At 44.1% G+C, this 144,179-nt stretch overlaps 1 protein-coding gene across 1 annotated transcript; it reads right to left on the bottom strand.

Moving 5' to 3' along the window:
- Positions 1–62,828: 62,828 nt before the first annotated feature.
- Positions 62,829–142,920, bottom strand: GRB14 (growth factor receptor bound protein 14). Its single transcript, XM_083153929.1, has 13 exons — positions 142,757–142,920; positions 101,306–101,462; positions 99,334–99,455; positions 97,854–97,928; positions 97,194–97,331; positions 80,309–80,419; positions 80,032–80,127; positions 79,232–79,309; positions 74,043–74,159; positions 72,359–72,428; positions 70,105–70,192; positions 66,337–66,430; positions 62,829–63,104 (listed from the first exon to the last, which is right to left on the bottom strand). Exons 1-13 carry the CDS (start codon positions 142,817–142,819, stop codon positions 62,958–62,960), a joined length of 1,356 nt encoding a protein of 451 aa, XP_083010055.1. The 5' UTR covers positions 142,820–142,920; the 3' UTR covers positions 62,829–62,957.
- Positions 142,921–144,179: the final 1,259 nt, after the last annotated feature.

The following is a 144,179-nucleotide window of genomic DNA, read 5'->3' as shown; positions in this document are numbered from 1 at the left end:
ATCCCAGGCAAAGAACCACCCAGAGGTAGAACCTATCCTCTCTCTCTTCCAGAGACTCAAGCCATGACCAATTACATCAAGGAAAATCTGGCAAAGGGATTCATCCGTCCTTCGACTTCTCCTGCTGGCGCAGGATTCTTCTTCGTCAAGAAGAAGGATGGAGGCCTACGTCCCTGCATTGATTATCGCGGCCTCAATGACATTACAGTAAAGAACCGATATCCGTTGCCCCTCATCACCGAGCTGTTTGACCGTGTCAGCGGTGCAACCATCTTTACGAAACTCGATCTGAGGGGTGCATACAATCTCATCCGCATACGAGAGGGCGACGAGTGGAAGATGGCGTTTAATACCAGAGACAGCCACTATGAGTACCTCGTCATGCCCTTTGGGCTCAGCAATGCCCCAGCCGTGTTCCAGCACTATGTCAATGAGATTTTTCGGGACATTCTGTATCGTCATGTAGTTGTATATCTCGATGACATTTTAATCTACGCCAATAACTTTACAGAACATCGTTATTGGGTCAAAGAGGTTCTGTCCCGGCTGCGAGCTAATCATCTCTACTGTAAACTGGAGAAGTGTGTCTTCGAGGTGAAGTCTATACCCTTCCTAGGGTACATTGTCTCCGGTTCTGGTCTTCAAATGGATCCAGGAAAACTGCAGGCCATCCAAGTGTAACGTGCGTGGGTGTATACAGCAACTGGTGGTGGGCTGAGCCCTCAGCCGGGACCGCTGTTTAGAACGGCCACGGCAAAGCCCTACACTAACTCTGTTGGCCGTCCCGGGCAAGTGACGGCCGGCTGCAAGGTGCTAGGCTTCTCCTTTAGTCGCCGCGTTCGAGGGAGCAGGTTAAGCCTGCTCCAACCCCGATGCAACCAGGTTTTATGTTGGGACAAGCCCACGGCGACTGTCAGGGACCGGACCAAAAGGAGAATCTGACTATAAGGCCCTAACTAAATAGAACACCCTGTCTAACGGCACCAGGCCAAGGACGGGGAGGGTGACAGAGTCACAGGCACAATACAAATAATAACGGGGTGCCACCACACAAACACGCCAATACCAGATGGTACCCTGATAATAACAACGGTACCCCAAAGCAGGTGAGCACCCACAGCCGTGGGTCTCTCCGATACACGGCGAGCTGGACTCGGACTAAAATAATGAAATAAACAGAGGATAAGGGCAGCTTGCCCGTAATAAATAAAGAACTACGGAACCAGGCTCCACTGGAGCACTTACGTGACCGGACTCGACCCGACCCACTGGCAGCACTGGATGGTAACGTGCACACCGGAGACGACTCGTCAGAGCAGGATGGAAATGGCGCTGAACAATGAGGAGCCAGACGTGGACTGGACCCTGACAGGACCAGAACCGGACGGAGACAGAACCAGGACGTGACACCGACAGTGACCAGGAGACTGGATACTCTCTGGAGGCACTAGAGGACCGGGACAGCAGAGTGTAGCAAGCACTCTGTGTGAAACAATATCACCGGCGGGGCTGAGCTGAGCCAGATCCCTTAAAAGGGATCCTCTGGCCAACCAGCCACCGCCGCCTGATCCGGCCCCCATAATTATATTTTATTTTCAGGTGGCCGAGCGCGCGCCGCCCGGCGTCCCCTGGTTGCTAAGCAACCGCCGGGCGCCGCGGCCTGTACTAGACTATCGTCCCCCGGCCGGGCGGAAGTGATGCGCCGCGGCCGGGCGGACGTGACCTCACCTGCCTGGCAGCCGCCGGGCGGAAGTGAGAGCGCTGCCCGGGTGTCGGGACGCTGCTGTGGCGGTGCCGCAGCAGCGAGATTGTCAGCGCTGCTGACACCAAGATTGGCCAATTCCCTCTTCGCTGAAAGGTATTCAACGTTTCCTGGGTTTTGCCAATTATTACAGAAAATTCATTCGTAACTTCTCTTCTATTGTGGCTCCCATCACTGCCTTGACTAAAAAGGGGTCTAATCCAGCAAAGTGGCCGGCAGAAGCCATCGAAGCCTTCCATCTGTTGAAACAGAGGTTCACTTCCGCTCCTGTTTTAAGACAACCTGATACCACCTTGCCCTTTATTCTCGAGGTCGATGCCTCCTCCGTGGGTGTTGGGGCAGTCCTCTCGCAGAAAGCGCCCGATGGTCGTCTTCATCCCTGTGGGTTCTACTCCCGTAAGTTCCTGCCTGCAGAGCGTAATTATGCCATCGGTGACCAAGAGCTCCTCGCCATCAAGTTGGCATTAGAAGAATGGAGATATCTTCTAGAGGGCGCTGTTCATGAGATCACAATTATCACAGACCACAAGAATCTTCTGTATCTCAAGTCTGCTCAATGTTTAAATCCCCGTCAAGCCAGATGGACACTTTTCTTTTCCAGGTTCCGTTTCAAGCTGTCGTTCTGTCCAGGGACACAAAACCGAAAAGCTGATGCCCTTTCCCGCTCATGGGAGCAAGAAAGTGAGTCTAAGTCCACACATCAACATTTTATTATTGATCCAGTGGCCTTCTCCGCAACGGGAGTTTCAAATCTCACGCCCCCTACAGGGAAAAGATATGTAAAGCCAGCTCTAAGAAAGAAGTTGCTTTGTTGGGCGCATTCTTCAAAATTCGCTGGCCATGCAGGCATTCAGAAAACTTACAAGTTTATCACCAGGTCCTACTGGTGGCCGTCCCTCAAACAGGATGTACAGGACTTTGTTTCCTCTTGTGCTAAATGTGCTCAGCACAAGATCAGTCGTCAGTCTCCTCCTGGGCAATTGATGCCACTGTCAGTGCCACATCGTCCTTGGACGCATATTTCTATGGACTTTGTAACTGATCTTCCAGAGTCTGACAAATTCACCACCATCTGGGTGATTGTTGACCGGTTCACCAAGATGGCTCACTTCGTTCCCCTCACCGGTCTTCCGTCAGCTTCCAAGCTGTCCCAGCTCATCATCAAAGAGATATTCAAGCTTCATGGGCTGCCTCTTGAAATCATCTCCGATAGAGGCGTCCAATTCGTAGCCAAGTTCTGGCGAAGCCTGTGCTCCCTGCTTCAAATCAAGTTAAAGTTTTCCACAGCCTACCACCCTTAAACCAATGGCCAAACGGAGAGGGTGAATCAGGACCTTGAAGCATTTCTCCGCACATATGTCTCTTCTTCCCAAGATGACTGGGCTCAACTCCTTCCATGGGCAGAGTTCTGCCATAATAACCAATATCATTCTTCATCAAATGTCACTCCATTCCTTGCCAATTATGGGTTTCATCCTCGAGTTCCTGACTTCACTCTGCAACCTGTGTCCTCTGTTCCAGCGGTCGACACGATCATCCGGTAATTCGTCAAATCCTGGAAGCTCATTCGTTCTTCACTTCTGAAGGCTTCAAGCAGGTACAAAAAATTTGCCGACAGGAAACGCAGAGCTGTGCCAGCCCTCCGTCCAGGAGATCGTGTCTGGTTGTCAACCAAGAATCTTCGATTGAGAGTGCCATCGATGAAGTTCGCTCCCCGATATATTGGTCCTTTCCCAGTTGAGTGAGTCGTCAATCCAGTAGCTTACAAGCTCAAGTTGCCGCCCTATTTGAAAGTGCCAGCTACATTCCACATTTCGCTGCTCAAGCCGCTGGTTCTGAATCGCTTTCATTCCAAGCTCCCCAAGGCTCCTAAGGTTTGCACCCAGCGTGGAACAGAATATGAGGTCAGTAAAATCTTGGACTCTCGCATCCGATATGGTCGTCTGCAATATCTGATCGATTGGAAGGGCTACGGCCCCGAAGAGCGATCATGGACCAATGCCATCAATGTCCATGCTCCCAGACTCATCCGGGCGTTCCACTCCAAGTTTCCCCGCAAGCCTAAAAGGTGTCCTGGGGCCACCCTTAAAGGGGGGGGGTGCTGTCACGATCCGAGCTGTCAGACAGACTTTCTTACCGGCTAAGTGCCTCCGCAGGTTCAGCTTGCGGTCCAGACGTCATCTCTGCCGGCCTCCTGTCTCCCAGTGACAGTCCCCAGTGCACGGCAATCCACCTGTCCGCCGCCATTGCTCCCAGTATCCAGCATGGTGTGCACAAACACACTTTCCCGCCATAGCAGACATGGGGGCTGCCATGTTCTTCCCAGTCACATGTCTGTGCTGTCCAATCCTGTTGGTTCTGATCTCCCTGTCATACTTCCTCGCCAATCCTGGCCACCCAGTGGGGATAAGTATGCTGGGAGCTCTCAGAACCATTGCTAGTGCTTCAGTTGTCTCCAGTGTATGGTCAGCTGTCCTTGTCTCTGTACAAGTGTATTCTCTGCTGGTGTTGTCTTCCATGCTGCAGTGTGTTCCAGGTTGTTCCATCTCCTGTGAAGTCCAGGTTATTCCATCACCTGTGAGCCTGCCTCTTCAGCCCAGCGACCAAGCCTAGCTCCGGGACTCTGGTCCTCCGATGCTCCAGCATCATCCGCCTCCGATGTTCCTCCATCGATAGTCCGATATTCCGGACCCACAGTCAAGCTTCCGTCCGTCATTCCGGACCCACAGTCAAGCTCAAGTCTTCCGTCCGTCATTCCGGACCCACAGTTTCCACATCCGATGTTCCACCATCGATTCCACATTCCATCACATCTGTAAAGTAATGCAATCTGCATGAACTGTCATTTCTCCTGCATACTTTACTGTCTGTCATTATTACAACCATCTGCAAATAAACTCCGGTTGTATTTTACCTCTGACTGCTTATTGGCTCTGGGTGCACTGTCGCGCAGTCCATGCGCAAGGGTCCTCTCCAACCTCCCCGGTTCAGGTACCGGTCCAGGTCCCCACCAGAGGTCTCAGTCTTGTCGACTAAGCCCCCTGGTGTGACAGTAAGCACTAGCCAAATGGATCCAGCCGCAAACCAAGCATCTCCACCCAGCCCTGTACAGCAACTGGCTGTTCGCTTGGATCAGCAAGAGGCTGCGCAGAGCCAAGTGATTCATTGTCTGCAAGATCTGTCTTCCCGGCTGGATAAGCTACAGACCACTCTCAGTGGCCCTGAGCCTGTCAGAGAACTTCCAAGTCCAGTTCATCCTCCTGTAATGGCTGCTGCACCGCGCCTTCATCTGTCTGTCCCCACCAAGTATGATGGGAACCCCAAGACCTGTCGAGGTTTTCTCAATCAGTGTGAGATTCACTTTGAGCTGCAACCCATCAACTTTCCTACTGAAAGGGTCAAGATCGCCTACATCATCTCCCTCCTGTGTGGAGCAGCGTTAGAATGGGCGTCTCCCTTATGGGAAAGATCTGATGCCATCCTGTCCAACTACAAGGACTTCGTGTCAACATTCCGGCGTATCTTCGATGAGCCTGGGCGCTCAGCATCTGCCTCCACTGAACTCCTCCGTCTCAGACAGGGATCCCGCTCCGTCGGGCAATATCTGGTCCAGTTCCAGATTCTGGCGTCTGAACTCTCCTGGTGTGATGGGGCCTTATACGCAGCTTTCTGGCATGGCCTATCCGATCATATTAAGGATGAACTCGCTACCAGAGACTTACCCTCAGGTCTAAGTGACCTTATTTCATTGTGTATCAAAGTAGACCTACGCTTCCGAGAAAGGGCTGTAGAACGTCACAAGAGCACTCCAGTTAAAGTGCCAACTCCTCCGCCTTCTTTACCCACTGCTCCTGCGGTCCATTCCAAAGAAGAACCGATGGAGATAAACCGTTTCCGTTTGTCTCCAGGAGAACGTCGACGTCGACAGTTGGCACAGCTCTGCCTGTATTGTGCCGATCCTGCACATCAAATTTCTGCATGCCCGAAGCGTCCTCTCCATCAGCAACTGATTGTGTCCTTCCAGTTTCCCTACAAGTTGGTCAGCATTTCAAGACTGTCTCCGCACTTCTTGATTCCGGTGCCGCTGGCAACTTCGTTACTGCAGAACTGGTCCGCAAGTGGGGGTTACCCACTGAAAGTCTTTCCAAGACTGTCTTCCTTACTGCTGTGGATGGCAGTAGGATTCCTGATGCGACAGTCTCCCGCAGAACTTTGCCACTAACAGTAAAAGAGGGAGTCCTGCACACTGAACTTTTGTCCTTCCTGGTTTTACCCCGAGCCACTCATGCTCTGGTTCTGGGTTTACCCTGGCTCCATCTTCACAATCCTCGTCTTGATTGGAAGACATCGGAAATCCTTTCCTGGGATCCTTCCTGCTCCGGTACCTGTCTCCAAAAGGTACTCCCAGCTCGTCATTCTTCAGCCGATGCAGCAGACCTTCCGCCTCTTCCCTACCAAGAGTACTCAGATGTATTCAGCAAGTCTGGCGCTGATGTCCTACCTCCTCACAGACCGTGGGATTGCCCTATAGAACTTATCCCAGGCAAAGAACCACCCAGAGGTAGAACCTATCCTCTCTCTCTTCCAGAGACTCAAGCCATGACCAATTACATCAAGGAAAATCTGGCAAAGGGATTCATCCGTCCTTCGACTTCTCCTGCTGGCGCAGGATTCTTCTTCGTCAAGAAGAAGGATGGAGGCCTACGTCCCTGCATTGATTATCGCGGCCTCAATGACATTACAGTAAAGAACCGATATCCGTTACCCCTCATCACCGAGCTGTTTGACCGTGTCAGCGGTGCAACCATCTTTACGAAACTCGATCTGAGGGGTGCATACAATATCATCCGCATACGAGAGGGCGACGAGTGGAAGACGGCGTTTAATACCAGAGACAGCCACTATGAGTACCTCGTCATGCCCTTTGGGCTCAGCAATGCCCCAGCCGTGTTCCAGCACTATGTCAATGAGATTTTTCGGGACATTCTGTATCGTCATGTAGTTGTATATCTCGATGACATTTTAATCTACGCCAATAACTTTACAGAACATCGTTATTGGGTCAAAGAGGTTCTGTCCCGGCTGCGAGCTAATCATCTCTACTGTAAACTGGAGAAGTGTGTCTTCGAGGTGAAGTCTATACCCTTCCTAGGGTACATTGTCTCCGGTTCTGGTCTTCAAATGGATCCAGGAAAACTGCAGGCCATCCAAGATTGGCCAATTCCCTCTTCGCTGAAAGGTATTCAACGTTTCCTGGGTTTTGCCAATTATTACAGAAAATTCATTCGTAACTTCTCTTCTATTGTGGCTCCCATCACTGCCTTGACTAAAAAGGGGTCTAATCCAGCAAAGTGGCCGGCAGAAGCCATCGAAGCCTTCCATCTGTTGAAACAGAGGTTCACTTCCGCTCCTGTTTTAAGACAACCTGATACCACCTTGCCCTTTATTCTCGAGGTCGATGCCTCCTCCGTGGGTGTTGGGGCAGTCCTCTCGCAGAAAGCGCCCGATGGTCGTCTTCATCCCTGTGGGTTCTACTCCCGTAAGTTCCTGCCTGCAGAGCGTAATTATGCCATCGGTGACCAAGAGCTCCTCGCCATCAAGTTGGCATTAGAAGAATGGAGATATCTTCTAGAGGGCGCTGTTCATGAGATCACAATTATCACAGACCACAAGAATCTTCTGTATCTCAAGTCTGCTCAATGTTTAAATCCCCGTCAAGCCAGATGGACACTTTTCTTTTCCAGGTTCCGTTTCAAGCTGTCGTTCTGTCCAGGGACACAAAACCGAAAAGCTGATGCCCTTTCCCGCTCATGGGAGCAAGAAAGTGAGTCTAAGTCCACACATCAACATTTTATTATTGATCCAGTGGCCTTCTCCGCAACGGGAGTTTCAAATCTCACGCCCCCTACAGGGAAAAGATATGTAAAGCCAGCTCTAAGAAAGAAGTTGCTTTGTTGGGCGCATTCTTCAAAATTCGCTGGCCATGCAGGCATTCAGAAAACTTACAAGTTTATCACCAGGTCCTACTGGTGGCCGTCCCTCAAACAGGATGTACAGGACTTTGTTTCCTCTTGTGCTAAATGTGCTCAGCACAAGATCAGTCGTCAGTCTCCTCCTGGGCAATTGATGCCACTGTCAGTGCCACATCGTCCTTGGACGCATATTTCTATGAACTTTGTAACTGATCTTCCAGAGTCTGACAAATTCACCACCATCTGGGTGATTGTTGACCGGTTCACCAAGATGGCTCACTTCGTTCCCCTCACCGGTCTTCCGTCAGCTTCCAAGCTGTCCTAGCTCATCATCAAAGAGATATTCAAGCTTCATGGGCTGCCTCTTGAAATCATCTCCGATAGAGGCGTCCAATTCGTAGCCAAGTTCTGGCGAAGCCTGTGCTCCCTGCTTCAAATCAAGTTAAAGTTTTCCACAGCCTACCACCCTTAAACCAATGGCCAAACGGAGAGGGTGAATCAGGACCTTGAAGCATTTCTCCGCACATATGTCTCTTCTTCCCAAGATGACTGGGCTCAACTCCTTCCATGGGCAGAGTTCTGCCATAATAACCAATATCATTCTTCATCAAATGTCACTCCATTCCTTGCCAATTATGGGTTTCATCCTCGAGTTCCTGACTTCACTCTGCAACCTGTGTCCTCTGTTCCAGCGGTCGACACGATCATCCGGTAATTCGTCAAATCCTGGAAGCTCATTCGTTCTTCACTTCTGAAGGCTTCAAGCAGGTACAAAAAATTTGCCGACAGGAAACGCAGAGCTGTGCCAGCCCTCCGTCCAGGAGATCGTGTCTGGTTGTCAACCAAGAATCTTCGATTGAGAGTGCCATCGATGAAGTTCGCTCCCCGATATATTGGTCCTTTCCCAGTTGAGCGAGTCGTCAATCCAGTAGCTTACAAGCTCAAGTTGCCGCCCTATTTGAAAGTGCCAGCTACATTCCACATTTCGCTGCTCAAGCCGCTGGTTCTGAATCGCTTTCATTCCAAGCTCCCCAAGGCTCCTAAGGTTTGCACCCAGCGTGGAACAGAATATGAGGTCAGTAAAATCTTGGACTCTCGCATCCGATATGGTCGTCTGCAATATCTGATCGATTGGAAGGGCTACGGCCCCGAAGAGCGATCATGGACCAATGCCATCAATGTCCATGCTCCCAGACTCATCCGGGCGTTCCACTCCAAGTTTCCCCGCAAGCCTAAAAGGTGTCCTGGGGCCACCCTTAAAGGGGGGGGTGCTGTCACGATCCGAGCTGTCAGACAGACTTTCTTACCGGCTAAGTGCCTCCGCAGGTTCAGCTTGCGGTCCAGACGTCATCTCTGCCGGCCTCCTGTCTCCCAGTGACAGTCCCCAGTGCACGGCAATCCACCTGTCCGCCGCCATTGCTCCCAGTATCCAGCATGGTGTGCACAAACACACTTTCCCGCCATAGCAGACATGGGGGCTGCCATGTTCTTCCCAGTCACATGTCTGTGCTGTCCAATCCTGTTGGTTCTGATCTCCCTGTCATACTTCCTCGGCCAATCCTGGCCACCCAGTGGGGATAAGTATGCTGGGAGCTCTCAGAACCATTGCTAGTGCTTCAGTTGTCTCCAGTGTATGGTCAGCTGTCCTTGTCTCTGTACAAGTGTATTCTCTGCTGGTGTTGTCTTCCATGCTGCAGTGTGTTCCAGGTTGTTCCATCTCCTGTGAAGTCCAGGTTATTCCATCACCTGTGAGCCTGCCTCTTCAGCCCAGCAACCAAGCCTAGCTCCGGGACTCTGGTCCTCCGATGCTCCAGCATCATCCGCCTCCGATGTTCCACCATCGATAGTCCGATATTCCGGACCCACAGTCAAGCTTCCGTCCGTCATTCCGGACCCACAGTCAAGCTCAAGTCTTCCGTCCGTCATTCCGGACCCACAGTTTCCACATCCAATGTTCCACCATCGATTCCACATTCCATCACATCTGTAAAGTATTGCAATCTGCATGAACTGTCATTTCTCCTGCATACTTTACTGTCTGTCATTATTACAACCATCTGCAAATAAACTCCGGTTGTATTTTACCTCTGACTGCTTATTGGCTCGCGCAGTCCATGCGCAAGGGTCCTCTCCAACCTCCCCGGTTCAGGTACCGGTCCAGGTCCCCACCAGAGGTCTCAGTCTTGTCAACTAAGCCCCCTGGTGTGACACTTTTCTTCTTATCATTATGGATTAACTACTGTCAAATTTTGCCTTTTTTTATGCTACACCAACTACCACAGTCCACAACCTTAGTTTACGTGGCTTACTCTCTCAGAATGGCCGGGAGGCTCCCGGAAATTAGGTGGCCTCCCGAAAGAGTGTGCAAGTCTCCCAGAGCCATCCAAACGCAAGAGAAATCATTCGATGGTCGACAACAATCAAATGATATCTCCTGCTAGCGGCCCCATGCGAGGGGATGTGTTGGCAAATTCGGGTGTCGTGGGGGCGGCCATTCAGAGGGGTGTCATTAAGGTGCTTGCTAAGCAGCGAATGATGCTTAACGAACCACCCTTAATTAGGCCGCAAGTGTGTAGAATCCCGTAGCAGGGGGCTACAGTACATTGTTGACATTTTAGGCTTGATTTTTGCATTTTCTTATTATTAAATTGTAATTGATGCAGTTTGAATTGAACTTAGCATTTTTTTGTGTTTACAGTTACAATATTTAATATAGTCAATATATTGGCAATATACAAATGAGATGCAGTAGTGAGGTATAGGCTATACCCAGGGCCGGCGCCACCACTAGGCAAATCTAGGCATTTGCCTAGGGCGCCAGCCACTGGAGGGCGGCACTTCGCCCCTCACCTCTCGCATGGAGGCTGCAGGGGTGTCCGTGCCGGGTACCTGCGGCACTGTGTGATCTGGCGGCGGGGTCCCTGCAGTGATGCGTGCTATCCAGCAGCCAGGCGGCGGCGCGGGAAGCGCTGCTGGGTTTGAAAACATTCCTCATTCCTCAGCGTGCGGCGAGTTTTCAAACCCATCAGCGCTTCCCGCGCTGCCGCCTGGCTGCCGGATTGCGCGCATCACTGCAGGGACCCCGCCGCCAGATCACACAGTGCTGCAGGTACCCCCCCCCCCCGTAGGCACCGGGGCGCCCCTACCCCCCTCGCCTGGGGCACTCCGGTGCCTTGCACCGGCCCTGGCTATACCACTGAGAGATATGTGAAAACTGTCATTTACTTTTGAAATCGGAGTGATCATACTGTGTGTGTGTGTTCTCAATGCTTAAAGCAGGAAGCATGAAATATTCCCAAACGGAGTGGAAACTATCTGTTTTCATCTGATGGGTGACAAATGAACAGGGCATTTGTCCAAGCATTCATTTCTCATCTATTACATATGTAATGTTCTCATTGGTAATTTTATAAATCACTTTGCAATACAAATCTAATAAAATATGATACATAGGTTTCATGACAGGCAACATTAGAGAAGGATTACCATCCTTAAAGCAATGACGAATGAAAGAGAAAAAGGTTAAGACTGCATAAGGTAGCTTTCTTTCAATGTGGATGGCAGTCAAAATTGATGTAGCCTTGTGTGATACAATCCATTCTGACACTCGCATCTTTATTGAGCTCCATAATCTGTAGGGAGAAAAAATATTGTGACTGCTTATTGTCAGGAACTGTTTACAGGATATTTCATAAGAACGAAACAAGAGAAATAATAGAAAACATCCCAATTTGTCTGTGTACTTTAATTGTTAACTTTTCCTCTGTTAGACTAGATGATCTATGAGTCCCCAGTGTCCATTTTTGTTGCATGCGGAAATTTGCCAAGGTACTCTGATCTATTATACTGTATGATATATGAGGTCTGTTAAAGAGAAGAAGCTTTTGAAATACATAGTGCAGACTTTGAATCACAAAGACATTATGAAAGCACGGAGAGTCCCTGTTTTTTTATGTGTCCCTGACTCTGTTTTTTTATTATTATTTTTCCCTGGGATCAGCCCTTGAATACTGACAATCTGCACAAAATCATTTTGTTAGTTTTGTATGCTGAATGGATTCTCATTATACTGTATGGTATGTTCCTTTGTCTATACAGCTGAGTTTAAGAACTTTTTAAGTCACATTATTTCAGAGGAATATATTTAAATACAGAGGAGGATTATTATATACAGTACACATGTTAGCAGTAGAGATGGGTGCCGGGGCCGAAGATTTTGATTTTGATTTGTCAAAAATGGCCAAAAATCACCCAAATCGCATAATTTTTGCATTTTTAGGTCCATAGAGCAATATTAACCTCAATAACATTAATTTCCAGCCATTTCCAGATAATTTTGACCACTTTACAGCTCACAATGTTGTTTTCATTCAATTTAGGCCAAGGTCTGCAGCAAGCTGGTTGGTTATTAATATTTTATACTAGGAAACAGAGCCTCGGCACAAACAGATGGTAGTATATCTACTTCCCAGCAGTGGAATTAATGAATGGTGACGCAAGATGGATATGTCTCAGGGCCCGCCCACCCACTTACCCTTAGCTTGTAAAAAAAGGACATGCACAATGCGCACGAACAAACCAATCATTTCAGTCAGAGGGACTACCAAACCTGTGACTGAAACGACTGGTTCATTTTGGACTGAAATTACTGGTTAATTTTTGGCCCCCACAATAAAAGAAGCAATGCTCAAAATAGCGCATAATAATTACAATTACAATCACAATTAGGAGCTGATTGGCCGGTGATAAAAACCAGACAATTTATCACTTCACCGAGCTTAATAAATCTACCAAACACCGGCTAATCAACTCCTTACTGTCCCTTTTTAAACCCAGCCTGTAACTTAACAGTCAGGAGCTGATTGGCCGGTGATAAAGTACCAGGCACTTTATCACTTTTCCTCTCTTATCACTGCTTCATACAGCTACCCCATAGAACCTGACTTTTTGAGGGGAAGAAAATGATTCAGCATAACAGGTAAATGTCTGCTTCTACACAGCTCTGTGATTAATGTGTCCTTGCATAATTTAAGGTGTTAACAATGTACATGGCTAAACTTATTGATCAGTGTGGAATTTCCTACATGAGTAATTATGGGAAAATATGCACAGCAATACAATATATGCCAATGAAAATCTGACAAGTAACAATAGTTCTTGCATTAAGTAAACCAGCCAGAGCTTGGGCATGCTGCTTCAGCAGATATAGTATTGATTTTAAACAGGGATATCTGCATTTCAATTGGGAAATGATGATTAACATGCACAGTACTAGTTAAATGAAAGATCAGTAATATCTACAGTTACATCTAAATCGTATGTGTGTGTGTGGAGGGGGGGGGGGTTCATTCTCAAGCATTTTACCAAGGTGCCGATTCTGCTTTATTCGCAGTGAACTGAAATTGGCCCTTGTCCGGATGGTGGAGTTTGTGCCTGCGCATTTCTGTGCATGTGCAAACCCGGACTATGTCGCCCGGCTGTCCACATGGACCAGTGTGGGCCCGTGGTGTGTGCGGCGGGCTCAGGTGTCACCCAAGGGTACATCAAGCATTTCATGGGTTTTTTTGCAGGACAAGGTGTGCCGTGCAGCAGGACAAAGAAATGGCACTCCACCCTGTCTATGCACTGCTGCCTGCAAATATAAGTCAGGGGGCATTCGCCGGGGCGACGTTACATGGACTCGGTAAGCTGCAGGCTTCACAGCTTACAGAGTCAACCAGAATTACTTCCCAAATTGCGTATCTAATAAAACATACAAATTCTAAGTTTCATCTGCCTATTTTCTGATGGCTGCTAGTAATCACATATACAGATGGAGCGGGTCTCTTCTTTGTAGGGGATGGCGATGACGACGCCAGCCGCCATCCCCCGCCATCTGTATCTGGGCAGGTCCCCTTCCGACGGCTTCCCCCGGGTCCCCGCCAGCTTGTCGGCGGTCACCCGGGGTCCCTACCGCCTCCCCGCACCCCCCCCCCCAACCCTATCCATCTCCCTGAAGCGGAGATGGACAGGGTTCCCGTCGCCCCGCCGCCCGGAAACTGAGACGCGTCTCAGTCAGAAGAGAACGGGGCTGCTGGCGGATTCGCCAGCAAGAGGGAGCCCGGCTCCATCTGTATATTGAATGCTTATTTTCTCTAGTAGATAGGCATAAATAAGAGATGATGATTTTTCCTCATCTCCTATTCCAACTTTCAGGAATTCCATGGGGACGGGGCAGAGGTCTGTTGATTACTTATATGAAATAAAACCATTGGCATGTTAATAAAATTTGCTTTGGTCAATATATAATCATCTTGTATAAAACTGCACAATATATAATGTCAGGACATATTGGGGAAGGAGGGGGGCAGATAGCAACTTAGCCAATAGAAACTAGTTGGGACCGGAGACTAGGGGCTAATCCATCCTCGCTGCTGTCCTGTGCTGCTAAGACACCTCCCTAACTCAATAAAAAGAAACCTATTAGATGTATAAAGTCTGTATGCATCCACCTACAGACCTTCATGTGGCTCAGAATCAGGCACAAGATCTCTATACCTGAATGGAGAAGCTATTCGGTCGCTTGTATTTGGGGCACTTTAACAAGGTATATATGGGGATAGTAGTGGCAAAAGACACCGAACCTCTGGTTATGTATTAATTTTGTATTTAGTGGAAAAGAGAGCTGCATATGACACCAAGCAGCCAGCTTGTAAAACACAATTATGTAGAATAGAGAATAGGTCACAGCGCTAACATCTACATTTTAGTTTTCACAGTCTCATTGAAGTCCACTGTAACAATAATGATGCAAGACTCTCATTAGACATACATTGATGATACAAGGTGACTCCAGCAAAAATCCTGATCAGTCATAATCATCATCTGATATTAATCTTCAAGCTTTGAATACTTCTTCAGTATCACTCCCAACAGCCCTCTGCTTCCCACATCTAGTCCCGGCCTGTCCCCTGCTTCCCATTACTACTCCCTGCCTGCCTTTTACTCCCCACCACTACTAACTGCCTGCCTCCTTATCTACACTACCTCTACCAGCCTGTTACCTGCTCATCACTACTACTCCCAGCCTGCTTCCCATCACTACTACTTCCATCCTGTCTCCTTATCCACACTACCTCTACCAGCCTGCTTCCTGCTCACCACTACTACTCTCAGCCTGCGTCCCACTAGTTCTACTATCAGCCCATCCCCTTATCCGCACTACTTCTACCAGCGTGCTTCCTGCTCACCACTACTATTCCCAGCCTGATTCCCACCACTACTACTCTTAGCCTTTCCCAATATCCACACTACCACTACTCCAGCCTACCCCCTGCTTCCCACTACTACTAGACCTCCCCCCTGCTTCCCACTAATGTTCTCACAGTACCCACACTAACCAACACCCCAACTCTGGCCAGGGCCGGATTAAGGGGGTTTAGGGGGGTCAGTATCCCTGGACCCCCCTCTTTCTAAGGCCCCCCTGTGGCTGGCATGTATTTTTAAATAAAGGTTTGGTGGATGGGAGTGGGGTCTGCCAATGTGACAATAATTAATGTGCTCAGCATTGGGAGTCACACTGAGTGCACAAGTGAGCAGTGCATTCCTGGGAATTGATCAAGCCCTATGAAACTTTGTGCAAGAGGTCAGAGACTAAGAGGCTTGTGCTGAACTCTAATTGGTGGAGCTCATCATAAGCTTTTCAGGCCCAAAGAGGACAGCAGCAGCCTCATTATGGGAGGGTTTTTAATCAGAGCAAGTGTTTAGCCTGTGAGTTCTCCTACAGAGCATGGTACAGAGAGACAAAAATAGTCTTACCATGTGGTCCCCATATATATCCCCTCTGCAGTTACCCATTGACTATTGATCTTTAACCTGAGCCCCTTATGGGCACTTCCCCATCAGAGCTTTCAGATTATCAGCCTGTTGTACATTCTAGAGACCATAAGACATCTAATACCAGCAAGTTTGTGCATACTCTCCCACGTCATTTTACCCCATTCTTTCTGACTACCTCCAGTTATAGACCATGTATATTATGGGTACAGTTCTCTTATAATCCAAATGCCCTGAGTAGCACGCATACCCTCTGGGTTTACATGTACTCTCCAAACAGCTTGAAGTTTACATGTACTCACTTATTGCGATGTTCCTACCTTTGTTTTATAACATGTTCTTACATTTGAACTTGCCTCCTAGTTTATTTGAACTAGCCAGTGACATTATACATATGTATGATCTATTCTACATGCAAGGCTTTGCTTCTAATATTGTCACTTGCTTTTACTGTATCTGCTATTTTAGCAACTCTATGGACAATGTCACATCCACCATGGCGTTTTCCCTAAACCCCTGTGTAGTGCTCAGCCCTGGACCCTCTGGGTACACTAAAACCATGGCGCTCACCTCTGCTCATGTCTCTGGCTTCATAGGGGTACATGTGGCCGCGCTGTCACCGCGTGGTGACACCAACGTGTTGTGCTCCAGTGTTCTGCAGGATATGGGTAGCATACCGCCATGTGTGTTTGTGCCTGGTCGGCGTCTGTGTAAAGGCCGGTGCTCATCAGGGCCGGCTGGAATCTGTCGCCCTCTCTGGCGGGTGCCATCTTCTTGGTTTCCCCAGCCTCTGCTGCACGGCTCCGCCTCACTCCCTGATTGCCTGACCAATCCCGGCACAGCTCACCTGGTAAGTACTGACTGCTCAGACTAGTCTGGCAGTCAGTACAATGATGTCCACCCCGCAGCATCATTGCTCTCATCTGGCTCTGTAGTACTCGCTACGCTCCTGAGCTTACTCGCTCCCTCCTGGCTCTGTAGTCTCCACTATGATCCGAGCTTCTCCCTGAAGAGATCCTGCTGGCCGTTCACTGCTTCACGTACCATCGGACTCTGCTTACCGCCAATGTGGACCATGCAAGGTTAGGCTCTCCAAGGGGTCTCACCTTGCTACATTCCCGACGGTTACTTCCACGGTTACCTCTGGCAGCAGCCACGGTCTCATACAGCAAAGGACAAACTCTTCTTCACTCATTATTCTTCATTTATTATTATTCTTCAAACAACCATTCAATCCTCCAATCATCCAATTCTCCAAATCTTCAACTAACCATTCAATCTTCCAATCTTCAGCCAACCATCCAATCCTCCAATTATCCAATCCTCCAATCTTCACCCAACCATCCGATCCTTCAATCATTCAATCCTCCAATCTTCAAACAACCATCCAATCCACCAATCATCCAATTCTCCAATCTTCAAGTAACCATCCAATTCTTCAATCATCCAATCATCCAATCTTCAATCATTCATCCAATCTTCAATCAATCATCCAATCTTCAATCATTCATCCAATCTTCAATCAATCATCCAATCTTCAATCATTCATCCAACCTTCTAATCTGCAACCCAATCTTCATTCATTCTTCAATCCATCCAATCTTCAATTCCTTCTACAACCTTCAAGTATTTAATTACAGTTTATATTCAAACACCACTCTTCAATTATATTACAATATTCTTCAAGTACCAAGCTTCATCATCTATTGCAATAACGTTCTTGGACAATTGACTTTATATTTGCATACCTGCCATATACCGTTTATATCATCATTATCACTGTTTGCAATATCCTCAGTTAAACCCATTATATTTTACTCTTATTGTTTACTCTATTCTGTCGTGGATGCAACCGCCATACGTCAAGGCACCCAGCTTACGATATTCTCCAGCTGGTGCAACTCCAGACATGACAGACAATAAGTTTATACTGCCTTTACCCTGTGTTTTGACACCCCCCCCCCCCACCTGAAGGCTTAATCCGGCCCTGCCTCTGGCACAAAGCCGCATTCCATTACAACCCTGGCCTCCATAATATACCACTTCCTAGATACACATCCCCTCCCCCCCACTGGCCCCAGTGACATACACTATTGGCCATACTGCCCTCCCCTCCCACCAGGTAAATATACTGTCCACACTAGCTCAAAGCCTCCTAGACACAATATCCCCAATGTAAGGATATATACAGTACTTTCCCCAATTTTGTATCTATTGTGGAGCACAAAATGTTTTTATTTTATTCCTGTGGGAGCTAATGTTTTTTTGGGGGGGTCAGTGTCATTTTTACCCCTGTTGGGGGCCAATGTGTTTATTTCTGTGGGGGAAAATGTTTTTTTTTTTTTCTATCGAGGGTCAGTTTTATTATTTTCTTTAAGGTCAATGCTCACTATCATATGATTCTCAACTATTCGGTAAGAAAAGTCAGTTTGGACTGACTTTTCCATCAACAGCTATCCACTGAATTCGGGGAGGGCGCTGACATCATGTGATGTCAGCTGCCCACCTCAAGCAGGCATCGACATGCCTGCATCTGCAGGGGTACGCCCAGCATTTTTATAGGCATGCCCATAACATTCTGGGTGTTCCCCTGCTTCCGCCCCATGGCAGCCCCATTTCTACCCCTCCTGGAGTGTAATGGCCCCCGCGAATGTGAAACTCACCGAGGCCATTTATTCCCTGGGGTTGCACATTTGCATATTTGTGCATGCGTGAACCCCCAAAATTGGTCAGGGGAGAAAATTTGGCCCGCTACCTACCTATGGGTGTCTGAATCACCCCCATAGTACAGACAGAGGGTGTCACGCACGTAAAAGCACCAGCTGTAGAATATCGTAAGCTGAGTGCTTTAACGTTTGAGGATGTGTCCACGACAGAGTAGAGGAAACAATGAAGATAAAATATAATGAATTTAATAAAGATATTGCAAACAGTGATAATGATGGTATAACTGGGATATGGCAGGCATGCAAATATAAAGTCAATTGTCCAGTAAGTTATTGTAATACATGATGAAGCTTGGTCCTTGAAGAATATTGCAATATACTTGAAGAGTGGAACTTGAATAAAAGTATTTAGATTGTAGAAGGAATTGAAGATTGGATGGGTTGGAGAACGAATGAAGATTGTATTGCAAATTGGAAGATTGGATAAATGATTGAAGATTGAGATATTGGATGATTGGTTGAAGATTGAGAGATTGGATGATTGGTTGAAGATTGAGAGATTGGATGATTGGTTGAAGATTGAGAGATTGGATGATTGGTTGAAGATTAAGAGATTGGATGATTGGAGGATTGAATGATTGGAGAATTGGATGGTTGCTTGAAGAATGGAGGATTGGATGATTGGAGAATTGGATGGTTGTTTGAAGAATATTGATAAATGAAGAATGATAAAGAAGAGTTGTCCTCTGTTTGAAGAATCTTGATAAATGAAGAATGATGAAGAAGAGTTGTCCTCTGCTGTGTGAGACTGTGGCTACTGCCAGAGGTAACCGTGGAAGTAACCGTCGGGAGTGTAGCAAGGTGAGACCCCTTAGAGAGCCTGACCTTGCATGGTCCACATTGGCGGTAAGCAGAGTCCGATGGTACGTGAAGCAGGATCTCTTCCGGGAGAAGCTGGGGTTGTAGTGAGGACTACAGAGCCAGGTTGGAGCGAGTAAGCTCAGGAGCGTAGCGAGTACTACAGAGCCAGATAGGAGCAATGATGCTGCAGGGTGGACATCATTGTACTGACTGCCAGACTAGCCTGAGCAGTCAGTACTTACCAGGTGAGCTGTGCCGGGATTGGTCAGGCAATCAGGGAGTGAGGCGGAGCTGTGCAGGAGTGGCTGGGGAAGCCAGGAAGATGGCGCCCGCCAGAGAGGGCGACAGATTCTAGCCGGCCCTGATGATACGCAGCTGCACAAGCACCAGCCTTTACACAGACGCTGACCAGGCACAAACACACATGGCGGCATGCTACACATATCCTGCATGACACTGGAGCACAACACGCCGGTGTCACCACGCGGTGACAACGCGACCATATGTAACCCTGTGAAGCCAGAGACATGAGCAGAGGTGAGCGCCATGGTTTTAATGTACCCAGAGGGTCCGGGGCTAAGCATGACACAGGGGTCTTTGGGTAAACGCCATGGTGGATGTGACAGAGGGCACGCAATGAAGGTAGGAGATGACCTCCGAATCAGACAGCCTTAGAGCTCTGCATAGAACCCCGAGAGTTAGTCTTATAAATGGGGATGGTGAATGACAATTAATTGCATATACAGGTTTATTCTTAAAAAAAATATTAACATTGCAATTAGGAATTCTATCTGTATTTATCTAGAGCAACTGAATGTCGTCTATTCGATAATAAATGTAGAAAGTGATTGTTCTGTAGTATTGGTATTCAGGTCTTATTATAATTGAAACTGTTGCTTCATGTCAATTTACATTTTCAATGAAATGTTAAAGGGCGTGGAGTATCTATTGGTGGAAACTAGCTTCAGAAATTTCTTTTATGTTATGTTAGCAGATCAGTTATCCAATTGCTCATTAAGGGATTCATTTAAGCATACAATCAATGAATCACCAACAGCAATTTGTTGAAGATTCAATAATTAGGACTGTGTGTGTTGTACCGGGTTAGTTAGGTTTGACCCCAGTACGCAATATTCATGGTCAAAATGCTTCAATTGCTAGAAGGTAACCTGAACGTGATTCAAAAATTCAATATTGAAATGACCTCGTATTGAGCTCATGATATGCTTTGCACTGTGCGTTGTAGCATTTAAAGCTGAGCCATTACAGACACTTGCAAAAGAACAATTATTTAATTCAATTTGATAAAACATTCCTATAATATAATCTAGCTTACAATAAGAAGAGATGTACCATATGCACGGAACAGATGCTATGTGCAGATTATAGCATAGAAACACAGGTGTAAATATTTGAAAACATTCTGCATTAAAGAGGATGTCAATCTTTTTTTTTAATACTTAAATTATCTGTCTTGTGACAAGTAAAGTGGTGTATGTCAGAGCTAGATGAAAACCAAATGGGGCCCTAGACAGAATAGCAGTTTTCAGTGATCCGCCACAATCTCCAGCCTCAGTGCTACCATATCAATCAACATAATATCATTTTAATACTACATTCGGATTATACAGTATGCCCATTTTTTCTTATCAGGGCAGAGAATTGCCCTGATAAGAAACAGACTGGAACAGATTTTCCAGGGCAAATGTTACTTGCTGCTTATTTCCTACAACTTGCTCTTTTTTAAGTGCGCATGCAAAACTTTTTGTGACTTTTTGCCCTGGCAAGTCATCCAGTTTTTGCACATATAGCTTCCTGTGCAAAATGATTGGATTGGGGTTTAATGTACACTATGCAGGGCTGCCATAGGAAATTGTGGGCCTGGGACTGACAAAATAGACAGGACTAAACAGCCACCATGCAATGCTCCATAGCCATACACACAGCTCCATAGACATACAGATAGAGCCAGGCTCATCTGGACTAAGTTTCTGCACCTAGGTGTAGAAAATGCTTCCTTTCATCTATTGTTCTCAGCTGCACAATAGAGAGAACAATACAGCAAAGAGATTAACAGGGGATTAGTGTGACCGGTCTTTCTCAGTTCATTCTATTAAAGGCCAAGAAGAAAGAAGCTCCATCTGTACACACACAGCCCCATAGATTCACAATGCACTACAGACAAATTGGGCAGCTCCTAATTGGCTGCCGGTCCATGAGTTCTGACTGGCTAATGACCAGTAGTAAATTTATAATACTGTTGCATCTCTATCCCTTAATGGCTACCTGCCCTGATCTACACTACCACCACCTGGACCACAACTTGGTCAGGGCCCATACTGAAGTCTTCCCCTGATGGCGGCCCTGAGTGCATGTGTACAGTAGATGTTGTCCAAGTACATGAAGAGCATATCAGTGCAAAATGTATCCCAAGATGTGATCTAAGATAAGCCTGATGACACAGGCATAGCCAGTATTTTGTCATTCCCCATAGCAACATTTTCAGGGGCCCTTCCCCCTTATAGAAAGATAGATTGAACTAACCATCATTTCCTATTTAAGACTCACAAGCTATGGATATGCACTGACCTCAGCTAGTTACCTGGAAATGTACAACAGGGTCTCAGTGAAGAGATGAAACAGCGCTGATTTGTTCAAACACTTAAAAAACATATAAAGGGTACCTGAAAATCACAGTATATTTAATAAATCATGCATATTATACTGTAGAATATAATATTGTTAAATAAAAACAATATATAAAAAACAGAAATTCCTGAATCTGAATAATGGTGATAGTAAGTCACAGGAGAGAAGTCACAGTTCTAGTTTATGAGGCACAGAAAGTCCCTTTGTGAATGAGGGTGGTTAGGCATGCATTGAGGGATGCTCCATATTGGCATAAATTGTTAAGTGTCACTGTACAAGTTGATGATGTCTCACCACTGCAGCTACTATTAAGGGTCACTGTTGTTAAGACCCAGTTGTCCTCACTGTGATGCGGGTTCACTGTGGTGAAATTGTTGATGGTAACATTTCCACTGGAGGAAGATTGATGGACTACTTGGATCCGTGTTTGCTTGTCCTCACCATATCATGTTGGTATAATGGAAAGTTTGCCCCAGAATGTTGTAAATTATGAAGGTGGAGGTGCCAGGTAAATGATTTATTAAAGATCTATGCTGGTCGTTGTGACAAATTCTCTCACCGATGCGTTTTGCTGACTTATTCGGTCTTTTGACCTTGAAAAAGCTGCCACAACCTCAGCAATGTGACTGGAGATGCACTGTGAAAACAAAAGCAGATGTTAAACTTACAGGTTCTGCGCTATATGGTCGCTACAGAAGTGGGTATAGAAGGAAAATCCCAAATCCTTCAGGTAACACAATAGTAGACAAAGAGGGGTATACCAATTTCAAACAGCGCCCAATAAACCCAGGGTGAGTGGGTCTAGTATAAAGTGCAATAAGGGGGAATCAAAACTTATACTTCCATATAGCAATGTTCCGCCCGCATCCAATGTATTCCTCTGAAGGGTAAAGTGCTCCAGTACATGCAAACAGAAAAGGGCTTATAATAGTGAAGCCTATTTTATTAACATGTACAAATACAATCATAAAACACATGGAAATACATTAAAATCGTGAAACAAAAAATCCAGACTTGTAGGGGGAATAATTACAATTTACCAAGAGGTGGATCAGAACTGGGTACTAATCAGTTCTAAGCGCTCAGTCAGATATTCACCAGTCCGGTCCCGGGTAACAGGGCTGGGGATCAGACGCTGTCTCTGGTTACTCCTAAAATCCTCCTCCGTCTGGGATGCTGCCAACAGTACTCCGCCAACGCATTTGACCCTTGAACCAGCGGGTCTTTCTCAAGGCTTGTGTAGTTGTGGCAGGACTTCTTCTCTTTATTTATAGGTCTGTTAATCCGGAGTTTTGCGGCAAAAGCGGGCGTTCACCGTCTCCGTCCGCACAGCCGCTTACTTCCGAGTTGGTTACAGTCAAAGTAAGATGCCGATACAGCGTCTACACCAGTCCCCGGAACCCCGCTACCGGACCGTCCGCTGGCTGTCCCCGGACCTCACAGCGCCCCCCACCTCCAGCACCCAGAGCGCGTGACCCCCCTGCCCCCCCCCCCCCCCCCCCCCCAGTTACGGCCCTGACCTTATATTATATTTTGGAAATCATAGAGTGCCTAACTTAGCATATTGATGTGGTATGTACTGTAATGTGGATGCTACAAGCAAGCAGCCAATGTGGAGATACTGACCCTCCATAGGGCTGGTAAGTGTTCAATGGTATGAGCATTGGTGTGTCTTAATTCGCATAGTGTTGGATTAGCAACAGATCCCTTAGTTGTCCTTGTAGGAAGCCCATCGTCTGTGTTATTGGCATCTAGGCACAGTCGTAGTTGCGATATCATGTACCTCTGAATCAGGACTAGAATTTGTTACTCTAGTGATCAGGCTGTGTCTCAAATGTGTGTTAAAAAATGCAGGACCAACAGAACAGGTCACATGCAAAGGTGCCCCATCATCAAACAATTGGGTTTGTGTACAGTATATCTCTGAATAACAGCAATTTTTTTTTTCAAAGAAAAAAAATTAGTGAAATCATTTCTTTCATGTACTTTTTTCTTTTTGTTGTTATTTACTACATTATACAATTATAAAAGTTATATTGCCCAGACAGAGACCCAGACAGCCCACGAACCCACCGAACCTGGGGTCATACTGTAGCTCTACCCGTTCTCTCTACCTATGCCCCTGTCTGCATCCTTGTGCAGTATGGTAATATTTACTGTTAATAATTGAAAAAATAATTTGATATTCAATAATGTAATGACCATTGTTACATAAAGAAAGGAGATTGACTGTGAACCACATATCAATTACCTTCAGAGCCTAACATGTTTCAGATAACCTAAGGTATGAACAGAGATCACACATCCGCTGCTGAGTGGTAAAAACGAATTTGATTAAAATTCTGCTGTTCTGCACAAAACGTCTCATTGTCAGACAAGCTCGCTCTTCAGGGGGACAAATGTTCTGCAGCTTTTAAATGTACAATATTTTCCAAAGAATACAATCCACATTGCAAAATAAAAGGAAGCTTGGAATACATTCATGTATTATATATCTGGGTGAAATCTGCTGGAAATTCGCATTATTAAATTTAATTTTTTACCTATACTGTAATAATAACCACACCTTCAATATTCTCTTGTCTTTGCTGTTGGCCTACATACTTCATGAACAACTATTGGTACTTGTGTATTATCAGGGCGCCCAAGATTTCCATCGTACAACATAGTTTTGGTCGCATCGCATGCGATCCGATTGAATGCGATTGCATGCGATGCGACCAAATTGGACCCGATTTTTAATTGTACAGGCACCCTGATGGGTGATTACTATGTTAAATGCACCCCCATTGTTAACGTCACCCCTACTATCAACGGCCACCCGAAGCGTGGCGAGCGCAGCAAGCCCGCGAGGGGTGGAGGTACGCGTCCTCCGACCTTTTCATACCCCCACTATCCACGTCGGCGTGGAGTTGATTTTAGATAGTGTGGCGAGCGCAGCGAGCCACCGAACCTGAAGCGTGGCGAGCGCAGCAGATTACTTCACATGTAATCCATGTCCCCTCGCGGGGCTTACTGCGCTCGCCACACTATCTAAAATCAACTCCATTAATCAAAATCAACTGGCGTTAACAATGGGGGGGAATTTAACACAGTAATCACCCATCAGGGTGCTTGTACAATTTAATATTACATCGCATACCTTAATTAGTGGTATGCAATGCGATGCGATGCAATGCGATGGGCGCCCTGATAATACACAAGTACCCAACTATTTATTAAACAGAACCTTAGTGCAACTGTAATTGTAATCAGGAAAGTAAATATGGGCCTGATTCAGGTTGGCTTGCTAGGCGGTGTACATTCACTGCTTAGTGAGCCCATAAACGCTGGCAGGCTGAATGCACAAACCCCGACCATCGTAATTGAGGATGAATTTGGACCGCAAGGAGCGATCCTGAATCAGTCCCTATGTGCTTTGCATACCCTCCAACATGACCCATTCCATTAGGTACACAATACTTGGTACTTCCTCATCTTCATCTATGCCAGTTACGTTAGCCGCTACTTAACCGCTACGTAAGGATTTTGGCAGCAATATTGTCCCCTCGGGGCTCGCTTTAATCGCCATGCTTTGGGATCGGTGGCTCGCTTTGCTTGCTACAACTTTGTTAAAGGTAATAGATGGTGGAGTGTGGAAGGAGGGTGGAATAGACCCAGGGAGGTGGCTACATAAGTTCCATAGCACGAGCAGTGGTCACAAAGATGAGGAAGTACCCAATGCTCTGTTCCTGAACTTCCTTTCATCTGTTGGATTTATTATCCACTTGTGGGACAGGCACCAATTTAGAGCTTTGTAGATATTAATTTCATTTAGGAAATACAGATGTGAAGTGGTGTGCAGTCTTGTCTCGGGGGAAAATTTACGGTACTTATGTATTTGCCGGGCGCCCACTAAGCAAATAGCTAAGTGGGCGATTCTGCGTAAGAAAATCGCATCACATCGCATGCGATTTTTGCATGTGATTTTTGCATGCGATCGCAATGCGATTTTCCTATGTAATTTATTCACTGCTCTCTGGCCTTGGGTGGTGGTGGGAGGCGCTGAGTAAAGTGTGGGCGCCGGGGTCTGCGGGGCTATTTTTCCGCTCCTGCCTTACCCCAGTTGCCACTTGCCACCGCTGCCGCCTCTAACCGGGACACACAGATCTACTTCTCTTTCATAACCGGACCGGCGCTTCTACTGGCTCAGCTCCTGCTATTATGAAAAATCTCCCTCACAAAATGTCCGCCCCCTTATAGCAGACTGTTTTTTGGAATGCTAGAGGAGGACATTTTGTCTGGGAGATTTTTCATAATAGCAGGAGCTGAGCCAGGAGAAGCGCCAGGACCGGTCACCGCTGCGTGTCCTGGCGGCGGCAAGCGGCAACGGGGGTAAGGAAGGGGGTGTTCACTTTTCTGGGGGGGGGGGCTATATTTGTAGTTACGCCACTGAATAGATAGTATCTGATTGGTTGCCCAACCTCCCATGTGAAATAGAACTCCCATCTTAGTAAATTTCACCATCAATGTTTCCAGGTACATTTTATCTAAAAGTGTTTGTCTATTATTATAATTGATGTGGTTTTAAGGCTGACTTATCTAAATAATAGTAATTTGTTCTGGCTAACAAAAATTTACACTTTAATGTGTTGTTGAGGTGAATGTTATGTCACTTTTCTTTTCCCTGCTAATTTGCAATTTTATTAAATATCCTGGTGCACTGAAAGCTAAATTGATCAGAAAATTGTTATACGATAGCACAAACTCTCCACTTATTTTTTATTTGTTCGCTACAATAAACTCTATTTCCTTTGTGGGTTAACTTGTAATGGCTATTCTGATGAGTTATGTACCTCGTATTAACATGATAATTGGGCATACTGTTTTAGTAGAGCGGACATAACTTACTGAAGAGCTAATTCATAAGTTAATTTTTTTTCTAACAGAACTATTGTAGTCATTTATGTAGTAAAAATGCTACATTATTGTGACAACTGATCTGCAGACATAGGAATTTATATTAAAAAAAAAGTATGTAGCCAAAAGTGTAAAAATGTGCAAAGAAAATGTACAACCTATGAAAATCTATAAGGCAGAATCAGAAATAATTATTTGTGTCCATTATTATTATTATAAGCATGGCTTCATACAGCATCTCATTTGTGGAATGATCAGAGTACATCACAGACTGAAGGTGAGTGGACCTTAGGGTATTTTTTATTGTCTAACATTGGCTGAGCAGAAGATATGGAAGAAATAACTTTATTGAATTGGAAGTCTTTGGTTCAAACTCCCAGCTTGTGTCAGATGATGGGAACAGGAAAAGACTGGAAATGTTGGAGCAAAGATAGAGCTTTGTGGAGAGAATGAAGTAGACCGGACTGGATCCTGGGTTAAAGACTACAATTAGCTTGTGAAGATAGACTCTGGGTTGACAACTGAATAGCGTAGCCTTTTAACTGGATTAGATACTGTAGACAACTGGACAGGATCCGGGAAGGGAACTAAATTGGAGATGGGAACTCCTTAGACTGGTCATGGACTGGTAGCAGGAATGAAGAGACTGGAACTGGATGTGTGGCTGGACTGGAACTGGATGGGTAACTAGACTGGAACTGGATAGGCAGCCAGGCTGGAACCAGAGAGGTGACCAGACAGGAACCACAATGGTGAATGGACTGGTACAGAAGAAATTAGTAAACTGGAATTGGATAGGTGTTAAATACTCTCTGTATTTATCAGATTGGAACTCAAAAGCAATAAGATAGAAGAGACCAGACAACCAGACTGAATCTGGATAAATTAACTGAAACCATTAAGGAGCTTTGGAGGGAGCTCTGGCATGGAAGAAATACAGAGGCGGCCCTAGGCATAGGCAAACTAGGCAATTGCCTAGAGCATTTGGAATGCCTAGGGGCACCAGCAGCTACTGCTGATTAAAATGATATGCAGCATGCCTATATTCTGTGTGTGAGTGAGGCTGTATCTGCATATGAAATAGTGCATTCATGAAAATCACTGTAACATAGCATTCTGTATGCAGGTACAGCCACTGTCGCCACATCATTTTAATCATTGGAAGCTCCTTGTGTGTCCTGGTCACATAATAATGCAAATAAGACGAATCTTCAGCAAAAAAGGCACCAAACGTTAGCAGAACTGGCCAGGAACTGCATGGCCTATTGAGGCAAGATGTATGAGGAAACATCTGTATCCAAGCAGAGGCAGAGGTCACAGTGTGACCTCTGTGCGAGTGCTGTCTGAGGGTGGGTTGGTTGTGCAATAGTGTTCGGCATATGAGTAAGGGGCATTATGTGTGTCATGTATAAATGCATTAATAATGTGCGACGTGTAACAGGGATTATGTGTGTCATGTGTATAAGGGCATTAATAATGTGCAACATATGTGTAATGGGCATTATGTGTGTCATGTGTATAAGGGCATTAATAATGTGCAACATTATGTGTGTCATTATGTGTATGAAGGGCATTTATAAAGGTTGGCATAATGTGTAAATGGCATTATGTTTATAAGGACATTAATAATGTGTGTCATGTGTAAGGGGCATTACTGTGTGGTATTATCAGGGGTGCCGAGAGAAAGGGGTAGGGGGTACAAATTACCCAGGCCAAAGTCTGATAGAAGGGCCTAGTGGGGGCCCCGGGGCCCTCCCCTTAAGCGACAGCAGCAGCTGCAGCTCTTCTCCTCTGACCAACACACACTGCTTTGTGCTGGGTTGCAGTGTGGTCATGGAGGTGCTTAAAATACATTATTTTCTCAGGATTTTTTTCTAAGGGAATAATGTGAGGAGTTATGTATATAAGGTAAAGTGGTACTACTGTGTGATGTAATGTGAATAAGGGACACCATTGCATGATATAATGTGAATAAAGTTGCACTACTGTTTGGCATAATTTGAATTAGGGGTACTATTGTTTGGCCATGCCCCTTCCCAGCAAGAACACACCCCTGTTTGGGCTGTGCACCGAATGTGTGCACTGTTTCTATTAAAATATTGCGGGTAGGAGCACCAAAATGATGACTGCTATGATTGGGGTTGATGGTGCTGGGAAAGGGGAGCAGGGTCAGAGGCATAACTAGTGGCGGTGCTAGGGGGCACCAGCCAAAATCTTGCCTAGGGCGTCATTTAGGCTAGGGCCGGTTCTGAAGAAATAGGTCTGAATCCTGGGAAAGTGGAGCGGTTTAGCTGTGCAGGGACAGCATGGACAGACTCTACTACTGAATTCAGAACTCTGCATATTACTTACACAGGAGAACTTACTCAGGTGACTAATAAGCAGCTTCTAACACAGACCGCAGCTTGTATGCTGAGCAGGGCCGATGCAAGGTTTCATGGCACCCTAGGCAAAAGTTCACAATGCCGCCCCATCTTTCTCTCTACATCCTTCAGTGGTGGAACCAGATCATTTGCACCCTCCATGGTGCAAAAAAAGTTTTCCATACATTAATTATAATTTTTTTGCCTACATGCTCGTTACCAGAGGTTTATTGTTCACAGGCATGCCAGCGCTCCGGGAATCCAGCACTTCTGGGTAGCGCTGAACTAGAGGTTCAATAGGACCACCACCACCATCGGGCTGCTTTACCAGCCAAGTGAACCAAATTCCAAAATCTCGTACTATGGAAAGTGGTTCACCCGCTGTAAAAATCGCTCAGTGTGTATGCACTGAGCAATTTTCCACCCAGCGATTTTCACATCAATGCAAGACGCCCAGTGTGTATGAGGCTTTAGAAGTGGGGGCTAGGCTGTGGGGCGGGGTCCGGGGGATAAGGCACTAGAAGGGAGGGTTAGGGTCAGGCTGTTGGGGCAGGGGGGGCAGGGAAAGGCAAGTATACTTACCTAACCCCTGTTGTATTCCCTTTTTCTGGATGCCTGCCTCAGAATTCTGATCACAGGCATCCTGACCACCGGTTAAACATATGTATCCCCTTTTATCAATACCTGTAAACGTTGCATGAAAAAGACACAGTAGCTCCAGCAGTAGTATAGATTCAGGGCCCATCCACTGTCCAGATCCCCACTTTTCTCATCTGCCGAATGGGATGGGCACACGTCGGAGACGTTCGCACACCCCATTGTTAGCAATGGACGTGTGAACGTGTGAGACACTTGGCGTCCACATCTGTCGTTTCGCCATTCACCAGATACCAGTGGGTGGTGCGCTAGCGGGAATAAAGAGGACGGCCGCATCTGTATGCACATTTTGTGATTGGGAGAACGAAGCTCTCACCTCTGGCACAGATATGTGTAGACTAACTCAGAAAATAAGTATATATTTGCAGATGCTGATATGAAAAGTTGAAATTTTTGCCTAGACTGCAGAAAAACCATGCACCTACTCTGCCCAGAAAGTCTTATTGTTCCGTAGCAATTACATATATTAAAAAGGGAAAATGTGGGCAACCCTGCTTAGATCCATTTCTGGTTGTTAACATTTTTGACAGAATTCCATTACTAAAAACCCATGCATATGGGTGACCCTCATAGAGGTTCATTAACTTAAAATCCAAAAATGGAAAGGGTATGTCACATATAGTCCCAATTAGGCCTATCAAAGGCTTTCTCAGCATTTAAAGAAGGAAGCACACACTGTTCCCCAGTATATTATTAAAGTTGAAGTAAATTATCCACCCTATGAATATTATCTGAGGCTTGCCTGTCCAACACAAATCCAGCCTGATCAGGATAAACCAGGCATGAAAAAAAAGAAAAAGTCTATTTGCTATGCTAATTTGAGAAAATATGTTTACATCTGTATTTATTAGTGCTATTGGTATGTAATTCAAATAGCCAGAATAGTCTTGGACCAGCCTAGAGATGGGAACTATTTGGGCTTTTGTTTTAACAGTTCTGAAGGTAACTGAACTAGCCCTATGGCATTGGAAAATGGGGTAGAAAAGCACGCAATTTTGCTGAATGATAATTAGACTTTAGAAAGTCACAAAATAAATTTTATTAACATTAAAAAACAGGGTAGCTATCCTTTAACAAAAATAATAAATAAGCTAATATAAAACATCACATGAGATATAGCTCCTCTTAGGAAATGCTGAAATAATCACCAATTCGTGGCCTGGTATTTAAAATAAAATGGTCCAATCCGCTCCCACAGGTCTGGATTGAAGACCCACCGTTGTAGGTGGAAAGCCCGTCCAAAGCTGGATTGGTATGTGATTTTCAGGTGCTCCTAATGATAACTTGTCTGCGCCCCATCCCATTGAAAATATCACTTCCAAAATGGCTGCCGCTTCCTCTAGTATACTTAATAATTGTCTCCTGTGAGGCGGTGGCAACTTTGGGAGGGACATTTTCAATGGCACAGGATGTAGACAAGTTATCTGCAGGTCCCAGTCTAACAACAGCCCCTGCAGACCCTCAGTGCCCACATGCCATCTGTGGTGGCTATTTTTCTTCCACTGTGGTAAACTGCTTGCCACCATGGCTGTCTTTCACTATTTCTCTGAAATTACCCTTCTTATTCTTCTGCCTTTACAGAAGCATTTTGCCTTGTTCAGAATAAACACTATTTGTGTAATCTTCCAGCTTTGGGCAACAGAATGCTCCCTGGTGGAAATAGAGCCATGACCCTTATTGCCCATATTAGCAGAAGTTGTAGACCAATCACAGCTGAGACCCTTCAACATGATGTGTAACCTGCCACTGCCATTCCTTCACTTCTGCTGTACTAACCATCTTTTTAAGTAAGAAAAAACACCAATTAGAGATGTGTTTCAGAACATCAATAAAGCTGAACAAAAGTATAATGCGCCACCGTCACAATATACTGCATATCGTACATGATATAGCTTACATTATATGTACAGTCTGTAAAACCAACTAGTCATTACAAAGATATCAAAATAAGGGAGCACTCAAGCAGAACACCCTTCAAAATGTCAGCAATTTTCACCTCCATTTACATGGCATGGCATTAATATCCGTAGATTTTGTTCAATCCACGGAGGTTTCCTCATTAAGATTTTTGCTTAACAGAAAGATGTTAAAAAGTGCCTTGTCAAGTATGAAGATACATTTGTTCTAGCTAGATGCACATATAACAGGGAGATCTGCGGCTTCTGGAGAAAAGACAAGGTGACAGGCTTAAGGACATGTTCTGAAATACTGTAGTGCAGATTAATTATGTGGTAATGCAAACAAGGGGTCAGATAAACACTGAGGAAACCCTCTTTACTTTTCCTATGCATATATGTGCATACAAATAACAAAATAAAAGGAATCACTCTTTAAGGGGCCAATATAGCCTTCATTTTTAAAGTTGAAATATGTTAAAATAGGTTGAACTTGATGGACCAATGTCTTTTTTTAACCTCATCAGCTATATTAGAATGTTACTATGTTATGAAGTTACTAAGTTACTTTTTTACTCTTACTAAGTTACTATGGGCCTTACTCTAGTTCACTCTGACAAAATCTTTCTTAGATGGACAAAACCATGTGCACTGCAGGGGGGCAGATTTAAAATGTGGAAGCCCATCGTCTGTGTTATTGCCCTCTAGGCACAGTAGTGGTTGCGATATCATCTTCCTCTTCTCTAGTGATCAGGCTGTGTATCAAGTGTCAAAGGCCCTTATTCTAGTTCACTCTTAGAGGCAAATTCCTTCTTAGATGGACAAAACCATGTGCACTGCAGGTGGGGCAGATGTAACATGTGCAGAGAGAGTTAGATTTGGGTGAGTTATTTTGTTTCTGTGCAGGGTAAATACTGGCTGCTTTATTTTTACACTGCAATATAGATCTCACTTTGAAGTAAAACCCTACCCAAATCTAATTCTCTCTGCACAAGTAACATCTGCCCCACCTGCAGTGAACTAGAATAAGGCCCTATGTTAGGACAGTAACAAGCAACCTCTGAGAGAAGTGACTTGTTGAACTGGTGTTTCCCTCTGGACTGGCCAGGTCTTATAGGCACCATTACACCGTGATTGCAGAGGCGTAACTATAGCACCGCAGCCCCCGCGGCCGCGGGGGGGGGGCGCTGTGCATGTGTGGGTGCCGGAGGGCTGTGGTGCTATAGTTAGCCCCCTCCCATCTGCCCATCTGCCACCCACAGCCTTACCTGACTTCACTGGTGGTCATTCTTCTGCTAGTGAGACGGACCACAATAAAATGTCCGCCCCATATAGCAGACAGTTCTCTGAAACTGTCTGCTGTATGGGGGTGGACATTTTGTGTTGGTCCGTCTCACTAGCAGAAGAATGAAGCCAGCAAGGGAGCCGGGACGGGACTAGCAAGACAGGTAAGGCTGCGGGCGGGGGGTGCGGCGGGGGGGCGCCCAATTCATAGTTACGCCACTGCGTGATTGGTTCAGGAACCCTCTGGCTGGCTATTTGTACTGGTAGTCACCTGATGGTCCCTAACATGGCAGTGCCAAGTATGTAGACATACACAAGAATGAAATCATCTGAAAGCCGCACCAGCACTCCAAACAAAGACCACCATTACACAAATAGTGCTGCACGCTGGGTCAGTGTGTCAGCAGGGGTTGTAGAATTTCTTAAAGTATGCAATATTATTGTATTTAAAAGGGGCCTGTACTATACTTACTGTACTGTGCAATGGGCCGCTTTGTCTAGCCTTGCTACTGTTGTTTTTAAGAAATGGTGCAATCACCACCCAGCTGTGAAACAGTGTAATTACATACTTGGATCCTCTTACGCCTTAGTACACCCCATTGCACCTACATTAAGTGCACCTTAATGTGTCATTCTTGAACGTGACTGCATCTGTAATACGCATTCTTTAATTACCTATAGGCATTCCAGCCATCTGAGTAATCCCTATAATCGCTGATATTAAGTGGGAGGTCTTCACTATAATTACCTGTATATGTTTGAGTCCACACATATAAAGCCAATTTTTAAACAAGCTACAGTACAGTGTGTTATACATTTCATACATCCAGAAAACATTATGGACAAATGTTATAGTAATAGAAGCCCACCATGCATACAATTAATTTCTCCTTACTCTTGCTTGCACCCTCTTCCGCCTGGAGACTGTAGAAGCTCCACACCTTTTTATCGCTCATGGTGTCTACAAGACTGCACAGTGCAGTATAGACTCACTTCCTGCTTACTGTTGGATTTTTATTTTATTTACAGATTACCAGTTTCTTATAAAGCGCAGCATATTCCATCGCGCTTTACAATAGGAGGCAGTGATACAACAAACTGGCTATTTACAGACAGTCAAAGGTAAGAGGGCTCTGCTGGAAGCCTCTCTTAAGCCACTGATCACCCCACTAGACCATAATTTGCTGACTATAGTCCTGAATGTTATTATCCATCAAGTACTTGTCCAATCTGATCTTAAATTTAATGTATCTGCCATCACCACCTCTGCTGACAGTGAGTTCCACACCTTTACTGCCCTCACTGTGTGAAACCTCCTCTCCTCTAGTTTAAGTGGATGCCCTCTTGTCTTGGTCACTCACTATAGGGTAAAGAGGGTGCTTGATAGTTCCTTATATTGCCTCTTAATATATTTATACATGTTGAGCATGTTTCCTCTTAAACATCTTTTTTCAAGTGTAAACATTCCTAATTTGTCTAATCTGTCTTTTTAACCCATGTTCTCAATCCTTTAAATTAGCTGAGATGCTAATAATGTCTTTTTTTGTAGTGTGGGGCCCAGAACTGTGCTCCGAACTCAAGATGAGGCCTGACAAGTGCCTTGAAAAGTGGCACTAACAGTGTCATCCCTTGATTTTATACTCCTCTTTATACATGCTAGTATCCTATTGGCCTTACTTGCTACTGCTTGGCATTGGGTACTGCTTCCAAGTTTGTAATCCATTTGCACTCCTACTATAGGTCCTTTTTCATTTCTGATGCTCCTAACTCTACCCCATTAAGATTGTAGATGGCACACTGATTATGCATACTATTACCAGAGTAAGCAAGGGAAGCATACAGGATACACGGTGGACTAGTGAAGGACCAGGAAGTCGAGGAAGGTGTACCGGTGCCTGCCGAGATTATTTTTTCTGGCCCTCATGCGAACTCAGAGAGCTGCCTAAACCACAGTTCTCCACCTATAAGGGTAATTGCCCATCCATGTCCTGTATACCACCTGGCTATTTTTAAATGATTAATTTTATGTGAATACATTTTTCATTAATTCTACACTATATTCAGATCCATCTGTGTTTATTCCCCTGTTGCAACCCACGGTTACCATACCTGGTGAGCAAGCCCACTGGAGGTGAAGAGGAGGATCCTAGTATAAGTAACGGGGAAAATCCTGAACGCTATATCCCCACCTCGGAGGCGGAGAAGAGGATATGTTACCCCCAAGTAGGGACGTACTGTTCCATCTTCCCGCACTGTCAGGTCCTCCGGCCGCCGCCGGTTCTGCAGAGCATTGCGCCGCATGCATTACTCACCTGCACGGGCGCTGTACTCCTGGCGGTGCTACACCCGTCACTCAGCGCTTCCCCGACTTGGTGTCACTGGCAGGGACGGCGGTAGGTCCTCTGGGGGTCCGGCTGTTCCCGTGGTCGGCTCCTGGGACAGGCGCCGCCATCTTGCTTGTGGCATTAGGCAGAAGGGAGCAGGGTCTGATATAACCTCTGATTGAAGGTTGGGCCTGTGACATCACTGCCTGGAGGAATAAAAGGCTGGGCCGCCTATCCTCCAATGCTGCTGCTACTTCTGCTTTCTGCTCAGTGTCCTGCTGACAGCCAGTGAGAGTGTACACAGCTCCAGGTCTCTCTGAGTCCTGTTTGCAATCAGAAGCATCTCGTTATCCTTTCAAGTGCCTCCTGAGTTCAGTTTACCTTCCAAGTGTCTCCTGAGTTCCGTTAACCCTTCAAGTGCCTCCTGAGTTCAGTTTGCCTTCCAAGTGTCTCCTGAGTTCCGTTAACCCTTCAAGTGCCTCCTGAGTTCCGTTAACCCTTCAAGTGCCTCCTGAGTTCAGTTTACCTTCCAAGTGTCTCCTGAGTTCCGTTAACCCTTCAAGTGCCTCCTGAGTTCTGTTAACCCCCCGAGTGCCTTCTGAGTTCAGCTCACGTTTCAAGTGTCTCTTAAGTTCTATTATTATTTCAAGCGTCTCCTGAGTACAGCTATATCCATCTGTTCCAGCACGCGTCCTAATCTCCTTGGAGGCTCCTGATTGGGGGGCCGCGACCTGCTTGGTGGACGCAGCTAAGTCCAAATCCCCTTGCGGGGGTCCCTGGTGAAAACCGCCACTCAGTTAGACTCCACGCCTCTGATTAGGAGTATAGCCAAACTCCTTGGAGACTCCTATGAGATGCCAGTATATTCGACCAGCAGTTCTTTCTCCACCATTGGCATCCGTGTCAGAATCCACGCCCCCAGTGGATCCACAACAATCCGTTGTGACACGCACTTTGCGCCAGTGGAGGGATCACACCTTTTGTGTAAATGTACACTTCACTTCGCATTTGTTTCAAATAGGGTGGGGGGACACCTGGGAGGTGATCCTTTTATAGGCTGCAAAAGAACACATGCGCAATTGTTGGGAGATTTACGACATATTTCTTCCATACTGTTACATTTGTCATCATTGAAGATGGACACTGGGTCTTTAATAAATAAGGTAAATAAAAGTGTCCCCAACAATGAACCCTGGGGTACCCCACTTAGTACTGGTATCCAGTTTGAAAAGGCACCTTTATTGCCTCTGTTCCCTGTCACAGCAGCCAGTTTTTAACCCATTTACAATTCTTTACCAGTCATAGGGGCAGATTTATTAAGCTTGGAGAAGAGATAAACTTGAGATAAACTGGAGATAAGGCAAAAGGAGATAAAGTGCCAGCTAATGAACTGTGTTTGAAAATGACAGTTGGGAGTTGATTGGCTGGTGCTTCATCTCCTTTTGCCTTATCTCCACTTTATCTCCAGTTTATCTCTTCTCCAAGCTTAATAAATCTGCCCCATAATGTCTAGGGAAATAATGATCCAGGGTGCCACCACAGAAAGTGGTGCCTGGGGCTCCTGCACCCACATTCTCCACCAGTTTCATCCAGCTGCACCCCCAACATGATCTTGGAACATATATTATAGTAGTGATCTATAGTTGGACGCATCTTTAGAACCAGTACCAAATGTTTGCATCAAATTATGCTCTTCCAAGTATACGTATTTACCTTTTAGGCCGCAAATGTATCCAACTCTACTTGAGTCCTTAATATTTCACTCTAATGTGCACTTTAAATGTATAGCAAATATTGAGCATATCCATAAATGTAATTTATTTTGTCTTAAGTATTCTATTGCGCATATCCATTTAAAATGAATAATTTCCTCTTTCATTTCATTCTTTTGTTCTTCAACTTTTCATTTTAATGTAATAAACCGCACAACTAAGCTCAATTCCTTTAATAAAGTATCCATTGTTTTCAGTTACCAATTTCAAAATGAAAGTCAAATTAAATTGTCCATACATATAGTACCATTTTTTTCTTCCATTTTGAAAGTCTAATTTCATAATATATATAATCATATAACACATCTTACTCTTTATATGTGTCTGATTTTAGAAAATATATCAAGAAATCAAGAGAAATAAAAAAAAAATCAAATATTCCTAATTATAATTAAAAATAGAACATTTTCCCTATTGCTACATTCAACTTGTTCTATCGTTTGAGATTTAATAGCTCTCTCGTGGTTTAATGGAGAATTACTTTCAGTAATTGATTATTAAAATTTAAAATTGCTAACCATCTTCATTATTAGTTGAGCGAACATGTTATGCTTGTAATTAAAGTAACTTGAGGCTCATACAGCTGACAGAATATGCAGACAGACTCGGCACTTGATAGCTTAAAGGTTTCTGTGCAAAATAAAAATAATAGCTACCATATCAAGTCATTTGATATGAATTCCCAACATGTACAGAGAAAGTACAGAAAGGACATAATGAGGACTGATAAAATAATATCCGTGCTACATATTAATCAGAACCAAATCATTACAGGATGATGTTCAAGAATGATTTGTTAATCCTGTTTATTCTAATTAGGAGCGCATGTCAAACTAAGTCGTGTCCTTAGGCAAATCATTTTTTTAGAAAAAAATATTAACAAATAAATAAAAAGATTCATTTTTTACTGTCAGTTTTTAACTGTATATGTTGATCTATGTTGATGCAGAAAATGGGACATAGAGGCAAAGGAGACTCGAAGATTGAATCTGAGATAAGCCTGATATATAAAGTTAAATAAAACCTGTCAAGGTCTTACAAATTATTTGTCCAATCATGATATATTGACAATAATACATAAATAAATAAATAGAAAGAACTGAAAGGCGTGCACACACGGTGCAATGTTTTTTCTATTCGATCCCAATGAATCGCACTGCGCCGTGTGCACATTCGATTTAGACTTTATAATGCAGATTTATACTAGTCGCAGTCTTTTTTTCTGTTTGATTTCGATGCTGCGAGGCCACGCATTGGGATCAAATTGAAATCGAATGCTTTTGATTCAATTCCAATTCGATTCGGATTTTATAAGCAAAATTGTATAGAAAAATAGTATGTATTGAACAGTGTGCATTTAGCCTTTTAGATAGTAATACTGTAGATGGTTTTGCTTACAACCACTGCACTGGGAGCTTATTCTTATCCCAATATTGGGACACTTTGGGGTTTATTTAGTAAGATGGGAGTTCTATTGCCCGGAAAACACTCTACTCCAGAGACCGCAATAACCACAGTATATAACATAATTACTGGAGCTGCCACCAATGGACAGAGCAGAGCTGCTACACATGCACAGTGGTGGTAGCAGCTTCTTCTTTCTTCTACTAAGTGTGTTGTGTCAGAATCTTAACATACAATCAGCGCAGAGACAGGGGCTTACCATGAGATGGGAGAATATGTGCTTGGAAAGTGCAGTTCTGTCTCCTTAAGGTTATGTTATGTATTTATATTTATACTGTACCATTTATGATATTTAATAACTATGAAATGTTTGATAAAGCATGTACAATACTGTAGATAATCTATATAAAAGTATAAAAAATGTGTACAAATATGTCCAAGGTTAGTACTAGGTTCGTCTACCACCTCCCGGGACTCCAGAACTTGCTCCAGTGTTCCACAGAGCAGAAGCTTGTGGAATGGATTTGGAAACCCCCCTGAGGAGGCCCTCCCCTAATTACCCCGGACATGTCCTCAAGGAGGAGGATGGCGGGCATGTTCTGGTAGCCAGGGCCATATATTGAAGGCCGCGGCCGGCGCCGTTTACAGAAAGAGGGGGTGAACAATATGCTGGAGCTGGACCTCCAGGCAGCAGTATGTGATAGAGCGGCCCGGGGGGCACATGGCACCCTGCCCCCTTGGCCCAGCCCGCCGCTGCACCTTCAGAAATCCTGTGTTTGCCCCTCAGTAGGGAGGTATGCTGCCTGGACATGCACTATGGTGCATATGCATTATAAACTAATTTTTTGAGCATTTTTTTCTATTACTGTATACGTTCCTATGGTCTTATGAGGGTCTATTTCCCTGTTGCCTGAAGGACTAAGGACGCACATTTTTCCAGGCATGTTTAGCTGGCTGAATAGTTTTGCATTGTTTACTTAACTCATATTCTGTCCAACTTTGTTTAAATACATCATATCATTATGAAATCACTTCGTTCTCATCAATGCAAAAGCTTTTTATTCCTAATGATAAATTTGGCAGTTTTATGTATTGCTACCGGGAAATGTTTTGATTTATCACTTAACTGCTTTGGTTTAGTATTTTTATTTGTTTTTTTTTTTAAAGTTTTCAATGTTTTGACATAATAAGTGTTAATTTCTCTAAAGGGGCATACAGATGGGGCAACCCGACTTTTTGGCTGAGTGATGTGCTTCAGTGGGACTTTGCCTGATTTTAATAGACAAAGCTCCGTGATGTAAAGATGTAGTGCCTGCTCAGGGAATCTCCAGATTCCCATAGCTGGCGATCGCTGGCAGAGAGGTGCTGCATCTGAAGGGTAAGCCCGAGCATCTCACATGTACGTGCATCCCCTTCTCTTCAGGTAAATGGGCAGGGTTAGGGGGTTGCGGGCAGAACAAGGCGCGGATCGCTTCATGTGCGTGCCCCCTTCTGGCGGCTGGCGAAGGATGGTGATAGAACTGCCAGGAGCAGCTCTAATGAGCGCTGCTCCATCTGTAGGGAAAGCCAGTGCCAGCACTGGCTTTCCCTGCGGGCGATAGCGATGTGCGCACCATCGCTGTAGGGCATACACACGGAATGATCAATGCTCCATTTCTAAGCGATCTAGTCAGATCACTTAGGAAAGCGGCTGAAATCACACCGTGTCTATGCCCCTTAAGTGTATTAGTATATTTAATATTACAGTGATCATTTTGTAAACAGAGAATGCATAATGTTATATTCACTGTAAGACCTGTACTAAAGTCAAAGTTTTCTTTTAAGCCGATGTAAGTACTAAGGCGTCATATCACAGTGTCATCCTCCTTTTCTGGAAGCAGACAAGTACTTTAAAGACAAATGAAGCACGAAGGAGACGGGAAAGACATTCTCAAAGGAAACGAGGACTAACTAATGCTCAGTTTAATGCAAAGTTACATTTAATTTAATGCTCTGAACTTAAGCTGATAATGCATGCTTCACAACTGAGAAAGTTTTTAAAGTTAGAAACTGGTTAGGAAGATAGATTATTGAATATTTAGGCAGAGGTAATTGTAAGATATTAGTGTACAGTACATTACATAGTCCCTGCAGGTACATAAATTCTGACCAATAGTAAGACTACATACACATTGATTATATGCCAGTGGTGTGTAATACGTTGTCAACTTGGAATTTATTGTTTTACAGTGAAATCTATTGTTGAACGCGGTAATGTACTGAGCATATATAGCAAATGTTAGGTTGATTGGCAATATATCTATGTGTGTGTGTGTGTGTGTGGGGGGGTGAATAAAGCCTTGAAAAATGATGGAAATAAATAAAGGGCCAGATCATCTGCGTATACTCAAACAGATGATCGCCGCCTGCCGCCCCGCCGAATGCCCACCCGCATCCCCTCGCTAGAATTCGAAGGGATGTGTACTAGAACACATCTCGCATGCGGCCGAAGGGGAGAGAAATCACAGGACATCAGCACCCGCCCCCTCTTCGGTGACCATCGAATGATTTCACTTGCCTTCAGCTACATGTGTTGGGATGTGTTCGCATACATCCCTTCGCATGGTACCAAGGGGATTCGGGGGCGGGCGATCGGCCAGGAGCCAGGTGGCATTTCAGAGCTCGATAAGCAGTGAATTCTGCTGCTTACCGAGCCCAACATGATTAAGGCCATAAATGTCAAAGATAAAGGCCTGTCCCCTCTACAGGTTTCCAACTATGATTTTCCCATACTCAAAAATGTCAGTCCTTTACTATAGTGGGCCAGATGCACAAAGCTTCAAAAGTGATCAACTGGAGACTGATAAACAACCAACCAATCGGCTTTTGCCTGACATTTTTCAAACACAGTCTATGACATGGCAGGTAGGAGCTGATTGGCCGGCTGTTTATCACTCTCCATTTTATCCATTGTGTCTTAACTCACCCTAAAACAGGGGAAAATAGAGCTTGTACACACATCTAAAAGAGGCTCGATCAGCCATCTTTTTTCTGTAAAAAATAGGATGGATTGTAGAATAGGCCAGTTATAAACATCAAATAATTCAACCAGTTCATCAAACCTCACCTGATATAAGCAGGCAAAGAGGGGTATTCAATGTTACCCAATATTTTAAATCTGTGGGAATATCAGGCAATATCAGCTGCTTTTGCAGAGAAGAGATGGAAATTGTCAGTCCATGTATTAAAGATTTTTCATTTTTTACGCCTTTCAGAAAATAATCCAAAATTTCATGGATACACGTCATTTACAGCGGAAACGCCCGCTAATTCGCAAATTTGGCATCCATTTCCACCAATGCAGATTCTGTTTTTCAATGGGCCGAGTCCGTAGCGGAATACTTATGGCCCAATATTTCCACGGATATGCAATATCCGCGGAAACATTGAAAACAACCCCAAAGCAGTAAGCTGGAAAAAGAGATACTGTGTGTGAAATGTAATAGGACGAGAGATTCAGAAAGTGAGAGATTTGGTAAGAAATCTCCAGTATTTTTAAAGCGGCAATCATTTACACCGCAAAATCAAACAGGTTTTGCAGTATAAAGGATTGCTGCTTTAAAAAAGCTGGAGATTTCTTACCAAATCTCTCACTTTCTGAATCTCTCATCCTATTACATTTCACCCCTTATATCTAAAACCAAGTCGTAAAATATTGTTTTTAAATAGTGACAAACGAGAACTAAGAAAATATTATTTGAGTTAATTCCTATCATTGTTTCACAAATCACTGTCAGTTACTGTAGAATATGTCTGCTTCTGTTACATCTTTTCTATATGAGAAAACACCATAATGTCATTAAAAAGATGCCAGGCTCCTAAATACATTTCCTTGATTTTTTTCCAGACCGATCAATAGTAAAAATATTAGAAAAAGATAACATTTTGTTTTGCTCAAAACAATGGTACTATATACTTTAGATGACATGATGTGATCCTAATGGGATTTATCAACAACGTGTTAGAACAAAAGATACAGCTTTAAGTTGTTTTCAATGATCATTTATGGTAGAAAACCCAGAATATTTATTTTACACTCTCGCTCATTTCACAATATATAACAGTAAAATGGAACCCGGAGTGCAGACATTTCCATCACTTTAACAGAACTTTAGGGATGTGTTTTACACTTGTTTTTTTTTTATATTGTTTAATATTTCCAATGAAAATACTGTACCCTGTTATTAGTTATTGTTGATCATCTCACAGGCAATATCTATATAGACGTGCACTAGGTTGGTACTAATTACCCAGACCCGGGTTTGCTCATCCGACCCCCCTCTTCCCCCTCCATCCCTCCCGGGCAGCAGCAGCAGCACGCACCTACAGCTGTAGGTGTGTGCTGCTTCTGATGAGGATGGGGGGGGGCAATAACACCTCCCCCCCCCCACACACTTCTTTACAGTGTTTTTTTTTTCACACCCCCTCCAACCATTTTGGGACATGGCCTAATTGTGGGAGGTGGCTGTACCTTCTGTAATTAGGCCACGCCCCAACATTTTACCGGGGCCTGGCATACCTCTCGGCTGCCCTTTTCATTCCCACATGGATGTTAAAGCATGAAAAATGTCAAAATGTTTTCTTGTGTCGACTATTGCCCTAGTGCATGTTGACTTTCTGTTTGACTGTCGACCTAGACATTGTCTGTGAACCACCTGGATACACTTTTCTCTATGCTGTCCTGCTCCATCTTTATGTGTCGGCGATAGGACACTTATTTAGATTCATTGATGAACGATATGTTCCGTGCTACACCTTTCCCAGGCAACTGGACAATAGCTGTGCTCTGACCTTAGTGACATTTATACTTTCATAGATATCACAGCAGTCTGTGGAGAAATGGGCCTTGTTGAGCATATAGAAATGAATTAATCATAATTGAACTTTTGAATTAACTGGGACTATTCACCAATCACCAGTCAGAGGACAGCATTCTCTACCTGCCCTCATACTGCTGCCAGACAGCGAAATGCTGTAAGCTTTAATTTAATGGGTAAGGGACTGTGAATGAGTGTGTAAAATGCCCCAGTGCTCCAGGGTCTTCAATGTTGATAAGATGCCCATGAGGTAAACAAACACCACTTGCTGGCCCTAGGATTAGAGGCAGGTCTTCCCACTGGTGGTGGCGGTGGATGATTACATCATCTTCAAGTTCTAGTGATCTGGCTCTCCATAGGCCTTTAATGGGACTCAGGTAGGCTAACCCGAGTTAACCCTTTACACTGCACCCTTACCCGGGTCCTTCCCATGCCAGATCCTGGTAGCTACCAAGCTTGGATTCCTGGTATATAGTTCAAGGATCCTTTCTGCTGAGCCATATTCAGGTAGAACCAGCAATTACCCAGGTTATTGCCACAATGAGAAAGGTGTAACTAAAATAAACTTACATAGAAACATAGAATTTGACCACTTGGCCAATTTAGTCTGCCCATGTGCAACCACCCACACACGTATACATGAGTGTTCATTTTTGTCAGGATCCAATTAGCCTACCAGTATATTTTTGAACTGTGGGGGCGGAAACCAGAGTCCCCAGAAGAAATCCACGCAAGCATGGGGAGAATGTACAAACTCCACACATTTAGGGCCATGGTGGGAATCAAACCCATGAAAGCAGAACTGGTAAAGAGTCTGTTTGTAAAGGTCCAAGAGGCCAAATCAGAACCAATAATACACCATATTAACTGAGCAAATATATTACTCATTGGGTGGTATAAAGACATCAAAATCCACATGCAACAGCAAAAATGAGGCACACTGCTTTGCATTTCAATTTAGTCTTACTTATAATTCATATCTGTGACATTATTATCTTTCCTAACATGCTACCTTATATATTTCCTGAAATTATTTTATGAAATGCAGAACTGAATTTATAGATTTTATGGAATTTAATTAATGCTTCATTTGACCAGTCTGGTAAGTGAAACGTTACGTTTGAAAAGGTTATATGTGTATTCCCCTAGATACTGCTGTTAGTATCCCTATGTCTCTAAGTGTTACATTGTAGCTTGAAACTGCTGAATGCAGATCCTTAAAATGATCTAAATTGGTTATGTGAGTTGGTAGAAAGTTTGAAAGAACATGACCTTTGCAAATAAATTAATATAGCTTTAAAAGACAATGGTACGCTGTAGCATAGATTGCTTACATCTTATTTCCTCCAAGGTAGAACAGCAGGTAGAAGTGGATAAATCTAAAAAAAAAAAAAGTAAAGAGATAAAGGGGGTCAAAAACTCGGGTGTCAGACACGTTCCCGACAGTCGGGATCCGGACAATCATTTACCCGACTGTCAAAACGCCGACAGCCAGGTGCCCGACGTCCACCCGCTATTTTCCCTCGTGGGTTCCATGACCCCCATAGAGGGAGAATAGAATAGGTGGCGAGTGTAGCGAGCCACCGTGCCCGCAGCGTGGCGAGCGCAGCAAGCCCGCAAGGGGCTTTTTTGCGCTCGCCATTCTGTCTGAGTATGGGCAGTCGGGATCCCGACGTCGGGCTAATGACTGTCGGGATCCCAACTGTCGAAGCCCCATACCACACCCCAAAAACCACCTGTAATAATGGCCATTTCTGCCCTCTTACCTCCTTGACTTGTTTTGCTTCTATTTGTGGAGCACAACGAAATATGCTGGCGTTAAATAAATAAATGATAAAACAACAAATAAGTTCTTTAAATATCGATGTCACTGTTCAGTTGGTTGATTATTTGGTACTGCGCCTATGTGACTGGTTTTATGCAGAGAGCATTGTTGTGCATGGAGGCAGATTTTTCAAAAGGCAACCTAGGCAGCTGTTTAGGGTCCCATAGAGATATCTTGGCCATCCAAAACATTCCTGGAGGTGCATTGGGCGACTATCGCGTGATGTTAGGACATCACATGGATCTGCCCATACTAACAAAGTCCCTTTGATATTCTTAGGATAAAAAATTTTGGGACACACAAAATGGTTTCATCCACTGTATGAGGGCAGTCAGTTTGCTTTATATGTGACACAGGTATTAAGCCTCCTTCCAAAAGACCTAGAGCCTGATTCAGATTTGTACACAATGCCAATGTTCACGCAGCTGAGCATTTATTGGTAGACTGTGCACGCGCAAGGTACTCTATAGATGCCGCCTGCAATCAGCAGCAAATATATAGTGCTATGGAGTATTTGAAGTGGTACTTATGTAGTATCTGGGCTGCCGATTTTTTGATTGTATGCCTTAAGTTAAGGCATACAATCAGATGCGATGCGATGCGATATCGCATCGCATCGCATCGCATCGCATCCGATATCGGATGCGATGACCCGATTTTTCCATAGGAATCAATGTTAAAATGATTCCTATGGAAAAAGGGGTCCTTTTCATACCCCTACTATCCAAGTGGGCATGGAGTTGGATATAAACCTGTGGCGAGCGTAGCGAGCCACCGAGCCCGAAGCGTGGCGAGCGAAGCGAGCCCCGCGAGGGGACGGTATTCGTCCCCTCGCGGGGCTCGCTTCGCTCGCCACGCTTCGGGCTCGGTGGCTCGCTACGCTCGCCACAGGTTTATATCCAACTCCATGCCCACTTGGATAGTAGGGGTATGAAAAGGACCCATTTTTCCCATTGAATTCCATGTTAAAATGGACTCAGTCCATTTTACCATTGATTCCTATGGAAAAATCGGGTCATCGCATCGCATCGCATCGCATCGAATCGCATGGTCGCATGCGATGCGATGCGATCTCCCGATCCGACCCGATTTAGAAATCGGCAGCCCAGATACTACATAAGTACCTTTGAAGTTTCTTGACTAGAGGTCTAAATCCACCTCTGGCATTTGAAGTGACACTATAAAACTAAGGGTGTTCCTTAGTGGTGATTGGAAAGTGGACTGAATTGAATACAAAAATGGTGAAAAGTATAGATTAGACAGATTCAGCAGGCATTATATTATGTAACAAATATATCAGTGGTCAATAAAGCTCCAAGGATGTTTATTTTATCCATTCAATTAGTTTTATAAAACTTTTTTTAAATGGTTTCCCACTAAATAAATCAGTGATTCTCTTGCAATTTGGTTTGTGGGACAGTACTGTGGGCGGGATGCATTTTCATCCACCGCCACTTACCGCCCCCCCCCCCTCCGCCAGCTACCGCAGCGATACTATTTGCATATGCTCTAACATATGCAAATAGTATCGCATAGGCCAGCTCTTATCGCAAGGCTGACCTTTGCGATACTAATCGCATATGTTAAAGCAGCTGGCAGTGGTGAGCAGGTCCCCCGGCTCTCCTCCTGCCCTGCTGCTGCTGCTGCCACTGGGCTCCGCATCCAGCTCCCTGCACCCTGAAGGAGAACTACAGGGCTAGGGAGGAGGAGGTCACTGGTCCAGACAGCACATCAGGAGGCTACCCGGACACAGGTGAAGGAAAGGGTCGGTATTAAGCCTTAACAAGTGATAATATGGAGAGTGATAAACAGAGATGAAGTATTAGCTATTTTGCTCATAACTCATTTATCAAACACATCCTGTAACATGACAGTTGGGAGCTGATTGACATTGCAGGCGGGGGGCGAGGCCAAGATCTCTCTCATCTAATAGAATGTGTCTAATCAGTCCTTACCTACATCATATTCTTGAGTTTTGAACCTTAGCTTTGAACATTGACAGATTTTTCCTACAGTAGGTGTTGGACATACATAGGTTCAATTGAATAAGCCCAATATAGGTTCCATTGGAATTTTAAATTGGGACCAACACCAAAAGCATAATTTGAATCTTAGATGAAACAAATTAGCACTTTGTGAATATAAACATATACTTTATATATACATATATATATATTAAAAAAAGGCAAATTACTTATTATTATCAATAAAATAAATGGCATTTAAATATGGTTCTATTCAAAAACTTCCCAAAAAAAAAAAGCTTACAAAATTAATTATTGTTACTTATTTTCCCATGTCTGTGTGTTATTGGCTGAAACCAGCCATCGTGTTTGTTACATTATACTGTGTGCTACTAAACTAATATAAAAAAAAATCACACAAAGCATGATTACTATTAGCGTTCTAGGCTCCAGCATATTCAAGGCTGCAATGTTTCTATTTTAATGATGAATTCTGCATAGCTTTAGCTTACTTCTAAATTACTATTCATTACCTTCAGCAAAAGTTCAAACCCAAATGTTTCCTTCCCCCCTTAAATTTATACTGTTAATGTAAGCTTGTTTCATTAGCGACTACATTTGTACAAAGAATGATTGTCTCTTTGTTTGTAATTATGTCACCTAGATAATCCTTTCATAGTTTCCATTATCTTCTAGAGTCTCTTAAAAGTATACATGCGCTAAAGATGTAGAAAAAATAAAAATAAAACAGCCTAGATTGAGTTGTCTTTTCTGACCCACAAAATAATGGTAGTAATGAAATGTTTTTCACAAAATTAAAAGCATAAATTGCATGCCTGGCAGAGCACTTCAATGACGCAGTTGCACTTATTATTCCCTAAAGATAAAATCTTTTTTTTTTTCTTTGTTCACTATTTTTGAAAATGTTTTTACAGCTCTGAACTGCCAACTGCGCCTTAACCGCCTGTGTGCCAGTAGCACTGACAAGTTTGATTTTGTGCATTAACCGACTGTGTGCCTTTAGCACTGACAAGTTTGATTTTAATAAAAAAAGAAATAATTATAGTTATTTCTGTAATTTTTTTAACTAAAAAACTAAAATGAATTACAAATAAATTAAAAAAACATGGTTCTTCTGTCTGTATGTCATAAATGTATTTTCTACTGTTACAAAAATAAAAAAAATTAAAGTACCCCAGTCAACCTAAAGGCATTTTTTTTTTACCAGAACTGAGGCTCATTAAAATGCAATACGCAACAGTGCTCTATAGTTCTGAACACGCAAACCCGAAACCAAGCAGAAATCAATCCGGAAGAAAGTAAATAAATAAATGCAGGTATGGAAAATTGTAGGGAGGGCCCTGTGATTTAAAGCACTTACATTATACCAGAAAGATGGTACAGATGCAACAAGAGGAGCAAGAGTGCAAAAGGGGGTTATTTTGGTTCACTCTTTCTGACAAATTCCTTCTTAGATAGACAAAACCATGTGCACTGCAGGTGGGGTAGATGTTACTTGTGCAGAGAGAATTAGATTTGGGTGGGGTTTTACTTCAAAGTGAGCTCTATATTGCAGTGTAAAAATAATGCAGCCAGTATTTACCCTGCACAGAAACAAAATAACTCACCCAAATCTAATTCTCTCTGCACACGTTACATCTGCCCCACTTGCAGTGCACATGGTTTTCTACATCTAAGAAGGATTTTGTCAGAAAGAGTGAACTAGAATAAGGCCCTAAGTGTAGATACAGGGATAGGTGTTAGGGTGCATTGGTATAGATAGTTAATGTGAGTAAAGGCTACATTTAAAAAAAAAAAGAGGCTTTCAAAGGCGATGGTATCGAAATACCGATGGTCTGAATCCTGACGGCCAGATTCCTGATAGAGGAATCTCAGCAATCAGAATGCTGATGGATCCCGGTGAGTATCCTAACCCTACCCCTAACCATAACCCACCCCTCTCACAGCCTAAAGGTGCCCACGCACTAGAACGATTTTTTTGCTAATTGGCTAAATTCCGATCGATCGGCCGATCTTTACCGATAATCAGACTAAAATCGGCTGATATTGATCAGGTGCGTGATCCCGCAGATCATCTTTCGCTAAATCATCTGATTTTACAAGCTGCATGAAAGATCAGAAGATTTAGCAAAAGATCCATAGGAACGCACATGGGATCTTGAGAGAAATATTTGGTGAAGATGTGCACTTACCTGAAATCTTTTGTCCAGGACAGACAAATGATTTCAAGGCTAATTTATGCGCACATCTTATACTAATTTGTACTTTTGTATTTTTTTATATTTTTATTCTGTATTGACATTTTGCGCACTGTACACAACGTCAGCTGTTTCCACCCATTTTCTAATCCATTGCCCTCTGTTGCGATGTGATTGGAAAACATCATGGTTCTGGCTGGTATTTTATTGTCAATTGTGCCGCTCATTAAAAAACAGCATTGATGAATCCTCAGCAAATGCATTAAGCATATCAAGATTTTTGCATCTATCTATCTATCTATCTATATCTATAGTTACATAGTTACATAGTAGTTAAGGTTGAATAAAAACTCAAGTCCATCCAGTTAAACCTTGGTGTATTAGCTCCTTCCCTTGTTTTAAGGACAGGTTATGATTATTGTTTGTACCTCTGTATATTTTTAACCAATAAGGTTTGTCCAACCTTATTTTAAATGTGTTTATTGTGTCAGCTAACACCACATCCCCAGGCAGGGCCGCCGACAGGGGGGTGCTGTGGGTACAGCTGTCCCGGGCCCTGTCCTCTGGAAGGGCCCAGGTAGCTCATTTTGCCCACCGCAAACAATGTTTCTTCAATGCTGCACCGACTTTTCAGCCAATCAGAGCTTGTGCACTGTTAGCCAATCAGAGCGGCTGCAGATACACAAGCTCTGATTGGCTCACCAGCCGGTGCTGCATTTTAATTGGCCACCGGCATCCTGCATTGAAGAAACCTGTGCTTCAGGACCTGCAGCAGGAGTCGGGCGGTAAGTAAAGGGAAAGGGGAAGGGGAATAGGGGGGCCCAGGCTGGAAATCAGTTCCGGGTCCCAAAATTCCTAGTGGCAGCCCTGTCCCCAGGTAGAGAGTTCCATAGTTCGGCTGCCCTGGCTGTAAAAAAATGTTTTCATCTAATGGAACAAAATCTTTTTTACTCTTATCTAAACTCATGCCCCCTTGTCCTTGATTCTTTCCTTACATCAAAAAGGGCGTCTGACAGTTCCTTATATTGTCCCCTGATTTATTTGTACATGTTTAGCATGTCCCCCCTTAAACGCCTCTTTTCTAGCGTAAACAATCCTGTGGTCTATTTGCTTACAATTCTGAACTGCTGGTGGTCACATAACATTAGATAATTGGATATTAAACAACATTTTCTAAACAGCTATGCAGATTAATTTAGCCATAATGTCTACCTATTTTTAATGGTGCAACAGTAAAGTGAAGATTTCACAACTGTCTTTTCTTAGGCTTATGATGTGCTGATACTTTTTTAACTACAGTTGTAACTACTTTAGTTTTGTGATATATTGTGTCCATAATTTATTTTGCCCCTGTATTTTATTATAGTGTGACCAAGACCTCGCAAGACATCCTGTCTCGAATAAGATATATTTGAGCTTGCTATAAATAAATAACTTAATAAACATTTCCATAAGGTTAAAGATGTCAAGCTATGTCAGGCAAAGTCAGGCATGTTTTCTCTACTTCTCATCAAACAAACGGCTGTAAACTGAATGATGCAAGGAAGACAATAGAGAAGATTTGTCCCCCCGATTAACATTATTACAAGTTAACCGCTACAAATCCAAAAGTTCTTTTAGCCCCTAGTGCTAAGTATACAAGAAAATACATTGCCTAATATCTACTATTTATATTGCTTATTAGCAAGTTTGCAACAGTTAGTGAAAATGTGAGGTGATTATTTAAAATCACTCTACATATCCAAGCCATGCAGCTGAATTTACAAACCCGTACCTTGTCACCAATTACGGTGCCTCCGGCCAATGAATTTAGAGGGGTATTCATCCTGGCCGCTATACCCGCCAGTGGAAATAGCATCCGTTGCCTATTCTACGCTACCGTTACGGACAGCATTGAAGGCAGTTTCTGACAAAACACATCCAACTTTAAAGCAAGTCAAATTTATGGACATTTTTCAATAATCTGCTGCCATTTTCAACAATTTGTGGACTTTCCGACAGTCGGTACATTGAATATCAACTGTCAAGTTCCTATCGGAAGGAACGATAAAAAATCCCTGATTCCAACTGTTGAATACCCTCTTAAAATGTAAAAAAAAAAAAAAGCTAAACCATCTTGATGTAGCATTTATTTCATTATATAGCACTATTAATTAAATTAGCATTTATCCTCCATCTTGGAGACAGTTATGCAGCCACGCCAACTTGTAAGCCACACTCACAAAGACTTATCTATTGTAAAACGACATTGTACTTTGTTCTGTTCTTTCTTAAAGTACCATACAGTATATGGGTATTTCACGTATTTTCATTTTAAATATATTAATTTGTCTATTCCGTAATGGTAAACTGCATCTGTGATGGTTGACCTGCCTTGGATTTATTATAAATCATTAAAAATATAGTGAAGTCATCAACACTTTATCACAGGATATCAGTATTGGAGTGCTGACCTGTTTCTTCTTGGCCTTTGCACAATAAAGCTTCTAAAAATGAGAAAAGGTGATTTTGATCATAGCAACCAATCACATTATTTCTATCATTGTGTAGGATGCAATAGAGAAATGATAGACAGAATCTGATTGTTGGCTATGTCAATTGACCCCTAAAAATCTGGAGGTTACTGCTGCAAACAACATGGGTTTAGCCCCCAATTGAAATGCACCTTAAAAATGTCCAGTCCATCTTATTTATACAGCATTTGTATAACAGTCTATTCAGTCATACAACGTCCTTGCATTTATTTATGCTGTATTGAAATCTGCTCCAGTAATTAAGAATGAAGTTTTGTGAAAAGCATATTGCCAAGTATTAAATGTAATGATAGCTGTAATAAAGTGATTGCATGTTCCCGCTTAATAGTACAAAGTAATCAACACAGTCCGTTCTAATTGTAATTTTCCCTCTGGCATTTTCTATTGCGAAGATTATGTTGAAAATGATTCTAGTGATATGAAAACGGTCTGTCTTCTTAGGAGAAGGTTGTAATTTTCATAGCAGGAAGTAATTATATTATCTTGAGAACCATGTGTGCATCTTGAATACCCAGAGATGATATGCAGAAACCTACATGGAGGAGAAGAGTCAGATACTTTAAATGGGTCTTTATGTTCCTCATGGCAATGCACCATTTTACAGAGAAATAATATAAAAGGAGATGTTTTCCTTTGCAAAGTATACCTACATAGAAAATGACGTACAATGGTAATGTAAGAGTTAAATCAATTTAAGCAGGTCTCAGTCTGCTGTCATTAATTACACACACATTTGCATAATATTTGGGCTTTTTTTATGGTTAATTGAGCACAGATGCTGTAAAACAGCTGTACTGTTAACTTTGTTAACTGTCATTTCATAAACTGTACCTACAAAAATAAAATGTACAATCTGTGTATCACTATACGTACAGACAGGGCCACCATATGAACTGTTGGGGCCTGGGACTGACCTACAGTCCGGGCCCCCAGCGGCACAGCACTACATCCCCATCCACACACATCCCCTCCCCCCGCCCGCCATTGCCTGCCAGCACCCTGCCTCCCCCTACCCTATTAGCATTACTTGCCATCACATGGCATCACCCTCAGGCTCCTTCAGCTTCCACCATCGGTCAGGTCCGGAGCACAGTGCACACACTGCACAGAGCAGCCTGCAGAGCACCAAGCCCCTCTGTGTCCTAGGCTCGGCTCTCTGCAGGCTGCACTGTGCGTGCCTGACTTGGGGGCCGCCGGCACAGGGAGCCGGAGGCCGGGGCCCGGGACAGCTGTACCCAGGTCACCCCCCTTTCGGCGGCCCTGCGTACAGATGTAGCCTCTCTTATCTTTTCTGCAATGTGTTTGCACATGCATACACATGGTGGCATGCTGCAGTACTTGCCAAGCTGCGGCTAGATGCAGCCCGGTGGCTGCACATTGAAATGAATGGAGTGCATGTGCACTAGTTGCGCCAAGCATGCCACAATGCATACGCACCTGACGCAGACACTCGCTGTTTAATCATATACTCAACAGCACTTATTTCAATTTCAAGGCAAGATAAAAATGCTAAATTGAAAAAAAAGAGAGTGTAGAGGGCAAACAATAATGTTGTACCTAGGTTAGACTTGACTCTAAGATCTACCACTGCAGAGAACCCAGGGGAACAAACATAAATGTTGATACAAACTTATAGTAAATTACATTATACAGTATTTAATGATATGGTACCAGCTTTTCCGAATGTGTTGGGGAGTGACCTATGTTGGTGTTAGATGTTGGAGAAGGCAAAGATTTCCCAATATTCACTGGAAAGCCTCCTTTACTGGGGTCATTTATAACCAAACTATGCAGAACAATTGAGTGCTAAAATTAATGTAATCAACAGTTAACATCAGCTTAACTGTGTCCAGATTTATGTATTCATTTGTGGCACATATCTTTACGTTTATGGAAAATAATAACTAAATCAGGTCTGTACAAAGTATTTTAGTTGCTGCTATTATTTTCCTATTTATGTATACACAAATAGGAAAATAAGTGTGCAAAAACCTTTAAATTCAAAATAAATGGAAGTCCAGCAAACAGCAGAGATTGATTATCCCATCCAATACTTTTCAGTGCGCTTTGGGTTAAGTCCACCAGCTATCAGCACCTGGATTCCACATAAGTGCTCCATAGTGCAGTATCAATGGTAAAAAGTTTTTTTATTAATAAGGCATCCAAGTATAAAACAAGTATGAGGTAAAGTACCAGAGTGGGTGGTTAAACCACCGCACTATCACAGCATGAAAGTCTGCGTATCCACACAGATAGGTTGGAGCAGTTACACTCCCGTGGTCATGTACAGCGGACAAGACAGCAACGCCAGGCCACGCCCCAACGCGTTTTGTACCACGTACTTCATCAGAGGACTCAGTCCTCTGATGAAGTACATGGTACGAAACGCGTTGAAGCGTGGCCTGGCGTTTCTGTCTTCTGTATATATATATATATATATATATATATCCTTTCTACCACACATTCAGCCCATATCAGTGGTGCACGTGCGGGGGGGGGGGGGGTTATGAGTACCCAGAAACCCCCCTGGAGTCTAAAGGCCCTAGGCTGAAAGTTGAGGGTCCCCTTTTTCCATGGGTACAAGAATTTAAAAAATCGGCCCTTGGGAACCGGAGATATCTGACTTCAAAGCAGTGGTCCACATACAAGCCTGTTAATTGCTCTTTCCAGTCAGATATTCCAAAAGCTGGGACTCTCCCCCTTTGATGGACACTAGTAGCTTGTGTCTACTGCTCCCAGATCCAGAGATATCAGCCTTCCAGCAGCTGGTTACTGCTCCAGCTCCACACACCTGGTATGTAGTTTTATATACTTGTTGGCAGATTGCTCTGCCTCCTGAACTCTGATCCCCTAGTCCCCAGTATTATTTGGTAGGTGGGATTCTCTAGTTTTTAATTCCATTAAAATGTAAGAAATCTATTTCTGGGAACTGGCGATATCTGCAGTCAAGCAAGCTGTCCTCCCACCAGAAAATTATGAATAATAAGCCCACTCCGCTATATACCCCTCCTCTGTGTATTAGACATCCTCTACCACCCTGGAAGTTATGTATCAGGGCCCCTTCATTCAGCCCAATGCCCCCTTCTCCCACCATCTGTGCAGTAAAGGGGTAATTGGAACAGTATATATATATATATATATATATATAGCATGACCATGAGTCAAGGCTGCACACACGAGACAATCCAGAGAGTGCTGGAGCTCACAAATTGGTCAAAATACAAAAATGCATTAGAGAGCCAGCAACATCCAAAAAAATATATTTATTTGATTATAGGCATAATAGTGCAAATCGGAATAGAAAAAAGTTAAAAATGCAGGAGGAAAACGTCTACTTAGCATTTGAGTAGAAAGGCATAATCACTGCGTTCATCCTCCAACAACCAGTCATCACACCCAGGGTGTGATGACTGGTTGTTGGAGGATGAACGCAGTGATTATGCCTTTCTACTCAAATGCTAAGTAGACGTTTTCCTCCTGCATTTTTAACTTTTTTCTATTCCGATTTGCACTATTATGCCTATAATCATATATATATATATATGTATATATTATTATTATTATTTATATACATTTGGTCTATCTATAATACGTTAACTGACCCGGCATATACTGGGTCACCTAATTGTCCATCTCCGTGCTTCCCCCGTCTGAAAATCCTGCTTATAATGCCCACATAAACCATAGGGCTCCTATATTGTGTGTAGATCTGGCTCTGGTATTAGCAATTGCCTCTTCAGCCATTTACCTCACTGCACATACCAGTGCAATGTATGACTACAAATTTTAATGAACTACAAATCAGACAAAGATGAAGCATCTGCTTTGTATAGCTGTAAAGTCATTGTACACATGCCAAAGGTCTATTCATCTCCTAATGAATTTGGAGGTAACACTGACAATACTTTGAATAGGAAGCTTGGTGAGTAACCTTAGCACAGAAAAACCTGCATAAACATACAGTATACAGTATACGTAAAAAAAAAATTATGAATCTTCACAAAAAAATTGTACAGATGTAGCCACACTCATAATTGCCATGCCAATCGCCATGTACAGATTGAGCATCTTTCATCTTTGGCCTGCGCTCGCCATACCCCTTGCGCTGGCGAGCACTGGCAAGAGAGACAGGGATGAGCGTGCGTCTCACACGCACGCGCGTCCCAGTCTCTTGACGGTGGCGATGCGGGTCCCTGCCCGTCTCCGCTTCAGGGAAACGGGCAGGGTTAGGGGGGATTACGGGGCGGCAAGGGGCACCGGGGGAGGCGGCAGGGGAGGTAGTGGGGACCCGGGACAATGTTCGTTGCCATGGGGTGTGCAAGCGTCTCATGCATGCGCACCTGGCGGGAGCCGGCCGCTTGGCCGTCAGATGGAGCTTGGCAGTCAGATGGAGCGCCGTGTTGCTGGCGGATCGCCAGCAACATGCTGCTGGCGGTTCGCCAGCAACAATAAGTCCGGCTCCATCTGTATTTGGTTATCCCTCGCTGATGCCCTCTGCTGTGCACCCCGATATTTCGATGCACTGGGATGTGACTGCGGACCCACCTGGATATATATATATATATATATATATATGCAAAACTCCAGCCTTTCTCTGTGTTAAACTAATTTTTATTTTTATATATAGCACCACATTTGCACTTATTGATATGAGATCAAGGTGCACTATTAATTACACAGCCATGGTACACTGATGCATCTATACACTTCAATAGAATATTTAACCCTGCAATAAAAATTGTCATAAAAAATATACAAACATTTAAATGGCAGTGGTGATGCTGCAGACAGTGTTCTGTAATACTGTAAGTCTTTTTTGTGTTTTTCGTCCGTATAACAACTTGTTTATAATAACTGAAACTCATATACATTCACACACTCCACAAAAACACTAATGTGAATCTGTGAATGAAACGTGACCTGGAGATAGATGGAGATGAAACGTGGATACTAATTAAATAGTTATCTCAATAACCCCATACCTGATTAGAAAAAATACTTACAAATTAAAGCATTGGTTTGGTTAATAAGTGGATGGTCCCTCTCTCCAGTTTTGGGAATTAAGTTCCCACGGGGCTTGGAAAACAGGTCTCTAGTCCACTTCAGAGTCATCTCATTAAGTAGAGTGAACACATTACACAGTTTAGTAGTAAAGATCGAAAATTAGAATTGGAAGAAAACTAAGGCCACTGAAAATGTCACGAGTCCGGTAGGATAAAGTATGTTAAGGAGGAGAGGTGGTCAGCTGTGTCGACTTCAATTTAAATGGGGTTTCTTTGCAATAACTTAGCTGCCTTATTTGCATCTCACCCCTTTTGAAAAGTCTCATTATGCTTTCAAAAGTCTTTTCAGGATCCTTTATATTAATTATAGAAATCATTAGAATAAAAAAGTTAACATAATGGTTTTAAGAACAAGCTTCACAAGCGGAATATGTGCATATTTAATCCTCTCTGCTGATGAATTTTTAATCAGCGTTCAATTCCAGTTTTTTATCTTAAAGCCTAACTTGATAACAAACCTAGCAATTGGTAGAACTAATTGGTACAGAATAAGTAAATAATTTATACAATTATAAAAAAGCATAGATGTTTAAAAGGTGTGCAAAGACCAGGCATTTAATAATGGGAGACTAGCCGTGCCAGAGTATTCACAGATGCTTAATGGTGCGTTGCTGACATCCAGAGGCCAATGTTAAATATGGTCAACTCATTTTGTTTACAAATTATACCGAAATGGACTTACAATAAAATAAATAACATTTTTCTCTTGGAATTATCATTATTTAATTTTTTGTTTTTTTCTATGTGTAGTTGTAATAAGGGACAAAGGCCTTTAAGCATAATAGGTTTTGTTTTGTGTAGCGAAGGACAATGGGAATAACCTTCAGCAAAAGAATTGTTCAATAGTAACATTATTTTTGAATGATTTTGTATATGAACATACATTTTAGCATTTTTATTATTTTAATAGTTAAGGGCTACTATATTAAAAATTTCAGTAAACAAATATGATCCTCAGAGGTACATTGTTCTTAACCCGACAGTTCATTGCAGTGCTGTTAAATGTAAAATATTACAGTCGAATGAAAAAAAAGGAGTGTCTCTCACAGGATCCAGGAGAGTAGGCTCATATGGTAGCAAAAATGAGTTTATATTTTCCTTACCTGTAGTAGTTGACGCTTACATGACTTAAGAGGATTTTCAATCCCGACAGTGAAAATACAGATGTAGCAGCTCTCACTCGCTGCAGCTCCCCTGATGCCCCAGCAGCTACCCCCAGCTCCCCCCTAGCCCTGCCCGTCTCCATGAAGTGCACCACCACCGCATTGATGGGGACGCGCGCGCGTCCTCATCAGATGGAGCGCCTCACCACCGCTGATCGCCAGCTAAGGGAATCTGGCGATTCCCAGCACTGGCTGAGAGGCGTTCCATCTGTATAGGCAGTTCAGTATTCAATACCAGACCGGCCTCCCTATGGAAGCAAGTCTGTATTGTCGAAAACGGCTTTACACCGATCCCCGGACTGTACGACACTTGATAGCCGGAACATTGAATTCCGGCTGTCGAGTTACAGTTGGAAAACACCTAAACGGCCCTGGAGTGCAACTGTTGGGACGTTCTGACAGTCGGAACTCCGGATTGAATACCCCCCTAAAGCCGCAATGGGGTGGGGGGGGGGGTTAGGGGTTGCAAACCCTGGGTGCTAGATGTGATACCCATGCGTGCATGCGAGATGGGATACAGAGCAGAGCCAAATTATTGCCTTGCTCTGGGTAACAAAATCCTAGTTTTGGCCCTGATATGAAACTAATTCCACCACAACACTGGTTACAGTTATTCTGCTTCTTGTAATATGCCCTTGAACATTTTCATCCCAAGACCCCTGTGGCCCTTAATTTCGGATCTGTAATGTGATCATGGACTATTTTTAGTACTGTAAATGCCTTTGTGTATGAATATAACAATCCAAAAAGTGTTTTGTTTTTTTTGGCATCCGCTTGCTTCATACTTTACTATCCAAGTGGACATAGAGTTAGATTATAATAGAGTTCCGAGCATAGCGAGAAACCATGCCCGAAGCATGGCGAGCACAGCCAGCCATGTGAAGGGACACTGTGAACATCCACAGTGTCCACAGGTACCCCTGTGACATTTGGCATCAGAAAAACATGAAAAACTCGTTTCTACCTTGCTAATGTTGACCACGTTCCCGTCGATCGTTCACAGGCATTGATGTCCCATCACTGTCAACCAAGTTTAGGCATCTAACTATACGCTTTTGACTACTAGTGATAGATTATGGTATTGTCAACCTAAACATGGCCGATCCTATATCCCAGGACTGTGGATTATATATACCAGATGTGAGACTGCCTGCTTACTGGTGTAATGCATTTCTCTGTCATATGCCATACTTCATCTGTTGTATTTAGCCCTATAGGATAGTTGGGGGGTTGTAGTTATGATTAAGTTATATAAGTCCTCCCGTGTCAGGAATCGGCCTCTTAAAGGGACAGGTGAGAGTTATGCCCAATAATTGGTAGACATAGAGAAGCAGAGAGGATAAGTTAAAAGAGAACAGGTGATGACCAGATAGGGATTCAGATTTTCATTTTAGGCTTTTGTTCATTTTCATCCTCAGTCCCATGTTACCATTACTCCAGCCCTGACTTCAGAGTATGATTTTTACAAAATGATGCCAAGGAATTAACGTATACTCTACAATATAGTAGTCCAGTAGACCTATAAAACATAAGCATAGAAGTTTTTCTGGTACTTGTTTCCTAGCACGGCCACTCCGATTTGCATCGGGGTGATCATGTCGGAAAAATCGCGTCGGTCGCACGATTTTTACATTGAATCAAATGTGAATAGGGTCCCTGGGACCCTATTTTACATTGGATTCAATGTAAAGTATTCCCCCAGACCCCCAATTTTACCCCCTCAACGCCACCCCACGATTGACGCCAACCCGAAGCGTGGCGAGCGCAGCGAGCCTGCGAGGGGCGGCAATGTGCTTCCTCTGACTTTTTCATACCCCTACTATCCACGTCGGCGTGGAGTTGAGAATATAAAGTGTGGCGAGCGCAGCGAGCCACCGAGCCCGAATCGTGGCGAGCGCACGCGTATAACTTCACAGGTATACGCGTCCCCTCGCGGGGCTAGCTTCCGCTCGCCACGCTCCGGGCTCGGTGGCTCGCTGCGCTCGGCACACTTTATATTCTCAACTCCACGCCGACGTGGATAGTAGGGGTATGAAAAGGTCGGAGGATGCGCACCGCCGCCCCTCGCGGGCTCGCTGCGCTCGCCATGCTTCGGGTTGGTGTCAATCGTGGGGTGACACTCACAATGGGGTTGCGTAACCCATGACGGGGCCATATACAATGTGAAATGGGTCATATTGGCCCATTTCACATTGTTTCCTATGTAAAATGGACTTAATCAAGTCCATCTCATCTTGTGCCATTATTATGGCACAAGATCGATGCGATGCTCCCGATTTCAATGTTAAAAATATTTTAACATTGAAGCCTATGGCAAAATCGCGGGCATCGCGTCGGTCGCATCGGGGGCCATGTTAATGCACGCGACCGACGCGATGCCCCCGATTTTGCCTTTGCCGGCAAAATGGACCTGATTTCAAAGGAAATCGGGTCCATCGCGGGCATCGTGTACCTTAACTTTAAGGTACACGATGCCCGCGATTGTGGCCGTGCTAGGAAACAAGTACCGTTTTTCTTCTGTCAGTGGTGTATATCTATATTGGGTAAAGGTTGTGAGGTGCACACGGGACTAGGGGCCGACATCGAACACCATGCACCCATTACGTCTATACTAACTGTACATGGCTGCATTATTTTTACACTGCAATTTAGATTTCAGTTTCAACACACCCCACCCAAATGTAAATCTCTCTGCACATGTTACATACATCTGCCTCACCTGCAGTGCACATGGTTTTGCCCATTTTGAGAACAAATTTGTACTGCGGTCAGATCTGAATAAGGGCCTAAGGTAGATATATCAGGTTTTGAGAGGCAACAAGTAATTGTCCTGCTGTCATAAGCATTAATAATGTTAAAGTATATACTTTGTATGCAAATATTTCCAGCAGTGTGATATAATAATTAAATATGTGAAATGTCTATTGTTACAGTACAGCAAAATGACTATCACCTGAATACCTTGGTAAAGATCTGTCTGCAGCACTTAAACATTGACTTTATTTCAAAAATATATTATGAGTGAGACCAATTTGTATTGTGTACAATTCAAGTATAACTGCTTAATATCATTACATATTATAAGAATGGAAAGCCCTCTGGGTATTTTTACTTCATACCTTCAAAGTAACAAGCACTAACACTATGGGAGAGACAGGGACATTTAACAGCGACGAGGGCCTGTGTGCAAACTTAAGCTGGGCCCCCTCCACTTCATGGCAATGTGCCAGAGTCTACTGCATAGGCCCAGGTCTCTAGAAACATGGCGCCCGCCATGTTTTGGAGACTAATTTCACTACTGCGCATAAGCAGTGGCAATTTTGGCTGCGTTTTTTTCCACGGATGCATAGCCCTGCGCAGTACTCCAGAAAGGTAAGTAATAACAAATAGGTGCAGTGTGTCTGAGGGGCCCGTGTGCACTGCACACATTGCACCCATTACAGAAACGTCTATGGGGGAGATGTATCAAAGCTTGGAGGAAAGGGACAGTGGACAAAGATCTTGTAACAACAAATCCGCTTCTAATCCTCATTTTTCAAGCACTACCTGTATAATGACATAAATTGATTGGTCGGTACTTTATTTCTCTCTTAAGCTTTATAAATCTCCCCTGACAGAGTTGTCATTGGGTGTGGTGACACCCGGTGTGCACTTTACATTAAAAACCCCAACCCCTGCCACACTGGTCTGGCCACCTGAAAAGGGGATATGGCCTAATTGGAAGGAGGCATGGCCACGCAGGGACCCAGAGACTTGGCCGGCTGCAGCGCTGGTTCTTTGTCTGTGACAGGAGTCAAGTGCTGCAGGAGAGTATCACACTGCAGCATCCAGCTCCTGTCACTACAGAAAAACCAGCACTTTGGTGTAATCCATTTTGATGGTGACACCTGGGAGCAGGACGCACTCCGTACCCGACTAGTGATGCCACTGACCTCTGATATTTGATATTGATCATGACATAGAAATTTTATAACTGACAAGTTACCATTTCTTGCCCAAAGATAAACCAATTATGTGTCTTCTGCTCTAAAGACCCATACACCCTAGACAATATCATTAACGAATTATATCGTCAACGATTTCCTTTGAACTCCTGGGCGAACAAAATAGCACATACATACTGAACGATATTGTTAATGGGATCATTTAGTGGCGTCATCCTGTCCCCGCTGCTTACATGAGGTCAAGAATGAGGTCAAGTTAAGTGTACATACTGGACGATATTACAACTGATATAGCTCAGAAGGGCCAAAATGAGCAATATAATTTGTAATATTGCATAGTGTGTATGGGGCTTTATGAGAAGAACACTATCACGTCAGCAACTTGGCTTTCAAACCCTGTAAAATCAGTTCCATGTGTCACATTGGGGCAGATGTACTGTATTAAGCCAGGTGAAGTAATAAAGTGGAAATACATAATGCACCAGCCAATCAACTGTCATTTTTGCACGTGTGCACTGCAGGTGGGGCAGATTTAACCTGCAGACATTTGGGTGGGGTGTGTTGAAACTGATATCTATATTTCAGTGTATAAAATAAAGCAGTCAGTATTTACCCTGCACAGAAACAAAATAATTAACCCAAATATAACTCTCTCTGCACATGTTACATCTGCCCCACCTGCAGTGCACATGTTTTTGTCCATTAAAGAACAAGTTTGCTTTTGCAAACCAACCTGAATCACCCCACAAAATGTGCTCTGCAAACCAACCTGAGCAAATTATTTCACTTGATTCTGTGAGGAGACCTGCAAAACATTCACTGTGTGGGCTCCTGAGGACCGACTTTGAGAACCTGTGTTATATAGGATTCTTTTTTTTTATTATTATTATTATTTTTCATGACTGTAATTCAAATTTTAGTAACTGAAAATTCTGAAGTCGTTCCGTCCTCAGTTTAATCGCAAAACAATCTAGAATGTTTGCCAGTAAGTATATACAAGAAAACTGCCTTAATGAAAACATTCCTTGAGCATTATTTACATTATTTAATCTTAACCATGATGACGTTAAACAGTAACACGGGTACAATAGTGTTTCAGCGTACAGGGCAGTGTCCCTTTGTTCAGCTGATGAAACTCCACAAGCTGTGTGAGATCCGTAAATCTTGTGTGTCCTTCATCTAATGTATAAAACAGATGATCTCCATCTTCTATCTGCAGGACAGATGGGAAAATGCAGCAGTTAATTACAGACAATTTCTGTGTTAGTTCCCTAAACTTTGCCTTAAAATGTTAAGTTTAATGATAAGGCCAATGACAATAAGATTATTGCAAAATAGTCTTACAGTCTTGGCTGCTGTCTTGTGATGGGAAGTATGAATATATTTAATTTGTTTCTAACGTATCTACTTATGTGGTGGCGGATTTATCTAACATGTACTGTACATGAGTTTGGAAAGCTATTGGTACTTATGTAATATCTGGGCTCCCGTTTTTCTTATGAGACCGCGTCCGCTCGCCACGCTTCGGGCACGGTGGCTCGCTGCGCTCGCCACACTATATAAAATCAACTCCATGCATAGTTGGATAGTTTGGGTATCAAAAAATGGGGTGCATTTAACATGGGAGCCCAGATAATACATAAGTACCAAGCTATTAGAATGCTCATCTTAGTCATACCCCTTTCGCATAGCACCTAATTACCGGGTTCATGCCGGTTTCTTGCCGGTAATTGGTGCGATGTGAAAGGGGTTACCAGTTACAGCAAACCGGTAGCAACATAACATGGCAATACAAACTAGTAAAAATAAGGGGTTCTTACTGGTTCGTTGCCGTGTAGCTTTGCGGTGTGAACGGGCTTCCTGTTCACACTATGGAGGTGGCAGTGCTTGGAGCAGCACCAGCTAATTGCTACATCCACCCCCGCCCCCAATGATGCTTAGCCACTCAACCCCGCGCCTGCATGACATCAGGGAACCGGCAAAATTGCCGGTTCGCTGATGCGATGTGAACAGACCAAAATACAGGGTCGTACCAGGACTGAACTGTTTCAAAGTCATTCAAGTGCATTTGTGGTCTGAAAGCGGTATCAGTAAACCCCATAATGTCTAGTGGTGTGAACACCCTAAACAAACATCATGGTTAAACCGGGTGTCAAATATCTAGTCTTATCTTTGCAATTCTCTGGCAGCCCATTTCAGGTCAGCATGAATTTCACTGAGCCCTATATACTATTTATTAATCTCACAGTGGCCAACATTTGTAATGTTTCCTGTGACACTACAAGTGCACAATTCTAGCCTTTTTTTACTGCGAAAAACCACCGGTCAGGGGTGCCAGGAACCAACCATAATGTATTTAGAAGTATATGTATCACAATTCACCTTTAAAATAATATCTTCACACAAACCTCCACAGTAACTCTTGTTAGGAAGTGCTAAGAGTCCATCCAGGTAAAAACTATAAGCAGAGTGATTGATTACTAATTTTTCAACTGCTGCACTGCTCCGCAGAAGTACGCTGCTAGGGTTCTAAAATTTGTTACCACTGTGCTCACTTTAATCTATAGTTTTGGGCTCAGGCAGTTCTGGTCTCTGCTGGGTGACCTAGATGCAGCTCGGACAGTGACCTTTGTCACTCACAGCACATAGCTTAACCGCCGGCCCAGTGCTGCTTTTCCCTCCCCACTGCTTTTGGGTGGGTTGTGGAATACCTAGATGTTGCTGGCGAGGTGGCTTGCCTCCAGTGCGATGGGAGGCCGCTGTATGGTGGCAGCAGGCTGGATATACCTATCTCTCTTGAACCACTTGGTAGAAATTGGACAAATGGCAACCTTGAAAAATCTGTACTTGACACAGCGAAATGCGTTGGTGGAGATGTGCTCATCCGCGCTTTTATTTACCCAGAGACCTTGATCCAACTGTCGTCCAAACCCCCAGTCTACAGCTTCATTTGGGAGCAATAATGCAGGTGAACTCTACTCACACCTGCTAAACAATCACAGTGGATGCCATCTGTCCTATTTCTACCAACTAGTTCAGGGGAGATAGGTATATCTGCAACCATACAGCAAACTACCATCTTACCGGAGGCAAGCCACCTCACCAGCAACATCAAGGTATTCCACAATCCACCCAAAAGCCATTTGGAGGATTCCTCCCATCACTGGGACTAATATACATACTGGACAATTAAGGATATGAGGTCACATGTGACTATAACAAATCTCAATTTGTGCACCTTTTATCAATTTTCTTTTTGTCATTATTATTTTTATTTATTTCATAGTTATATTTGCAAACAAAAATTGGTACTTGTTTCCTAGCACGGCGCCACCGATTTTCATTGTATGGCATCGGGTCTGTGAAATCGGGTCGCATCGCATGCGACCAGATCGCATGCGATGCGACACAATTATACCCGATTTTTAATTGTATACCCACCCTGATGAGTAATTAGTATGTAAAATGACCCCCCATTGTTAACACCACGCCACGATTAACGGCAACCCGAAGCGTGGCAAGCGGTGGCGGTACGCGTCCTCCGACCTTTTCATACCCCCACTATCCACGTCGGAGTGGAGTCGATTTTATATAGTGTGGCGAGCGCATACTAATTAAGCATCATGGTGGGTATACAATAAAAAAATCAGGTCTGGGGGGGGGGGGCATTTAACATTGTAATCAGCCATCAGGGTGGCTGTACAATGTCAAATCGGGTGTAATCGCGTCACATTGCATCGCATGCAACTGTAATGGACGCGATTTTAAAATTGTATGGGAAGATCTTAAAACCCTAAAATCGGGTCTGATCGGGTCCCATCGCATACCTTATGTTACCTTAAGTTATGGCATGGCGCCCGACGGGCGCCATGCTCGGAAACAAGTACCCAAAAATTATATATTTAATTAAAAACTCAATAATATATCTAAGAGTGCAGCAAAACCATTCCTATTTCTATATACCTGTGTTTGAATCAGACAGGAAATAATTGGCAGGTACTTTATCTCTCCCCAAGACTTCATCTGACAATGAGTAATTTATAGACTCACTGTACTGGCCATGTGTCTTTATGCATACATTTGGTTTATTGAAAGCCATCATCATCATCATCGTGTACTTGCACCTGTCCCATACTAAGGTTTGATGCAAGCTGTGGGGTAGATGTATGAAGCATGGGTGGGGGAGGAGAAGTGATAAAGTGCTTTGTACTTCATCACCGGCCAATAAGCTCCTGACTGTTAAGTTACAGGCTGGGTTTAAAAAGGGAGAGTTTGGAGCTGATTGGCCGGTGCTAAAGTACCAGGCACTTTATCACTTCTCCTCCTTGATCACTGCTTCATACATTTACCCCTGTGTGTCTTATTTCTGAGCATGTGCAGTATGTCCCAATATTTCAATTCATTTATAAACAAGTAAGCTGGCAAATGTAATGCACATTACTTACTGGAACAATCTGAAAGTGTTTTATCTTCTGTCCATAACACATAGAAAGTACGAATGATTTTGGAGTACTTTGGCTGTCCCGGACCAAAAAAACTCTAGAAGAAAAAAATGAAATAAAAACAGATTAAGGTCCAAATGTAATAGGATGTGAGAATCAGAAAGTGAGAGATTTTGGGAGAGTTTTCATATTTTTTTTAATGCTGCAATCATTTACACTGAAAATACAGGTTCATTTTGCCATGTAATTGCTTTCTACTTTAAAAAAATGGGGAACTCCCAAAATCTCTCACTTTCTGATTTTCATACCTTATAACATTTGGCTCTAAATGTGTGTTAGTAGCAAAGGGGTCTATGCACTAAGTATTGTTAGAAGCTGGAGGGTTGGTACTAAGGGCCTGATTCTGGTTCACTTGCAAACGCAAATTCTCTCTCCAATGGACAAAACCCATGTGCACTGTGGTGTGGGGGGTGGGGGAGGGGGGAGACACAGATGTAATATGTGGAGAGAGTTAGATTTGGGTGTTATTTTGTTTCAGTGCAGAGTAAATACTGGCTGCTTTATTTTTACACTGCAATATGCATATCAGTTTGCAGTACAAACCCCACACAAATCTTACTTTCTTTGCACATGCAGGGCAGGCGACAGGGGGGGTCAAGGGGGACAAGTGTGACGGGCCCCAGAGATCTGAAGGGCCCCAGAGTTTCCATACCCCGGCACGGCCACTGCCTGTACTAGCTGGCCTGTCAGTGACCCTTACAGCCCTTCCGTCTACTGTGCACCATCTGTTTTTGGCTATCTGACTGACACACTGTGTGCCACTGCCGTCTACTGTGTGTGCACCCTGCCACTTGGCGCACAGAGCCATCTACTCTGTGTGTGCACACGGCCTGGGGCCGCAGGCGCACAGCCGAACCGACCACTGGTGCTGTGGCCTCAGTCTCTGGCTCCTGTACTTTTACTGCGCATGTGCAGGTCGTCTCTTCCGCACTCTGTGAAAGACCTGCCTTGCCTGCTTGTAGTGCTCAGCATTCTTTTGTGAAAGTGACAGGCCAGCAGCAGCCGGAGCCAGCAGGAAGCAGCAGCCAGGAGCCAAGCCAGCAGGACAGAACGAGAGAAGTCCGCACCTGAAAGCAGGATCTGGAGCAGCAAAAGGTTAAATGAGGCTCATGCATTGCATTGTGTGGATTTGGGATTAGGTGGGGGGCCCCAGAAATATCATTGTACAGGGCCCTAAGATTTCTGTTGCCGGTCCTGTGCACATGTTACATCTGCCCCACCTGCAGTGCAGATGGTTTTGTCCATTAGAGAGATACTTTGCTTTAGCAAGTGAATTAGGATCAGGCCCTAAGTACATAGGTCCCACAATATCTTACAAGTGAATAAAGACTGATGGAGACAAAACAAAGCAGAGTTGTGGGGTTTAGGTAGATACTATATAGGGCAGTATTTGCTGGATTTTGTTTTTCAAGTTTTTAGTCTAAACTACTAAGTAGTAAATCTAATTTCAAAATCTAAATTTGAGGTATAACAAGACACCAATTTTTTTATATTCTTAGTATACTTAGCACTTGGAACTGAAAATATGAACTGTATCCCATTACTTTTTCTTCAACATAGTAGTGCACTAGTTCATTTTTGATCCACAGTAGCAACTTATTTCACAATGCACTACCCTGTGCCCTGAGTTCACATTATGTCACATTGTAGTCCTGCCACATCACATTACGCCACAATGTAGTGCCCCAATTCCTTTAATACCACACTTTAGTGCCTCCAGTTTATATTATGCCACACTATGTTACCTCCAATTCTCACTGCACTACATTACAGTGTCCCATCTCATTTCCTGACACAGTACGGTGCTCAACTTCATTTTACTCTGCATTGCAGTGCCTTACTTAATTTTACATCACATTGCAGTGCCCTACAGGAGGAAATCAGTGTGGCTGTTTACTGAGAGGGAGAGACAAAAGCATGATATATATATATATATATATATATATATATATATATATATATATATATATATATATATATATATATATATATATATATATAAATAAAGCAGGCAGGTCCACACTCCCAATAAGGATAATAAGCAACGGTGGGGTGCTTCACTTAAGGTACCACACGTGTACCATGTATAAGTCTGACGGCCAATCGTGAGATAAATCAGCCGAGAGAGCACACTTCAATAGTTCAACAGAGATAAGTGGTTTAATACATCACCATCACAGCATATAATAGGTCGACGTTTCGGACTGGACACAGTCCTTTATCAAGACAGGCATCAATGCGACACAACAGCTCAGCAACAGTGCAGGAGGCAGTGTGGTGTGCTGTGCCTGGGGCGCCCCTTAAATTAGTGACCTTTATTAGGGGTGCCCCAGGCACACCACACTGCCTCCTGCACTGTTGCTGAGCTGTTGTGTCGCATTGATGCCTGTCTGACCTATTATATGCTGTGATGATAATGTATTAAACCACTTATCTCTGTTGAACTATTGGAGTGTGCTCTCTCGGCTGATTTATCTCACGATTGGCCCTCAGACTTATATATATATACATATATATATATATATATATATATATCCTTTTTGAGACTGGCACTCCGCACGGCTGTTCAGGGGCTACTTTGCCCGGTTGCCTTCCTGGTCCACTCAGGAACAGAAATAGCAAGAATCTCGCCCCTAATGTTTCATCCCTATTGATCAGAAGCTATTGCACACAAATTTTATATTCGCATTTTGCTGAATATATAGGGGGGGTGTAATCCCGGATGCTATTTTCGATGGGGGAAATAGCAGTCGCCTATTCAATGCTGTCTTTCCGAACAGCATTGAATAGGCAAATCGACAGAACGGGCCCAACTTTTAAAAGCAGTCGGGCCCGTTTTGTTGTTAATGCCCGTGAATTGTCATGGTCACGGCCGAATCTCGACAATCCATGGCCGTTTACGTGGTCACGCCCCCTTTTTGACGATCACCAACGGGACATTGAATCACGTCTGGCAATATGCGGTCGAACACAACAAAAACGGGCCAGGGTCACGGCTGGACAGATTGACAGTCATGACCCGGGACTTCATACCCCCTATAGACTATGAACTGAGACTAGGATTTTCAATTCATTCTGCTTGCGACTTGGGCAGGACTGTGAACTCTTAAACCCAAATTCCAGGTGAGAAACGTGCAAATTCATTGCCAAATGTAGAACAGTTTTGAAATGGTCATTGATCTTTTTTACAAAGCCCTATAACAATATATTCATGTTTTTGTACTTATCAGGCTAGTTTTTTATGTATTGGTCGAAAGATAAAGCTAGAATTCAATAGTACTATATAGCAGTTAGAAAGCTTTCAGAAAAATCAGATGGGATTTATAAATAGAACTCTTCTGGCTTAGAAGTAGAAGGATATAATACTGAAAAGTATGATTATGCTTTCAAAGAAACTTCAATGGCTTTGGTATTGATTCATCTCTATAGGTCCAAACTGTCAGGTTTGTGTAGTACACCAGCTGGTTTGGTCCACATGAGAGCTGAACTTCAAAATGTCTCTCTGATCCAGAAATGAAAACATTAACTCCGACTGTAAAGTATACTGTATTATCCACCAATGGAGTTTAACAAAAAAAATTCTATTTCTGAGTACTTAAAAAAGCCTTTAAAATATATTGGTAAAATGCACAGCATAAATTGGATATGTAAGACTGTCAAAGTGCAAAAGCATAAACTTAGTGTAACAACCACAAGGAAAAATAACCTTACCCATTTACAAGTCCTTGCTGAAGTATCATTCTCTGAGATTCATCTCTTGATATATTGTGGTGGAACCAAGGTTGTGACAAATGGACAGCTAAACACATAAAAATCAGCTACTAATAAATAAGCCATGAAATAGATTACATATGCTTTATAAAAACAATAGCCAACCTTTGTACAATGTATTGATTGACTAAATAAAAACACTTTAGGTCATGTGTGCTATAACCTGTAAAAGCCAATTAGGTATACACTTTCTATATAATTATACCTGATTGACTGCCAAATTGTGCTGCTTTTTTTTATTATTATATTTTTCTTTACAATTTCCTAAAAGTATATTTTGATTTCAAAATTTATGAGCAGAGTTACGGAATATGTTTCAAGGTCCTTTAAAAATAAATTTTGTCATTTACTGTATGATTTCTACCTCTTTTACACCCACCACAGTTCCCGGGTTATTGCAGAATCGAATGAGGCTGGGCTACAGTGTAAATGGGCCCCTTAAAATAATGGGGTCCAAAGACCCAGCAATCCAACCCAGGAAAAGTGCTGCATTGAACACGTGTTCAGGGGCAATGTTAAAAAGTAACCCTCGGTCATCTGAGCCGGTACCCGTTTACATCAATTGGGGGAGCACATACATCCCGACCACAGCATCCTGCAATCAGTACGGAGGTTGGAACAGGGCATGCAGCTTCTGCTGAGCTGGGGAGGAGGTGACTGGATGCCTGTGTCATACTTGCCTACCTGACCCTCTCCATGAGGGAGAAAATGCTCTGTTCCTGGACTTCCTTGGTAATGTATGATTGCCATCACCTGTGGAGAAACACCTTTCTTATCAATTACCCAGCTCACCACAGGTGATGGCAATCATACATTACCAGGGAAGTCCAGGAGCAGAGCATTTTCTCCCTCATGGAGAGGGTCAGGTGGGCAAGTATGGCCTGTGTGCGTCTATTCACCTCTATTGCTCTGTACACACGGTGCAATATGATTGCTGGCGATATATTGCTAGCAATATATCACCAGCAATCATGTTGCTCAGTGTCTTCTTTTCATCAGCAATGAAAAGGAGACACTGCTACAGGGGGTACAGAGACGAGACGAAGGCAGGAGGGAGGGAGAAGCGGCACGGGGCGGGCAGCTTTCATGGTATGGATCCGCCCTCCCCGTGATGTATGCTGGGGGCGGGGTGTATCGGGTACACACTAGCACCGGAGTTATTATCATGTTATTACACAGACATGCCCCCCGTACGTTCCGTGCACGCAGCAGCAGCAGCCGCCGCTGTGTATGTGTCACGGGGAAGGGGGGAAAAAGCAGCAGCGCTGATCTCTCTGGCGCTGACATCCTGCGACCAGCGACCATTAGGGAGTGCACACGGGAGCGCGCAGCTGGCGAGTTATCGCCAGCAGCACTCCAAATCCCTGGCAATATGGTCGCTCAGCGACCATATTCCCAGCGATTTCACCCAATATCGCCCCCGTGTGTACACACCTTAAGAGTCCTCTTTGTATACCTTGACAAAGGGGCGTGCCAGCCCCAAAACGTTGGGAATCAATTTGCACAATAGATTGAAATGTCCTTTGATTGCCACAGTCTGGATTAATTTCTTCACACTGTATAGTGCCACAGGTTCACCATTCAGACAGGACACAGCAGGCAGTTTCTGGTATTTGGGCATGTATTTAATGGCATACATGCCACATCTCCACTTTACAGCAACATAAGGTGTTTACAAACAAACAACAGTATTTGTCTAGCAGCACTTCTTGTGCACGGTACCTCACTGCCTCCGGGCACTGGCAGTCCAAGTCATTGGCGATATAACACTTGTCCCTGCTCACTGGCTCCTATCGAGCATTAGTGCCTTGTGCACCAAACTGAATAATGTTTAAATCCCTTTCCTTTCTCCTGCAATCAGCCCAGTTCCCACCTGTGGCTGTGCAGGTCTGAAAACGTGGACTGGAGCCGTATGTTTGGGAGCCCACCAATCAATCCCCCAAACGCACATCAGAGACCCATTCCTGGCTTTGCAGTGAACCAGGTTCTGTTACCTGACTGCAAAGCACTCTCTCTCTCTCTGATGCTGGATGGCTCCTTAACCCTTTACAGGGCAGTTGTGACCAGGGAAAAACATCACTCTCTGGTGAAACTTACGCTGTTTCATCAAAATAATTACACACATATAGATAGATAGACAGATAAATAGATACTAATTCTGATTTTAACTACAAATGTATTGTTACAAGCTTACCCAAGTTCATTGTAGAGCTCTGAGAAGTTGTGGGGCTGCCATGTGAACTACTACGTCCACAGCTCTTCCTCTGTAGAAAGAAAGAAAGAAATAACTACAAGTACGAGGCTATATAAATACTCTATTCTGTAGTTCGTGTGTTCATTAATGTTTATTTATGTGACATACAGATGGAGCCGGGCTCAACTTTGCAGGGGCCCCCGCCAGCCACCAGCTCCCACCAGGGGGAATGCGCGCACGAGACGCCCGTGCCCCCCGGGGCGACGGAGCTCCCCTGAGTTCCCGTCGCCTTGCCGCTCCGTTTTGCCGTTCCCCCAACCTCCCCGCACCCCCCCCCCCAACCCTGCCAGTCTCCCTGAAACGGAGATGGGCAGGGTCCTGGCACCCTGCCGCCGAGAGCCTGGGACGCGCATGCATGTGAGACGCACGTGCATCTCAGTTTAATGGCGTCCCTGTCCGCCGGCGCTCACCAGAGGGGGCATTCTGGCGGGTGCCAAGCAAGGACAAGGGGCGCTATATCTGTAGGGGCCAATTCAGACTCGTTTGTTTTGGTCTGAATTCGGCCCATTTTCGATTGTGGGGGGGGGGCTGCACATGCACGAACATGCACATGTGCAAACAGCCTTCAGAAAGTAGCCCTGTGAGGGGCGGGCAGGGAGCTGGAGCAGGGGAGTGCCCAGCATTTTATGGGCGTCCTTATAAAAACACTGTGCATTCCCCTGAGACTTAGGGGGTTATTCTGGTTGATTTGCTAAGTCCACCAAACCCCTGCCTTGTGAATGGTGGCTGCCACCCATTCGCAGCGTGTGTTTACACGCACTGGCTGCAAATGGATGTTTGACACAAAAATCCAATAACAGCCTGCGGGGGAACACCCAAATCATTCTATGGTCACTGACCATCGAATGATGTGGAAGGCACACGCATATCTAAGGTTGCTCTTAGCAACCTTAGATATGCATGCAAATTCCGAAGGAAGTGGGCGGGCAGCTGACATCCGGTGATGTCAGCTACCTGGCCCTGGTGGCCACGTCTCTGGGCGATTTCCATGGGAACGCCCAGCGTTCCCGGTACCTTTCCAACCACCCCCCTCCCCCACCTGCAATGTTGGGTGCGTGCACCCGGCGAAAAATCTGTTCGCCGTGGACGTACGCACCCGGCGCATGCACATGTGCAGAAATGCGCATTTCAAAAACATCACGATCGCATGCAAACTCGCATCCGAGCGTATGGACATGAATAAGGTCTTTACTTTTTTAGAGCGAAGGCTGAAGAAATCATGATTTCTCCTCCTTTCGGCCGCATGCGAGGGGATGTACACATCCCCTCGCGATTATACGCAGCCTAGCGATCAAGCCTGAATCAGGCCCATCATGCTGACATCAGTTGGATACACTGTACCATAATCTGCATGTTTTAAGCATTTGTTACATAAACCTGGAGGCAGTTGATACACAGTAATCTGGCCCTGCGACCTTACACTGATACGCTTCTTGTAAACAACTTTCTCTGCTTGATCTTGGAATAAGATATTAGCCATTAAATTTGTCAGAAACACAGCTTACACCAATATAGCCAACACAAGTAACATAATCTGTGCGACACTCTCTAGCCTTGTACCTTATCGTACAGGAGAACAGACGTTATCAGACAGTACCCAGAGCAATGTAGATATCATACACACCCGCCATAACAATCCTTCTTGTAGAGCAATAGACAACACTTCTGTGGGATTCTCAATAACTCTGCTTTTATGGCCTGAGAAATCCATTGCTGCCAGTGAGTTTTCTGATATGCTCCTCTACACAGAATAGAAAAATATGTTATCAAAATAACTTCAGAAATGTGCATCCCTATCTATGCCATGCTCCATGCTCAAAACGGGATGCAGTTAAAATCCCGGCGGTCGGGATCCCGGCGTTCAGAATCCCGACGCCGGAATCCCGACCGCCGAAATGCCGACACATTCTCCCTCCTGGGGTGTCCACGACACCCCTGGAGGGAGAATAAATTAGTGTGCCGAGCGCAGCGAGGCACCGGGCCCGCTGCGTGGCGAGCGCAGCGAACCCGCAAGGGGGGGCGATCCACGTCCCCCCCTTGTCGGCATTTAGGCTGTCGGGATTCCGGCGTCGGGATTCTGAACGCCGGGATCCCGACCGCCGGGATTCAATACTGAATCCGCTCAAAACTTGGTATTTCATAAATGTAGATCTGTGACAGCTCAACCTTATTCATTAAACCCACAAAGATAATTTTATATTGTCTTGTGTTTCTTCAGAATTCAAGGCAGCATAAGTAAGGGCTAGATGAATCAAGCTTCTATAAGTGATAAAGTGGAGAGTGATAAATACCCAGCCAATCAGCTGTTACCTGTAATGTTACAGACTGGGGGCGGGATGTATTAATATACAACGCCGCCCCTCGCCGCTCAGCCACCGCGATGCGGCTAGCATCGGGGTGCGGTGACGGAGACCACTGCGATACCTGTAATGTGGTGTGCGGAGGTCTCCGTCACATCCGGGTGGCTGTCAGTGTCCCCGGCGTCTCCTCCTCCCCCTGAAGCCGGATGTCCTCCCGGCTGTGACACCTGCTGGGAGAGGAGGACGGGAGGGGGGGTCACGCGGGCAGCAGGCGGCAATAGAAGCCCATAGGGTGGCGATACCCTGCCCGGCGGAGACGGGGCGGACGGGTAATGGTACATAGGAAAATGCGGTAAAACCCCCGTTTTACCGCATTTTCCCTTTAGTACATCCCGCCCTTGGTTTGAAAAAAATGACAGGTACGAGCGGATTGGCTAGTTGTTTATCACTCTCCATTTTATATATTTTTGAAGCTTTGATACATCTGGCCCTAACGGAGAATGTCATTCACTTGATTTAATATCATTTATACAGTGTACAGTAATTTATCTCATTAGTGACAGGTCGGAATGCTGGGTTTGACATCATTATCTTATTGCCGACATTGTGATCATAGGTAACCTAACTACATCACGTCAAGACAGGAATCTCAGGAACTCAGAAAGTAACATTTTCAATCTGCCATATTTCTCTGTACAGTGTAAAGAAGTGTGCGAAATAAAGAGAGAATGTCAGGGAGAGAGTGTGTGCCATTGAGAGCGATAGAGAGCGACACTGTCAAGGAGAGGTAGAGAAAGAGACAGTGTCAAAGAGCAAAATGAGAGAGAGTTTGTGTCAGGGAGAGAGGAGGGGAAAAGAGAAGGGAGGGAGGGGGAGTGAGCAGGAGAAATATTACCAGGATAGGTAGGACGGACATAGACAGATGGACTGGGGAAGGGCATTGATGGACAGAGCGCCATATGGGTGCATAGATTGATGGACGGACAAACAGGGCATATATCGATGTAAGCAGAAGGGGCATAGATGTGCAATACATGTATCCAGGGGCAGATTGGGAACTTAAAGTGACCTGGGACCAAAAAAATCTGTGAAAGTTGCCCCATGTAAGTGAGACCTGTGTAAGTGAGACCAAATAAACTGTAGGAGTCGCCTAAGTGCAGGTGGACTTGAGAAGACTGCGACCTGCAGGGAGGGTGGGGTGAGGGGGATAGCAGGCACACACAAATTGTAGCACAGGGTCAGACTGTCACCTACAGGTGATCGCAGGCACATGCAGGAGATCACAGGGAGGGGGCAGGCAGTCACTTGGGGGGGATGTCAGACACACGTAGAACGTAGCAAAGAGGCAGGCTGACATTTGCCTGGGGGAGGGGGTCGCAGGCAGTGTGGTGCAAAGGATGAGGGAAAGTAGCAGCATCTGCCCCCACCCCCATATGGTTAACTGTGTGGGAGCCATCCTGTTGGCCTTGCAACGGGAAGGAGTGTGCCGCAAGTGGCTGTCCATCTGTCTCTGTGTGTTGACTGCTGGGGAAAAGCGCTGATTATGTGACCCTCCGAGTCTGCTACAGTACATGATGGAGGAACCTCAGAGCACCGGCTGGTAACGCAATCCCCGTGAGCGTCCGGCAATTTCAAAAGTCACCTACAGCACCCTCTATTGTGGCGCTCTACACAGCCAGCGGCCCGGCCCTATCCCACCTCCCTCTTTTCTGGGATGGGTCACTGTCAGACGGACTCCTTACACGGTGCTGCATTGCAGCACACCACCTCCTTAAAAAAATTAAAGGAAAAACATTCAGAAGGGTGCAGGGTATTGTCCGCAGGGGCCTAGGGCCCCCCAGTGACCGGGCCCCATAGCAATTGCATCCCCTGCACCCTCCATAATTACACCACTGCCTATTTCCAACAGTAATCTGAGTTAAATGCATGAGTTTGCAGATACACAGTCATTTTACAGTAATAAAGAATACAGAGTCCTCTCTGATGTCCTATACCTCATCCCCAGGGTCTTTGATCCCTAATCCACACTGACACCTGTAATTAACAGCCCAAGGAGAGCAGTCCTGATAATTCACTTCCTTCCCCAGAGAATAGTTACCATGTAATGAGCTGTAAACTCACATTTGTAGTAGGGTGGGATAACATAAAAGCTTTCTGCAACTCACGTGGCCAAAACTCCCAGCCAGATGTTATTGTACATACAACTCACCCAGTGTAGTAGGGTCTGAGTTCTAAACTCACAACAAAAAGCTTAACAAAATATTGTGAGTAAATGGGCCAGCTTCTGATAGGTGAGTTTGACAGAAATTGCCTGCAAAGATCAGTGAGTTCTGTGCATACTCATGTGAGTTAAAGTTAAGTTAGAGAGAGAGATTAATGAGAGAGGAGAGAGGTGAGACAGAGAGACAGAGGAGGAGTGAGAGATGGTTAAGAAAAATAGAGGGGATCACGGAGATAGAGGAGAATAGGGGGATAGAGGAGAATAAAGGGTGAGGTAGATTGTTTGCAGGGCCTTGGGGCCCACCAAGCCACTAGACCCACTGCGCATGGTTTTAGAGTCTACTGCAGGAATCAGGGAAATGGCGCGAAGGCCATTTTCTTGGCAACTGCTACACACACACGCACGCACACACTGTGCATGAGCAAATCTCCAGGAAAATGGGTGCTGTGTTATTTTCTCTGTGATTTTTGCCGGTGACCAGTGATCACAAGGGGGTGCGGGCTGCAGTTTGAATCTCCGGGACTCCTGAATTGACAGAATTGCTACTCCAACCAGAGGCAGAACAATGGAGTAATTTACCGCTGGGCTCCATGCCTGAAGGGGACACTGCCTCCATTGTCCCCCTTGCTAAGGAACCCGAAGCAGAGCACTGATCAGCAACACAGGCGCTCGTGCTCCGTGACCTGTACTCAATGGTCGGATCCCTCTGAGAAGCCAGCACAGTGCACCCATGAAGAAGTACAAGAGTATTGCTGACTCTTGAATGGGTTAGTGTCAGCAGAGCTCAGTTGGTGGGGACCAAGGACAGTGAAGGGGGGGGATTGACTGCTGCAGTGATCCATTGGTGGGGACTGGGGGCAGAGAAGTTGCAGTGATCTGTTCATCCATTTCACTGTGTTCTGCAAGCAGTTTTGGAACTCTCTATATTGTATGTACATTGTGTTTTTATTTTTCCCTGTTTTTTTTCCCAACTCCAGCCGCTGATGGCTGCCTTGGCGCTGTGCAGCATGGTGGGTATGTGTTCACTGTGTGATATTGTACTGTCCCTGCTTATATTGTTACCTACCTGGCTGATGCAATGACCAGTGGTGCCGCTGATGGCTACCTAGGCGCTGTGCAGCTCGGTGGGCATGTGTTCCCCGCATACAATGTCTCAATTTAATGTATGTATGTCATTCCCCTCCCCCCCCCCCCTCCCTGGTTGATGCTGCACTGTAAATCCACAAAAAATTCCTAGTGTGCGCAAGCATACATGGCCAATAAAGTTGATTCTATTCTTTTCTATTATGTATCATTTGCATACATGTTTTTTTTATTTGTTTCTAATTGCAAAACCAAAAATAAGATAGTTAAAAAATAACTTTTCTTCCAGCTATTTTTCTATTACAGATGGAGTATGTCCCATCCTTGCAGGGCATGGCGCTGGCGTCGCCAGCCGCCATCCCCCGTCAGCGCCATATCAATGGCGAGAAGGGGACGCGCGCACACGAGAGGCGCGCGCGTCCCCCTCCGTCGGCGCTTCCATCCGTTGCCCCGGGTCCCCGCCGGCTTGTCGGTGGTAACCCGGGGTCCCCGCCGCCTGCCCGCACCCCCCCCCCCTAACCCCCCCTAACCCTGTCCATCTCCCTGAGGCAGAGACGGACAGGGTCTCCTTCGCCCCGGCGACAGAGACTGAGACGCGCGTGCGCGTGAGACGTGTGCGCGTCTCAGTATAATGGATGGCGAGGCTGCTGGCGGATCGCCAGCGGGGACATTCTAATGATCCGCCAGCCAGGATGTACAGTGCTCCATCTGTATTTCAACAGAGATGTAGATGGTAACCCGACACTCGGGTAATACCGATGCCAGAGTCCCAACAGCTGACATCCTGAATGTAAGTATCAGGGGTAGGTAAGGATAAGACTGCTGGGGAGGGTTAGGCTGTGGGGAGTGGATCATAGGGTTAAGCTGTGGGAAGGGAGGGTTAGCATAAGACTGTAAGGAGACTGTGGGTTAAGGAGAAAGAGCAGAGAAAGTTAGAACACCTAGTCTAGAACAGCCGGGATCATGGCTGTTGGGATACCAGAGTCAGTCTTCTGACTGCCAGCCAGTGCTGGGATCCTTTACTCAACCAATTTAAACACTGTTCAGAGCATGAATTGTACCCCCTTATTAATGGCTCCCTGACAATTGTACATTTTCAGTAATTCATCTGCTAAAATTTACAGAAGTTACAAATAAGCCAAAACGATACAATATTACCATTGTATTCGTTCTCATATAGATATATATAGCAATACAGTATATACATACCATAGATGAAAAATTCTGAGAGCTTGTATCACTTGTTTGGTGAGGTCTTAAGTAATTTTGGTAAATCTGTTTTCCGTGCTGAAAATGAATATATATACTTAGTTAGTAAATACAATACTGTACATAAATGGTGTGAAAATAATGCTGCAAAGTAAGAATGCTTTCAATAATAGAAGTGGTAAAAGTTTATTTTTATCAATTAACATAATGCAAAGTGAATGAACAGAAGAGAAATCTCACTGAAATCAAGGTTTGGCCGATCGTCATTTGCCTTCAAAACAGCATTAATTCTTCTAGGTACACTTGCAAAATGTCAGGGATTTTGTAGGATTATAGTAAGGTGTATGACTAACCAAGCATACCTAACCGGTCCTAATTATAATCACTTTTATATGTAGGTTGAAACACAGTCATTAACTGAAATAAAAACATCTGTGTAGGAGGCTTACAACTGGGTGAGGAACAGCCAGTGCTCACTGCTGCCTGAGTCCCATATACCGGTTCAGAGCCATTCACACTGCATAAAAAACGGCTCTGAACCGTGTAGGACTCTGCTTTTTACCCGTTTGCAAATACCGGTTATTTGTAACCGGTAAATGCAGACTGGCGCTTTCACACTGCAGCTCTAACCGTTTTAAAAGGCTAAAAAAATCGTCAATATATTGGTTAAGAGCTGCAGTGTGAAAGGGGTGTTAGAGATCTTACACATTACAATGGGGTGCGCTATTGTCTGCCACAATCTCCGTACACCAGCGTACATAAAACACTTAAACAGCTTGTGTACTAGAAAAACACGTTACCTTGTACAATCGTATTGCTGTCATCCAGCAGACCTTACTCCCGTCACTCTCTGCACACAGCAGTTTCATTTCCTTGGCTCCTCCTGTCTTGTTAGGCTAGAAGGCCACAGCACATTTTGATTAATGCATGTCTTGCAGGCAAAACCTGTTGAAATAAAAGTCACTAAAATTCTCCTACTTAAACACCCAAAACATTATTGCACTTGCTCTATCACAATAATTTCCAGCTGCACATATCTAAGTCATTCTGAAAATGATACAAATATACTGTAAATACCTTTAGGCACAATCCATAGTCTGTGGGCGCTCCATATACTTTCCTTGCAGATAGCAGCATATATACATTACTTTGGCTAAAATCACTGAAAAACTGGAGGTGTCTGGGGTCCTAGGTGGGGAAACATGAAGGTTTATTAGTACAGTACTTTTGGGGAATCCTATATATGTGTTTTACTAGCTCTGCTTTACTATATTAGTAGAAGTTATTTAGTTATTACTGGGGCAGTATGGACGGTGTAAGGGTTAGCATTACTGCCTCACAGTGCTGAGGTCATGGGCTTGATTCCTAACTGTGCGGAGTTTGTATATTCTCCCCGTGCTTGCGTGGGTTTCCCCCGGGTATTACTGTTTCCTCCCACAATCCAAAAAATATACTGGTAGGCTAATTGGCTCCCAACAAAATTAACCCTAGAATGTCTGTGTGTAAATGTGTTAGGGAATATAGATTGTAAGCTCCACTGGGGCAGGGACTGATGTGAATGTTCAACTAGACTCTTTACAGCACTGCGGAATATGTGTGCACTATATAAGAAACTGCTAATAAAAAATGAATTAATTAGATGACATAATGTCATGCAATCTATGAGGTCAGTGTCTGCACTTTATGGATCCAAGATTCGCACAAAATTCCTTACTGCTCCCCTAGTGCTACAAACTTTTTTTGTGCAAAGTTGGCCAATTTCAGCCGCGAACAATAGGGTTGACCCTTATACCCCATGTCGACCTTTTGTCTGTCGACCTTCCCCATGTCGACCTAATGACCCTGTCGACCTTATAAAAGTCGACCTAATGACCCTGTCGACCTAATGACCCTGTCGACCTAATGACCCTGTCAACCTAAGTCATGTCAACCTTCAGTCAAGTTGACCTAAATGCATGTCGACCTAGTGGTGTAGACCTAATGCTTATAGACCTAAATTCTAGACAATATGACCGTATCCCAAATTACCACCACAATTTATTTCATGTTGTTGTTTCGCTTCCACAGGAGGGCGCTGTGCCAGGCGGGGGCAGATACACAGTCATTTTACAGTAATAAAAAATACAGAGTCCTCTCTGATGTCCTATACCTCATCCCCAATCCACACTGACACCTGTAAGTAACAGCCCCAGGAAAGTCCTGATAATTCACTTCCTTCCCCAGAGACTAGTAACCATGTAATCAGCCATAGATACTGTTATAGATCACTTTAACACAGTCACTTCAAGTTCCATCAGGCCCTACCTGAGGAGATAGCTATGATTACAATTTGCACTTGCATGACTGATGGGACTTGCAGTTCCATGGCTTCTGGCAAATAACAGCCTACCCCACACAATGCATTATCACACAGGGAGCAGTGACCGCACCTTGAATGCCCAATCAGTTTATTGCCAGATGTACCAATACAAAAAAGCATAATACACAGGAATTTGTTCCCGATGTGCCCAATGTTGACAACCCCTCACAGCAGGGACAGGGTAGGCTGTGTGATCCATTAACCCTGTACTGCCAGTAACTGTACCATGATGCAGTGAGTGACACTTATCTAACATTAATCCCACATAACCCCTTCCTCTGGCCTTTTCCCCCTCCTATACCACCCATTCTGCACACTCCCCTACACTAGAACTAGGCACCATGCGCAGCAGGCAAGCTTACCTCTACACCATGATTGCTAGCAGCAGGAACCAGTAATTGGCAGACCTGCATTGTCCAATAGCGGTGACATTGTCCAATAGCCAGGAGAGCAGCAATAGTTGAATCTGCGATAACCAATGGAAGCAATTGGGGAGAGGTTGGAGGACTGCCGAGATAAGTGGAGTAAACACATATTGCTGTCCCGTGAACAAGTCGGTACAGTGTATGTGTTGGTGCTCCTGAGCAATTTAGGGTGGATTATATATGTTAAGCTGTCCACAACGTAACAACTCCTTCCTGCATTTACGATTGCTACGTAACAACTCCTTCCTGCATTTACGATTGCTACGTAACAACTCCTTCCTGCATTTACGATTGCTACGTAACAACTCCTTCCTGCATTTACGATTGCTAAAACTGCAAAATGATTGCAGTTTGGGATGAGCATCACAACCGTCGGCTGCAATGTTCAACTGCGATTGCAGTAAGTTTGATACAGCACTTGGCCGTGCCATGCCATGGAAACTGGGCGACCCGCCACTGTTTTCCTGAATGACAGCCACCTCTGTAGATGTCCATCTTCATCCCTCCACGTGAATGCCTCTGCGAGTAGCTAGCCGCTGTGCCATGTAAATTTGCGGGATTGCAATTCGCCAATCCACTTTGAAATCCATATGCAATTCACGAACCATCAAATGATTTCCTAGTCTGTGCAAATGTAATTCTGACCCTTCCACAACTCTGCGACTGGGACAGGCTGATCAAGACGAGGGCTGAAGTTGCAGCCCCTACCCCAAAATGCCTGCTTTTTTTGGTCACCCCCCCAAACGCCAGCTTCCTCTCAGCCAAACTGCAGCCTCTTTGCACTTACAATGCATATGATTTTCCTGTCGCTATTTCTCCTTGCGAATACACAATGCATACAGTATGCAAACACCTTCATTTGATAATCGTACGATCTGTGAATTTGCTGATCAGCGATCAACTCTGAATCAGACCCTTAGTTTAGCACTGTTAAAAACCTTGATCACCCCTTCAAAGTTACCTCCAGCATAGTACAATACATGTAGTTTTCTGCATCTTACTATATAGATAGTTATACTACATTTATACGCACAGAGGAACAGATACGGGCAATTATTGCTTTAGAAGACATTGATTAGTGAGCTTGTGTTAAAATCTGTTTTTCTGAGAATATTTATAGATTTATGCAGAAGTAAATACATGGGTTATTAGATTAAATGGTTAATATAAAATTTACCAGAATGTACTTGTATAAATTTAACCAATCACTGAGGAAACAATGCTGGCTGGCTGCTAAATAACCCTGACTCCATGTATTATTAAACAGGCAATAAGCATTGTTTTCTGCCAAGTTTGAATGGTAATAGGGCAAAACCTCCCTCATACTATTATGTATTAATGTTCAAGTTTTACTTATAAACTTTGTGGACAAGCTCTGTTCAGCCTTCCCTCTCACATCCAAATATTACAAAGAATAGGTCAATGTGTTGCTTCCATGTACAGTATGTTACACCATACTTGCCTACTTTTGAAAACTAGTTTCAGGGAGATTATAGTTAGTAGTTTTTTGCACAGAGCCCCATTGAGGGGGCGTGTCATACTCCTCCCAAAGGTCGTGTCTAGTTCCATATATGGAGAGATTGTGAAAAGAGGTTGTGAATGTGCCACCTAGAAGCGTGGGTGTGTACCGCTACATCTGAGAGGAATCTTTTAAAATTACTTATAACCAAATGTAGATGAGAACCCAAAGCAGTTAGTAAGAGATACTATACTTGGTAAAGTGCTGGGAAATGCTGATGATGATTCAATGTAACTGTATCTATCTCTCATTGCTTTTTCCCCAAAAATGTAGTGTAATGTGGGATAGGTGACATGAGGGAGATAGCTAGACTAATGAGGGAGAGAGGGAGATTGCTGCTATTTCAGGGAGTCACCTGCAGAAAGCAGGAGGGTAGGCAGCTATGTGTTAAGGGCCCTACATACGCAGAGATTTGTGGCAAAGATTCACAACGGGAGATTCAGTATGAGCAGGGCCGGTGTTAGGGTGTCCGGCACCCTCCTGCAAACCATAAATTTTGCGCCCTTTCACATTGCCATTGCAACAAGCTGCAGCCCGATTGTGGGAGCATATGCAACATGTGATCCTATGGAGTGTAACCATAGGATATAAAGTTGATTTCTACAATGGTTTGCTGTAAGCCCTGAATAGACACTTGCCTATGCATATTTGTAGAGAATGGACAACTGTGACCTTTTAGGGCACAGAGGACATTAGTATTTTGCTGAGCCAATGTCCTTGAAGTGTATATAATCATATGGCGAAGGGTTACTCGGAGAGGCCTCACCCTGGAACGGTAGCACAGACGATGAACTGAAGGAACGGACAGAATAAGCTAAGCACACAGGTGTTGGAATTACAGTCGAGGCCTCCCCTCGACGTGTTATCATTGACTGTTTGTCTTCACTGAAATAACCTCCCAAAGCTGAGTATAATAAATCCATATTGTGTTGATCAAACTGTTGTGTTTCTTTGCTGTCCTTATATTAATTCCTTGAAACCTAAAAGAACATATATTCCCACCGGGAACATAATGGCGCTGCGAGCAGGGTTTCAAGGGTTAATTTTGGCCAGTAAACCATTTTAAATGTTAATGTGGTTTATGCAGTACAGTAGGAGAGAGGTTAGGATAGCGTCATGTCAAAAAAGAATGCTAATGTGTTAGACATATGTATGTCACAGAGAGATTTCTGTAATTTACCTGAAAAAATCACAGTTGACTCATTGTTATGAGTAGGGTTTTTGCAACGTTTGCCTAAACCCCAGTGCATGTTGTTTTGTCTTGAGAAAGGTTTCTATGATTTACCTGAAAAAATTACAGTTGACTCATTGTTATGAGTAGGGTTTTTGCAATGTTTGCCTAAACCCCAGTGCATGTTGTCTTTTCTTGATAAGAAAAATGTTCTTCAAAATGTTTAAAAACTTTTGAAAGTTAAAATTAAAAATCAGTTAGTAAAAGTCCAGAAATGTTTTAAAAAATCGAAGTTTAATCAAAATTTTATGGAAACGCATATGGACAGATCTGATAATGAAGTTATGTATTTGCCTTTCACTATTACTGACAATGAAAATGGAGTCAGTGATTATATTTTGGGGAATTCTGACAGCTCCCATTTAAGAAATTCTGAGGGGAAGGGCACTGATTGTTTCCAAGTACTAGCTGGAATACACAGAGAAGAGTATCTTGCTGATAGATACATTAAGGGGGATGTTTGTGTAGACACCGAGGAGGGGTTACGTTGTGAATGCAGTGGGGGTCGTGCTTCCCCGATCTCACGGGTTTCAGTCGGAAGTCTTCTCGTGATGCAGGAATGGACACAGAACAATTGACAACAGGATTAGGTTGACCTTTTATTCTAAAAACGTTCACTGAGAATATCAACCTCTTACACGTAGTGGATTTCACAACATCACAATGCAATAACTGCAGTATACCTTACTCTATACAAAAACAGCATTAACACACTCCATAATGCATGAACCACGGTGACATACCACACAAGTATTATGGAGTCACCAGTAACTCTGAGTCACTCTGTACCTGGCCTATCACTGTAGCTGGAGGACTACTACTAACCTCCGATGGACCGGCGAACGGGCCCACTGTTTACAACTGAATACAGTGATGGTACCAAATATGAGTGAACTTTACTATGAACTGTTACATTAACGCAAAAATTTTAGCAATTTACAACACAACAAAACTCGCCTAACCTTAAGTACCCGGGTACACTTTCTAGCAATAAGACCGGTCAGTCCCTACAAGGGCCTATGCATAGGACTTAATATGGCTGGTTACTTTTCCGGTTGTCTATATGAGATCACAATTCGGTCCTTCAACCGCGGGGTGGCACTAGTGTTCCATTAACTATGTTTCCGAGGTGCGAAAGGAAGCTATCACAATCCGGATAGGTTGTCTTAACTTTTCCAGGGATTTACACTAGATCCACTACAGTGGCCACTCTAGGAGGCTGCTATGGGGAATGTTAAGGGCGATGAAGGGAGAGGTCATGGGGAAGGCGTTGAAGGTCAGGGTTCCGACTGGGGTCAGGGAGTCTTCGCCAGGGCTGTGTACCCTCCAGGGAATGCTATTGCGGGCGCCTGGGCATTGCCGCAATCAGCTACACAGGGCTGCTGGCTTGAACAGAGGTGGGGCTGGAATTTAACTGGGTGTGCTAGCTGGGGGGAACAGGATGCAGTAGTGTACCTGTAGCTGCTGCAGGTGCTGGTTCCGACCAGTCTCGACCTCCTGTCGTCCCCGGTATCCAGGCTCGGCTGTCTGCTCGGCTCAGTGCTGCTGGGTGCTCACTGCTGAGTTCAGTGCTGCTGGGCTCTCACTCTCCCTCTCTCTTCATCACTCTGAGGGGTCCCTGGCACGCTGGTGGTCAGTGCGGTTGGCAGGGGGCCACCAGCCTCTCCTCACTCTTGATGCGGCTGTGGGACAGACTGTGGGGTCAGCGGTGGTCACCACTGCTGCTGGTGCTCGGAGGGGTCAGTGGGAGTCACCACGGGTGACTATTGCCGCTGGTACTCTGTGCCGCTGGTCACACCCCTGGCTGCGCCGTGCATGTGCGGCTAATCCTTGCAGAGGGTCAGCGGGGGTCACAGGGCGACCGCGCTGTGTGTGCCCGGCTGCCTGCGTCCACGCCGCGCTCCCTCCTCCTTCTCTCCGGGGTCGGCGGGGGTCACCGTGACATCAGCCGTCTCTTCTCCTCCAGCGGGCGACGGGCGCTTCTCCTTCCCTACTCGATGCACCCGGCTGTTGGCTTCTGTTGGCTTCTTTTTCCCGCGCCAGGCTCCAGCACTCCACGTGAGTCCAGCCCCTCTCTCTTTCCTCTCTCCGTCCGTCCGCCTCTTCCTCCCCTCCTGTGCCAATCAGAACCCCTCCTGGCCTGTCATTCACTGGCCGCCGGCCTGGCCAGGTTAACCCTGCACGTGCTGGTCTGCTAAGGGCATGTTAACCCATCCTTTGCTGGGGCTTACATCTGCTCAGCTGCTGCTGACAAAGAAATGTCTAAAGATTCAGCACACTCAGATGCTGTAGTAAAATTTTAAACTGTAATGAACGAATGTACTCACATCACAAATGACAACACTGCAGTGATGTGTAATTTTGTAATGAAATCGTCATATGAACCCATATCTGGTGATTTGACAAAATTTTGGAAAAATATTGAAATCCATGTATGCAGTGTGTATGCAGCATTGGATGCACATGAGGTTTCTGACAAAATGCTGACATATGAGACTAACAGTGGTACTCTCAGTCAACAATTTGGTTTATCAACCATGCACATTGAGATGTGGTTTCATATGACCAAAATTAATAAAAAACCATTAGAAGCAGAGTTTGAAAATGGGGTAGTGTTTATGTCTTCTGCTTTACCAAATGAGACATGGGAATTGCCAAAAGCCAGAGGGTGGGAGATCAGCAGGATTTCAGTCCCTGCTCCTGAGACAGAAAACTGTCCCCATGATATTATTGATGCTGAAATTGAAAATGTTTCTGATAAAGGAATTTCTAATGTACAGAAAGTTCACTGGGTACCTGCTAACTGTGTACAGGGTGGTATAGGATTCACACTGATTAGGGGGGATGACACACTGATAAAGATCTATGATGTGTATACACCCATTATTGACAAACTGATTTGCGAATTGTCTGACACCAGAAAGCAACAGACAATTACATTCAAACTGACTGGGAAATTATTTAGTGACAAAGTTGCAGATTTTGTGTTTGGTAATGAATTTGCAATTCCAATGCATATCCTTTCAAAACCTTACCAATCAATTGTTTTGAAACAGATACCAATGACAATGGCAGAGAAATGGATTGTGCATAGCACCGAGTCCCGGAAAAAGACTATGATAGATGGAAGATGGTACGCACAAGAGAAAAGACGAATGAAAAAAGAAATGTATTCGTTACCTGATGTCTCACATTTACAAGCTTGGCTCGTGAAGTTCAAGTTAAAGTTGCCAGTGACCAAAGGGACATTTATATTGGATTTCTCTACAAGCAAAGACCCACAGTGGGGAAATTTCCAAAGCAGAGATCTGTATTGCTTAATGGATAAAGGACATTTGTTGCTGTATTGCTTCATGGATAAAGGACATTTGTTGGTTTCTGCTGCAGCAAAGCAGCCATCTGTCAGACCTCAGATAGGAGCCATTGCAATGACTGAAGGCTCTGGAATGTGTGCTGCAAAATGCACATCTCATGTGAAGCCAATAAGGACAGTTGTCCAAAAGTGGAAGAACAACACAAGACATAGTGGTGTACAAGCATATGACATAAATGATGTACAAACAACTGAACTGACTTTGGTGTACAACTCATCCCCGAGATCACTGAATGGGCTAGTACACTGGATGAGAGAACTGCCTAGCCATGATGAAGCTGATGTTACTGTACATTCAAAGCGCAAGTTGGAGAGATTGTTGCAGAATCTGTTACATTAACCAACAGCTGACAATGTTGCCTACCTTTATTGCTACTGAGAAAGGTCACAGGAACTTTACAACTGTCTCACAATCAGCTGCTGTGAGCACACTACTTGTGGGAATGAACATTTTAAGGAAACTACAGTAAATTACCTCCCTGGCTAATGGGAGAAGTTCCATGTTCTAAGTGAATGTTGTAAAAGCTGGATAAAGAACAAAGTAAACTTGTTTATGCTCATTGTGTGAATAAGATCATGTTTCTTGGACAAGTGAGTGCACACCTTGGACTTTTACAAAATCATATTGCAAATCATCTGACCCAAGTGCCCATTATGGAACTGTTACCGCAAGAACTTTTGAATTTGGAACACTGGGCATATGGGCATTCAATATAATTACTTGCAGCCATAAGGATGGTGAAGATTGCTCTACTGATAAGTCACATAACACTGTTATCCCAGAGTAAAGTTGTCTCAAGTGGAGTTGTGCTCGCCAAGAGACTATTCTGAGTAATGACAAAGACTATTATATGTTAAAGAAGATTCAAGCAAAGACATCCACTTAATAGCAAGAGAATTGGGCTTCCATGCTTCTTACCATTCACAAAACTGTCATCAGTATGACTGAATGTATATATTGTTTAGGAAACTTACATGTTCTTAAATATATATATTATTGGGTTTTTGGAGCAGAATATATATATATATGCTTTATTAACCGGAGGGTGGTAAAAGGTTGAATTTTTAAGAATTTATAGTGACAAACATTTAGTATAAGGTTGTTTAATGAAGTGTTAAGTAGAATAGAGACATTTGCAGCAGCATAAGGAAATTTGTATTTTGTTTTGTTGTTATGGTTTATCTCACACTGTTTGTTTTTCTTTGGCCAACAGGTTGATTTCTTTCACCTTGGTTGGGAAAGGAGATGAGATGACTTTGCTGGACGTGTGTCTGAGATGATGATGGCCACAGAGTTTATTGGTCAAGAACAAGTCAGGAAGACAAAAGAATTACTTAGGATCCAATGGAAATACAGTTATAGACTAATCAAACTTGAGTCTGCTATTTGTTGGATCCACACACACTCATCAATATATATTGATATTATTTAATATTTGTTATATGTGCTGTGTAGAAATCAGAGGGTGGAATGTAACCATAGGATATAAAGTTGATTTCTACAATGGTTTGCTGTAAGCCCTGTATAGACACTTGCCTATGCATATTTTTAGAGAATGGACAACTGTGACCTTTTAGGGCACATTGGACATTAGTATTTTGCTGAGCCAATGTCCTTGAAGTGTATATAATCATATGGCGAAGGGTTACTCGGAGAGGCCTCACCCTGGAACAGAAGCACAGACGATGAACTGAAGGAACGGACAGAATGAGCTAAGCACACAGGTGTTGGAATTACAGTCGAGGCCTCCCCTCGACGTGTTATCATTGACTGTTTGTCTTCACTGAAATAACCGCCCAAAGCTGAGTATAATAAATCCATATTGTGTTGATCAAACTGTTGTGTTTCTTTGCTGTCCCTATATTAATTCCTTGAAACCTAAAAGAACATATATTCCCACCGGGAACATGGAGGATCTCGGGTGTATGTACCTCCTCTTCCATCTACGTAGGCCGGACGCTGAGGACGCCATTACACCCCTCTCGTGTCTGAGGGGGAAAGGAGGGGAGAGAAGGAGGAGATGTCACTGTCACTGCCTCCTGCACGCCGCCCACAGAGCCTGTCTGACAGTGTGTGCACGGTGCAGGGAGCAGCTCTTTATACTGCCGTCCACCCGCTGTCAGACAGGCTCTGTGGGCAGCGTTCAGGAGGCAGTGACAGTGAGGGCTGAGGCAGCTTTAGCAGAGCAGGGAGGGAGACAGTGCCTTTTCAGCATGGCGCCTCCCTGCTTTGCAGGAGCTACTGAGTTGGTAGCACCGGCCCTGAGCATGAGGGATTTCACTCTTTAAGATAATGAGCCACATACAGAGAGATTTGTGTCAGAGATTCATAATGGGAGATTCAGCATGGGAGATTTCAAATCTGTCACAACTGTCACGTCCCCCGCACCAAAAAAAAATGCAAAACATATAAATGTTGGTGATATAAGGGCCCATTTATGAAGGATCACATTGTGGGCAGAATAATACTGCCCAGGGCGATCCTGTCCGAGCTGGGCTTCGGGGGGTCTGAACATGCGCAGGTTAGCATTATTTTGGAAACTTCGTTTTTTAGCTTAGCTTAGGAGTGTAAAGACCCAAAAGTTGCCCAAGGAGAGTAATCACTGACGAGGGCACCTAAAGCCGGTTTAATTTGTCACACTATGATATAAATACTGAGATCGTTCTGTTGCGGGGTAGGCGATTTCCCCACACAAAATTCTCTCCTTTAAGGTAATGGGCTAATGGAATATAATACAGCCATAGAGGGGGGGTCACTATAGTAGTGAGGGCATTTGCAGTGAACAAGAGCCAAATGATGATTTACAGAAAGGGAATACAGCATACCATATGCCCCAATACAGCATTTACTTAAAATACCAGAAAAAAAAATATAAAAAAATATATACAGTCAGGGGCGTAGCTAAGGGTTCATGGGCCCTGGTGCGAAAGGTCAGCTTGGGGCCCCCCTACATACTGTACAACAAAATTAAAATCTCTGTCTGTTTATATTTTAATACATCAAGTATATTATGTTAATAATAGAACTAACATTTAAACATAGGATAGCAGTTTATTTAAATAAAATATTAAAAGAACAAAGATGATAAAACTGGAGAGGCCCAGGTTACTGGAAGCTCAGATGGTGGCAGACCTAGGAGCAGTAAGAATGTTTGTTGTTAGGAGTGGTAATAGTAGTATTGTAAAGTGCTCCTTTTAATATATATAACATATAACCTGTAGTGTTACTTATAAACAAGCAAAACAGAATGCATAATCTCACATCAAATAAATAAAGCTGTGTTATATAATGGTGGAGTTTACATGATCCCACATAATTAGCACATCTGCACATTTATATCTACGTGTATGGTAGAATAGTTGACCGGATATACTTTAATTAGAAAGCTCAGATTGGGAAAAATCAGCGGAGGGGTAAAAATGTATGCGAAAAGCAGCATAAAAACTAATTTACAACAAAATATTGAATAAAAAAAACTGAGGCCCTTTGAGTGACCATAGAAACGGGGATCAATGACATAATTCACACTGGGGTGGTCTTTAAACCACCATGCCAGGGAGAAGAACAGGACAGGAACCTATTGCAGGATGTCACTTTATTTACTTTAAAAGGAGAGGTTATAATCATGGAGACTTTTATTTACCTGAGGTATTACCTTGAGGTGTCTGTTACCAGGTCTGCTAAAAGTGGTGACTTTATTATGTGCCCGATTCAGGTTGGTTCGCCTCGCCAAGCTGCGGACATCGCAACTTACCGAGGCAGCTCCTGAGATGCCGTCCTTAGCCCCACCGAACGTCCTACGCCCCCCCCCCCCCCCCGGGAGGGTACGTGCCAGAGCCGCGTGACGTCAGCGCGACGCACGCTGGCCTGGCCCGCAAAGCACCACTGGGAACGGGTGCTGTTCACTACCCTCATCCAGGACGGCCGGACAGTGGTGGGGGCTGGGCCCCCCTGGCTCAGGGGCCCGGTCGCAGGTGCGACCGCTGCGACCCCTGTAGCTACGCCACTGTATACAGTACTCCCTCACCTACTGTCCTGAAAGGGCTCTCCTTTTCCCAACCACACTGGCGCACTTCGTACTGTGCTTCTCCTCTCCTCTGCCCCGGCACCAAGCCTCACATGCTCCGGCGCTAACGCTGCTGCTAGTTCAGCTCTGGAGCCAGCATCTGCCAGGGGATAGCGGCTCGGAAGGACAGCAGCAGCACTCATGCCCCGGGGACCATCACCTAGACACCACCAAGTGCCCAAAGTGCCTGGTGAGCTTAAGCACCGGGGGCAAAGTGGCGCTAGCGGCAGGATTTGAGCTGCACTGCCTCAGCAGCAGGTAGGTCACCACACACGCAGATACGTGCGAGCTGTCTCTCTCCTGCCTGCGCGTCTGAGACATGCTGTGCGCTGAAGGCAGGAAGCTCCCGTTTGTCAGAGCGGCAGGGGAACAGCTCCCTGCTGCCGCTGCAGGAAGGCACTGTGAGGGGAGCTGGGTGGCCGGAGACTCTGGGGCAGATTTATTAAGCTTGGAGAAGAGATAAACTGGAGATAAAGCGGAGAAAAGGGAAAAGGAGATAAAGCACCAGCCAATCAACTCCCAACTGTCTTTTTCAAACATAGCTGATTGGCTGGTGCTTTATCTCCTTTTACCTTTTCTCCACTTTATCTCCAGTTTATCTCTTCTCCAAGCTTAATAAATCTGCCCCACAGTATTATAGGTAGGGTGGCGGTGGTTTTGTGAGACTGGCCAGGCTGGCAACTTCAGTGATCGCTCTGAGCGACCACTATGAATGCGGTTGACTTTCAACTGTGTCCATGACGACTGTTTCGACATTCGGGTCAAAGAACATTTTCTTCCTTGAGGAGTCACATTGTTTAAATAACCCTGCTTAGGGGGTGGCTGCAAATGACTGTCACAGTTTCCAGACAACCCAGTTGGTCACATGTTCCAGGTCACCCAGCAGGTGCATAGAGAGTTCACTAACTGTCACAATGGTGATGCACTGTAAATGGAAGGCAGACATAACTCCAAACGAGTTACGAGCAACCAATTACAACTCCAATAAGCCTGCAAATCTACAGAGCTGCGTGTGGGCGAGAAGGTGTGGTTTTTAACGCCGCCTGCTGCTCGTTCAACCCCCCCCCCACTCGCGAGTTCCCGAATGGATGTTTTTCATAAACATGCATTGCAGCCTTGGGTGCAGGGACAAAATCATTCAATGGTCACCGACCATCGAAAGATTTGGTACCTACACACAAATCTAATACAGGTGCCTTAGTTTTGTGTGCCCCTGGAATGGGAACAGGGTGGGCAGTTGACATCCGGTAATGTCAGCTGCCCATCCTTGGCAGACATGTCACTGATGAATTTCCATGGGAATGACCAGCATTCCCATGGACGCGTCCACCCGCTGCTGCCGCCACCCAACCCCCACCTGCACTGGTGGGTGGGAACAGGATGGCGAACTAGCAGTTTGCCATGTCCACTCGCACTCGGCATCTGTGCAGATGCCAATCATCTCTCCACCTTGCAAACGCATGGGGGAGCGATGGGATTAATATCAGACTGTTTGGGTTAACCCTATACAGGGTTAGGTATATACCCGCACAACCTATTTTGGATTTAGTCCATAAATATGGAAAGAGAGACCCCCAAATATTGTATTAAGAGTGTGGGGGGTGCAGTTCCCAACAGAAACAATATATTTGTACGAGGAGAAGAGAAAGGCTGTATGGGGGAACGCACAGAATATTAAAACGTAACTTTTATTAGTATATTCTAAGATGCCCTATATCCAAATCAAGGGCACTACATAAATAGCGAAAATAATGAAGAGGTTAAAAAATACATATAATGCACAAACAAAGTGAGTGAAGGAGAAAATAGAGATTTAGTGTGTTAAAAAACACAAATGTTAATTAGGGAGAGATGTTATAGGATAGATGTTGAGACAGAAAAAGAAACCTCTTTTGAGGATCGATTCTTTATGTCATGATTTGACAAATGACCGTGGGGAAATATGAAGTGTAGGCAGATGGTTTATAACCCAATCCCGACCAGGGTTTTTCCCTTTGTGATGGGTAATTCACTCTCACTGGTTCCCCAATCACAGGTGGTGGTAGATTAGTGTTGTTTGTGTATTTTACTGTGGGTGGGCACTCTTTGTGAAGGGTGATCCCCTCTCACTGGTTCACCCCTCACAGTAATGGGATTTGAGATGGTAGTCCCAAAATTATTCAGAGATATTCGTATTTCTCTATTGTATTATACTTTATTATAGTATCCCTTAAGTGCTTTTTATAATTTTCACACACATAGAAAAAACCCACACAGTTGCCACCAATAAAGATATGTCGCCAGACTAGTTTCTATTATTATTGCAGGGATGCCACTCACACTGGCATTGCCTGTTGGTACTAATAAAAGGGTTGTGTTACCCTCAATATAATAGTTAACTAGTACATATACACTTCAAGTTATTACACTGTTCAGTATAGAGTTTTCCTGTATTATAGTAATTCAGATGGTGTTGTTTTACTGGCTTAGATTGCCCTCTAGTGGTTGAATCACATGAATTACAGGTACATTACTGTTGCAACATTGTATTCAGTATATGTATTGGATACATCTCTGATACAGTGTCTTATATTTCCCCTGTCTCAAGTCTATCCAAGTCCTATCTCACATAATCAATTTCATTTAGCATAATGACAATTTATATAATAAACTGAGAGGACTACTCCCTAATAGAACAGATGCCAACGCAGCGTTTCGCTAATAAGCTTTTTCAAGGCCTTGAAAAAGCTTATTAGCGAAACGCTGCGTTGGCATCTGTTCTATTAGGGAGTAGTCCTCTCAGTTTATTATATAAATTGTCATTATGCTAAATGAAATTGATTATGTGAGATAGGACTTGGATAGACTTGAGACAGGGGAAATATAAGACACTGTATCAGAGATGTATCCAATACATATACTGAATACAATGTTGCAACAGTAATGTACCTGTAATTCATGTGATTCAACCACTAGAGGGCAATCTAAGCCAGTAAAACAACACCATCTGAATTACTATAATACAGGAAAACTCTATACTGAACAGTGTAATAACTTGAAGTGTATATGTACTAGTTAACTATTATATTGAGGGTAACACAACCCTTTTATTAGTACCAACAGGCAATGCCAGTGTGAGTGGCATCCCTGCAATAATAATAGAAACTAGTCTGGCGACATATCTTTATTGGTGGCAACTGTGTGGGTTTTTTCTATGTGTGTGAAAATTATAAAAAGCACTTAAGGGATACTATAATAAAGTATAATACAATAGAGAAATACGAATATCTCTGAATAATTTTGGGACTACCATCTCAAATCCCATTACTGTGAGGGGTGAACCAGTGAGAGGGGATCACCCTTCACAAAGAGTGCCCACCCACAGTAAAATACACAAACAACACTAATCTACCACCACCTGTGATTGGGGAACCAGTGAGAGTGAATTACCCATCACAAAGGGAAAAACCCTGGTCGGGATTGGGTTATAAACCATCTGCCTACACTTCATATTTCCCCACGGTCATTTGTCAAATCATGACATAAAGAATCGATCCTCAAAAGAGGTTTCTTTTTCTGTCTCAACATCTATCCTATAACATCTCTCCCTAATTAACATTTGTGTTTTTTAACACACTAAATCTCTATTTTCTCCTTCACTCACTTTGTTTGTGCATTATATGTATTTTTTAACCTCTTCATTATTTTCGCTATTTATGTAGTGCCCTTGATTTGGATATAGGGCATCTTAGAATATACTAATAAAAGTTACGTTTTAATATTCTGTGCGTTCCCCCATACAGCCTTTCTCTTCTCCTCGCATTAATATCAGACTCCAAGACCGTTAATTTAATCCATGATGTGTCCTGTCCCAACAACGGCATCACAGAAATATGTCACTCATAAAAGTCAACCTTCTGCTATTCCTATATGGATAATAATAATAATCATAATATTACTTTGTACCTCTGTCAGATTATAAACAGAAAAACATTGGCCACATAACATGACAATATTACAATCTTACAATATAAAAATTCTCGGTACTCTTTACCTAGCACGGCGCCCATCGCGGTCATCGCGGGCATTGAATGCACTTAAAAATCGGGTGCGACGCGACCGACGCGATGCCCACGATTTCCCATAGGGACCAATGTTAAATTTCTCAATTGACCCGATTTTTCTGTTCAATGCCTCAATTGACACGATTTTTCCATAGGAATCAATGTTAAATGGCCCACAGAGGCCAAATAGCCACCCTGAAGTGTGAAATGGCCCCCACAATTGTTAACGCCACCCCACGATCAATGTGAACCCGAAGCGTGGCGAGCGCAGCGAGCCCGCGAGGGGCGGCGGTACGCGTCCTACGACCTTTTCATACCCCCACTATCCATGTTGGCGTGGATACCTGTGAAGCCCGCGAAGGGACGCGTTTACCTGTGAAGGTATCCGCGTCCCCTCGCCACGCTTCGGGCTCGGTGGCTCGCTGCGCTCGCCACACTATTCTATTCTCAACTCCACGCCGACGTGGATAGTGGGGGTATGAAAAGGTCGTAGGACGCGTACCGACGCCCCTCGCGGGCTCGCTGCGCTCGCCAGGCTTCGGGTTGACGTTGATCGTGGGGTGGCGTTAACAATTGTGGGGGCCATTTCACACTTCAGGGTGCCTATTTGGCCTCTGTGGGCCATTTAACATTGTTTCCTATGGAAAAATCGTGTCAATTGAGGCATTGAACAGTAAAATCGGGTCAATTGAGAAATTTAACATTGTTCCCTATGGGAAATCGCGGGCATCGCGTCGGTCGCGTCGCACCCGATTTTTAGTGCATTCAATGCCCGCGATGCCCGCAATTTTTTTACCTGCGATGCCCACGATCAAAATCGTGGGTGCCGTGCTAGTTAAAGAGTACCAAATTCTCTACAAAACATATATTATATATTATTTTTTGTTAATATCCACTATCTAATGACAGTATGTTTAGCAATTGTCAGTGTGAACTACACTGTACCTTTGATGTTCCTTTAGTTGAAAAGTAAAGTCCAGAGCGTCGTAAAACAAAGAAATGTTTTTTCCATGATTTTTTCCCTTTTTCTGACATGTATAAGTAACCCTGGACTTCTGGGTATGTGCTTGTACTCAAAAACCACTAAAAATAAAACAAAAGATATACACCCATATAGGGTTCCATTACAGAATGTGGAGAAATGCAGAGGGAAAATAAGGGGGTCTAATGGGGCCGGCATTACAAAGAATTTAGACTCACTCATAGAGATGTAGATAAATACGGCAAATATCTGGTTCCATGTTACAAACAGAAATAAACTTTTAATCCTTTTAATTCTACTTTTTCTAACTGCGCCAGTAGCCAGATTTCTCTACTAGATGGCTTATTTATTTTTTCTCTTCTTTGTTCAGATTTTCACTAGCGTTACAGAAATAATGAAGAGACAGAAAAGGTACCGTATGAGATTTTATAAAAAAAAATACGTTTCTGAAACGAATGGATAGGATAATTTGTAGAGTTTTCATTGTGCTATTGGGTCTGAAGATTAGTTTGCAGTGACAGGTCCACTGTATTGTAAAACATGTCATCACAAACAGCAGACCTTATCTTTGAATATAACCTTGTAGGTAGAGAAAAATATGATGCAGAGAGATCATTACTCACCTTTACTGTATCAACAGACTTTGCTGCACCATTAACTTCGCTTGAATAGGACAGCATTAAATCTGGAAAATAGTTCTGTTAACATGAAATCATTAAATACAAATAAAACCATGCACACTCAACATAAATATGTATATTACCAAAAATAGTCATGCATTTTACTCTTTTATAATCATTAATGCAACATGCTTGGCTATTCTCCCAGAATTTCTTGTAAACTCCAGAATTTCAGGAAAAGTATCCCGACTACTGGAAGAATGTGTGGGTGGGCAGGGTTGGTGGTGATAGGGGCACTGTGACGCATCTCATTATGAATCATGATGTCATCATGCCTCCACAATGTTACCAGGATTTCCCTGAGCTCAGCCTTTGAAGTATTATTTACAATACAAAGACAAGCACTATGATGACCATGTATTTTTTTTCTATCCAGATGTAGGGTATTTAAATTGTCATACAACTTGTATTGTCTACAATTTTGGCATTACAGATACTGGTTTGTTTCAAACAATTCAGAATGTTGGGATTCTGATGCCGGTATACTGGGTATACTAGCATCGGTACTGTGAATGGTGCCATCCCACACATCAGCATGATGATCGCACCCCCCTGTGCTTATGTAAGACAGTCTATTACCTTGTATCTGTGCACAAGCAAAGCAGTCTAATACCTTCTACATGTGCATATGTAAGACCGTTTTAGGTCTTCTACCTGTGCACAAGCAAGTTAGTCTTGTGTGTTTGCACATGCAATGAAGTCTAATTATATTGATGTATGTGCAAGGCTGTCTAATAACCTTTTACCTGCTGTATGTCTAATATGTGTATTTGGCATTTGTAAAAAAAAAAAAAATGTTTTGCCTACCCATAGTGTGATTAGTAAACTGCCTTTATTGCCTGTAAATTCTAAACTGTGTAGCTTAAGTAAACCAGTAAACATAGACTTAAGGTGTGTATACACTGGCCGATATATCGGCTGCTCGATTGAACAGCTGATATATTGATGCACAATCAGCCAATGTGTACAAGCGACAGAGGCGGAACTTGTAGTTGCTGGGCCCAGGTGCAAAAATATAATTTGGGCCCACTTCCTCCACCCCAGCCCAAGTTCACAATATAGAACACAACAGTGGGGTGACAGGGAGAGGCCGAGCGTGATAGGGAGAGGCATGTGGATAAAGTGGGTGACAAGGAAAAACAATGGGTTACAGGAAGAGGGTGACAGGGCAACAGTGGACCCCTTAGACTTTAGGGGCCCCGGTGCACTGCACCTGCTGCACCAATGGTAGTTCCGCCTCTGACAAGCGATATATCTGTAAACGGCATCATTCTCAGATATATTGCTTTGGCAGCCAATCTCCAAAGTATCTAAAGATATATCGGTGCATCGTGCTGTGTGTACGGGCAATCCACTGACCACCCACACAGCCTAAGTTAAATGACAATATTTGGCTTATTTTAGATGTGAAACAGGACCCTACCTCTGGATTTTTAAAAAATTCATATTTTGTATAATATTTCCTGAAAGAAAATCTGCAGTCTTCCTCCATGTCCCACTTTGACTGAACTTCAATCATCAACTCGTGATCTTCTATAATTCTTTCTGCAAATAAAACAAGGTTTTTACTCGTGGCAGTTTTTCCATATACGATACTTAGAAAGAGGAAAGCAGAACTCATTATTACTAGATAGATAGCTGATGGTCATTGCTGTAGGCTCTAGTGCAGGTTCTGATAAATGTGACTGTGGAGTTTGCTGTTTTATTATTCCTCCCAGTGGCAAACGCAGGATTTTCAGAAGGGGGTTTCCAGAGGAGCGGAGCAAAGCACGGAGATGGACACTTAGGTGACCCAGTATATGCCGGGTCAGTTAAAGTATTATAGATAGGCCAAATGTATATAAATAATAATAAAAAAAAAATATATATATATATATATATATATATACGTTCTCCAAATGAAGGCACTCCACGCAGTATTTGCAGGTAAAAAGCTGTATTTAGATGCTCCACATAGCCAATTACTTTCGGAGCCTCCGCTCCTTCCTCAGGGCATGGGCAACAGCCATCACAGGAATAAACAACATACATAAATACATACATACATGGGCAGCAACAGCAGTGTAGACCCCTGGGCATAGTAGCAATGTATCGGAGCCCCTACCGATACTCCAGCGGTAGGGGTGGGGGAAGCTTTGATGTCCCGCGGGTGGTAGGGGGTATTATATCAACCGCTCTGCATGTAGGGGCTGGATCAGTAATTTCCACTAATTACCCCTTTACTGCACAGATGGTGAGAGATGGGGTGGGAGAAGGGGGCATTGGGCTGAATGAAGGGGCCCTGATACATAACTTCCAGGGTGGTAGAGGATGTTTAATATGCAGAGGAGGGGTGTATAGTGGAGTGGGCTTATTATTCATAATTAAACAGCTTGCTTCACTGCAGATATCTCCAGTTCCCGGAAATAGATTTCTTAGATTTTAGTGGAATTAAAAACAAGAGAATTCCCCCTACCAAATGGTACTGGGGACTAGGGGATCAGAGTTCAGGAGGCAGAGCAATCTGCCAACAAGTATATAAAACTACATACCAGGTGTGTGGAGCTGGAGTAGTAACCAGCTGCTTGAAGGCTGATATCTCTGGTTCTGGGAACAGTAGATACAAGCTACTAGTTTCCCTTAAAGGGGGAGAGACCCAGCTTTTGGAATATACCCTCAAAAAAACTCTAAGTCAGACAGAACCTGAAATATCTGACTGAGAAGAGCAATTAACATGCTTGGATGGGGACCACTGCTTTGAAGTCAGATATCTCCGGTTCCCAGGGGCCGATTTTTAAAATTCTTATACCGATGGAAAGAGGGGACCCTCAGCTTTCAGCCTCCAATTCACTTTTAATAAGGTCTCACACACTTTGTACCACTAATTTCACTGTATACTAGTGTTCTACATGAATTGGCAGTCGTTGCCCTTGGGCTGCAGTACAGACAACACATTGCATATTGTATGTAACATATATGTTACATACAATATGCTTCCCTATGGATCAGCAGCACTGTGCAGATGTAGAACTACCATTGGTGCAGCTGATGCATTACCCCGGGGCCCCTGCGGATTAAAAGACCACTCCCTTGTGGCATACTATGAGCTGACGTGTAGGAGGGAGGCCCAATTTATATTTGTGCACTAGGGCCGCCACTATTGGGACTGTGCATTTCACAGCTGCACCCAGGATGAGGCCTTCAGCCTTACTTTTCCTTCCTGCATAAGCCCACCCCTAGACTACAGATGGAGCCACCTTCATTCATCCCACGGGCACTGACCTCACCCCTCACACCCCCCCCCCCTCGCGGCCAGGCCCGGACACCATGCTACATGGTATGCAGCGGCCGCAGGTACATGATGTGATCTAAACTAGAATAGACTTAAGACAACACAACTGAAAGTACAGACTAACCTAGGCTTAATGTGGAGAGCTCCTCAAACATTGTCCAGTTCTGGTCATCAATATAATGGTTCCTTTGAATCAATAGCTGGCATACATTCAACGCTGTTATATCATTTGGCACCTCCAAAGCTCTGCTGGTGCCATCTTCACTGAAAACTTTAATCACCTGTGATAATGTGAATTGTATTATTTTATTAAAGACACATGTGTATATTACATACATTTAAATGATTGATATAGTTCATCTCTAACCTATAAGTATAAGCATATGTCTAAAGGCATTTTGAAAGTTGAGGTTTGTCATGGAGGCTAGTAACACATATTTAGGAAGGAGATTTATGAAAGCTTTGTAAGAGAAAAAGTGCTAATTGGCATCAAAATGTCATTGTACAGATTGTGTTTAAGAAATGACAGTAACTAGTAATTTCTCTCTCTCCAAACTTTGGAAAATCTCCACCTTAAGGTACATACACACTATACAATTTTTTTGACCAATTTTTTTGACCAATTTCGTTCATTTCAGCAATTATTATGAAGGAAATTGTTCAAATTACAGTATCTTTCAGTGCGTTTTCGAAGAACGGCGAATGATGATGCGCATACCCGCCAGTTGTTCATCAAGGTTGTTCATCAAATGTGCATGCAGCTCAATTTGGATATCTTTCTAAATGAGCCTATAAACTGTAGCTACTGTAATTATTTATTTATTAACAGTTTTTTATATAGCGCACACAAATTATGCAGCGCTTTACAGAGCATAGAAAGATCTTTCATCTGTCGTCAATATCTTTTGTCAACATATATCGTCCAGCACACTGGGTTCAAGGGAAATGTCTTTCAACGAAATTGGTCAAAAACTTGTCCAGTGTGTATGCACCGTTAGTCACTTACAGAATTTGTTTTGTATGTAATAATTGTCTTCCTATTTGTTTACTTTAATCCCAAATGCATGGCATTGGGGCACAGTAGTTAGTCTTGCTTATCTGCAGTCCTGTAGCCTGTGGTTAAATTCCAAAGAGGTTTCTATATCATAGACTTTTTTTTCAATTGGCTTTCATCCAGCTCTAGATTTTCTTGTATTTTCGTAAATTCAAAGACATAATTGTAAAAAAGGACTTTCAGTATGGGTTTTTAAGGATATGCACTTACTGTAGCTCCTATTGGAGTTGGACTGTTGTTATTTTTTACCGAAGTTGGTTTTACACTTTTGCAGCATCCTTGTGCCTTTATTGAGATATTAAAATATACAGTGTAACACCCTGCTATTTGTTGTCATTTTTTAAAAATTATAATAAATTGCTCCTTTTTCATACGAGCTGTAGGCACTGTATACCACTGCACCTTTGTTGACATAACATACATTAGTACTTTTGTTGACATAATAATAATAAATATCAGAATTGTGATTCACCGGTGACAGTTGTCATTTTCAAAAAAGGTAAAAATAGCTCTTTTCTACTGTACAACTTGTGTTTGTTAAGTTCATTGATATAGGTAACTAGTAAGCCCGCTTGAAGCAAAAGCTTTGAAAGCTAGTCTGCTACCTTCTGTGATTGTGCACTTGTAAGAAAGAGATGTAGTTTTACTCTCTGCCAGCAGATGGCAGTGTTTCGGAGACTCATGGACACTAGACATATCTATATATATATATATATATATATATATATATATATATATATATATATAGATGATGATCATTTGAGAATAGAGCAGGAGCAGCAACCAAATAGTAGCGATGTAGCTGCTCCTACCAGCCGCATCATCAACTAAAGATGATGCCCAAGGACATAGAGGGTTAAGTCAGTGCATCTGAAATAGAATTTTATTTTGTTTTACAGTAGTCATGAAAAAAACACCTAATAAAGGGAAAGTTTACTGCAGAAAAAAAATTCCAACATGCCATTCATCATACACAGCGGCTCAGACCTTGGCCTTTATTTATTCTTGGTAGTTCTGCAACTGACAATGCTAGCCCCTCTCACTGTAGAAGAGGTGAAAAAAATGACGACTGTAAAATCAGTGCGGAACAATCACATTAAAGTAGAAACGTTATAAATGTAGCAACTCCCTACGGAGAGTTTAAGTTTGTCTGAGAGTGCTTTAGGTGCCCATATGAAGTGATTAGTACCATGCGTTTTAAACTAGATTATATTGAATCTACTTCAATTGCATGCAATGTGCTAAAGCAGCGTGCGTTTTGAACTAGATACGATGCGATTTAGTTCAAAGAGTACGTGCAGCACATACTTTTGTGCTTTGAGATGTGCCGTCCATCGCCTCGCAAAGCAGGATCGCTACGTGTATGGGCACCTTAATGTAAATCTGACCTTTCTGATACAGTTTTATAGAGAAGTCTTCTTCCACCATTTTTGCACCCTGTGTGCAGCAGAAGTACAGTGAGCAACAGAAATACTGTATAGCTGGTGACATAGACATTGAGGATGTGTGGAATTCGTTTTACCCAAATCCCGACAACAATTGTCCTGCCATCGATAGCAATTGGGGCAGTATGGATGGTGTAATGGTTAGCGTTACTGCCTCACAGCACTGAGGCCATGGGTTTGATTCCCACCATGGCTCTAAGTTTGTATATTCTCCCCGTACTTGCGTGGGTTTCCTCCGGATACTCCGGTTTCCTCCCACAATCTAAAAATATACTGGTAGGTTATTTGGCTCCTAACAAAATTAACCCTAGAATGTCTGTGTGTGCGTGTACACGTGGTAGGGAATATAGATTGTAAGCTCCACTGGGGCAGGGACTGATGTGAATGTTCAAATATTGTCTGTAAAGCGCTGCGGAATATGTGTGCGCTATATAAGAAACTGTTAATAAATAAATAATAAATAAGTCACAGTAAGCGGATGTGGGGACCTTAACCATCTAGGAACCTCCTCCGTGTTACATCATTTGCAACGAGTTCATGGAGACTCAAACTGGGTGATAAAATAATAACAAGCAGTCCGGCACAACCTAGCTTGCTTTTCATCTAGATCCCCCCCACCTGCAATCTCCAGTGGTAACAATTTTTTGCAAGAGGAAGCAAGTACAACAGCTACAGTATCACCCAGTTGCACAGCAGATCACTGATGCTATTACAGCTATGACAATATTGGATCTGTGTCCACCAATGCATAGGGGTGTAGATAATTAATAGAGGTCCTGTTTGCTACTCCAAACTCATTTCAGTTCCATTTTACTAGACAAGCCATTCCTAACCTGTTCCAGGGCATAAAAAAAAGTATTGGCCTGCAAACTGCCATTGTACCCAGCATCCTCTAAAGCTGGCCATACATCGCAACAACCAGCTTGCGATATGGACCGTGTCATGGTTTCCGTTCAATTTCCCAGCAGTCTCGGACTCACAATTTGGTACATTATTGACACACAATGTGGCAACGATGTACTTACGATACAATGTACGATTCAGCTGCCGCAAAGATCAATCGTCTGGTGATCGATCATATGCCTCACAAAAAATGTATGATCATCTTAGAGATTGGAGCTACATTTAAATAGTGGACTCCATACTAGGGGGTACATAAAGCAGGCGCAATTTAAGCTCTGTGCACTTCTGTTTGCTTTGTAACTAGTGAGGCTTGGTTTTTACCCTGCTGAACATTCCACATTGATAGCTACTGTGAATTGTTTTCTTTTTCTTGACATTACAAAGTGCTTTATACAGCTTACTATTGTATTCTGTGGTGATAGATCCCTGTCGCTAAAGAGTTCTGATGTCCTATTCTTTGGTCAAGCTCAGTGGGTAGAGGGTGAGGGCCCAGCACAGGAGAATGATGAGGACCAAGGATTGACTGCGGAGAGGGAGATTTGATCCGACATGCCCCTGCTGATGGAGATTCATGAGAACAATCCTTAAGTCTACCACAACTTTCTGCGAATGGATGGCGACACCTTCCAAGAGTTGCTCCTTCTGGTGACCCCCTATATGCAGAGGCATGATGCCAAGTTCCAGAGGGCCATTACAAATGAAGAAAGGTTGGTGGGTACGGTTCAGTACCTTATATTCACAAATTTCGTTTCAGCAATACGCGCCACAAGACTGCAGCACTGTAGACATCAGGGATTACCAATCCCAAAATACAGAACCAAATACAAAAGCGATGCGCTGTCTTAGTGTAAAAGTTGTCTGTCTTTCCAGAACAAAAAAACGGCGGGGGTTCCTCCAATTATATGTGAACAGAGACAAGGCAGAACTGGTCAGTGTTTATTCAATGACAAATGACAGAAAGAGGTATCACCCCTTGCAACTGACCTTTCTGCCGAGCCCTATAGGCATATAAAGGTATCTTTGACAGGATTTATCTAGTCTTTCACTCCAATTGAATCAGAGCTCACCTTATATATGTTCCCTATGTTCCTTGAAAGGTTCTTTCACACCGATCAGCGGGGAGATGTCCCAATCACAGTGGTCCACAGCAGGTAAAAAACTTTTATTAAGGACACAGGATGTTCACAATTTCAAATAACAATAAAATGAAGATAAAAATACTGTTTTCTTCAATTCCGGATCTTTCACATACCAATCAACTTGAGGGTGGACAAGATTGACTGGGTTGTCACTGCCTGCTGTGTTCTACCCAACTGTCTACGCCGAAAATTTACCCAGGAAAGGACAGTGGGCACAGCTGAAGTGGAAGATCCAGTGAATCCGGAAGAGGTTGCTCAATTTTCTTCCATTGCAGTACCAGCCGTAGCACCAACTGGGAATGCTTTGGCAAAAAAGGTCAGAGAGGAATAGATGGCCTACTTTAATGGAGATGGTGTTGTGTCTTTTCTTCTGGCACTAATTTTGTGGTTTTCTTCTGGCAATAATCAATGGAGGCTATGTTATGATAACAGAAAATCATGCCCCCGGCAGGTCACTAACTAAAACCTTTATCACAATTATACAAGTGGCTGCACTACCAATAGAGGCTAAGCTGTTTTAACTATACGGATCAAGCTGCAGATACTGGACGCTGGTCCCAGCAACCAGGAGGCACGGAGAGTGAGAAGCCTGATGGGCATGTGAAGTCATCTACAGGTACCCCTCATATTGTCTGGCCAGACTGGAATCCTGAAATACTGCATGTACTCTTAATTACTAACAGGTGACCAAACTGGGGACGGAACTGGCTATTAACCCCATTAATCCTGGACAGTACATTTAATTAATTATACTAACTACAGTATTTACTAACATCTGTTAATGGAGAGATGGGATGCCTGATTGATATCTTTACCCCCTACTAATGATGGTAGAATCCTAAATTAGAAATGTGCCAGCAATTCTAACATTTTTATTTTCTTACATATTTTTTTTTATTGTCAAAAACAATACCACCCGTTTTTTTGGTGCACATATCTTTTTAAATAAGGATACAATGGTACTTATATGTTAGTTGGGCACCCACTAAGCAATTTTCTTAGTTTTCAGCGTCCCCTCGTGGGGCTCACTACGCTCGCCACGCTTCGGGCTCGGTGGCTCGCTACGCTCTCCACACTATATAGGATCAACTCCATGCCGACATGGATAGTGGGGGTATGAGCGTACTAACTATAGTGGGCACCCAACTAACATATAAGTACCGATACAATTAGTGTTGTATGTTTGTCTAAGTATTATTGTTTTTATTAAATAATTTGTATTTCTATGAATATAAATGTATGCTCCCATGCGCAGTGATATTTCTTATTCTTTTGTCATTTAAATTCTGGGGTCTGAGCATCCCTTACTTTCAAAGCAGCGGGGAAGCTTACTTTATTAAAATAGTATTGTACCCCTTACTATTGGGTCGCTGATTTGCTGAACCTGACGGGTTCCTCCAGTACTGCAATCCGCTTTTGTTTGTGGGCATACAGTAGTCCCTGGACTTAACCCTCCACAAACCGTCCTTGAGTGAATTCTCTCTCAGTATATCGAGTGACATTTTTTAAATATGTAGTACAAAAAGAGAGACAATTTTAAAATGGTTGACTATTATGGACTACAATGGGCAATAAACATGTACTACATTTTAAAAATTTGGCCACCCCCAACAGTGGCCACTGAATGTTGAATTAAATGTTGTTGTTGTTGTGTTTGTATATAATTAAAGTTTGTCTGTTTTTTACCCATTTGTCAATTATTTAATACTGTAAGTATGTAATTGCCTATGTATAGAATCAATAGAGGGACACAAAACCCTAATTGGACGTATTCAGCAAATAAAACATGGCAGACATTTTTTTTCATGATGCACATTTGCACGTGAAAAATGAGGAAAACTTTTGTTAATAATGCACATTTGCACGTGTTCAGCACATGAAAAATGGGGGACACTTGTTTAAAATGCACATTTGCCGTTTATTGATGGGCAAACTGGTTATCAGTGTTGTGGTCAGGGTGTTGGGGATCAGTGTTTTTGTGGGAAAACACCAGTGGTCAGTGCTATTAAGTCTTGATTACAGAAAACAAAACATATAGATGCATATGGTAAACATTGGTGCCCAGTGGGCATTGGTGGAAGCACAATACATACTTTTGATTGCTTGTACCAGGATTGGGTGTCCTGTAGCTGCTCCAGGGACATGTTCCTCTTCCATGAAACCATGATGCTGTGCCACAGGAGGCGGGGTGGGAGTGTCCAGGAAAATGCCAGTCAAATGACACCAGTCATACCATCGATCTGACGACTGATCACATGTGCAAAAACCCACTCACGATCTGCACCCAATCATGACTGATTATATGTGCAGCACATATGATCACAGGATGAACCTTATAACCCACGGGATCGGGCATCATACCTAAACACCTCATGATGCGCACACTATAAAACCACACAATGCATCGCATGACATGTCAAAATTGTGTGTTTGGGCCTGAAATCGTTCTGATGTATGGCCAGCTAACACAAATACAGTATACACGTCCAGGGGAGCCGATTTACTTTTAATGCAAAGTCAACAGCAGCCCCCACAGAAACCTTTTCAAGCTAATACTGTGGTTTAAAATGTGGAGCCACAGCAAAACTCTCCAATATCTACCGCGGACCCCTCTTAGACTCATTCTGGGGATGCTAAAAATTTGCAGATATTACCCAAAAACAGATGTAAGTGGTATACTCCACAAAGTTATTATGATAAATGGGTCTCATAGATAGGATTCTGTTTCTGAGGAACAAACAAATAAAATACGGAAGCAGACTTGGGGAACAGACATGGCTATTCATTTAAACCTGTCATTGACATAATTGAAAACTAATGCTCTCACATGTTTTAGCCCTGAACTGGTTCCTGATTTATTTTATACAGTTATGAGATAGGACAAGAGCACATTTCCATTAACCTCAGGCCCCCGAATTCGTTGAAACTCTTTTGAGTCATCAAGGCAAGCTATGTGACTTTCATTTGACAGTTCAGTTCATTTAAATCAGCAAAGGTTTTTTTTTATTATTTAATAGCAAGCTAGGTTCAACTGTTCGCCTACAAAACATTATCTTCTTTTCAAAATCTCTCTGGAAAACAGTGATTGTGGCTGTCAGTCACATGCAAGGAGATTGATCCGAGCATGATTTGGTGAGATTACACAGGCTGGCCGTAGGACCCAGACACATCAGAAACCCTAGACCCTTTAGGTGTGGTACAGGGGTCTGACAGTCGGGATCCCGACAGTCATTAGCCCGACGTCGGGATCCCGACTGCCCGGACTCAGACAGCATAGTGATTGCAACTAAGCAGGTGGCCGTCGGGAACCCGGCTGTCGGTGTTTTGACAGTCGGGATCACGACGTCGGGTAAATGCCTGACGGGACCCGGTCCGGCACCCGACCCTTTAACACCCCCCCTTTTTTGAAGAACAAACAATGCTGGGGCCGCCTTTGCTCCACCCCTCAAACAACGTAGCATTTAAATCATGCTGCAGCTGGCAGGGGGATGTGAGCAATATCGCAAGACCCATTCTGCAGATGCGCAGAACGGGACTTGCACCAGGGCAGACCCCCAAACATTGTATTTGCGCACAGGCCATCAGGTTTCCGTACAAATATGAAGTAGGTCCTTAAGCTCAAAGAATAAACTTAGACTAGAATATTAATTTGTCAGACCTCCAATACAGTCCCGGTAGTACAACCCATTTCCTCAGTTATACAATGTGTACAGTTATTATTAACACCTTTTATTCTATGACCTTGACATTCTAATTTCTCAACCTGTCATTGTAAAAGAATTCTCTTATAAACACTACAATACAACCCTTGTTTTGTCATGGTTCCGGGTGACATCTATCAAACAGAGAATGATTTACTTAGTCATAATGAAATATACTACAAGCATTTTACTGTAAGTGGGAATTTTTCCTTCTTACTTTATCTAGAATTCTTTTTTTTCCCCTATTTAACTTTGCTGATATGTAATCTCTGTATGAAACTGTTTTGTGTTTTACCTTTGCTTGTTTTTCCTAGTTTTAGTAAGTACCGTAATACTAACCCTAAACCTTATTTGAAGAAGATAGAATAAACCATAACCACAGATAATACTATAATACAGGTATGTACAGTACATTCCACTATAGGGAATGTAAAACACACATTGTTAAGTAAAATTTTCCTTACTAGCGCAATTGCCATCCTGACTGTGATAAACGTCAATTTCCAGAGAACGATCTTTTAATTTACCGTGATGCAGAAGAATACAGTATATGGGAAATCCAACGGTTAATTTAAAATCTTGTGAGATTTTACTGTTTCAGCCTCTAGATTTAAAGCGGTGGTTTTAAATTAGATTTAAGAATGCAAGTCAAGGTTGGTTATGCCTTTCAAAAAATGTCCACTTTCAATCTTTGAAATCTCATGTCTATTGGCCCACAATTGGTAGGCTGTCACATTTACCCTCAAGCCTTCTTCCAAAATAATGCAAAATAAGAAATGACTCCAACACAAAAATAAAAGTATAACAAACAGAAAATACAGTACTGAGGCCACTGCAAATTTAGGGGGGTATTCAGTTAGTCCTGTGTTTTCACATGGGAGGAATAATGATAATAATTTTTATTATTATTACCCAGAAGTATTCAATTGCGGGCATTTTCACTTGTTTTTGAGTCATTTTTTTTCCCATGCCATTTTACCTTTCTTTTTTGGGTGATGACCCAAAAAACGTGCAAAAACACCTCCAATTTCGACCAGAAAGTTGGGAAAACTTGTTTTTTGGCAATGCTAGATGAAAAATTGGCACTTTAATTGAATAGGGTAGATTCCCATTCCCCATTATATATTTGCACAGATCTAGAAATAAATCTGTATACAGTATATAGATATATGTAGATAGATGGATAATCTCTATCTAACTACTGTATATATTTATACTGCATTTGCCCCTGACAAAGGCAGCCGCAGGAGCCTGGCACATGACCGGCACAATAAAGGTTTTTTGTGGTCAGCGCGATGTCACTTTGCTTTATCGGAGAGGAGCCGATATGCCAGTGGTTGCAAATAGGAGCAGAGCACTAGATGACAGGAGGTAATTGTGGGCAGGGCTGAAAGAAATGAGTAGGGGTCATGAGACACAAGCTTGGGTTGAGGGTGCTAGAAATTAAGTGTGATGGATGAAGAAGATGAAAACACAGTGCTGGGGAGGCACAGGGTGATAAGGCTAAATACAATGATGCTGAAAGACATGGAGGGAGGAGGGGGCCTGAGGGACACATGGCATGGAAGGAGGCTGAAAGACACAGGGAATGAGGCTAAGAGATACAGGAAAGACACAGAAATAATGCTGGAGAGGCATGATAGGGATGGTGCTGGAGTGATGGTTTGGTTGTTCCTTATCAGAAGGAAAAAGGACTTCCACAAAATAAATTGTGGGGGTCCTAGCCAGCACATAATGTCCAAATTCTTCTCCTTAACATCAGGAGGAAAGAACATGTGACAGAAGCTGTGTCAGTACAGCTGATCACTAACATCAGGAGAGAAACACCAGTAAAAAATCAGTCAACAAAGTAGTTTGAAGCAGAAGAAATCCAGAGAAAGATGGACAGGAGGCAACCCCCCTCCCCAGAAAGCTCCACACTGGACCACAGCTGAGGACTTTCCCCAGGATGACTAGAAGAGAGGAAATATGTGGTCAAGATGAACAGAGGTCAGAAGGACCCAGACCATCCACAGCCCTAGCAGCAGGGCAAAGGCACAAGCCACACAAAATTATCCAACAAGGACAGCCCTCACTCACTTGATAGCCACCTAGAACTTTAGTACAGCATCTATTTCAGAAGTGCTGGTTCTTGGTCAGTAGAATTCCTCAGCACCAGCATGGGGACAATGGAGAAGAGGAGAGGAACAGACCTTAATGTGGGTACTAGCAGCTGGGCAGGACAAACGGGAGGTCCCAGTGGGCAGCAGGATGAGTAAACAAGATCAAGTCAGCTGAAGACCACAGGACACACATCCTTCTCCATTGCGAACCAGGCCATACTCCCCAATTTTCAAGTTATTTAAACAAATCCAGAGTACAAGAATGAAGATGCTAATGGAAGACAGCACTCAAGTAATTCAATATTTAACAGGTCTTATGTTCCAAGTATAAACAATTCAATTATTTCAGGTTAATTATTCATTTTGCTTATACACAGCCTTAGATGCTTTTAAATGTCAAATAATAACTTTACAGGTCTCTTAACAAACAGTGAATTGCAACTTTAATATAATATATAATATAACCATATAAGATTTCAAAATTGCTAAGACTCACCATCAGTCTACTACGGGGTTAAAACACAAACATTGCCCCCCCAAGTAAAAAACAAACCCATTGGTCCCCCTAGGGAAAAAAAAATCACTCTTTCCCCATAGAACTTAAAAATAAAACACTTTGGCCCTAAATTGAACATAGCACAGTAGAAATCTGTGCTGGGCTCATCTGCTTTCAGAACACAGGAGAGCCAGTTGTTTTCAATGTGGAGTATCCCAGGCAGTAGAGTTAAAAATGACCTCCTGTAACCACCATACTATATGAGTCACTGCTGTAATTTTGTGCTTCTAAGGAGCAAGTGGGGACAGTATAACAGCAGGATACCCGAGTGGCTCCTCACCTTGCTTCCTGTGACCCATATTCTCTAAATCAGTGGCATATGTTGTCTCTGTGCCACACCCTGAGCAATGATTTCTTCAACATGGACATTAGGACTGACATTATGTAAGACCGAGAGCAATAGCAGTTACCAACTAATGATTATTAGCGGACGACAGGAAGATGAGGAGCCAGTGTCCAGATCTCAAACTACTAATATCAGAAAGGGGTAGACATATGTCCAGGATACAAACACACGACTGGAGCAGGAAAACCCCAGTGCTGCCAGAAATAATAGTTAAACTGGGGCAGTGGCTGTACACTGGTTCAAGAATCTCTAGCTGTACACTTGAGAACCACTCACAACGCACTAGCGTGCCTTGGCACAGTGGTTGACAAATGCTTATGTAGGGAGTACCATTTCAGCTATGGGGCCATGAGGCTTAGGGCCCCTGGTCCAAGGTGATATGTTTAGCAAGTTCCTAGAATTGCCCATCAATTCTGTATAGCCCCTTGCCTTCTAACCTATCTTTTCACACACTAATCTTTAAGGCACTGCAGATGTAAGCGGCTGTAAAAGATTAAAAAAACGATGGAGTAATTGAAGTGGTGTCATCATCAAATATGATGAGAATAAAGAAGATATCAATCGAATATAATCTTGTATTAGACCTGTATGTAGAATACACTTCCCCAATTGGGATAAATTCTATTTTCCTTGACTGGTGTGTGAAGTGGATGTTATATTGCAAGAGGTTGAAGGATGTTATAATGCACTGTGGTATAATATGAACTGATCACACTGTAATGTTGCATACTTTGATCTGGAGGCACTACAGTGTTGCGCAATACAAACTGTGAGCACTACAAAGTGGCATAAAAAGGACAGGGAGCACTATAATGTGGCATAATCTGAATTGTGGCCCTTCAGTGTGGAATATTATATCCTTGGGACACTGTAGGGCATATTGCAAACTGGGGCAATGTGTGGCATAATGTGTACTGGCAGCATTACAATGTGGCTTATTGTTAGCTGGGGGCACTAAAATGTAGCATAAAATGAAATGGGGCGCAGTGGGTATAATGTGGACCAAGGCACTACTAAGGGACTGAATCACTAGGGTGGTTCATAATATGAACAACCAATGTAGAGGGATACTGTATGTCTGTCTAGAAGCATTGGAGTGTTGCACCTTTCAAAATGTTTCTGCGTGGTCATCAAGTTTTTGTATAGAACCCCCTGGTAAGCATCACTTTATTTCAGTGCTGAGTCTTTGGATTTGCAAATTCTCATTTTTCTCATTCCCTGGTGCTATCGTTTAATTTCACAGTCCAGAGCAAAAGGGGGGAATTTACAAATTTTCTATGGGCAACCAATCATATACTATCTATTATATTCTAGAGGGCGCTAAATAAATAAGTAGATTCTTAATGGTTGCCCATAGCAACTTCCTATGTGAAATATAACTCCCTTCATAGTAAATTTCCCCAATATGTGTAGATAATTAAATAGCATTTAACTTGCAGCAAATGATTTGCTTAACTAAAGTGTAAAAGTACCGTATAATGTAGCATTTAATTCAAGGTTTATTAATAATATTATTAACATTATTATTATTATTATTAGTGCAATCCTTTGCTTGAAGTCTTGTGTATTATACTGTGTGGCAATGTTAATAATTTTCCTGGGAGATTGCATATGGCCTACTATCTTTGTGTAGTTTGTATTGTTTCACCATGGGTTTCCCCTGGGTAATTAGATTCCTCCCTCACTCCACAGACATACTGTACCACAAGGTTATTTATTGCAGCAAGGACTGATGTGCAGGGGCAAACGCAGGATTTTCAAAAGGGGGTTTCCAGAGAGGCGAAGCAAAGCACAGAGATGGATACTTAGGTGACCCAGTATATGCCGGGTTAGTTAAAGTATTAAAGATAGACCAAATGTATATAAATAATAATTATATATATATATATATATATATATATATATATATATATATATATGTATATACACACACACACACATATATATATATATATATATATACATACATACATACATACATACACACACACACACACACACACACACATAGAGGGCATCAACAGCAGTGTAGACCCCTGGGCATAGCAATGTATTGGGGCCCCTACCGATCCTCCAGCGGTAGGGGTGTGAGAAGCTTTGATGTCCTGCGGGTGGTAGGGGGTATTATATCAACCGCTCAGCATGTAGGGCCTGGATCAGTAATTTCCACTAATTACCCCTTTACTGCACAGATGGTGGGAGATGAGGTGGGAGAAGAGGGCATTGGGCTGAAAGAAGGGGCCCTGATACATACCTTCCAGGGTGGTAGAGGATGTTTAATATGCAGAGGAGGGGTGTATAGTGGAGTGGGCTTATTATTCATAATGTTCTGGTGGGAGGACAGCTTGCTTGACTGCAGATATCTCCAGTTCCCGGAACTAGATTTCTTAGCTTTTGGAATTAAAAACTAGAGAATCCCACCTACCAAATGGTATTGGGGACTAGGGGATCAGAGTTCAGGAGGCAGAGCAATCCGCCAATGAGAATATAAAACTACATACCAGGTGTGTGGAGCTGGAGAAGTAACCAGCTGCTGGAAGGCTGATATTTCTAGTTCTGGGAACAGTAGAGACAAGCTACTAGTGTCCATCAAAGGGGGAGACTCCCAGCTTTTGGGGTATAACCTCAGAAAAACATTAATTTAGACAGAACCTGAAATATCTGACTGGGAAGAGCAAATATCAGGCTTGGATGGGGACCACTGCTTTGAAGTCAAATATCTCCGGTTCCCATAGGCCGATTTTAAAAATTCTTGTACCCATGGAAAGAGGGGACCCTAAGCTTTCAGTCTAGCTCCCTTAGACTCCTGGGGGGTTTTCTGGATACTCAGAAACCCCCCCTGCGTGCGCTACTGATGTGAATGACAAATGTGCAACTATAATAATAATAATAATAAGAGTAATATGACTTATCCCCATACACACGAGGCGACCAGAGTTTTGTGCACTAGCGATGTGTGCTGAGTGATCTGTCACTGGCCATGTTCTCAATAGAGAGAACACAGACGACGACTAGATATTTCAGGCATGTTTGAAATATCTAGCCCGGCGATAGTGCCGCGTGGGGCCACACATCACCGTTGCCGGGAGCCATACACACAGAGCGATCAGTGCTTCATTTCTAAGCGATCTAGTCAGATCGCTTAGAAATGGGGCCTAAATTACCCCATGTGTGTGCCCCATTAGTTCAATGCAGGGGATTTCGCAGTATAGTTTCCACTCTACACAGAAATATTTCTGAAAACGATATATCTAATCTTTAATTTGGTGTCTTATAATATCCTCCTCATTATTAAGATAATTAAATCTAAACAAATATATTCATTACTATAATATGGACAAGCAAAGGTACTGCTTGTCCATATTATAGTAACATATTGATTAAATACTAGCTAGATTATTAAAACAAATACAGGTGAATCATGTGCACAAAACTTTACTGAAATGGTAAACAATTCCTCCACCTATTGTTAAACTGGCCCACAGGCAGAGGCATACCTAGATAATTGTGGGCCCCATAGCAAAAGTTTGTAAGGGTCCCCTATTTAGCAACTGATGGTGATAAATATATGTAAAACATATACTTGGACAGCAAAGATGGGCCCCCTTCAGCTCTGGGCGCCATAGCAGCTGCACCCCTAGCACCTATGGTAGTTACGCCCTTGCCCACAGGGGTACAGGGGGAACCCCCCTTGTGGGATCCACTTCCCGAAGACTTACAACCCCCCCACTAGTGATCAGGTTCCAGACTGTGCACTTGGATTACATTCTATACATACAGTATGTTACATTAGAATGCCCAGGAATATGTTGCATCTTCTACAGTGCATTAATCTGGTAATTTATTATGCACAGAGCATATTTATGAAGGGGACCAAACCATACAATCTGTAATGGATAGCCTCTGTGTTGGCTGCCATACCCCCTATGTAGGCTAGCCTCACCCTAAGCACATGCCCCTACCACTGCATTCTACAGGTGGGCTGTGGAATGCAGCCTTAGTCCGACACTGCCTCTGCTTCCAGTTGGCTACTTAATTGCTGGACAATAGGAGGTGGCTTTACCAACTACATTGAAAAATAATAATAATATAAATGTCCACCTTTGTGCCTATGTTATATACTGCCTTAAAGTGCTCATACACTGGTGCGATTTGGCTACTTTTCAACCGTTTCGGACACAGAAATTGGGTGATAAGTGACCAAATTGCATGTGTTTGTCATCCGATCTGATGAGTGGTCCCGTGCGCATTGGATCGGAATCAGAAATTCTACGTGCAGCACATAGGATAAATCGGATCACAGGCATCAGGTGCATATCACAGGTGCTTTTTAACACTTGCAATATATCGCATCCGATCTTCCATAAACTACCCCGGGAGATCTATTACATGCGATAAATCACATGTAAAAATGTCAAGTGGCAAGTGGAATGAAAGCTCTCCCAATGAGTTGCCAAGGAAGTTCAAGGGGAAACTGGTACGACTTATGCCTCAAAAAATTCAGACCAGTGTATGGAGGGCCTGTAGGAATCCTAATGAAACTACTTTACTTTAATCCAGTATCATCATTTTATACTATGAAGAATAGCTGAATTAAGCCTGATGCAATAATTAAAAGATTTTCAACTAATGACTGCCCTTTAGACAGGGATATTTTATCCCTGCCAAATATAGTTAATCTCTAATTTAAAATACATCATCAGAGATCATGTAGAGTATTATCAACATAGCAGTCTAATCAACCATTTTAATGCCTGCATTCCCGAAAGAGCTCTAAAAAAATGAAATATTAACTGCAAGTATAACAAACAGCTAATAAAGCAAATAAAAGTAAGGGTGGTACGTTAAAATATCTAAATTATTTATTATTTTGAGGCAATTTACAGGAATTGCCTACACTACTAATAGAAATAGCGCAGTCCTAATGACCAAACTATAAACACATCAAAGGAGTTTTGCAATAACTTTTAAAATTAAAATATAATGGGCAAGATGCAAAAATAATGTATGGTAATAATGAAATATGCATCTAATGTTTCTGTGGTGCCCCGTGTCTTGCTGTGAATCCAGCTAAGTTATAGAATTTGTCATTTTACAAGATTCCTCTCAGATGTAGCAGTACACACCCACGCTTCTAGGTGCCACGTTCACAATCTCTTTTCACAATCTCTCCATATATGGAGCTAGACGCGCCCTCTGGATGGAGCATGACGCGCCCCCTCAATGGGGCGAAATGCAAAATTCTGCTACCAACAGTAATCTTCCTGAAACTAGTTTTCAAAAGTAGGCAAGTATGGTTAAGCCCTGGCATCACCCAAGCACCATTGCTTGCCCAGTCTTTACTCCCAGACCTGCACATCATATGCAGCCAGTGGCCTTCTTTCCTTTTGCTGGATTGTCATTTTTGGCACTCTGCGGCTTCCACTAGTGATAGCCTCCCATATTACAATGTCCACTGGCTCCTATAGAGCAGGTGTATCTAATTACTAATAAATAAATTAATTTTCTATAAAATGAATGGAATCAGAAAATGTATGTCTATAAAAAGTAGTGCTTGGCAGCACTTTAACTGCGATTAAGATTCTTAACGTTGCCGGAGCAGGAGCAGGGGACCGCACGTGCTTGTACCAAATGCCATCTGTGACACTCCCCCTCTTTCCTCTGTAGCAGAGGCGGATAGAGGGCGTGCCGCTGCCCCCCCCCCCTCCTACCTCAAAGTGCACATGCAGACAGAGATGGCTGCCGCTGTAAAGTTGACAGATGCTAGAGGTGCTCCTTTACCTCTAGTGTCTGTCAGGGGAGTGTAGAGTGCCCAGCATTACCTGGAAGTGCGGAATCCAGGAGTGCTATGGCCCTGCAACCCATGGCAACGAGCACGTAAATCCCCCCTGGCAAAAACCAAGTAAACCCCCCTGGCAACAAGCAAGAAAACCCCATTGGTAACAAGCAAGTTACCCCTTGCAATGAGCAAATAACCCCCCCGGCAAAAAAAAATTAAACCCCCCTGGTATTGAGGACGTAAACCCACTGGCAACGAGAATGAAACCCCTGGCAACAAGCAAGAAACCCCTGACAATGACAATGGAACCCCTATTGCAACTAACATGCAATCCCCCTTGGCAACAAGTACAGATGGAGCCACTGCCACCTATATTTATAATAGGATTAAGTGACTAATTGGATTACTCTGCTAATCCCCTACTCTATTGTTCTATGTATTGTATTGCAGCTGAGAACAATAGGATAGCCATGGCTAGCCACCCTGAGCCATAGCCAAAGGAAGATAGATGAGATGGGCTCCTACTGTATGTACAGTATTCCACCCTGGCAACGAGCATGGAATCCCTGGCAATGAGATTTTAGGTAAGCGACAGTTATGTGCCTATTAGTCCAATTAATCGCAGTTAATCGCAAAAATTTCATGTGATTAATCGCAATTACAAATTTTAATCGTTGCCCACCACTAACAAAAAGTTATTAAAATTGGTACTTATTTAGTTTCACAGTGGCAGCTCTACGCTATGTTTTCCATGTAGCCTATGCTACGTTGTCAGCGTAGCCGCCACCGTGAAACTATACTGGGAGCAGGGGGAGCAGGCAGTAATGGGGGTATACTCGAGATGGGGTACTCAGAGTAGGAATAGGCGCCCTGTGGGGTGTAATGCTCAGCTGCTCCTACTGGAGGGATGTCAACCCTCCTATGGGTACAATAGGAAAAAGAAAGGTGGAGCGCTAGGTGGATCAATTGGATATCACAATTTTTTTTTTTTTTTTTTAATTTATATAATAAAAGCAATCAATAAAAATAATTGTAAACAAGCATCTGTATGTATGACAATAAAAATAGATGGACAAGGAAGATAATACTTATGTCTCTGCGTAGCTGCCGTATATCCCTGATGATTTTAGGGCTTGGGATTTAGCCCTGGATTGTGGGGGTAAGCAAACTGCCGTCCTGGATGTTGCAAATTGGAACGCTGGAGGATGATCTAGTTCCCAATGGTGGGGTCCTCGCTATGGTGCGCTCTTTTCAGGAGGGTACCAAAGTGGGTGGCTCGCTGGAGGATGATCTGTTTCCTTCTGTTGAAGGGTCCTCACAATGTTGCGAGTATTGGGGGTCCACGATGTGGTGGTGGAAGGTTATCCAAGTGGAGTGAAATTCGGAGGGCAATCCAGAGTGACAATGAAAGGGAAAATAACTTGAAACAGGGGGGGGCCAGCGGAGGCAGAGATTCTTCCTGGTCCAATTGGAGTTAGCAAGTGCAGCAGGGGGAGCAGGCTGGTGGGTGCTTTGTTTTATACTTACCGTCCTCCGGGCTGCGATCCCCGCGGGGGATGGTCACTCCCCGCCGGCAGCTTTCAGTCCCCCTCCTCCGACAGTCACTCCCTGGCGCCAGCAATGTACGTAATTCAGCGTATTTCCACTGAGGGAGCATCACGTGGTTTCCCTGCTCCCCCAGCGGCACTACGCTAATTGCGTACATTGTCTGCTGCCAGTGCTGGAGGAGGGGTACTGAATGATGGTGCCGGGGGAGGGGGACTGAATGCTGCCCATCGCGGACTTGATGGACACGGTGGCTGGGCCGGAGGAGGGTAAGTATAAAGCACAAGACACACACACACATTTCCCCCACTATCCACGTCATACCCCCAGTATCCACGTTGGCGTGGAGTTAATTTTATAAAGAGTGAAGAGCGTAGTGAGCCACCGAGCCCAAAGCGTGGCGAGCGTAGCGAGCCCCACGAGGGGACACGTTTCTGCGTTCCCTAGCGGGGCTCGATGTGCTCGCCACGATTCCGGCTTGGGGGCTCGTTGCGCTCGTCACACTTTATAAAATCAACTCCACGCTGATGTGGATACTGGGGGTATGACGTGGATAGTGGGGATATTAACCATTGTGTCGTTTCAGGGCTCCATAAGCACTTACGTAGTTTACGTAAGCAGCATAGTGCTGTATTGCTATTCTCAATACAGCACTACGTAAACTACGTAACTGCCACCGTGAAACTAAACAAGTACCTTAAAATTTATGTAAATTATTTGACACAATTATTTGGATGGCGTACCCAGCACTCTCCTGAGTATGCAGTGTTGCAAAACGGGGTAGTTTCTGAAAACCCAGAAACCTCGGCCACATAAAAGTTCACTTTTCACAATGGACACAACCCATGGCCTGTGGTCAGTGCACCGCTGTTAACAGGTAAATGAGGAGGAATGGGTCCAATATTATGCAATTCCATTAGAATAAATAAACCTGCAATATTGTGGCATTTTTTCAGGAGCGGCTGGAGCTAATGAAATGGTGGCAGTCCCGTCTTTATATGCAAACTGCATGTGTGTGTAATAATACACATGTGTGTGTTATAAAAATATGTACAATGGAAATACTGTATATGTGTGTATATATTAGAGATGAGCGGGTCCGGATTTCCGGGATCTGTCAGATCCGAATATGGTGATCCGAGTCAGGATCCGAGTCGGCTCGGGAGTTCCCACCTGAATTCTGGACCGAAAACGAGGCAAAACGTCATCATCGCGCTTCTCATCGGATTCTCACTGGGATCTGGATTCTATATAAGACGCACGCGCGCCCCGCCATCTTCACTCCATTATAGGAGAGGGAAGAGGGTGGTTGGGATCTGTGCACCGTGCTCCGTGCTCTGTGCTCCGTGCCCTGTGCTGTGATTTATTTAGTGACTGATTTTTTATTTTGTTGTAAACTAGGTGCTGCAGTGCTCACACGCAGGGGCTACAGTGCTGCTGACTGTACACTCAGTGTACAGGGGCTGCAGTGTCCATAATACAAGGGGCTGTGTCCAGTGTGTCAGGGGCTGTGTCAAGTGTAGAAGGGGCTGTGTACAGGGGCTGTGTCCAGTGTACAGGGGCTGTGTCCAGTGTACAGGGGCTGTGTCCACTGTCCAGGGGCAGTGTCCACTGTCCAGCGGCTGTGTCCAGGGGCTATGTCCAGGGGCTGTGTCCAGTGTCCAGGGGCTGTGTCCATTCTCCAGGGGCTGTGTCCATTGTCCAGGGACTGTGTCCAGGGTGACAGGCTGTATCCAGTGTCCAGTGTAACGGGCTGTGTCCAGTGTGAGGGTATATACAGTCTATCTAGTGTCCAGTGTGACGGACTATATCCGGTGTCCAGTGTAACGGGCTGTGTCCAGTGTCCAGTGTGACGGACTATATCCATTGTTCAGTGTGACGCCATATATCCATTGGCCAGTGTGACGGCATATATCCATTGTCCAGTGTGACGGCATATATCTAGTGTCCAGTGTGAGGGCTTATACAGTATATCTAGTGTCCAGTGTGACGGACTATATCCAGTGTCCAGTGTATCGGGCTGTGTCCAGTGTCCAGGCCTATATCCAGTGTCCAGTGTGATGGCATATATCCATTGTCCAGTGTGACGGCATATATCCATTGTCCAGTGTGACGGCATATATCCATTGTCCAGTGTGACGGCATATATCTAGTGTCCATTTTGACGGCATATATCTAGTGACTGTCCATTGCCAGCTTGCTTTGTGGGGGCCCAAACAAACCAATAATTTCAGCCACATATGACAGTCCCTGCCGCTGAAGTCCCTGTCGCTGAAATGATTGGTTTGTTAAACTGTGCATGTCCTGTATGAAACATAAGGGTGGGTGGGCCCAAGGACAATTTCATCTTGCACCTCTTTGTATTTTTCTCTTTTTTTGGGGGGTAGTGTATTAAAATGCTACCCTGTCTGCCCCTGCAGTGCTGCTCTGCTTCCAAGATGTGCCAGGTTGGAAGTGTAAAGTCCACATGTATGTGATGCCCACTGCTGTCGCCTAGCTTAGTCATCCAGTTACCTCGGTATAACCTTTTGGCCCAACTACAGTCAATGAAAACAATTTTGTGAGCTGTGAAGTGATCAAAATTGACTAGAAATGAGTGGAAATTAATGTTGTTGAGCTTAATAATACTTTAGGGGCAAAAAGAGGCCCAAAATCTGTTATTTTAGCAATTTTTAGCATTTATCCAAAAAAATCCATATCCAAAACCAAAACCCGCAAGGGTGGATTTGACAAAACCAATCCAGATCCAAAACACGAAGGGAGATCCAGATCCAAAACCAAAACCCGAAAAAGTGCCCGCCGCTCATCTCTATTGTATATACATATATGGAACCCCCTCCCCATTTTTGCTGACATGTGCAGGCAGTGCTGAAACTACCCCTATTGCAAGGACTAATTTGGCTTAAGGCACCATCGCCTCTCTGCCCTACAGACACTGGACCTTCTGCAATGGCGGTAATAATTTCACTTCTGTTTGAATTCCAAATATGTTGCTGAGGGTTAGGAGGACTTTTGTAGACATTGGCATAAACAATTTCTTGATTCATCCAGTGTTGTGCTAAACATGATCATTATTAATATTAACTGTGTAGGCAAGGGGAAGTTGGACTTTTTATATGTAGTAAAACACAGAGGGTTGATAACCAAAATAAGTAATTCCATGTAATATAACAATGTTAACTTACAACAGTGCAACACGTGGCCATTTTTGTGATGACATGCACTTCATTTTGTCTATTTGCACTGGTTTCTCCTGTACAAAGAGAATGTGGATCACAGTGACAGTTCCACACAGGAAGAGCAAAACGGCTAGGGGCTTATTCAGTTAAAGGCAGATTGGGTGCTCTTACATGGCCCGTATTAGACCAAAATGCAATAACATACCTCCCAACAGTCCCGATTTAATCGGGACAGTCCCGATTGTCAGGGCCTGTCCCGCTGTCCCACCCGCGGTGTGGGGGGGCTGTTGGGAGTCCCCCCGTCAGATGCTAAGCAGCGGGGAATAAACGCTGTGCGCATGCGCACAGCGTCTATTCCCGCAGCCAGGGGGCTGGGGGCATGGCTAGAGGCTCACAGGGGTCATGCCCCCATAGCGGCAAAATGGGGGCGTGGCCTCGCGGGGGAGCCGCGAGTATAGGCCATGCCCCCAAATTAGGCCACGCCCCCGAAAATTTCAACGCGACTACGGCGCGCAGCAGCAGCGTCTCGCCTGCTAACCGGCCAAAGTTGGGAGGTATGCAATAACAATATTAAGGGGCATATTTATTCAACTTTTTTTCTGATATTAATATGGACACATCACATTCCTGTACCACAGACTGAAGGCATCTGAAATAGACTGGAGGCACCTGATACAGACTGGAGGCACCTGATACAGACTTGAGGTACCTGATACAGACCGGAGGTATCTGTTACAGACTGGAGGCACCCGATACAGTCTGGAGGCACCCGATACAGACTAGAGGCACCTGATACAGATTGAAGGCACGCGATACAGACTGGAGGCACCCGATACAGTCTGGAGGCACCCGATACAGACTAGAGGCACCTGATACAGATTGGAGGCACCCGATACAGACTGGAGGCACCCGATACAGACTGGAGGCACCTGATACAGACTGGTGGCTCCTGGTACAGAATGAAGGCACATGGTAAAGACTTGCAGTACGTGGTGCAGACAGGAGTTACCTGGTGCAGATTTGGAATACTGAAAGGATGTATACACCGCAGACAAATGATCTTTTGTCATGTTTGAGGAACACATTGCCTTTGACTAAAGAATAAAATGAGAAGCTGACAGCAAACACTATTGTTAACATGTTTAAACAGCTTTGCAAATCTGTTTGCTTAATGCATAGAATACGGATACAAGGCAATGTACATTAAAAGCCTGGGGTTGTTCTGGCCTCCATTCAATCAATGTAAACAAGAAACAGAGTTAATTGTAATTTCCATTATATGCCAATATTTATTAAAGAACAAAGTGCTGGAAAAGAATATAATTATTTGTAGTATATTACAATCCATTTGCTTTAATATAAAGGGCCATTTTTATACCATGGCTTAATTCCTATATTACTGCTTATAACACAAAGGTGATGAAGCCCCTAGCTCAACCCAATAAAAATATTAGACTTAAACATTGGTTGGTTACAGTACACAAGTACCTACCTATTATGGCATAAGACAGAACATCATATTGTATTAATGTAATGTGTATCTTGTACTATATGTAACATCAGCACCGGAACTCCAAATAAATCTAGATCCTAATACCGTAATACTAACAGTCGGGATCCTGACTGGTGAGTATGCAGGATTAGCAGGTGGGGATTACCACCAAACATTATTATTAAAATTACTAAAAATATATCATCTATATATATGTCTAGTGTCCGTGAGTCTCCAAAACACTGCCATCTGCTGTCACAGAGTGATAATACATCTCTTTCTCACACATGCACAAACACAGAAAGTAGCAGACTAGCTTTCAAAGCTTTTGCTTCGAGCGGGCTTACTAGTGTTCCAAAAGGAAGGCACCAGGTGAGAAATTTACGCTACAAACTGGGAAGTGCTGGATCCTATGTAATATATATATATATATATATATAGAGTAAGAGAAATCAGCGGCACTCAGAGACTGGGAAATCAGGTGAAGAAAACTGGAATCTTTATTCCATGTGCGGTAGAAAACGTTTCGGAGCTCGATGGCTCCGTCGTCAGTTCAAAGTAAGCACAATTACATTTACAAACAAGGTGACATATATAGGAGACTTACCCGCCCCCTGTGCGTCCCGTCCGTGTTCTCCTGCAGTGGCTTCCGGGTGGGCGCCGTCTCTGTGACGCTGCGGGCGCAACTCCGATGGTCGCGATGGTCGCGATGGTTGCGTCCGGCCCCGTCAGTGATGCGCGCTCCCGGCTGCCGGCTCCCGGATCACGTGGGGCGGCTGTGCGCTGTAGTGAAAATAACAATCATGAGTGTCACAGTATACAAACGATCACTTCTATAAAACAGTGCTCCAACTCCTGTTTCCGTGCAAGTACAATCTTAAGGGAAACAAGTTACAACAAGTGAAGAAAAAACATGATCTGTGACGTAGCTATGCATAACTAGTGGTCTGATGCTGCCATCTACTGGGCAGCATGTGATATTATTATGTAAAAAAGGACATGAATATACATAACAAATTAAAAATGCGGACAGCATGAGGGGACTGTCCCTATCATTGGCACACCACCTTGTATATGAGCCTAGGCAGATCACTGCCCCTGTGTCAAACATGTCTGTTCTAGACTGGGAACCTGTGCTAGACCGGGGACCTGTATGGTCGCATCCTGCTGGTTAACAGATGAAGTGGCTACATATGGGGGTGTGCAGTCAGACATGGGGGTATCATAATAGGTTATCCTCTGTCTTGGAGGGGCAGGAGAGGGATAGTCTCCTGTGTTGCAAAAGGATTCCACTTAGGGAATGGACTGGATGGTCGGGTCCTGTGGGACAGCACACAGGAAATACACTTTCTGGACGTACACATCAGGATAGTACAGGAGCAATTTCACACAGCACTGTATGTTAAACCAACAGACCGGAATACCATCCTGCGGCACAATAGCTTTCACCCACGTTCTACAATAGAGGGACTGCCTTACTCACAGTTCCTCCGCACATGTAGGATCACATCAGATCCCCAGCTGCGCTCACAGCAAGTGGAGGAGATGTTGGAAAAATTTACGCAACGTGGGTACCCAAAGGCTAGCCTAAATAAGGCCAAAGCCAAAGCACTGGCACAAGACAGACAGTCACTGATAGCTAGTGCTCGACCCAAAAAACAGCAACTTCCAGCCATTCCATGGGTCAATGAATATTCCACAACCAGCGTAGGCACTACCAAACTTGCCAAGAGCTGGTGGCCCATTATAGCATCAGACCCGGATCTCAAGAGTTTAAAACAAACCAGATTACTGCCCAGTTATAAACGCAGTTATAACTTAAAAGATCGTTTAGTTAAACTAGACATCACTGCCTTTAATTCAACTCCACCTGGCACCAGACAGCGGAAAAACGGGTGCTACCGCTGCCTGGGCTGCACCACGTGCAGCTCCCTAACTCCGAGTACGACCATACAACACCCATATACCGGGCAAAAGTTCAAAATCCGTTGGCCTTTAACGTGCACGTCTCAATTCATCATATATGTAATTTCCTGTCCCTGCGGATTATATTACGTAGGGAAGACCGATTGTACACTGAAAGTGAGGATGGCCCAGCACCGATGTGCCATCCGAGCAGCCTTGATTTCCGGCAAAAGTGAGCAGCCAGTGGCTCGCCACTTTGCCACGCTCAAACATAGCATGGCCACCCTGCAATACAAAATAGTGGACCATGTGCCGTTCTCTATCCGAGGCGGCAACAGATCCCGCAAATTGTTACAGCTAGAATCCGAATGGATTTTTAAATTGAACTCCCTACAACCCAAAGGCCTCAACGAGAACTTGGGCCTACATAACTTTTTATAATCCACGATGGTTGCCTCCCTCTAGTGATGCCCGCATGGGCACGTTGCCCTTAGGGCTGGATGTTTATATACATTTTTATCCATTCAGCCACACACCCCATAGAGGTACAGGCCTATCAGCTAACTGGACATGAGCTGTCCCACAGGACCCGACCATCCAGTCCATTCCCTAAGTGGAATCCTTTTGCAACACAGGAGACTATCCCTCTCCTGCCCCTCCAAGACAGAGGATAACCTATTATGATACCCCCATGTCTGACTGCACACCCCCATATGTAGCCACTTCATCTGTTAACCAGCAGGATGCGACCATACAGGTCCCCGGTCTAGCACAGGTTCCCAGTCTAGAACAGACATGTTTGACACAGGGGCAGTGATCTGCCTAGGCTCATATACAAGGTGGTGTGCCAATGATAGGGACAGTCCCCTCATGCTGTCCGCATTTTTAATTTGTTATGTATATTCATGTCCTTTTTTACATAATAATATCACATGCTGCCCAGTAGATGGCAGCATCAGACCACTAGTTATGCATAGCTACGTCACAGATCATGTTTTTTCTTCACTTGTTGTAACTTGTTTCCCTTAAGATTGTACTTGCACGGAAACAGGAGTTGGAGCACTGTTTTATAGAAGTGATCGTTTGTATACTGTGACACTCATGATTGTTATTTTCACTACAGCGCACAGCCGCCCCACGTGATCCGGGAGCCGGCAGCCGGGAGCGCGCATCACTGACGGGGCCGGACGCAACCATCGCGACCATCGCGACCATCGGAGTTGCGCCCGCAGCGTCACAGAGACGGCGCCCACCCGGAAGCCACTGCAGGAGAACACGGACGGGACGCACAGGGGGCGGGTAAGTCTCCTATATATGTCACCTTGTTTGTAAATGTAATTGTGCTTACTTTGAACTGACGACGGAGCCATCGAGCTCCGAAACGTTTTCTACCGCACATGGAATAAAGATTCCAGTTTTCTTCACCTGATTTCCCAGTCTCTGAGTGCCGCTGATTTCTCTTACTCTGCATATTTCCTGAGGAGCCTTCTCCTCTGGCTAAGAAGGCACCGGAGCAAGTACCTTTGGGCATCCACCCCTAAGACCTGAGTGCCGGCCTCTCTCTGGACTGTACAGCACAGAACACACCACCCATCATTGGGACAGACGTGTGAACTGGCAGACAAGGCACCTGGCAAGCCACCTTCTTCTCTATAGGTATCTACATACCTGCAGCAGCACTACATAGTGCAGCACTGTTTCTATCATCGGCTATACATCACAAGCGGCACGTCTCAGACATAAGGACAACGGTTGGTGCCGGCATCTACGTTCTGTAGGTGGGATGTCACAAGACGAACCTGATACAGCTGCAGCATTTTCACATGTGTTGCAATGTGACCATTCGGACGCTTACAGCTATTCCGAAACAGAGGTTGAAAAGATTCTGCATAAACGCTCAGCCTTTGATGACGACTACCGCAGCTCCAATGACGACATCTACCGTGATCTTTTTAAATTGAAGAAACGGGAAATTGACTTCCTATACCACGGACGGACACTCTCGGACTATTATAGGAACAAACAGATCCCTCGCGGGTTCCGCGTGCATAACTCCCCTACCATAGGGAGACATAGTATCCCTTTCTGTAAGCGCTGGGTGGCAATACTAAATAAATGTTCTATGGACCTTATTTTATTAGTCATCGAAGAAGCAACACGTGAGCAGCTGGCCACTGAAGAAAAAATTACAAGTTACGAGGAAGCCCATATTCCTACCCTGAGGGCGGACACCTCGACCAAGTGGCTGGATAAGCTACAGACACAAGTGGAAGCTTACAGAGTTGAATTGCTTCGCTACAAGAAAGAAAAACTCAAAAAGGTCCAAGGGGATTACGAGCAACACACTGTGTACCCGTGGCTTGGCACCACTTCCACCCGGCCACCACAGAAACCTTTTCGGCAAGGATACCGATATCGCAGAGCCAAACCTGCACAGACCAGTACTTCTGGTAGCGACGCGGAATCTTTCACTAGGGGTACTCCCTCTTCCACCCGCGGTCGTGGCCCTTTAGGGGTACACACCCGATCTGCCAAACTACCCCTCGTACAAGACCTACCCGCCGGGGGGGCCAGTGCCTCCGCCAAAGGCAAAAAACCCCCCAAGGGGAGCAGGACTTGATATTTAATTTGTCCAAAACACCCCTTACCCAGTCCGAGATGTGCCTCCTCAGTAAGGGACTCTCTTTTGTGCCCACTCACCCCCCGGATAAGTTCAAATGGAAAGTGGACTCTTTCAAATTTCAGCGGACGCTGAAACTTAAGGAATTCTTTGGACGGACAGCTCAACAAACCAACGTGGAACCTTTACCTACAGCCATACAACGTTTGGGCCCTCCGTCTCGCTTTGACCCACAGACCACCAATGCAGCCATCAAGACCTTTCATCGGCTTCTAGACGGTGCTTTACCCGATCCACCCCCCCAGGTACATTCCAACCTCACGGCCGCTGAACGTACAGCACTTGCTGAGCTCAGCAAACGGCAAGATATTATCATTAGAGGGGCAGACAAGGGTGGGGCCATTGTGGTTATGGACACCAGCTTGTATACGGAGGAATGTTATCGTCTGCTCAATGACACTCTTACTTACACCCCATTGGCGCAGGACCCCACTAGGGACTATAAGAAAACGCTGGACGCTTTGTTAACACAAGCAGTCAACGATAACATCATTTCTAATAACATTTGCAAAAAACTTACTGTTGAGTTCCCTGTGGTGCCTATATTTTATGCCATTCCGAAAATCCATAAGGACACGCAGCGTCCCCCTGGGAGACCTATCATCTCTGCCAGGGGGTCGCTGTGTGAGCCTATTTCAGTGTACCTCGATACCTACCTACAACCGTGTATACAAGCATTACCCACCCATCTGAAGGACACTAATGCGTTACTGGGCATTTTGTCCACCTACAATCGTGTGCCTGATGGCACCACACTAGCCACCCTAGACGTATCAAGCTTATATACGTGTATCCCCCATGGGGAAGGCTTACGGGCGGTTAGTCACCTGATCAGTGGTCACCCACTGTATCATGGGCCAGATCCAGTGTTCTTTTTACGTTTATTAGAATATACGTTAACACACAATTTTTTTCTGTTCAATGGAAGGTTTTATTTGCAAAGGACGGGGTGTGCAATGGGTTCTTCCGTCGCCCCGTCCTTTGCAAATGCCTATATGTGGGAGGTGGAACAGTGTTTATTCTTACGGGAGGAGCCCATACGCAAACATCTGGATCTATATACTCGTTATATAGATGACCTTTTGATTATATGGACAGGGCCCCCCGCAATTCTAGAGGACTTGATTAAAACGCAGAATGCCTCGAATCACCCTATTAAACTGTCGCTCACCTCCAGCACACAGGAAATACACTTTCTGGACGTACACATCAGGATAGTACAGGAGCAATTTCACACAGCACTGTATGTTAAACCAACAGACCGGAATACCATCCTGCGGCACAATAGCTTTCACCCACGTTCTACAATAGAGGGACTGCCTTACTCACAGTTCCTCCGCACATGTAGGATCACATCAGATCCCCAGCTGCGCTCACAGCAAGTGGAGGAGATGTTGGAAAAATTTACGCAACGTGGGTACCCAAAGGCTAGCCTAAATAAGGCCAAAGCCAAAGCACTGGCACAAGACAGACAGTCACTGATAGCTAGTGCTCGACCCAAAAAACAGCAACTTCCAGCCATTCCATGGGTCAATGAATATTCCACAACCAGCGTAGGCACTACCAAACTTGCCAAGAGCTGGTGGCCCATTATAGCATCAGACCCGGATCTCAAGAGTTTAAAACAAACCAGATTACTGCCCAGTTATAAACGCAGTTATAACTTAAAAGATCGTTTAGTTAAACTAGACATCACTGCCTTTAATTCAACTCCACCTGGCACCAGACAGCGGAAAAACGGGTGCTACCGCTGCCTGGGCTGCACCACGTGCAGCTCCCTAACTCCGAGTACGACCATACAACACCCATATACCGGGCAAAAGTTCAAAATCCGTTGGCCTTTAACGTGCACGTCTCAATTCATCATATATGTAATTTCCTGTCCCTGCGGATTATATTACGTAGGGAAGACCGATTGTACACTGAAAGTGAGGATGGCCCAGCACCGATGTGCCATCCGAGCAGCCTTGATTTCCGGCAAAAGTGAGCAGCCAGTGGCTCGCCACTTTGCCACGCTCAAACATAGCATGGCCACCCTGCAATACAAAATAGTGGACCATGTGCCGTTCTCTATCCGAGGCGGCAACAGATCCCGCAAATTGTTACAGCTAGAATCCGAATGGATTTTTAAATTGAACTCCCTACAACCCAAAGGCCTCAACGAGAACTTGGGCCTACATAACTTTTTATAATCCACGATGGTTGCCTCCCTCTAGTGATGCCCGCATGGGCACGTTGCCCTTAGGGCTGGATGTTTATATACATTTTTATCCATTCAGCCACACACCCCATAGAGGTACAGGCCTATCAGCTAACTGGACATGAGCTGTCCCACAGGACCCGACCATCCAGTCCATTCCCTAAGTGGAATCCTTTTGCAACACAGGAGACTATCCCTCTCCTGCCCCTCCAAGACAGAGGATAACCTATTATGATACCCCCATGTCTGACTGCACACCCCCATATGTAGCCACTTCATCTGTTAACCAGCAGGATGCGACCATACAGGTCCCCGGTCTAGCACAGGTTCCCAGTCTAGAACAGACATGTTTGACACAGGGGCAGTGATCTGCCTAGGCTCATATACAAGGTGGTGTGCCAATGATAGGGACAGTCCCCTCATGCTGTCCGCATTTTTAATTTGTTATGTATATTCATGTCCTTTTTTACATAATAATATCACATGCTGCCCAGTAGATGGCAGCATCAGACCACTAGTTATGCATAGCTACGTCACAGATCATGTTTTTTCTTCACTTGTTGTAACTTGTTTCCCTTAAGATTGTACTTGCACGGAAACAGGAGTTGGAGCACTGTTTTATAGAAGTGATCGTTTGTATACTGTGACACTCATGATTGTTATTTTCACTACAGCGCACAGCCGCCCCACGTGATCCGGGAGCCGGCAGCCGGGAGCGCGCATCACTGACGGGGCCGGACGCAACCATCGCGACCATCGCGACCATCGGAGTTGCGCCCGCAGCGTCACAGAGACGGCGCCCACCCGGAAGCCACTGCAGGAGAACACGGACGGGACGCACAGGGGGCGGGTAAGTCTCCTATATATGTCACCTTGTTTGTAAATGTAATTGTGCTTACTTTGAACTGACGACGGAGCCATCGAGCTCCGAAACGTTTTCTACCGCACATGGAATAAAGATTCCAGTTTTCTTCACCTGATTTCCCAGTCTCTGAGTGCCGCTGATTTCTCTTACTCTGCATATTTCCTGAGGAGCCTTCTCCTCTGGCTAAGAAGGCACCGGAGCAAGTACCTTTGGGCATCCACCCCTAAGACCTGAGTGCCGGCCTCTCTCTGGACTATATATATATATATATATATATATATATATATATATAAAGAAAAAGGGAACAGAGTGCGCTTATAGGTGAAGGTACACAACTTATTCCTCAGTTTTAAAAAATTTATTCAATAAAAGCCTTAACAATTCGGCTCATATAAAATACACAAATACATATAGTCATTTTGAAGATAACCATTAACGTAATGTACAATTTTTCCAATACAACAGCTGGCCCAACGCGTTTCGTCAACTACGTGACTTCATCAGGGGCATTCGATGACTTGGTTGACAAAGGTACAATTGCACTGTAAATAGTAATAAAATACGTCAAGGAAAATATGTATCACATTTTTCAAAATGATAAAGAATAAAAAAAGGTTGGAGAGGACAAGAGAGAGAAAAATCCAATAATTATTTGAAAACCATCGGAATTATCAATAAGCCAATGAATATGAATAATCATAATTAAAATCCTTACTATAATATAGCGGATTACCAGCGTAACAATATTAGAAAAAACAATGTTTTTAGACCGTTATTATTTAAAAACACCAGTGTTCTTAGACGGGTTTTTTAACCATACAGAGTAATCATCATAGAAGTACTTTTTATATGGTTTACTCTAACGGCAATTAATAATATATACATATACCAATACAATAAATAAAAAAAGGTACCTTTATGCAGTATCTCAAAATGAATGGGTACAGAAAATAGTTTTTTTTGCAGGAATATATCTAGATGGAGAAATTTACAAGGTCTGGGGTTTAGAATTTTATTCCCCTCTTAATCCAATGCACCACCACCAGCACCGGATATAAGTGGGTTGCAAAAAAAAAAAAAAACGATACATCAAGACTTACATTTCACCAGTTAACAGCGCTCTTGTTATGACTGGCCCATACAAATAAACAGAGTTTTTTGTCCCAATAGCACTGAGTACACCCACTCAGTGGCAGATATCAACATCCAGGTCAGCTTCAAATACAAACATAAAGACCTAATCAGTCAATATACATAGTGGGGGAACCTATATAGGACAGTGATTACAAGCAGGAGCATTATTAGCCCAAGCAAAAATAAGGAAGAAAGAAAAACCAAACAGTACTTACATAATGCTGTGTGACCAGGAAGTAACCTCTAGTGTATTCAATGGCAGAATGACAGCCTATACCTAGATGAGGCTATATATAGGTCCAGACCAAAAACGTCACTTCCTGTAGGGCATTAATAGAGGGCTAATCCCTTTAACCCCTTCCTGACAGAGCCAGTTTTTGCGTTCCTGACAGAGCCCTTTTTTTCAAATCTGACATGTATCACTTAAGTGGGGATAACTTTTTTTTGCTTTTACTTATCCCAGTGATTTTGAGATTGTTTTTTCGTGACACATTGTACTTCAAATTAGTGGTAAATTTGGGTCGATACAGTCTGTGTTTTTTTGTGAAAAATACCAAAATGTCGTGAAAAAATGGAAAATTTAGCAATTTGCAAAATGTCACATTTTCTGCTTGTGAGACAAATAAACATACCACTCAAAATAGTTAATAACTAACAAAGACCATATGTCTACTTTATGTTGCAATCATTATTTCAACCTCCTTTTCATTTTTTTGGACACTAGGAGGCTTCAAATATGAATAGCAAATTCTCAAATTTTCAAGAAAATTTCAAACTCTGATTTTTTTAGGGACCAGGTCAGTTATGATGTGACTTTGAGTGACTTGTATGTGAGACACCCCCATAAATGATGCCATTTCAAAAACTGCACCCCTCACAGTATTCAAAACAGCATTTTGGAAGTTTGTTAACCCTTTAGGTGTTTCACAGGAATTAAAACAAAGTGTAGGTGAAATTTAAAAATTTCATTTTTTTTGCAAATTTGCAATTTTAATACATTTTTCTAAGGAACACAGTACATTTTACTAGAGAAATGTGACTAAAAATTGATTCCCCCAATTCTTTGGTTTTCATAAATATCCTATATGTGGCCCTAGTGTGCACGGTGACCAAACCACAGGCTTCATAATAGAAGGAGCACCTACTTGATTTTGGAGCCTCCTTTTTATGAGATTATTTTTTAGGCACAATGTAGGTTTCTAGGCACCATAAGATGCTAAAAGTTAGGTACCCCCCCACAAGTGACCCCATTTTGCAAACTACACCCTTCAGGGAATTCATCTAGGGGTATAGTGTACATTTCAAACCCCCAGGGGTTTCACCAATTGTGGTACAACTGGGCAGTGAAAATGAAAAAAATTAATTTTTCATTTTCACAGCTCAGTTGTATCAAAATTGGTGAAACCCCGGGGGGTTTGAAATGTACACTATACCCCTTGATGAATTCCCTGAAGGGTGTAGTTTGCAAAATGGGGTCACTTGTGGGGGGGTTCCACTGTATGGGTGTTTCGGGGGTCATTCAACCAGAATCTGTGCTGCAAAATCCAAAAATCACTCCTTCCCTTCTGAGTCCTGCCATGCACCCAACTGGTATTTTTTGGTCACACATGAGGCATTGCCGTACTCGGGAGAAATTGGGGCACAGATTTTGGGGTGCTTTGTCTCCTTCATTCCTTGTGAAAATGAAAAATTTTGAGCCAGATCTGCATTTTTGTGTAAAAAAATGTAATTTTTTACAGAAAAATGCTGTTCTGGCTCAAAATTTTTTATTTTCACAAGGAATGAAGGAGACAAAGCACCCCAAAATCTGTGCCCCAATTTCTCCCGAGTACGGCAATGCCTCACGTGTGACCAAAAAATACCAGTTGGGTGCATGGCAGGACTCAGAAGGGAAGGAGTGATTTTTGGTGGTGGAATGAATGGTGGGTGCTATGTCGCATTAGCAAGACCCCCGAAGCACCAATACAGTGGAACCCCCCCACAAGTGACCCCATTTTTGTCACCAGCTTTGGGAGGGGGGCTGGCGCTGCGGCTGGCAGGGGGGTGGAAGGGGTGCTGGCGCTGCGGCAGCCGGGTGGGTGGGAGGGAGGGGGGCTGCCGGGTGGGAGGGGGGGGGGCTGGCGATCGGTGGTAATCGGTGCGGTATATACAGATGGGGCAGGTCCCATCCTTGCTGGCGGGTCGCCAGAACGTACGCGCTGGCGACCCGCCAGCAGCCTCGCCAGCGAGAAAACTGAGACGCGCGTGCGTCTCACGCGCACGCGCGTCTCAGTCTCCGTCGCTAGCGCGACGGAAACCCTGTCCGTCTCCGCCTTAGGGAGACGGACAGGGTTAGGGGGGGGTTAGGGGGGGAGCAGGCAGGCGGCGGGGACCCCGGGTTACCGCCGGCAAGCCGGCGGGGACCCGGGGAAACTTATGGAAGCGCCGTCGGAAGGGGACGCGCGCGCCTCTCGTGCGCGCGCGTCCCCTTCTCACGATCGCCATGGCGCTGGCGGGGGATGGCGGCTGGCGACGCCAGCGCCATCCCCTGCCAAGATGGGAAAAGACCCATCTGTACACACACACACACACACATATATATATATATGTGTGTATATATATATATATATATATATATATATACATATATATACACACACACATATATATATATATATATGTGTGTATATATATATATATATATATATATATATAATATATATATAAATATATTTTTTCAGTGCATATATTTTTTACTTTTCCTGCAGCTTGATGCTGCTGCTGCGGGGGGGAGGAGGGGGGAGGAGGGGGGAGGAGGTCAGCGCTGCGTGCGCTTCAGACGCTCCGGGGGAGCTGCTGCTGCTGCCGGGTGAGTGCCCGGCGGGTTGGAGGGGGGGCTGCACATCGGAGGTGATCGGTGCTGTACTTGACAGCACCGATCACCACCGATCCCTGTGTTACCGAGCGGCTTAGCCGCCGGTAACACAGGAAACGCTGTGAATGGCTGTTCAGATTTGAACAGCCAATCACAGCGATCGCCGACCGGGGGGGGCACCCCTGCCCCCCCTGGGCGGCGAGGGGGGATGTCTGCTGTCAGGGACAGCAGACATCACCTAACTGTCACTGCGTCTCTAGACGCAGTGACAGTTAGAAACCATGACGTACATTTATGCCATGTGTCGGGAAGTACTTCCCGACCATGACGTAAATGTACGTCAAATGTCGGGAAGGGGTTAAGGCTTAATAAGACTCTACAGCCAAAAGATACATATCCTGCTGTTAAATATAGACCTCTAAAGCCCCGCTGATAGCGGGGGAGGTTTATAAAACACATATACACGCTGCTGTAGTTCTAAACAGCCGGACGACGGACGCGCTGTGCGTTCCAAATCGCTGAGTAAGCACCTGATCACCCAGTTCTATTTTCTTGCCGATCCATGATGTTTACACCAATTTAAAAGGTGTGGAAATGCAGAGTATCTGGGGATACTCCTTTTGGTCTATTTCCACTAATGCTCTGTGGTTTTGGCGATATATATACATCTGCACAGTTCTTGCTTGGGATATTCTAGTATTTGCAACTCCAAGAAGTGCTTTCGCACCAGTTTTCAATCGACATATCGAACGCCCCTGATGAAGTCACGTGGTTGACGAAACGCGTTGGTCCTATCTTTTATACCAGATTGTTAGCACATTGTATAAAATGACGGTGTAACTCTAAATGTTTCTATTTTAAGCCTAATTAGAGGCTTTTTTTATTAAATATTTGTACTTTTGAAAAAGGAAGTTGTATGATTTACCATAGCGCACCCTGATCTTTTTTGTATATATATATATATATATATATATATATGTATACATGCCCTTCAACTGTACAGATTTAGCCAGTAAAGTACTGTACTTTATAAATCAAAGTGTACCGAATGTACCGGTTTTCTGGTGGCTCCCCCTCAGCTCTCACAACACGGAGGCAAACAACTGTATGGTGGTGTCACTGAAGGCAGCACGTGGAGAAGAGGGTCTGGCTGCAGTGCAGAGCTAGGCTTGTAAACTGACAGCACTGCAGCCAATGGTAGCCGCATCAGCAAACCATGGCCAATCACAGTGCAGGCACTGCGGCCAATCATAGCACAGGGGGTCAGAAAGGAATTTGAATCGTGCCTGCCCTCCCCATGCCAGCGGAAGTGCGCAAATGGCTGTGCATGCTAAGGGACCAGGGCACCACACCATCAGCATAGGTAATCAGGGAGACATATAGCCATAGGCGGTGTATTAGTTGGTGCACTGTGCACAGTACACATTTGGAAAGGGGACATGGACACATTTGGAAAGGGGAAATCACATTTGGAAAGGGGAAATCAGTACACATTCAGGAAGGGGGCGTGACCATGAACAAAGGGTAGTGGTCATGGGCAAAAGGGGTACCGGGTCCATTTCCCTTTTGCCCATGACCACTACCCTTTGTTCATGGTCACGCCCCCTTCCTGAATGTGTACTGATTTCTTCTCTTCAAATGTTGGAGTATATGTATGTGTATATACAGTATGTGTATATACAGTATATATATATATATATATATATATATATATATATATATATATATACACACACACACACAGTGGCGGTTTTTACCTATGGGCTGCAGCCCCTCCAGGTAAAATCCACCACTGTTCTCTGCCTATGAAGCCTATACTACCCCCCAAAAAAGAGCAAACAATAGAAGAAAAAGAGGTGCAAGATGAAATTGTGCTTGGGCCCTCCCACCCACCCTTATGTTGTATACAGGACATGCACAGTTTAACAAACCAATCATTGTCATGACTGGTGGTAGCAGCTTCAGCACTTCTATCAGGTTGCTGATCTCCCACTATTTCCTCCTCCATCATCCTCCAAAAATGTGTTTTTTCATTTTATTAATTACCTTTATTTATTTCTCTTACTTTACACTGGACACAGCCTGTCACACTGGACACAGCTCCTGGACACTGGACACTGCCCATGGACACAGCCCCTGGACACAGCCCGTCACCCTGGACACAGCCCCTGGACAATGGACACAGCCTCTGGACACAGCTCCTGTACACTGGACACAGCTGTCACACTGGACACTGCCCCTGGACACAGGCCATCACACTGGACACTGGATACAGGCCGTCACCCTGGACACAGCCCCTGGACAATGGACACAGCCCCTGGGCACAGCTCCTGGACACAGCCTGTCACACTGGACACAGCTCCTGGACACTGGACACTGCCCCTGGACACAGCCCCTGGACAATGGACACAGCCTCTGGACACAGCTCCTGTACACTGGACACAGCTGTCACACTGGACACTGCCCCTGGACACAGGCCATCACACTGGACACTGGATACAGGCCGTCACCCTGGACACAGCCCCTGGACAATGGACACAGCCTCTGGACACAGCTCCTGTACACTGGACACAGCCGTCAGACTGGACACTGGATACAGCCCGTCACCCTGGACACAGCCCCTGGACAATGGACACAGCCCCTGGGTACAGCTCCTGGACACAGCCTGTCACACTGGACACAGCTCCTGGACACTGGACACTGCGACTGGACACAGCCCGTTACCCTGGACACAGCCCCTGGACAATGGACACAGCCCCTGGGCACAGCTCCTGTACACTGGACACAGCTGTCACACTGGACACTGCTCCTGGATACAGGCCGTCACACTGGACACTGGATACAGCCCGTTACCCTGGACACAGCCCCTGGACAATGGACACAGCCCCTGGGCACAGCTCCTGTACACTGGAAATAGCCGTCACACTGGACACTGCCCCTGGACACAGGCTGTCACACTGGACACTGGGTACAGCCCGTCACCCTGGACACAGCCCCTGGACAATGGACACAGCCTCTGGACACAGCTCCTGTAGACTGAACACAGCTGTCACACTGGACACTGCCCCTGGACACAGGCCGTCACCCTGGACACAGCCCCTGGACAATGGACACAGCCCCTGTCACACTGGACACAGCCCCTGTACACTGGACACAACCCCTGTACACAGCCCCTGTACACTGGACACAGCCCCTGTACACTGGACACATTCCCTGTGCACAGCCCCTGTACACTGGACACAGCCTGTCACACTGGACACAGCTCCTGGACACTGCCCCTGGACACAGCCCGTCACCCTGGACACAGCCCCTGGACAATGGACACAGCCCCTGGGCACAGCTCCTGTACACTGGACACAGCTGTCACACTGGACACTGCTCCTGGATACAGGCCGTCACACTGGACACTGGATACAGCCCGTTACCCTGGACACAGCCCCTGGACAATGGACACAGCCCCTGGGCACAACTCCTGTACACTGGAAATAGCCGTCACACTGGACACTGCCCCTGGACACAGGCTGTCACACTGGACACTGGGTACAGCCCATCACCCTGGACACAGCCCCTGGACAATGGACACAGCCTCTGGACACAGCTCCTGTACACTGAACACAGCTGTCACACCGGACACTGCCCCTGGACACAGGCCGTCACCCTGGACACAGCCCCTGTACACTGGACACAACCCCTGTACACAGCCCCTGTACACTGGACACAACCCCTGTACACAGCCCCTGTACACTGGACACAGCCCCTGTACACTGGACACATTCCCTGTGCACAGCCCCTGTACACTGGACACAGCCCCTGTACACTGGACACAGCCCCTGTACACTGGACACAACCCCTGTACACAGCCCCTGTAGACTGGACACAACCCCTGTACACTGGACACAGCCCCTGTCACACTGAACACAGCCCCTGCAGCCCCTGTACACTGGAGTTGTGTACAGTCAGCAGCCCCTGCATGCAGACCCTAATCGAGTGAGCACTGCAGTACCAAACAAAAGCAAACAGCACAGAGCACAGTTTCAAACCACCCTCTTCCCTCTCCTATAATGGAGTGAAGATGGCGGGGCGCGCGTGCGTCTTATATAGTATCCAGATCCCGCGAGAATCCGATGATGACGTTTTGCCTCGTTTTCGGTCCGGAATTCAGACGGGAACTCCCAAGTCGGCTCGGGTCCCACCTCGGATCGCGATGTTCGGGTGGGTTCGGATATCAAAGATCCGGACCCGCTCATCTCTATTTTAAACAGCAGAAACTTGTGTGTCCTATTCACATCACTTTGCAAATAATTTAATGGAAAAAAGCTGTTTAACTTGCAAGGAGGCTAGATCTATGTGGACGCATCTGTTTATTTAGAGTATATATTATTATTATTATTAACAGTTTTTAATATAGCGCACACATAATCCATTGCGCTTTACAGAAAATAGGTGAACACTCACATCATTCCCTGCCCCAGTGGAGCTTACACTCTATATTCCTTAACACATGTACACGCACACACAGACATTTTAGGGTTCATTTTGTTGGGAGCCAATTAACCTACCAGTATATTTTTGGAGTCTTTTATATACATATGTCTAGTGTCCGTGTCTAACCAAATCACTGCCATCTGCAAATGAAACTGTATCTTTTTTACACATACAGAAACACAAAGGCAATCACACATGCAGAAGCACAGAGGCAAGAGCAAGGTCGCAGACTAGCTTTTGAAGCTTTTGCCTTGAGTGGGCTTAGCTACTATATATATATATATATATATATATATATATATATATATATATATATATATATATATATATATATATATATACATATATATATATATATATATATATATATATATATACAGTGCTATTTTTCAGCAGGAACTCAGTTCCTGAACCTCTAATTAAATATGACATCATCAGGAACTGAAAATGTACTTTTCATAAGATAAGTTTTATTTTAAAGTCACCTGTGAGTGCCTTTGTTTCTAAATACAATACATACATCTATCTCTCCCTCCCGCTCTCTATTATATATGTTTTTTTTTTATTTAATTGATCCACCCCCAGACCTGGAGTTCCTGAACCTATTTTTCCCACAAAATAGTACTGTATATATATATATATATATATATATATATATATATATATATATATATATATATATATATATATATACAGATGGAGCCCCTCTTGTCAGGGGCTGACGATTCTATCGCCAGCCCCTGCCAGCCGCCAGCCCCCGCCAGCGGGCACGCGTGCATGAGACGATCGCGCGCCCCATTGCGATGGAGCTCCTCACCGCCGTCTGCCGCCTCCCCGTCGACATCGCCCCGAACCCCCCTAACCCTGTCCATCTCCCTGAAGCGGAGACGGGCAGGGTCCTGCCACCCGGCCACCAAGAGACTGAGATGCACGCGCGTCCCAGTCTGATGGAGTCCCTCTCTGCTGGCGCTCACCAGCAGGACTATCTGACGAGCACCGGGCAAAGACAATCTGTATATATATATATATATATATATATATATATATATATATATATATATATACACGCAGTATTAGAAAGCCAGCAACATCCTTTTTTTTTTTTTTTTTAAAGGATCAAACTATCTTTAATGGCATATTTTTAGTGCAGTAAACAGACATAAAAACCTTTACAGGAAAAGGGGGAATACATAGCATAGCAGCAAATGAAAAAGTTCCACCCGGCCGTTCCTGTAAGTAATCAGTATGATTGCTGCTATGCTAAGTATTCCCCCTTTTCCTGTAAAGGTTTTTATGTCTGTTTACTGCACTTTAAAAATATGCCATTAAAGATTGTTTGATACTTTTTAGAAAAAAAAAAAAAAAAATGGATGTTGCTGGATTTCTAATACTACATGTATGATACCATTTTTGAGCCTGGCACTCTGGTAACTGAACTATTGGAGTGTGCAGCCTAGCCTATATATACATACAGTATACACACACACACATAAGTTATTCACACACACGCACACATATACACAAAGCATTCAATAAGCAACAATCGATTTCTGTACAACTAGTTCAAATATTAAAATGACATGAATTGTCTTCCTAATCATATACAGTACTGTATGTGTACAGCGCAGGTAAAGGATACATTCTATAAAGACTTCATACTTTCACTTCCTTGATACATTTCAAGGTGCCTATTCCCCGACATTATTTTATACTGTTGTGGTAATATACAGTAGTTTTATTTGGTATTACTGCACAGTACTGTAGCTTCTATTTTACAGTACATAAAGCATAAGGAGATGATATTTAGGATAAGATTAAATGTTACTGTGCACAGTTGTTAACACTTAACGTCACAATCAGACTTTTCTCTTTATTATACTTACTGTGCTGTGTTATGTCCCCTGTCCCTTTAACTCCCAGCTTTTTGAGTATTGCACAACGACTTTGCACAGTAAGTTGCATGTAATCACATTATTTTATATCCTTAATAGGTCACTGTAGTTGAATAAACAACAGCTCTGAGATAGTGGCAGTGTGACATTGACATACCTACAATATTGCTAGACAGACTGAAATACTAGTCACAAGACTATTAAGATACATTAATTACAAAGGTAATATTACCCCCAGTATATCCCAGCTCACAGGCACTAACGCAACATGTCATACAGTTACAGACAGTACAGCAAACAACTGATACATATGTCCTACCCTTTTCTGTAGCACCAGAGGGGTGATTGCAGGCAGTGTCACTCTCCTTGCATACAAACTCATATTTGTGCTTCTAATAGTAAGTTACACTTGGTATAATAGTCCAGGATATGCAGTCACGTCAGATATGGCAGAGTTGTCCTAATACTGCACAGACAACAACTGATCCTAACTAGACTCAAAGCCAATTAAAACTAACTGTGGGAGAGCACTAACAAGCAGCCAATCACAGGCTTCCCCAGGCTCCTCTTGTCCTTGGAAGCACATTCTGATACTCTTGTTTGAAATCCTTAAGAAAAAGCTGACAGCATGCACTGAAAATATTTAATTTCAAAGACTCCATTGTCGCATCCAGACAACATTACTGTATCTTTTGTTTAAACATCCAAAGTCTTTTAACCCCTTTATGTGCAGAAGCACAAGTAGATTGCCATGTTAGATCTTTTATGTAAACTTCTAATCAAGGGTTGATAAAGATATGATGAGTGAAATCTAATTAATCCTTTATTAAATCGAGGGCTCTCATGGTTGTGCTGGAAAATGGGTTAATGAGAACTAACGTCCTTTTTTGGTGTGCTTTTTAACCCCTTGCGCCTGTGTTTATCAAGCATTGTGTTTCTATTGTGACGATTGTACAGGTAGTGCGCACTACCAATTACTTTATGAGTGATATGGCGTGCTGCGTTCTGTAATAATGTGATAACACTATACAATACAATGATGGGAACTGCATGTATTTGTCCTAAATTAACCGTCTATTCATACACTATGTTCTTTTATATTGGCTGCGGTATCCAGCTCCCTTAGGATACTGAGGACCAGATGTACCAAGCTTCAAAAAAATTATCAATTTCACGGTGATAAAATACCAGCCAGTAAGCCCCTAATTGTCATGTTACAGGCTGCGTTTGAAAAATAACAGTTAGGGGCCGAGTGTCTGGTATTTTATCTCTGCCCACTTTATCACTATTTGAAGGTTAGTATACAGTATTTGGGCCCTTATTCAAATCTGATCACAGTACAAATGGGCAAAACCCAGTGAACTGCAGGTGGGGCAGATGTAACATGTGCAGAATTACATTTGTGTGGGATGTGTTGAAACTGAAATCTTAATTGCAGTGTAGAAATATAATACAGCCAGTATTTACCCTGCACAGAAACAAAATATCTCACACAAATCTAAAGCCCTGTACACATGCATAGATTTTTCCCGATTTTCGATTCGATTTCGCTTATAGAAGCAAATTCTAATCGAATCCTAAACAAAATCGAATGTTTTTTGTGTCACTTTCGATCTACATTCGATTCTATGCGCGCTCCCGTTTTCACAAAATCGAACAGAAAAATCCACTGTGCAGCCAAGGATATATCGAATTCGATCTAGTAAATCAAATGTGTACAATGGGTACTTGTGTATTATCTG

Source organism: Crinia signifera, chromosome 7, assembly GCF_055691185.1.
Source record: "Crinia signifera chromosome 7, ASM5569118v1, whole genome shotgun sequence".
Lineage (NCBI taxonomy): Eukaryota > Metazoa > Chordata > Amphibia > Anura > Myobatrachidae > Crinia > Crinia signifera.
The sequence above is the reverse complement of the archived record's forward strand: the minus strand, read 5'-3'. Positions and strand labels throughout refer to the sequence as shown.

Bases quoted from the DNA above. Each gene is read 5' to 3' on its own strand.
- GRB14 (XM_083153929.1), bottom strand. From the start codon at position 142,819: ATGAGTTTGTATGCAAGGAGAGTGACACTGCCTGCAATCACCCCTCTG. The intron at 99,456-101,305 runs GTTAGTCTGTAC...TTTTATTTGCAG, and splicing joins GCTCTCCACATTAAGCCTAG to AAAGAATTATAGAAGATCAC. The intron at 80,128-80,308 runs GTATTTACAGTA...GTGGCCTTCTAG, and splicing joins ACTATGGATTGTGCCTAAAG to CCTAACAAGACAGGAGGAGC.